At 46.4% G+C, this 113986-nt stretch overlaps 6 protein-coding genes and 3 long non-coding RNA genes across 13 annotated transcripts; 4 read left to right on the top strand and 5 right to left on the bottom strand.

The window, feature by feature from the left end:
- Positions 1-4183: 4183 nt before the first annotated feature.
- LOC137611415 (uncharacterized) lies at positions 4184-6434 on the top strand. Its single transcript, XR_011038622.1, has 4 exons — positions 4184-4269; positions 4930-5012; positions 5793-5910; positions 6007-6434. It is a non-coding gene; the product is annotated as an uncharacterized lncRNA (long non-coding RNA).
- A 14181-nt stretch (positions 6435-20615) lies between these two features.
- foxg1a (forkhead box G1a) lies at positions 20616-23647 on the bottom strand. Its single transcript, XM_068339090.1, has one exon. It carries the CDS (start codon positions 23604-23606, stop codon positions 22260-22262), a length of 1347 nt encoding a protein of 448 aa, XP_068195191.1. The 5' UTR covers positions 23607-23647; the 3' UTR covers positions 20616-22259.
- Positions 23648-29025: 5378 nt separating this feature from the next.
- On the bottom strand, positions 29026-55014 carry sptbn5 (spectrin, beta, non-erythrocytic 5). 2 transcript variants are annotated; one of them, XM_068339060.1, is made up of 79 exons: positions 54057-55014; positions 53034-53201; positions 52618-52734; positions 52351-52508; positions 52010-52238; positions 50589-50675; positions 50401-50508; positions 50244-50328; positions 49535-49668; positions 49178-49398; positions 48866-49004; positions 48646-48780; positions 48456-48544; positions 48207-48360; positions 47932-48135; positions 47647-47853; positions 47395-47569; positions 47043-47179; positions 46697-46906; positions 46463-46615; positions 46178-46308; positions 45841-46092; positions 45473-45548; positions 45177-45388; positions 44858-45107; positions 44650-44789; positions 44466-44565; positions 44207-44377; positions 43947-44111; positions 43785-43874; positions 43541-43677; positions 43131-43317; positions 42939-43048; positions 42755-42845; positions 42394-42510; positions 42133-42290; positions 41926-42058; positions 41687-41832; positions 41493-41607; positions 41305-41415; positions 40966-41145; positions 40688-40891; positions 40464-40613; positions 40286-40390; positions 39975-40163; positions 39752-39907; positions 39470-39661; positions 39291-39386; positions 38876-38997; positions 38696-38810; positions 38482-38595; positions 38268-38389; positions 38006-38168; positions 37677-37865; positions 37480-37557; positions 37201-37373; positions 36988-37078; positions 36769-36915; positions 36527-36664; positions 36274-36441; positions 36105-36193; positions 35852-36038; positions 35680-35748; positions 35386-35529; positions 35129-35325; positions 34853-35057; positions 34560-34739; positions 34334-34483; positions 34027-34244; positions 33755-33944; positions 33506-33682; positions 33286-33393; positions 32163-33206; positions 32011-32079; positions 31707-31790; positions 31413-31504; positions 31187-31303; positions 30914-31104; positions 29026-30827 (listed from the first exon to the last, which is right to left on the bottom strand). In XM_068339060.1, exons 1-79 carry the CDS (start codon positions 54168-54170, stop codon positions 30673-30675), a joined length of 12474 nt encoding a protein of 4157 aa, XP_068195161.1. In that variant the 5' UTR covers positions 54171-55014; the 3' UTR covers positions 29026-30672. The 2 variants fall into 2 exon arrangements, with proteins under 2 accessions (XP_068195161.1, XP_068195162.1); XM_068339061.1 differs by lacking the exons at positions 52010-52238; positions 52351-52508; positions 52618-52734; positions 53034-53201; positions 54057-55014 and adding an exon at positions 50867-51479.
- Positions 55015-55163: 149 nt separating this feature from the next.
- On the bottom strand, positions 55164-68134 carry ehd4 (EH-domain containing 4). The gene is made up of 8 exons (XM_068339064.1): positions 67610-68134; positions 64773-64949; positions 63771-63868; positions 59740-59906; positions 59541-59674; positions 59337-59448; positions 58158-58322; positions 55164-57101 (listed from the first exon to the last, which is right to left on the bottom strand). The coding sequence occupies exons 1-8, from the start codon at positions 67837-67839 to the stop codon at positions 56544-56546; spliced, it is 1641 nt and encodes a 546-aa protein (XP_068195165.1). The 5' UTR covers positions 67840-68134; the 3' UTR covers positions 55164-56543.
- An 850-nt stretch (positions 68135-68984) lies between these two features.
- On the top strand, positions 68985-75794 carry g2e3 (G2/M-phase specific E3 ubiquitin protein ligase). The gene is made up of 18 exons (XM_068339062.1): positions 68985-69002; positions 69272-69514; positions 70264-70316; positions 70687-70784; positions 71169-71270; positions 71385-71509; positions 71694-71862; positions 72062-72168; positions 72284-72400; positions 72543-72667; positions 72766-72856; positions 72975-73148; positions 73226-73368; positions 73546-73730; positions 73815-73987; positions 74319-74358; positions 74452-74623; positions 74713-75794. Exons 3-18 carry the CDS (start codon positions 70274-70276, stop codon positions 75060-75062), a joined length of 2214 nt encoding a protein of 737 aa, XP_068195163.1. The 5' UTR covers positions 68985-69002; positions 69272-69514; positions 70264-70273; the 3' UTR covers positions 75063-75794.
- A 479-nt stretch (positions 75795-76273) lies between these two features.
- On the top strand, positions 76274-95412 carry scfd1 (sec1 family domain containing 1). The gene is made up of 25 exons (XM_068338523.1): positions 76274-76345; positions 77356-77426; positions 77640-77728; positions 78116-78206; positions 78373-78495; positions 78595-78682; positions 78948-79037; positions 79781-79836; positions 79980-80065; positions 80147-80246; positions 82030-82169; positions 82323-82413; positions 83191-83264; positions 84066-84147; positions 84641-84737; positions 84907-84977; positions 88722-88801; positions 88887-88949; positions 89709-89784; positions 91155-91208; positions 93384-93436; positions 93519-93552; positions 93806-93871; positions 93951-94019; positions 95232-95412. Exons 1-25 carry the CDS (start codon positions 76315-76317, stop codon positions 95253-95255), a joined length of 1899 nt encoding a protein of 632 aa, XP_068194624.1. The 5' UTR covers positions 76274-76314; the 3' UTR covers positions 95256-95412.
- On the bottom strand, positions 91215-95222 carry LOC137610743 (uncharacterized). 4 transcript variants are annotated; one of them, XR_011038538.1, is made up of 4 exons: positions 94611-95222; positions 92900-92993; positions 91910-91993; positions 91215-91660 (listed from the first exon to the last, which is right to left on the bottom strand). It is a non-coding gene; the product is annotated as an uncharacterized lncRNA (long non-coding RNA). The 4 variants fall into 4 exon arrangements; XR_011038539.1 differs by having other exon boundaries at positions 94673-95222; XR_011038541.1 differs by lacking the exon at positions 92900-92993.
- Positions 95413-97523: 2111 nt separating the features above from the next.
- LOC137611154 (uncharacterized) lies at positions 97524-100359 on the bottom strand. The gene is made up of 3 exons (XR_011038593.1): positions 99861-100359; positions 99184-99435; positions 97524-99030 (listed from the first exon to the last, which is right to left on the bottom strand). It is a non-coding gene; the product is annotated as an uncharacterized lncRNA (long non-coding RNA).
- A 3110-nt stretch (positions 100360-103469) lies between these two features.
- coch (coagulation factor C homolog, cochlin (Limulus polyphemus)) lies at positions 103470-111455 on the top strand. Its single transcript, XM_068339100.1, has 15 exons — positions 103470-103577; positions 104863-104904; positions 105123-105167; positions 105794-105950; positions 106570-106703; positions 107076-107129; positions 107377-107433; positions 107869-108016; positions 108258-108361; positions 108471-108697; positions 108776-108890; positions 108974-109117; positions 109191-109347; positions 109469-109563; positions 109647-111455. The coding sequence occupies exons 2-15, from the start codon at positions 104871-104873 to the stop codon at positions 109817-109819; spliced, it is 1644 nt and encodes a 547-aa protein (XP_068195201.1). The 5' UTR covers positions 103470-103577; positions 104863-104870; the 3' UTR covers positions 109820-111455.
- The last annotated feature ends 2531 nt before the right edge of the window (positions 111456-113986 follow it).

Here is a 113986-nt window from a genome sequence, read left to right as displayed (position 1 = left end):
ATACACACACACACACACACACACACACACACACACACACACACACACACACACACACACACACACACACACACACACACACACACACACACACACACACCCCAGAGACACAAGGAGTTGGAGGATTTCTTCCATTTGTCGTCTTTTTGTCTGTAAACTCACTGCGACTGTTGGGAAAACATTAAAGTGCAGAGTTCAGACTGACACACACACACACACACACACACACACACACACACACACACACATAAATGGTGTCTGTAATGATTTGACAAAAAGGACCCCATCAGATTAATTCAGTTAAAAACTTGATCCGGAGCCAAGCGGTCTGGATCTGAATCTGGATCTGAATCTGGATCTGAATCTTGATCTGGATCTGCATCTGGATCTGGAACCAGATCCAAATAAAACTACCATGAACGGAAAAAATGTTTTACCTGCTAAAAAAAGAAGCTAATGAAAATTTTATTGTGAAACGCGATCCGGAATCTAGTATTTCACGTTCATAGAGCAAACTAAGCTGTCGGTGCAGTCTTTTATTCTGAAAGGATCTCACACTTCCTGTGCTTGTGTTCTTCTTCTACCTGTTGCTGATTCTCCTCCCGTCCGTCTGCACGGTGTCTGTTGACGTGTGAACATTTAAAACACAACTGATCCACCGACGATGCTAACATATTTGACTCGTAGCTTCAATGCTAATTAGCATCCAGACAGAAACCACCGTCAGACTGTCCAGTTTTTTTTCAGTTGAGCTTATCAAAGCTTCTCAGTGAGTTTTCATTGTGAAGCTACCATGCTCTTATTTTGTGGTGTTGATTTTCAAAGATTACATCGCCCCCTACTGGCCTGGCATGCGCACTGCGCTGTTTTTATTAAGGATATGACCAACACATGAACACATAATTGTTTAAAAAAGATTCTCTCAACAAAAACATGGCCTTAGAAGGTTTTTCAGGATCCTGACACTTTCGGGAAGGGTTTCCCTCGACTTCTTCGTGTTCGGTTCTAGTCGTCGAACAACCCCAGTCGTGGAACAAGCAAGAAACGGATGAAGACAACGGAGTATCACTGATTTGCAGAGTGATGTTGGCGTCGTTCATGATGCTGACAGCGATGCTGCTCTGTTTGTTTTAGCCGAACAAAGCGGAGAGCAGCGGCGTCAGCTGGCTGATTAGCATGGAAAACAAAAGCAGGCGCTCTGCAGTCACTCTCTTTATTAATGTGCTGTTGTCTTGTTGTAATGACACCTAGATGTAAACAGGAGGACGCTTTCTTGCACTGTGACAATGACAGACAGCCGCACACAAACAGAACGGCGCCGATAGCAGGTTCCGCGCTCCAGGTCCAGAAACGAATGGAAGCGATGCCGAAGTTGGTGAATCATCCAGGAATAATGAGGAGAAAAAGTTTCAATGCATGCAACTGGAAGATAAATGTACAAAAAAAACAAAAAAAACAATCCGGGTGGAGAAAACGGCGCCAATACGGAACAGATGTCGGAAAAAGAGGCGGAGCTTAACCCAAAATACAAACACGCGCAAAAAACAAACACTCCCTGATGTTGTTTCTGACAGTAAACAAGTGTTTTCCTCATCACGTAGACTTCCTGCTGTGTGTGTGTGTGTGTGTGTGTGTGTGTGTGTGTGTGTGTGTGTGTGTGTGTGTGTGTGTGTGTGTGTGTGTGTGTGTGTGTGTGTGTGTGTGTGTGTGTGTGGGTGTGTGTGTGTGTGTGTGTGTGTGTGTGTGTGTGTGTGAATGTAAATGACATAGCACCTCCTTGAAGTTAAGACACAACACTTGCATGGACTCTGATTACGAAGGTAAATACACAGCATGGGTGAGGCAAGTTGCTGCAGTGTGTGTGTACGTGTGTGTGTGTGTGTGTGTGTGTGCGTGTGTGTGTTTAAATGACAATAACGACTCTAACTGAAGTCTCTCTCGTAGTGGGATTGTTTTAGCGGAGCAGGGGTTTGTGGGTAAACACGCTGATGCTGTTGGAAGCTAAACATATTGTTAAAGCGAGGCAACACAAACACAGCGAGGGCGAGCGAGGTTCACTTCCTGTTAGAGAGAGAGAGCTGGAAACCTGTTTCTCCTGTACACAGAAGTAAATCCTAAATGTGAGAGAACCTGTTGTGTTGTGTGGGGGGGCAGTCCAGGGTTACCCCACCTGGGAACTCATCCTGATCTGCCCTGCCTTGTTTGAGCCAATCAGGTGTTAGCAGCCCAATCATTGGTTCTGAAGGAGTACCACAGCGCCTTCTCCTGTGTGTGTCTGTGTGGGTCTGTTCTTGTGTGTTTTTTCTTTTTTTATTTTTTGCAGTGGGGAGAACATTCTGGATGTGTTTTTGGAGAGTGTTACGTTTATTCTCTTTATATTTGATTCTATTTTAAATAATAGAATTAAATTAGTTTTTAAAACGAATGAGGGACAATGTCATTTTGTTGTAAAAATCAAAATTAAACAATTTAAAATTAAAAAATATTTAACATTTCAATTTGAAGATATTTTAAAAAATATTTAAAATACATATACTATATGTAATTCATTCTTAGAGAAAAAAAATTTAAAATTTAAAATTGGAACTTAAAAATATTTTATATATATATATATAAATATATATAAATTAAAATCTTCACATTGTTTCATCACGTTTAGAACTTAAATTTTTTCATGTGGAAATTTACTAAATATTTTGGGGGTTTTCTCAAACAAAAACCCGGATGGTTTTTGTTTTTTCCTTTATTTTTCCACTATTTTCCTCAGTAAACGAGATGAAGATAATTCCTCATCTTCATCATGAAAGGTTTAGACTTTATTTCCTCACACTCCTGTGTATTTCCTGGCGTTTCCAGAGTTTTCCCATCCCCCCCACTCCACCCCCCCCCTCTTTCCTACTTCCCGCCCAGAACTCGTCGGCGATGGCAGCGCCACCCGTTCCCTCGCCGAGCGGCGCATCTCTCAGCTGTGTAACACGATCCCGCTGGTGTGATACCTGCTTGGACTCCAACACAGACCTGTTGTCTGAGCCGTGTGTGTGTGTGTGTGTGTGTGTGTGTGTGTGTGTGTGTGTGTGTGTGTGAAGGGGGTGGGTGGGGGGCCGGAATCGTTTCCCAAACGCGTCGCTGTCGAAACGCTGAGGAACGAAGACGACTGGAAACATTTTGTCTGCTTCACATGTTCGACGAAGCCGTCGCAAACACAACGGGGTCAAACACACTCCACACACACACACACACACACACACACACACACACACACACACACACACACACACTCCACACAACCTTTTTGACAAGCGTTCAAAATGTTCACGCTGCAAACCGTTTCTTATTTGCATTTTCCAAACGATTCTTGCCCACGCTGATGAAAACGCTGCAGTTTGCATGCCGGGCCAGTAGTGGGCAGTGTGAGTGTCTAGATGAACACCAGTCCAATGTTGTTTCGGGCCATAAAAAACCAATCTGGTGTAAACGGTTCAAACCGGTTTCCGGATGACGTCACCTGTTCCGGAGCTCCGTTTGTGGGGGTTTTTGTTTGTTTCCACAACAAACCGGGATCACGGTTCCGTTTCCCGCGGCGACGCCCATCGACCTCCGAGCTGCAGTCGGTTCAGCTTGGAATCAAACCCCGCCTCCTCCAGCGACGGTGTGTGTGTGTGTGTGTGTGTGTGTGTGTGTTCTGGTTGAAACTAATCTTGATATGTTGAACAAGCAAACCAAAGCATCAGCAGCCCCCTCTCCCTGCCCCCCTCCCTCACCCGCTGATAAATAATAAACGACCTTTGAGTGGCTCCAGTTTAGAGCCGATGGGGTTGGGGGGGGTTCGGGTTGGGGGGGCTGATAATGGACTAATTAGTTGTATCTCACATTATCTGATATCGGACACTCGGCTCCTCAATGCGAACTTTTATGTCTGGGTCCCGCCTGGGGGGCCCCGATTTGGGATACCTAAAATGTAGAAGGGAGGAGGGGCGATGGGGAGTAAGATTCTGTGAGACCAAGAGAAGACTCGGGGGGGCGCGTGGGGGGCTTTTTGAGGAAATTATTGACAGCTTCTAACAAATATCCCTGTGTGTCGACTTCAATCCCAACGGAAACGAGGAAGAGGAGGAAGAAGAGGAGGAGGAAGAGGAGGAGGAGGAGGAGGACGAAGAGGTAGAGGAGGAGGAAGAGGAGGAGGAGCAGGAGGAGGAAAGGAAGGAGGAGAAGGAGGAGATGAAGGAGAAGGAAGTTGGAGGAGGAAGGAGGAGGCCGGCGGTGGAACAGGTGAGTCTTTGTTCGGTGTTCCTGAGGTTGATCCGTATCAGGAATCCGCCTCGCGCTCTCCGAGGCGGATCGGTTTACGGCCTGGAGACTCGCTGTCGCCTCTCCGCCGGCTGACAGACAGGCGGGAAGGGAGACAGGCAGAAGAAGAAGAAGATGAAGAAGAAGAAGAAGAAGAAGAAAAGGAGGAGGAAAGCAGAACATCTCCATCAGTTTGGTCCCTGAGGAGGAACCGATGATCCGACGGAGAACCAGATCAAACAGAAGCTGCTGGAGGAAACACAACACGTGTAAACAACAACAAACAGTGTGATAGTAGAACACACACACACACACACACACACACACACACACACACACACACACACACACACACTGAAGATCGGCGACACAAACCGATAACGCAGGAACCCTCAGCTAGCGGCGATGCTAACGTGGTTTTCACGTCATAGGCGTTGAGAATGAAATCAAAGTTTCTACAGTCTGGACCGACTGAAGAACGGCTAAATGCTAGTTAGCATCGACATGCTAACAGCAGGTTTGCGTGCTAATGCTAAACGCTTGTTGCTCGGAAACGGATTTTGACGTTTCGGATCAATACAAACGGACGGTCCAATCAAGTTGGGTTTTTTTTTATCTGTTCGGACCGTTTACTCTTCTCAGGTGGGGTTTGGTGTCGCTGGTCGTCGTGGAAACGGCAGGAGGGGAAGCGATTGGCCACGCCCTCCTCCTCCAGGGTGTTCGCTGTGAGTTTAATCCCTGACACGACGCCTTGTTCCTGATCGCACACTGAACGTAATCCAATCCATCGCACAAAGACAGACAAGGTGGGGGGGGGGGGCAGGCACCGGGGGGTGGGGGTTGAAGGGTGAGGGTGGGGGGAGTCAGGAGGAGAGAGGTAAATCTGAACAGTAAGTGAGAAATATAGCAGATTTGGATAATTAGTCACCTCATTTAAAATTAATTAACACAGAACCGCACAGCCTGGGCTGCAGGTGTGTGTGTGTGTGTGTGTGTGTGTGTGTGTGTGTGTGTGTGTGTGTGTGTGTGTGTGTGTGTGTGTGTGTGTGTGTGTGTGTGGTATGACATGTTTGCTGAAGTATTTCCCAAATGAACTTTTTACCTGTTTCACAAGACAGAAATCAGATTCCTGCCTCACAGGAACACACACACACACACACACACACACACACACACACACACACACACACACACACACACACACACACACACACACACACAAAGTGTGTGTAATGTTTGTGTACTTTGGATCTGATCCACATTAACACAACCTCAATATCTTGACTTGAATGTATTGATACTCCTTACCTAAAAACCATTACCTGTTCTAGTACTGGTACTGGTACTGGTACTACTTCTTGTACTGATACTGTAAGTGGTACTGATACTGGTACTGGTACTGGTACTGTTGCTGGTACTGGTACGGTACCTCATTGGCGTGCTTCTGTTTCCCGCTATCACATGTTCGTGGCATCTTGTCCCCATCTATCCAATCTATCGACCAGGATTACCCATCATCCTCTTCTGCTGGCGGCGCTTCGGTGACGTGGTCTGAAACATCAGCAGAAGCAGAAACGTGAAACATTCCCTCGACTGAAATGACCAAACTACAGATGCTAGCAGGTTAGCCTGACAGATAATCCCGTGTTGGTGGATATAAAGTACGACTGGATTAACAGAGGAACTACTTTTTGTCCGTCTGACTTCCTGTTCCCACAGACCTGGGCGGCGTCTCGCCGTTCTTGTCGGGACATCTTCCAGCTGTTAAACCGGCGTGTTCTCCGGCACTGGCGCCGGTCCCAGTGTGTCAGCGCTGGGGCCCGGATGAGGCGCCTGACACCGACACCGGAGCCGCCTCCCCTTTCAGCTCCAGTAACCTGGAGCCGCTGCCGCCGCCTCGAACACAACCGCCGCCTCGAACGCAACCGCCGCCCTCACCGCTGAATGCAGTTCAGCTTCAGTTTCTCAGCTTCATTCATCTGCTTCAGTTTCAGGGGCAGTTTGTCAGCTTTAGCTTCACGCTATCATTTTAGCATCTGTAGCATTTGGTGTCACGTTTCTTCTTTAGCTGTTAAACATCACTTAGCAATTTAGCGTTAGCTACTTAATCCAGATTAATTTGTCAGGTTATTAAACCCACAGAACTCCATCAATCAAGGATCAAACTATCAATCAATAAAGAAAAATAACATCAGACACAAGTTAGGACGTTAACTTTGTTCACTACGTTTCTGTTTTTGAATGGGCTGAATTAATGCATTGTGGGTAATGTAGTTTTTGGTCAAACCACACTTTTGACCTATTTATTTTTAGATACTCTTACCTAAACGCTCTCGTGGGCCACAGAAAACAAAGTGGTGGGCCACATTTGGCCCCCGGGGCCTTGAGTTTGACACGTGTGCTTTAGACTTTCTTTATACGTCGGGTAAAAAGTACCAGAACTTTTTTAAAATCAAGTCCATTGAGGTTCCACAAAAAGCTGAGCAGGTGCTGAAAGGTTTTGTGGAACCCTGCTGAGCCCTGATTGGTCCAAACGGACCCTTGGCCACTTCAGAACTGATGTCGGGATCATGAGGAGAGTGAACGTGTTTCACGTTGATCTGTTGCTATGACGACCAGGTGGTACCATCGTCTAGCGGGGGAGAAAAGTCGAGCAGAGCCGCAACAGTTGGGCCAAAGCCTGGTCTTAGATTAAGTCGGTCATAATGTGGTATTCCTAATCCAGGTTTAAGCCCTTAATCTCTGAAGTCCTTCCTCTTACAAGGTGACTTTACAAGAGCCCCCCAGTAAAGATCCGTCCCTACCCCGCCTTTATTCACTCAGAACAAACTATTGTTGGCATAACGTCGCTCCAATGCCGGGTTTTAGGCAAACATGGCAACACGAGAGCAGCCAATGAGCTGTGGATGTTTCCGACAGATTAACGGTTCAAGGACAGTTTAAGTTTAAGTTCAAACAAACATGAACATGAACATAAATACAATCCTTACCTTAAAACGCTGGTCATCTTCTGTCCAGAAGGTCAAGACCCCAACACCTCCAACCGTCTCCAGAGTTCATAGAGCATCTCCTTCCTCAGGGGGGCGCTGCTGAGACCGGATCTCGTTCTTTACCACGTGTTGGCGGATGGATACGACATCAGTGAGACCGGATCTCGTTCTCATTGGTGGAGTCAAGACGTAGGTCGTGTGGGGTTTTTGTGTGACTTTTGCATTTTTTTCACTCTTTTGTAATTTTTTGCATAACTTATATATAATTAATTATACACAGGTAAAGCCTGCATGTCTATTGGTTGATAAAAAATTTGTTATTTTTTCAGAATTTAAGGGGTTTGGGGCCCTTTTTGCAGGCTGGAACTGACTAAAATGTTTAAATGTTGTTTGACTTATGATCAACTGTTCTGATGTCGTCTCATCAGAAGAAAATCCAGTGTAATTTTATCTTTTGTCCCAGATTATGTCTCTATCTTTGAAAGGTTTCATATGATGCAAAAAGAGAGAAAGCAAAATAAAAATTAATAAAAACATCTTATCCCAAGTGTAAAGCGAGGTTCATCTGCTGAGTCACAACGACGAAATGACTCAAAACACTTTATTAAAATAGCCTGTTAGTATCATCATCATCATCATCATCATCTTCATCATCGGTGGGACTGTTTTGGACTCAGTTGAGGGAAACAAGAACGACCCAGAAACCGTAACTCGTAACAAATCAGTCGTTCTACGAATCCTCTGATTGGCTACGAGGACCTGCTTTAACCAGCGACGGCCTATGGAGTGTAAAAAAATAAATCATCTGCAGTGTCAAGTGGGATTTTAAGTCACTAGGCGCTCGTGTGAACATGTTGTCGTATTTTACCCGCAGGTTGTGAAACTCCAATCCAGCCTCAATAGAGCGGCGATGAATTAATGAGCAGCGTCAGCGGCGCTCCTTTGTGCCGCCGCTGACGCTTAAGTCAACTCTGACAAGCAATTAAAGGAAAAAGGCCCAAAGAAATATTCTTCAAATAAAAGCTCCTGATGGCTTAATGGTTGAGGCCGGAGCCGGAGTCGAGGTTCAGGTCTGCAGGCGGAAGCGAAAGAGTACATTTACTCGAGTACCGTACTTTACAGAAGTATTTTCTTATTCACCAAATTTGTTGGACAGCTTGAGTAAAACATGCCAAAACACGGCTCTTTGTCGCCGATGAAACAACCGGTTTATACCGACTCCTTCTGGAACCATTAGTCCATTAATCAAGCAGCCGATCGGGACAGGAAGTATTAGAATAATGGAGCATTTTTTACCGCGCATAGCCGTCCTATGAAATTCCTTTTCAGCACGTATTCATCGTCTGAAATAATTTGGGGGTTTTATTCTCACGTGTCACAATATGCTGCTTTTCCTCTGAATTATTTTAGTCATTCTAATGCATTTGTCATTCCTTTTTAAAATATTGTGACAGTGTCATTTTGGGCTCACGTCCTCCTATGTGTTCGGTCGGAAATTGATCAATCAGGTCACAGATTGTGGGTTTCGTCGTCAGGTACGATTATGTATCATTGATGCTTTGCTAGATGTCGGTGTTAGCGTTACAGTTAGCTTCGTCACCACCCAGGAAAACGACATTTAAGTACAGGTAATACAGTAAAACACTGCTCAAATTTAACAAGTTTAACACAAACATTCATTCCCCATGGTGATGCAACCATTTATGTCCAGTATTTAAAGTAGTTACAGGTAGTCCTCAACATACAAACACAGTTGGCTCCAAGAAGCTGTTCGTAAGATGAATTGTTTGTAAATTGTTATTTATTAAATTTCAATCTATAATCTCCATCTGACGTCATTTAAATGTCATTACTAACCTAAATAGTTAAGTGATGTCATTACTACTCTAAATACTAAAGTAATGTCATTACTACTGTAAATACTAAAGTAATGTCATTTCTGCTCTAAATACTAAAGCTGTATTTCCTCGGACTGACCAGAAACAATTACAGGACATTATACATCCCATAATAATAAATTCCTGTGGTACTGTAATGTAACTTTAACATCTCTACCTCTGCTGAATGAGTTTTCTCCTGGGGGGTGTAGAGGCTGAACCCAGCTTTAATCCACTGAGGTGTTCCACCACACTGACCTGAATGACGTGCTGATGTCACTTCCTGCTCATCAACAGTCAGACACGCCCCTTTATGTTTGATGTCTGTTTGATTTCATGAAATTTCTCAGTTAATCCACCAATAGTTAACATCAACTAGTAAACATTCAGAGTTCAGCGTTAGCGTCGGTTAATGCTTCCTGTCAGAAACCTGACCCGAAAACATTGGTTCCTACATCATTTAGTTCCTACAGGAGGACGACTGTCAATAATATGTTGGTGAACGTCTCCATGAACAGAAATGCATTGTGGGTTTGTTTCCCGCTCACAAGTTCACAGACATGTGGAGAAAAGAAGGAGGAAACGCTGCAGATGACGCCAACAGGAAAAAGGAAAAGACCACAGGAAGTCTGACAGATGTTGGTAAGTCGGATGTTTGTAACTTTTTATAAAGCACTATGCAGTCATTCATGAATGTTCTACCACGTTGAGTGTTACAGAGGGTTCTTTGTCGGTTTTATCTCCCCCATACGCGTCCAGCAGGATCGCCAATGATGGTTCCCCTCTGGTCAGGCGGACGCGCCTTCTGGAGAACCGAAGTGTTCCATCATAACATGTTGAGGGCAACAAACTGCCCCCCTGCCTCCCACCCACTCAATCCTGCCCCCGCAGAGAGGAACTGCTGAGAAAAGCTGACGAGGAAAAGGCAGGATTCAGACGTTCAGGAACAATCTCAGGAGATCCAGACGATCCTGACAGAACATCAAGAATGTGTTTCATCGTCAATACTGGACAGTTTAGATCTGATGTCTTTGCAGGTTTGCATGAGGACGTTGTGAAGTGTACCTCCAAAACATAGGGGGCAGTATCGCACAGGGGAAACTTGAAGCTCTGAAGTTCTCCAGTGAATACAACCGGGCGTGGGCTCTGGTTTTATTTACGTTGTTCAACCCGCTGACCGCGCCGACTTACACTGTGAAGATTCTCCTCAACACGCCTTTTGTTTATTTACACCGAACATGCTAACAGCGGCAGGACGCCGCTCCGATGTGAGATTTAAGGAAGCCGACGTCCTGCGAACAAAAGCGTGAAACATAACACAGCATCATCTGCATCTGGGCGACGTGGGGCGTGAGCGTCGAGCTTTGTTTGTCGACGACAAAACAACACGACACGAAACAATCATTTATCTTCCGACGCGACGTGGCGGGCGATCTCGACTCCCAGTCGGTTGCTCTTCTCTGACTTAGCCACTAACCGCTACGAGCTACTAAATCTGCCGTTTGTGGGTTAAAATAGGTGATCGATTTTTGCCTTCATCGACTTTATTATGGTGTGATGAAGGTGCAACAGTCCCGTATTCAGGTGACGTCAACGAATTTATGTGAATTAAAACTAGTGAAAAACTTTTTGGTGTCTTTTCGTTTTGTCGCAAAAACTTCTGATAGCAATAACATTTGATTTCAAATTAAAAAAACTAATTTAGCGAAACTGATTTTTGGCATTTTGGCATTAAAAGCAAAACTTTTACTTACAAAACCCGTGTTAGCGTTATAGTTAGCTTCGTTACCACCCAGGAAAATGACGTTTAAGTACAGGTAATACAATAAAACACTGCTCAAATTTAACAAGTTTAACACAAACATTCATTCCCCATGGTGATGCAACCATTTATGTCCAGTATTTAAAGTAATTACAGGTAGTCCTCAACATACAAACACAGTTGGCTCCAAGAGGTTGTTCGTAAGATGAATTATTTGTCATTTGCTATTAATTAAATTTCAATCTATAATCTCCATTTGAGGTCATTTAAAAGTCATTGGTACTCTGAGTACTAAATTAATGTCATTACTGTCATTTTTATGTTGAAATTAAGTCTTGATGCTATCAGAAATTCTTGCGACGGAACAAAAAGTTTTGAAGTTGTTGACGTCACCTGAATACGGGACCGTTGGACCTTCATCACGTTGTGATAAAGTCTATGAATGAAGGTGAATCTATCGACTTTTTCAGCCATAGATGGCAGATTTTTGGCATTTTGGCGTTAAAAGCAAAACTTTTCCTTGCAAAACCCGACGCTGAGCGGTCTCTAACCAGATATGTGTAAACACCAAAGGCCACTGCAAGCAAACAAACAAACAGGAAGTGCTCGCCGCCGATGCCTTGAGCGCCGAGATCAACGGGATTTTTAAAACAACATAACCAAAGATCACACCGGGTGGCAGAAAATATTATTATGTCCTGTAATTGGCATGACTTGAACCGGGTCAGGGTGGGGGGGGTTAGGGTGCTTTTGGAGTGGAGGTGGGGGCGGGGTCAGATGAAGGAAGGAAGTGAGGACGGAGGAAGGAAAGAGTTGCAGCAAATTGAAGCGACACCACTTTGCACTTTGACAATCGGATTTGGTAAGTTTGTTTAACCTGACAGGCCCTCGCTGAGCCGCCTGCTTTTACACACTCATTAAAACGATTATTCACGACCCGTCGAGTGTTTTCTGTCTCATTCACATGACCCCCCCCCCCCCCCCACACACACACACACAGCAACACACACACACAGCCTGACTGCATGTTTAAAAGCCTATCAGCTCGTTCTTCCATATTGTTCTGTGGCTTCTCTACTGGTGTAATAGACACAAGTGAGTTGGGTGAATCCTGTCTAATAAATAATATATCATATATAATATATATATATGTAATATTTTAGTTTATTATTTATTTTAGCCTCAGCTCAAGCCCATCATCGAACGACAAAACTTTTATATTTCTCTTCACAATTTTCTATGCGACTATAAATAAAGTTCATCCATGACTGAAAAACGTTTCTTCTTCATCCTTCAAAGAATCGTTCAGTTTCCACAATTTAGAGATATTTTCAATTAATTCTCCTTCTTTCAGTTAGCTTTTTAGTTGCTATCAGTTGCTAAGTGCTGTTAGCTGCTGAATGGATGGATGGATGGATGAATGGATGGATGAAGGCAGCAGGTTCAACCGACCCCTATCAATTATATAAAGCAATAAAACGCGATCATGTGACCGACATTCAATTCAGTGAAACTTTATTGATCATTTCCTCCCAGGATGAACCTGATTGTTTGACTCCCCATGAGGGCTGATGATGTCACAGGTCACTGCTGATTGGCTGGAGTTTATTTCCTCGTGTCTATAATAGTGTGTGTTTGAATACACACTGTTATAGACATGAACACACTCACGACATCACGTAACTGCCACACAGCTCATCCGTCAGGTTCCATCATGTGGAAACAATCAATCAATTTATTTATTGACGAGCAGAAATCACAGCTTTGTGTGTGTGTGTGTGTGTGTGTGTGTGTGTGTGTGTGTGTGTGTGTGTGTGTGTGTGTGTGTGTGTGTGTGTGTGTGTGTGTGTGTGTGTGTGTGTGTGTGTGTGTGTGTGTGGACAAACTCCACAACAACCTGTGGATTAGTCCTGACTTTTTATCTCCCTGGGTTTTGTCTCTCAGGTTACAGAAGAAGACCAGCCTTTAGGGAAACCTGCAGGCAGCGCTCAGGGCACAATAGCACCTTTTAATTTACCTGCGACAGTTTCCTGAGAGAAGACGGGACGACCGGAGAAAACGAGCGGATTCCTGATTTATAAAAAATATATATTTTACCAGATTTATTTATTTTTTTAATTTCCGCCTGGAGCAGAAACACATTTTAAATTTCTAAAGCTTTAAACATCTTTTAAAGAGCTTCTGATGAAAAGAAAAGTTAAAGAAAAAATGAACGAAATCAACCGAAAGCTACGCGCTTCTTGCTGACGTCACACGCCTCCTCCCTGAGCGCAGGTGAGGCTGATCAACCACTGGTCACGTGACGTTCGGGTCGTCACGGATGGCGTGAAGGAAGGTCTGGAAACACGGAAACAGGGAGGCTTCAGGCTGGTGGGTTTACTGGGTTTAAACTGTTTTAACCTCTAAATTCTATTTTTTTTTATCGCTAATTTATTCCTGGATTAACCCTTCAGGGACAAATAATATACAGATTGACAGGAAGTCAAAACTTTAATCTCTCCTGAAGTCAAGAGGGGAAAAAAATCTAAAATTATAGGACGATAGAATTTTAGATTTCTTTGTTTCATTATTGACAGAAAAACGGTTAAATTAACTGTTTATTAATAGAACAGCAAATCAGTCACGTTCCACCAGCAACAATCCACAAACTATTTTGATGGTTTTTATTATTCTTGACGTTTAGCGTCTGAATTTTTAAATCCTATTTTGCTATTTCTCTTATTTCCTTCCTCCTTTTGGGGTCTTTTTTTCTCTCTCACTGACAGAAGATAAATCTATTTCACATTTTGATCGACCAGTCTGATGAAAATATTTAATCTACTAGTAGTGACTAAATTTGGCTGAAATAATTTAAGCTGGTTAAAAATATTTAACATTTATTAAAACAATTTTTTTTGTGTTTCCCAAATGAAACAAGACGTCGGTCTGAGGATTTGGAAGCTTTTTTTCTGATGCTTTATGTGGAAAACTATCAATAAAAGAATAGCTAGAGGAGGGTAAACATGAGCTGCAGCCTTACTTTTAATCACTGATCAATAATTGTGATTAAATATTAATGTTTGAATAAACGGCGTCTCTCTAGAACCCAATCACAACAAAGACAGAATGCAGTATCTTCTATTTATGCTCGTTTTTCCCATTCAGACATTTTTCAATCTGCGAAAAGCTCAGATTTTGGTTTATTTTTGATTTTTGAACTAATTAAAAATGCAGAAAAGCTGTTTCCTTCATTTGTCAACTTTTGCAGATACTGCAACCAAACCAGTAAACACACAGGTTGGAGAATTAATTCCTCTTTATGAGGATCCTTTTTTATTTTTTATTTTTGAAATTGAAAAAAAAAAAATTCCAAGACATGGCTTGATCCTACATTTCCCATAATGCACCTGCTGGACAGCTAAACATCTGAGAAACAGAAGAAGCAGCTGTTGTCACCGAGATGAACGGATCAACTGAATGTCATTTGTAAGTAAAAAAAGTTTAAAATGCTTTTAATTTGGTGGTTAGATCGAGATTTTATTGTGAACATTTGCAGACGTGGTTTTTTGACAATGTTTTAAGTTCTTTTAAGTTCTGTCAAAGAGGGGAAACAGTCTGAGCTTCTATTGTTGCTTCGGTTAAAACATGAACTTCCTGTTCCTGCTGATGTCATCAGGTCATGTGACTTGGCTCAGACGTCGCGCCGCCGACAGAAAAGATCTTGTTGCCACAAAGTCTTGAATAATGGATGCAGAGACGATCGGCATCGAGTCCTGGAGCACGAAAGATCCCAGAGACGCCGGAGCCGTCAGGGAGAACGGGAAGAAACGTTCTGGGAGTAGTCCAGCTTCTACTTTAGTCCAGGTTCTACTTTAGTCCAGGTTCTACTTTAGTCCAGGTTCTACTTTAGTCCAGCTTCTACTTTACTCCAGCTTCTACTTTAGTCCAGCTTCTACTTTAGTCCAGCTTCTACTTTAGTCCAGGATTCAATTTTAGTTCAGGATTCTAGTTTAGTCCAGGATTTTAGTTTAGTCCAGGATTCTACTTTAGTCCAGGATTGTAGTTTAGTCCAGACTTCTAGTTTAGTCCAGGATTATACTTTAGTCTAGGATTCTAGTTTAGTCCAGGATTCTAGTTTAGTCCAGACTTCTAGTTTAGTCCAGGATTATACTTTAGTCTAGGATTCTAGTTTAGTCCAGGATTCTAGTTTAGTCCAGACTTCTAGTTTAGTCCAGGATTATACTTTAGTCTAGGATTCTTCTTTAGTCCAGGATTATACTTTAGTCTAGGATTCTTCTTTAGTCCAGGGTTGTACTTTAGTCCAGGATTCTACTTTAGTCCAGGGTTCAGTCCAGAATTCTACTTTAGTCCAGGTTCTACTTTAGCCCAGGATTCTACTTTAGTCCAGGTTCTACGTTAGCCCAGGATTCTACTTTAGTCCAGGTTCTACGTTAGCCCAGGATTCTACTTTAGTCCAGGCTCTACTTTAGACTGGGATTCAGTCCAGGACTCTACTTGAGTCCAGGATTCTACTTTTAGAAGAATTTAAAAGCAGAACAGTGATCTCTCGTGTATCCACGCTTCAAGACGCCCGGCCTCACTACATGGTGGATTTTGAGGCGGTAGTCATGTGATACCGTATTCAGATGCTATTGGCTGACACACACTTCTGTGTATTAAAGAAACACTTTTCTTTAAAGTGCTGTAAACAGTCTATCAGAGTGTTTAAAGGTAATACAGATGGAAGGTGGTTTAATATCAGTAAGGGGGGGGGGTTCAGAAATGCTTGAATTATCATACATAATAAAAAAGTTTGTCTCTATTGCTGAATTTCGGTTTTTGCTAGTAGTCCTGGAACGCATTAACCACGAGTAACGAGGGATTACTGTAGTTTGAGTTTAATGTAACGTAGCATGACATAATGTAACGTAACGTGTGACATAATGTAACATGGTGTGACATAATGTAACAAAGTAGCGTGACGTAAAGTAACGTAGCGTGACATAACGTAACATAGTGTGACATAATGTAACATAGTGTGAAATAATTCAACATAACGTAGCGTGACATAATGTAACGTAATGCATTGTGACATAATGTAACACGGCGTGACAAAGTAACAATGTAGCGTGACATAACGTAACATAGCGTACGGTCCTTTACATTTATCTAATGTTCATTACACACCAGGTGGTTGTAAAACATTATCAGATAATGATGAACATGATGATGAAGGTGATGATGATGGTGATGATGATGGTGATGATTATGATGATGATGATGATGATGATGATGATGTCCTCGTTCTTCATCACATGAATATGACGTCATTAGAAGCAGAACACAGTGACTCTGCAGAACTTTTCTTACTGTGACTTTCATTCTTCAGGGTTGTTTCTTCTACTTTTACTGAAGTCAAAGATCTGAAGGCAGAAGAAGGAGAGAAAGGATATCTCCTCTTCTCCCCCCTCCTCCCCCGTGTCCTTCTGTTGCTTCTTTTGTCTTTTGACTGCTGGTCACCCCATTTAACATGGGACAGATAGCATCAGGCTGACGGATATTGGGTTCCCTGGCAGCTCCATTGTTGGGGGGTGAGGGGGTGAGGAGGGGTGAGGCCGGGTTCTTGCGTTACAGCGGGACTCGTTTAACTCAGCTCTCCTTTAGGAAACGAACAAATTGCTGCTGAAAGTCCGTCTTTGTTGTTTGGGCCGACTGATCTGAGAGCAGCCGAGGGCCGCGACAACAAACAGTCTGCGGGGGGGAGGATCACGGCGAGCGGATCTCAGATCAGCCGATAAGACGTCCGGAGAGCCGCTGCCGCTACTGCCGCTGCCGCTGCCGCTGCCGCTAACGCTGCCGCTGCCGCTGCCGCTAACGCTGCCGCTGCCGCTGCCGCTGCCGCTGCCGCTAACGCTACCGCTGCCGCTGCCGCTCTGCCGCTGCTAACCTGAGTTCCGCTGATCTGGAGTCTGATGCTTCATCATCAAGTTTAAATTTCCTTCAATTCGGTTCCTCTGAAGATGATTTGATGCATCACGAAATAAAAATAAAAGTTCTGTTCTTTTGTTTCCGGTCGTAAAAAAATAAAAATTAAAATCTGTTTGACGCCAAAAGATTTTCGGTTCAGGTCAAGAGTGACACTAAATTCCGTTTCGGACCAGTTTGGGTTTTTGGTGTTTTTACGATGTGACGATTTATACATTTGGTGATGCGTTCAATGTTTTAACCCAGATAAGGATTTATATATATATATATTTTAACATCTAAAGGGATTAAAAAAAACAAGTCAGGAATGACGTAAGATAAATGTTTTTGGCAGTCACAACGGTTCTAGTTCTTAATCATGTGAAGCTAAAACTAAAATTTATCCAAGTGATTTTTTTCCCTTTTTATTGCTGAATAATTTTAAATAAAAATTTTCTGCTTCATACCAAATTCTTTTGACGTGCTTTGGAGTCTGAAGGTTCACGCATTCATATATTTAAATAATGACCCGTGACATCAGGGGGTGTTAAATTTTTCAAATCTTAATTCCAAAAATTTTTCTTGATCCTTAAATTTTCATTCAAGATATTTTATTTATTTGTGTTTAGACCAGGATGTAAATTTAAAAAAAATTTCAAATAAAAAAAACAAACTTTTTTCAATAATTTACGATATCCATCCAGTGACAGAATTTAGAGCGTGTTTTGGCTCCAATTTCTCATTTAAAATACAAACTTATTTATTTCTTAGTTTCACTTTTTTCCACAGCATTGCAGACACAAAAAAATTAATGAAACCAAAATTTTATTGATCACCAATTAGACTTTGTATGATAATTTGATTTGTGGTGACAAAATGTAAAAAATGTTATTTTCTGTCATTGTGGAGGAAACTCGTTCCATGGTGGGTCTGGTTTTCTTTTTTTTTCATGTATTTTCATGTCTTTTTTCCACTTTAGAGCCAAAAATAATCTTTTAATATTTCCTTGCAGATTCCAGGTCTCCGTCAGTAAAACATCTGACTTCCTGTTTGGTGATTCTTCACTGATTTTTCTCAATTCCTGCCTGAATGTAAAGCTAAACCTTGAAAATCTGGAAATCCACCTGCAGCCCGAACCGAGCCCCAGAGCATCATGGGAAACTAAGAGCCGCATCAGCTGCCAGTGGGACTCGAACCTGAATCTGTGTGTGTGTGAACGCGATAACAGGAGGATCTGGGTCTGTGTGTTTGTGTGACACACACACACACACACACACATTACGTGATCATCGTTTCAGCTTCTGCGCCTCCAACTGAAGCGTCACCGAAACGGACTTGACCTTTGACCTCCAGCACCAGCAGCCTGCTGGTATTGATATCCAGTACATTTATTTGATGAAAGAACAGAAGCAGGAAGTGTGACGTCATCACAGGTCACGCAGGAGATGGAAGGGAGAGGCGGGTTTTGTTGGGCTTCAGAATTCGGATCACAAACATCCGGTTTGCTGCTGTTTACACTGAAATGATGATCAGACGCGTTTCAGAACAAACCAAAGGCAGAAGCCTCCTATTCCTGATCAAATAGATAATAAAATGGAATAAATTCATTCCACTTCCGCCTCTTCGGCTGTTCGCGTCATCCTCACGTCAGTGACGGAGAAGATGAATTAAACTGAAGCCACAAAACTGACTTTTGAGTTAAGAAACGGAATAAACAAACCGAGAGGAAACGGTTTGATTCCACCGTCTGGAGGAAATTTTTAGGGCTTGTTCAAAGAAACAGGAGGGCGGAGGAAGAGGAGGAGGAAGAGGAGGAGGAGGTCAGACAGCGTAAAATCACACTTTTTAATAGGTTTATACGTCTTCTGCTCAAAAAGAAGGAGAAGAAGACGACGGAGCGCAGCCTCGGTGCGTCCTGCTCCAACAAACGCGTCGCTTGGAGACGAAATATTCCGGATTTTTTGAGGATTTCTGCAGCGCAGAGCCCGAAAACACGAAGGAGCGGCTCGGTTTATAGATTCCCACCAAAAACCCGGGGAAAAAACCTCGCAAATATCAGAGTTTAAACCAAAACACTCGTGGCGCCTCGTGGAGACGTTAAAATAGACGAGGAGACAAAAAAATCTGATTTTTCACGGAATTCATTTCATCTTCAGCTGGAAGAGCGAAAACAGCAGCAAAGGAAGAAAATGTCCATTAAAATAAATCCTCAGGGAAAAAAATAACATAACAGGAGAATTAATTCAGGAAAAACCTTCAGAAACTTCAAAGATAAAGATTTAACAAGTCGCAAAAAACAAAGGAAAATATTTTTTATTAAATGATGACGAGCTGGAAAAAGTTTCTAAAAAATAACACCATTAAAGAAAATTAATTGTGATCTCCGTTAAGGAAGAAAATGTTCCAGTATGGGTGTATGGATATAAATATATAAATAATAAATATGTAAATAGATCAATAGATCAATAAATCTCACAATGATCTCAACAAAAAACAAAAATATTCAAATCGGACCAGCCGCACCAAAAATACCGGAAATCAAACGAGCTGAATGTCAAAACGCGCCGGAAAGAGGAAACAAAAAACATGAAAGTTTTTAATTCCTCATGGGGTTTTTTTTTCGAGGACAGTTAAAGGTTCAGACATTCAAACCAAAACACACCAGCGGCATGAAGACATTCAGACAGCTGAAAGCAGCTGAGAGCTAAACGCGGAATAAAACGACAAACTGAAGAAACAACAGACTGGAGCGGAACCAGCTGACAGCACGGAGCCAGAACAACACCAACGCTCCGGTTCGGCCACCAAAATCTGACGGTGGGGTCAAAAAGACACAAAATCTGCAAATACAAGGCGGAAATTCTGCTTTTTTTAAACCCGTAAACAAAGAACAAGCAGCACATTTTCTCCAAACATGACCAGCAAGTACAACACAAAGAGAAACACGCTCATTCTTTATCCAGAAGAAATAAAAAAACATAAATTTCTGCAGCAAAAGTTTCATATTTGAGTGGAAAATGAAACCTTCAACATTTAAAACCAGAGGAAGTTGGAATTTCTAAGAAGTTCAGGTGTTAAAGAAGCAGCTTTGATGATATTCTGAGATTTTACGCACAGAAAGACGCAGCAGAGCGCAGTGAGGCCGCAGCCTGCGGCGCCTCAGGTTTCTCTGTTCAAAAGGAGAAGGTTTGACACAGACACTCAGTCAGGCTCCAGCAGCCTGAACGCGACCTCTGGTTGCATCATTTGACACAGTTTTTCCACCCAGACGCGCGTAAATCCTCGTGTAAAATCTTTACGCACAAGCGCTTCGGGATGTAAGATTCACTGTGCGCGCGTAAACAACAACAAACCAACCTCCCCAAGACACAAAACAGAACACACCCATGTGGAAAGGAAACCCAAACGTTTGTTGATGTTTAAATCACGACCAAATGTGTTTGTAGTGGATTTAAACGGATGTTTGTGTCCCGGTAAAAACCAAGATCAGCTTTCAGAGGCACGAAAATAAAACAGGAGGGTTTAAATCCAAAAGGACACGCAGTCTCCTTCTGAAAAGCCAAAGTCAAGTTTAAGACTATTTAAAAATAAAAGCTAAATAAAAGTTTCTTTTCTCTCTTTTTTTTGTTTTGTTGCGTTCAGGGACCTGGTGATATAAACGGCGACAACACGAACTGCAGGTGTAAAAAAGACAAAAGGATTTGCGTTAGTTATGAATGTAACCTATTCTTTTATTTTTATTTATTACGATTAAAACAATTTTTCTCTTTTTTAACTTCTGTAAGCGACAAACACGGGAATAAGAATAAGACCACAATAGTATCACAACCATGAAAATTGTTTTAGAGACGACAGTTAAAGGACAATCATTCCAAGCAGTTATTAGATAATGAGGCTTTTTTTTTTCGTCTGTCAAACAAACGGGATTTTACATGATTCCAAAACAAGGAAAATCCCCAAATTCAAATTACAAGTAGACATGTTTTTCTTTCTCTTTTTAGTAGTTATACAAAAATAGAATGAAAGGAGACAAACAAACATGAACGTCCGTTTTTGTTTCGGCCATCACGTTCGTCGTGAAACGAGCACATGACCGGCGGCCGCCGCGGAACGGATCCATCCAACAAACGAGACATTTACGCACAGAATTCAGATTTCAAATCCTAAAATTTTCTACACAAACAGGAGTCCAATTTACACAAACGCAGATTAACATTCGCTCTAAGGGGGGTGGGGGGTGGGGGGTAATGCCTCCAGGTCGGCATCACCAAACTCCATTCAAGATTCTGCTAATTTAAGAAAAGAGAAATGGTTCCAAAAAAAAACAAAACTGCGATTAAAAAAAATCTCATTTAAACGGACATTTTCCGCAGGAAAGGAGGCGCCATTTACTTCTCCTTCACTCATTCACCCATCCTTCATTCATCCATTCATTCATTCATTCACCTGTCACTTCCTCCTACAGCAGGCCTCTGTCAGCTGAACATGAACTGCAAAAAAAACCCCGATTCTTTGGTGTGAAAAGTATGTTTCTAAAACTGGGATTAAAATGACTTTGACGGTTTGAGCCAGAGCCAAGTTAGAAAACCAACACAAAAAACTGTGTGTGGGGGGGTGGGGGGTGAAAAATCATTAAAAAAATAAAGAAAATAACGTTTGAATTCTGTAAAATTCAAACGTTCTCCGCCGCTTCCCGTCCGCCCCCGCATGAGACCTGATAATACTGCAGACATGCGGGTCCAAAAAAAACGGAGGGGGGGGGGGGACGGGGACGTTAATATCAGCTTTGTGGAATCTCAAAAAATCAAGACAAAGACTATTTTAAATACACATTCTATTTTTTTAAAAAAAGAAAAAGTAATGCCTCTTCCAAACAGCAGCAACAGAGAGATCCGCTCCAGCGCGTCGTCCTGTGTTCGGATCGGATCACATTGCAACGTCGCTGACTGACAGAACTATACAGAGACAAACCCCGGACACTCACAGGAACACACGTTATGTACACAGAAATTAAAACTGCTAAAAGAAGAAGAACAGGAAGAAGAAGGAGGAGGAGGAGGAGAAGGAAAGGAGGAAGAAGTAATAATAATAATATTAAAAAATACCTGGGAACTTCAGGGCTGCTTTCTGTGTCTCTGCTGTTCGTTTTGTTTTTGCAGTTTATGTCTCTCTTCTTTTTCCTATAGTAAGTAGTTTATAATAATTTTGTGTTTGTTTGTTTTTTTACAATGTAGGTACATGTTCAGTGTAAAATGTTCAACTCATACAGTTCCAGTCATTTGAAGATTTGTCCCTCCTTTGGCGGAGCGGATGGATGGGGATGGATGGGGAGGTGAGGTCAGGTGGAGGGGTGAGGCTAAGGGGTGAGGCTGTGTGTATGTGCGTGTATGGGGGGGGTTGTTAATGTATGAGCGGGTTGGAGGTCGAGCCGTGGGTTTGATGCGTGAAATAGTCAGAAAGGCCCCCGGAAAGTCCCGAGGAGAAGGCCGGCAGAGAGCCGGACAGGCTCGGCCGCAGAGAGTCACAGGGCAGCGCGGAGGAGGAGGGAGCCTGGGGGGAGTTGGAGGCCGACGCCCGGGCGGACTGCAACGAGCCGCCGCCGCCGCCCCCGGTCTGCGTGGTCATGGAGGGGTGCGGGACGTGGGGGAAAAAGTAGCTGGTCTGCCCGGCCAGCAGGTTGACCGAACACGGGTTGAGGGAGTAGGTGGCCCCGGAGCAGGGCACCGAGAGGCCGCAGGGCACCGCCGAGGCCGCCAGGGCCGCCGCCGTCAGGTGGTGCGTGGCGTACGGGAGGTCCCCCCCTACCAGCCGGTCCATGCTCAGCCCGTTGGACGACGGGAACGACGAGTGGTTGTTGCCCATGTTCTGCGTCAGCATGGTGCTGTAGGACATGGGGTGGCCCGGGTAGCCCGATGAGGTGCCGTTGTAGCCCAGGGCGCTGCTGGCCCGCGGGTGGTGCAGGGACAGGAAGGGGGACATGGGCCAGTACAGGGAGCCCGCCCGGTCCATGAAGGTCAGCCCGGAGGTCAGCCGTGCGCCCCGCTTGAACGCCAGCTTAGCGCGGGAGGTGGTGGATCTCCGCCGGAGCTTCCCGGTGGTGCCGCCGATGAACACGTCGTCGCTGCTGGGGTCCAGCATCCAGTAGTTGCCCTTCCCGGGGTCGTCGTAGTGCCGCGGGACCTTCACGAAGCATTTGTTCAGGCTCAGGTTGTGCCGGATGGAGTTCTGCCAGCCCTGCTTGTTCTCCCGGTAGTAGGGGAAGTTCTTCATGATGAACTCGTAGATGCCGTTCAGGGTGAGCCTCTTCTCGGGGCTCTGCCGGATGGCCATCATGATCAGCGCGTTGTAGCTGAAGGGGGGCTTCTCGTACTTGCCGCTCTTCTTCTCGCCGTCCTTCCCCCCTCCGGTTCCGTCACCGTCCTTCCCGTCCTTCTTGTCCTCCTTGTCCTTCTCCTCCGCGCCGCTCTCCTGACTCGCCGAGTCGTTCTTCGGCTCCGGTTTCCCGTCCTGCTGCGCGCCGGAGAGCGGAGCTTTCAGGTCGGCTTCGTCCGCGCCGGCGGACCGGTGGTGGTGGTGGTGGTTCTGGAGGATCTGGCTCTGGTGGTGATGCTGGTTCTGGTGGTGGTTGTTGTTGCTGTTGTTGTTGTTGTTGTTGTCGCTTTGCACGGCCTCCGGCACCAAACTGTTTATACTGAACGACGATTTCGGAATCATTTTCACTTCTTTGCGTTCTCCCATATCCAACATCACCGGGCAGCGCGGGGGGAATCGGTACCGAGCAGAAGCGACGCGCACAGCTGGGTCTCGATCTGTGTCCTGTCTCTGCCTGCGAACCAGGACGGGAAGAAGGAAGGGGGGAACGATAGGATGAAAGAAAGTAGCCCAACAAACTATTTCATGTTCGGTTTGAGGGGGAAAAAGGAAACACACACACACAACACACATGTACACACACATCGATAGGAGACAGATAGCTGCAATTAATTAGGGAGCCACAGCCACTAAAGCAAGTAAAAAAACATTGGTTGGACCTTTCCAGTCCTCAGCCAACCAGGGGAACATTAGTATTAAATATTAAGGCGGCCTCTGCGCTTTCAGCCAATCATGACGCACAGGGAAACACACACATCAATCAGCGGTGTGTACGCTGCAAAAGATGTCAGCCCTCCCGAGTCCTCTCATGATCTAATCACACCTTAAAAAATTCGACATGGTTGGAAATGGAAAGTGAAATCTGGGCGCATTTCTTTAAAAAATGAGTTTGTTTTTTTTTATTTAAGAAACGGATCGTTTATTAGAGGGGATTCTTTGGATTTTATTGTTTTTTATGTTAAATCTCCGGGCGTCGCCGCGCGTTTTTTTTTAATTTTCACACAAATTTTATGTTAGAAATTAATTTTCAAATAAATCTAAAATGTGCGCGTTTCTTTTTTGGACACATTTACGATGTTTCTCATCGTTTCTTAACCGCCTCACACGCCCAGATAAGCCTCCCTACGCGGACACTTTTTGCAGCGTGGAAAACACACTCACCCCTATCAACACACGTCTCCCCGCGGCCCTCCCCTCGCTCATACCCCCCCACCCCACCTAAACTAAATCCTGGAAAACACACACCGTGTCATGCGTAAACCCGAATCCCCGTCGCTCCTCGTATTTACACTCAAATATTTTCCCCTTCGGCGTCTTCATAACTGTTTGCATCCTGACTCGGAGGGACCGTAAACAGAGGAGAAGGGGATCCGGGGGCCACGCGGACACGGTCGGGACACGCTGGGGTGATTTGTGTGTCAGATCGCAGCAGACTGAACAACACGGAGAGGCTGCGGGCTGCGTCTCCGCAGCAGGTTCTCCGTGCGTAAAATGTGCGTAAATCCGCTGCGCCAGGAGACGTAAACTCGGTGTTCTGTCAGTCCGCTGCTCCGGGGGGAGGCTCGTGGAGTTCGGTTCCTCTCGGTGGTGGAAAATCTGACATAAAAAACACAGAAATATCCTCAAGTGAATGAATAAAACAGTGAAACCGAGGAGGGATGAAGGCCGCCGGGGGAGAAGCGTCTTCCTCCTTCAAAATGTGGAATGAAAAATGCGGTTTTGGTGTTTCTTCTTTATATGAGGAGAAACAACATTTGAGTAAAGACATATTCCAACGTTAATTTACCCAACTTTATATCCTTGATATTAAAAACACGATCACTGCTCCAGTCGCTGCTGCTGCGGTGATGATCAGTTTATCAGTGTGGTCATTTTTTAAGGTACCTAACGGAATCAACAATCAATAATACACACAATCATTCAGTTTCATGACACATAATATTTATTTTTAAGATACTGACAGTTTAATATTCGGATTAATTTTTAAACTATCCCAGCTTTGTCTAAATGATCTCTCAAACTTTACGCACGGAAACATTCTTATTCCAAATAAAATTCAATGAAATAACAGACCGGCTGATGACGTCACAGCCGGTGTTTACAGTGTTTATTAAAAGCGGACCTGCTCCACTTTCTAGTTTTGTTAGCAGACCTCAGCAGACCTTTAATGAGACGCTTTTATTTGCTGCCACTAACGAGGCGTCAGACGCGACGCGGATGTTTCCCCTCAAAACGTGACGAGATTTTTTTTTTTTTTTATCAAGAAGGAAAACACAAGAGATTATTTATTATTTCAGGAGCTTTATATTCATATACTCCTGTTTGTGGCTCCATGGTGAATCCTATTATTATTATCCTCCTGTTGTATCAACAGCTGACGTGACTGAAGCAAAAAGATTCATTCGTACCTTTTTTTTTTTTTTTTTTGTATCTGCGTGACAATAAAAACCTTCCACGCACACGTTCATAGCAGAAGATGTGAACTTTTTGATTTCAACAAGTCAGTCAGTCCGCATGAAGCTGTTCAACGCGAAGCAGAATCTGTCAGTCCGCGACCGTTCAACAGTTCGTTTAACACGTTTAAACGCGCTTTGGAGGCAAAATATTTAACGCACTTCATAACAAAACGTCGCTGGTGTGTGAACGCTTGTCTCGCCTGTCCCGGACCAAACTGTCTGACTCAGAGGCGGAACCGAAAAAACTCCTGCAGAGTTAATTTAACACGTTGGTAGAGTTTTCGTGACTTCTCAAAACCTCGGGGTTTTTTTCTTTCTTCTCCATCCAACAGAAATGACAGAAAGTAGAAGAAGAAAATATATATTTTTATCGCGTCGAGCCGCAGAAAATCATTCAAATCAAAAGCAGGAATGTGTTTTTATTTCTAACCCGGTTTAACAAAAAAAAAAAAAAAAAAGATGTTAAATCTAAAGCTAAGTGGATTCAGCTCCAGGCTGGAAACTTTGGCTGAAGCTGGAACCGTTTTGTGTGGGTTTTTTTTGTTTTTTTGACGCGCCGTGCCTCTGAAGCGTCACTGAAGCTCAAACGGAGATCGTTTCTCCCGGGGAGGAGAGCGATCCGTCACTGTCTGCGGATCCACGCAGGACGGAACCACAATAACTGTTTAAGTGTCACCGAATCTAACGGCGCACGACCGTCGTGCGTTTATTTCCTTTCGATTATCGCTGATCGGAATCGATTCGACGCGTTTCTTCAGTTGGAATCTCAGTTTTCTTTTATTAATCTTGTCCTTCCTGATTCCTTCCGCTTTTATTCCGGGTTTACTTGTGTAAAATTAGCTTTTTTTTTAACGTGACCACACATTTTTATTATTTGCGCATGAACCAACCGTGAGCTTTATAGTAATATTTAAAAACTATATATATAAAAACTATAAGACCGGATGTTTGTAAGTGAATAAAAGCCCAGTGAGGCTTTCATGGCCTTCAGCAGTGAACTGTGAGTCTGAAAGCTTCCCTCGAAAACCCGGAATGCTTCTAAGATCCAGTCTAAGAACGGAACAACAACCGGATCCGGTTGTTTTCCTGCGTAAACAAACTTGACTCGGTGACGCTTTGGTGCGTAAAAAACTGGACGCGACCGGAAAAAGGGATTTATTTTGGAGGGCGTTTTTGTCTTTGTCCGTGCTTTTATTTTGAGGGATTGAGTTTGACGTGATGTTTTTAATCACGTGACACTCGGTGAACTCAACACGCTGCTTGTTTGTTGTTGATGTTGTTGTTAGTTTGCTCACAGAAGCCGGTGATGCGACCGTGTGTGTGTGTGTGTGTGTGTGTGTGTGTGTGTGTGTGTGTGTGTGTGTGTGTGTGTGTGTCTCACACAGAGAGATGAGGAATCTCCAGCATCCAAACAGGACTGAGGAGGAGGAGACGATCATCCGTCCATCCTCAGAGGAAGACGAACCTTCATCAATTGAAGCGCTTCTTTCTGGTTCCGGTTCCGGTTCCGGTTCTAGACTCGATTTTTTCAATTAAAAAAAATAAAATAAAACATGTCTTCCTCTTCCTCCCTTTAAACAAACCCACATTTCCCTCATTGGGATTGGATTGGATTGCCATAATCTGCTCAGGTTCAGGAATTTATTTCACAATTTGTTCATCGATTCTGGTCCGGATGGATTTATTGATCGTTAAAAGCAAAACAAATGCGATCATCGGAGAGAGAAGGAAGCATAAGGTGACCTTTGACCTCCACCACTCCTCCACTCATCATCACCCCCCCCCCAAGAACCAAACTCCATTCAGGTCATCGTCAGACAAACAGATGAGGTTCAGGGTCCTGGAGGTTCCTCCAGCTCTCACAGAGGTTCAGCTGAGTTCCTCACCATCCCATCGTTCCCAGTGGTTCGACTGGGATTTCTAACTGGGAATGAGCTGCTGATCCTTGTCTGCTCACATCTCCAGATGTCAGTGAACGCACCGCGCCTCTCAGGTGTTCAGTTGGACCAGGTTGACCCCTGAGGTCAGTCTGTAGCTTGGACTTCTCCTGGTCAGAGCTGTCAGAGGTGCCCCCCATCCCGCTTCCTGGGAGGTGGGGGGGCACAAGTGGAACACCAGCCACTGGTGCACCTGAAGTCATTAGTGATGAACTTATTAAGAGTTAAAAAGCTTAAGGACGGGAGGGGGTTAGGGTTGGGGTAGCTAGGGTTAGGATTGGGGGGTTAGGGTTAGAGTTAGGGTGTTAGAGTTAGGGTGTTATATGGTTGGGGGGGTTGTCTCAAATCATCCTGGGGCTTTTAACCAATGTCCTGATAGAAAGGCTGGTCTGGGGTTAGGATTGGGGTTCTAGTACCCCTGTTCATCCGTCACAGGACTGATGAAGAGGTCGATCAGATAGGAAAATAAAAAAGTCGAATTTATTATTATTATTTTTTTACTGAAAGCAGAAAAACATTTAAAAAAACACTTAAAAATAAAACCTTTATCAATTCTGCTGCCACAGTCCTGTTTTTATTTTATATTTATTATCATTTTAATAATGCTTGTCTTGTTCAATGAATCAGTTTTAACAAACTGTTATCTTTGGTTTGGACGTCTTTTGTTGCCTAAAATTTTCACATTTCTCCAAATGAAACCAGAATATAGTAAAATATATTGTTTAGAATTAAGCTTTGAACAAATTATTCATCTAAAAACCCCAAATTCACATGAATAATACTTTACAGTTGTCGATGTTTTGTGAAAATTAAATGAAATATTTAGTTTGATGACGCCATGAATAAAACCTTTGGATTTTGAGGAGGAAAACATGCACAACCCCGTTCACAAATGTTTTATTCGGTTTTGAAACCTGAAGAAAACACACAAGGAAAAAAAAAAAACCTCAAGAAAGGATTCAGTCTGACCTCCGAAAATAAAAAAATAAACCGTGGAAACGTGCCGCGGTTCCTCCTCAGCAGATCCTCGGAGATGTCGGTGGATTGAACCGGTTATTGAACTGGTTCCACTGGTTTGAACTGCAGCAGGATTCACACAGATTAACCCGGGTCACCCGCTGGCTTCTCTCCTCTGTCGCCGTGAACTGAATGATGAAGGAGGAATGAGACGGAGGCCCCGAGGGGCCAAAACACCTCCAACAAATGTTCAAATCCCAGCGACGGTCAAACCGATGCTCCGGGTCGCAAACATCAACTCAGACACAAGAACGGTTATTTGTTCGAGTAGAAACGGGGCTTTATTTTCCGTTCAATGTGAAATAACACACATCAAATGAAAAACATGACACTTCAAACACACATTAACGGAAAAATAAATCACGTGGTCTGTTTTAGTAGGGTTTATGTTCGGTTGAAATCGTTTCGTTCTTTCGGGCCTTTTGAATCGAATCTCTTCCCAGTTCTCTGATTATAAAAGCTTTTTTTTTGTTATTTTCAGGTCTTAATTTGGCTTCTTAATAATAATCAAATACCAGATATTATAATCACACAGTTGACGCCGCAACAAGTAATCCTTACTTTCCTCGGATTAAGTAATCTGACAGCATTTTTATAAAGTTTCCAATATTTTCGTTTCAATCTTCGCCTCAAAATCCCGAAATTTGTTCCACAACTTGTGTGAAATCTCCCCTCATGTCTGTTATTTTGTTCTGCGGCCTCACTGCCTGCAGGTCGAGATTGATTTTGCATCTTTAAAACATCAATTGAGGAGAGAGAGACGAGTCGGGATTATTAAATAAAGAGCAGAAAATGCGAGCGAACCGCGGCCGGAGAGAATTTCCTGCTGACTTGCGGCGGAAAAACATGCTGGAAAACCATTAGCGGTGTTGTCGCTGCAGGGTTAATGGTTCAATCAATGCCAATCGCTGAAAATAAACTTTTGAACTGGACAATCCGCCAGCTGGAGGCCGCAGATTTAAATGGAGAGAGCCCGGAGGCGAGAGGAGGCGCATTAGTTTAACAACAGCGACACTCTGAGGCCGAAAGGGGGAACTACAACCTCTAAAACTACAGATGGTGTTTCCAAACACAAGTGTGTGAGTTTAGTTTAAATAAAAGTAGTTTACTGAGTTTTAAAAAGCCTCCATTCTGTTTCATTCAAAGCATTTACATCAATCAATCAATCAATACATTGATAGTTTGCACAGAAATCCTCTGAGAGAAAAAAGGAGCAGAAAGAAGTCACATGGAGATATTTATTCAGCACGATTCAGTCAATCAAATTCAATAATATTTCATAATTTACAACACTATAAACAGCGTGGAAGTCTTAAAGCGATCAATAAACGAAATGAGATGACTAGTTAGTGGAGTATTGATGACATCACGTGTTTATGATTCAGGAGCTGCAGTCGGTTCGTCTCAACGACTCAAATTGGCTTTAATTTTCCAGACGGGAGCGTTTGAACTCCTGACACCTCTGGAGTCTTAATCTGACTCATTATCCTAATGAATGACTGATTGATCGGAGTGAATGGAGGAGAGGATGGATCTCAAGTTGTTTGGATCGGCTGCTCATTAATAAATAAATGGATTCATTTAGCAAAAAAAAACCCAGAATCAATATGAAATCACTAAACTGAAGCATCGTTTCAGCCGGCGGAGCTGAATTAAATCAGGTAATTTGCTGTAAATCGGCGTCACTTTTCAGACATGGAGATCGTTGCTCTTCAGACGGAGACGTTAGAGCGCCGGGAAACGTTCAGGTCGCATCTGAAACCCACCCGGCGCTCCCGTTCAGGGGCTCAAAAACAAACAGAGGTTTGTCTGGATTCATTAGAGAGAGTCTGAGGCCTGAGATCAGGTGGTGAGGAAGACCCACCGGTGATGACGAAGACCCACCGGTGATGACGAAGACCCACCGGTGATGACGAAGACCCACCGGTGATGACGAAGACCCACCGGTGATGACGAAGACCCACCGGTGATGACGAAGACCCACCGGTGATGACGAAGACCGATGGGCGGAGTCAGAGGAACCAACCGTTTCTACTTCTTATTGAAAAGCTTCCTGAAGACGCTCTTCCTCGACTTCTCCTTGCTCACGCTGTCGTCTGACCCTTGGGGGGCCACAGCTGGGGGGTCCAAGTTGCCGGGTGGAGGTGGGTGAATGGAGGGGGGGTGGTTCTGAGCGCGCTCTGTGCCTGTGAATAAAAAAAACCCCAATCAGGCTAAAATATCCCCCTGAATAACGTGATGCAAGCTGCTGATGCTAACGGCGGCGTCTCACCTGCCACCTGGACCCCGCCCTCGTCGGGGTAGCGGTGTTTGTTGTAGTAGGTGTGGGGGGGCTTTGGAGGGGGCGGGCCCTCTGCTGATAACTGTCTCTCCAGGAGCTCAGGCCTCCTGTCGGTTGATTGGTTGGAATCGTCCGGGGCGTCGGCCAATCTCTCCAGACTCAGGTTGACGGACGACGCCCTCCTGCAGCAAGAGTTTAATATCTGTGTTTGTGTGTGTGTGTGTGTGTGTGTGTGTGTGTGTGTGTGTGTGTGTGTGTGTTTACCCCGAGTCGTCGGACTCGCTGCTGGCCGATTCCTCACAGTTCTGGAGCTTCTTCATCCACATCAGCTGGAGGTTCCTGCTGGAAGCTGCGAACACGTACTGACTGCCGTCCTCCAGTCTGAGGTCACATGACGCCACCCACAACAGGAAACACAACGTCAACAACAATGACAACAACAACAACAACAACAAGGGGGCATCAACGTGAGCGACGCCATGCGCCTCACATCAGTTTGAACGTGTGCTCCTTCATCCTGCTGTGAAGGTTCTCCCTGCACATGGCTCCGCCCACACTGATGGGAGGCCACCTGGGCGTTTCCTAGGAAACACGACACAAACGCTCCGGTAGTCGAACTCATGTCAGAATCCATCGATCATGTGACTCACAATGGTTGTGTAGTCCTAAAACTGAATCACGGCGAAGCTGGCTTCAAACGGCGCCGCCATGTGACATCACTACAAGATGTGGGGGCGGGGCTGTGGGCGTGTCCATTCGTGCTCCTTTTTTTTTTTTTACATACCTGTGCAGCAGCTTCTGCGTCTCTGAACAGAGTCAGAGTCCCGCCCTCCAGGACAGCCAACACCTCCTCCCAGTGCTCCACCCCCTGCAACAACAGCGGCCAATCACAATGAGACAAAACACACCTGTCAGCCAATGAGCACGGCTCATTCAGGGCTTAAGATTGTAAATATAATACCATCATTTAACCATCATTTCTGTTTGTTTGCTTGTTTGTTGATCTGTTTGTTGATCTGTTTGTTGTTTTGTTTGTTTGCTTGTTGGTTGGTTGGTTTGTTTGTTCAGCCTACCATCAGGGCTCTCACCTTGTTTCCTACTTGCTTCAGTTTGATCTCCAGGATTCCCTCCGTTCTGGTTGGTTGAGCTGCTGCTAGCTAGCATTAGCACAGGTGTGGAAGAACCAATCAGATTTGAGTTGTCATGAAGTCACAGCGTTTCATTTGCTTTGAGTTCTTACCTCCAGGGCAGCGCCGGGTTCCTCCTCAGACGGACCTTCTAACTTCTGACTGTGTGAAGGAGATGGAGGTCGTTCCGTTGTTGGGGCGTGGAGGTCAGGTGACCTGGAGTCTTCCCCTGTGATTGGTGCAGGAGGCGGGGAGTCAGGTGGACCAATGGGAGGAGCAGCAGATGGTGCTTCAGGCAGAGCGTGATCTTCAGTAATCGGTGTCCTCAGGTCTCTGCTTGCTGAAGGTGATGGTGGTGGAGATTCAGGTGGAGAAGATCTCTGAACAACCGATGGAGGTGGAGGTGCAGTGGGAGCATCGAGCGCTCTGATTGGTGGAGGTGGAGTGGATCTTTCTGTGACTGATGGAGGAGGAGGTTCAGGTGGAGAAGATCTCCAAACAGCTGGTGGAGAGTCAGGAGGAGATCTCTTTGCGACCGATGGAGGTGGAGGTGGAGGTGCAGTCGGAGCAGCCAGCGCTCTGATTGGTGGAGGTGAGTCCGGGGGGGTCCTGGGTCTTCCTGGGCGGCGACTGACCGTCTGCTCTGCGGAGATGTGAGGCTTTGGAGGGAGGGGCGGTTTGGACCGGGGGCGGTGGTCTTCGTCTGATGATGGAGAAATGGAGACCTGAGGGGATGGGTGAGGTGGAGATGAGGCGGGTGGAGGCATCTGAGGACGTTTTGGAGAGGGAGGGGGCGTCACGTCTGAGCTGCTGGTTCGACTCCTCCGGTGCCACCTGGTCAGGGTGGGGGCGGGGCTAACAGGAGGACTACTGGCTTCTTCTGTCTGCAGCTTCCTGCTGGAACTGAAGCTTCTCCTCAAGCCAAACTCAAAGGTCAAAGGTCGGGGGGACGGACTGGGGGGGTCACCAGGCTTGTCCACCAGGCTGGATCTGGAGGTCCTGCCGCTGCCGACTCGATGGATGGTTCCTCCAGAGGCGGAGCTCCACCGAGCCTTCGGATTGGACGGTTTCCTCCTCAGGGATGAAACTCTGGCTGGAGGTGTTTTCTCCTCGGGATCCAGGACGTCGTGTTGATGAAGACCGAGCCTCTTCTCCCTCTGAGAACAGAAACAAAACGGCGTTTCACCTCCACATCTCCATCCGCACCCGCTCTTCTTCGCTTGTTTTAACGTTCACCTGCGTTTTCTTCTTCTGCAGCGCCATAAAACGGTCGGTCTGGGCCTGGATCAAGGCCTCCAGGTCCTCCTGCCTTTTCAGGAGCTCCATCACGTCAGACACCGAGTCCTGGAGGAAGAGAAGATGTTTCAGGAACGTAAGCTGCTGGTCTGATCATCCTGTTTCTCTCCATCCTTTCTTAATATCACCAGAACTACCCAGAATCCCCTGAGGGACCTACCCCGTAGTCCTCAGACATCAGGGTGGCTTCGTAGGAGCTCAGCCAGCGCTCCGCCTGCTCCAGCTCCCTCAGGAGGAGAAGAATCTCCAGCTCCTCCTCGTAGAGGAGCCTCGTTTCCTCCCAAACCTTCTCGACCCGTTCCTCCAGCTCCTCCAGCTCACGGAGACGCTCTTCAACCTGGGGGGGGGGGTGATAGGAGACATCAAAGCTGTCCTGTTTCCTGTCACATGTCAGAAGACCACGCCTTACTTCCTGGGACATGAAGTTCCCTTCCTCGATTAGGTTCCCGCCCTCCTCCTTCACGGCCCGTGATTTGCCGAGCTGCCTGTCGATCTGGAGGCGGTACTCGTCATGTTTCTTCACCAGCTGCTCCAGGTCGGTTCCATCCGCCCCCAACGACTCCACCTGGACCAGGGTCAGCATCTCCCTCCACCAGGTCCTAGGACAGAAGATGGGTACGGTTCCAGGACTCTCCTCCACCTCTAAACGACACGTATAGACGCAGAACCAGGAGAACTTACACCAGTTCGGTCCAGAGGGACAAGAACCTCTGCATGTCTTCAGCCTGGCCCAGCCTGGCTCGGCTCTGGGAAGCCTTCTCCTGGATGTTGGCCCAGGAGGCCCCCAGCTCCTCCAGCTTCTGGACCACAGCGGTCCTGGACTCTGGATGCCTCCTGCTCAGAGCCCGGCCCTCTTCCCGGTTCCTGGTGACCTCATCGGAGATCAGAACCAGGTCCCTCTGATGGGAACAGACGCTTTGAAGGTCATTGAACCAAACTGGGGTTGGATTAGTTGACTTGAACTCCTTCCACTTCCTGTTTGTCGTACCTCCAGCGCCTCGTGTTGCTGCAACAGCGTCTGGATGGACTGCAGGTCCTGGTCGTCCGCCTCCAGCGCCGCCTCCTTCTCGGCCATCCAGCTCTTCAGCTCCTCCACATCGTGATGGAACTGATGGACCTCCTTGGCGGACTGCAGACTCTGGTCGACACAGGACGGACCATCACTCTCATGGGTGTCTGATGTCGGCGTGACGTGATGTTTAGCTGTGTCGTACCTTTTCTCTGGTCCTGATGCTGGCCTCCAGCTCGTCCCACAGCCTCCTGAGGTTCTCCTCCCTCCTCCGGACCTGACCGTCCTCCTGCAGGGCGGCGCCGAGCTGCTGCACCGAACTCAGTCGGCTCCTACCCAGAAGAGATATCTCCGACACCACAACTTCTAACTTCTTCTGGAGGACCTGCAAAGGTGGAACATTCGGGGAACGAGAAGATTTGAAGTTGGGGGGTTCTGGGCTGTTTATACCTAAGTTTATATCCTGGTGCTGGACCTGGATTAGAGGTAGGGACTAACCTCTACATCCTCCAGGTCTTGCCCGCAATCTTTGGACTCGACGACAGCCTTCTTGGAGGTCAGCCATGTTTGTAGTTCTTTAGCTTCTCTCTCGTAGGTGTAGAGGCGGAGCTGGTCGTCCAGGGCGACGCGACGAGCGCAGGAGAGTTGGAGGAGACTCTCAAAGCGTTCCAGGACACCTGGGAGGGACTCGGCGACCAGGTGGCTGAGACACAGACCAGAAGACTTTAGGATCGGGTCGGAGTCGACCTCCTGACCCTTCAGGTGTTCCGTTACCTGTTGGGATGTCCACAGCGCTGCAGCGAGGCTCCCGTCTCCTGCAGCTTCTCCACGCTGGTCTTCTTGCCCTCCAGCTCCACGTCCACAGAGTCCAGCCTCCTCAGGAGCGCCTCCGTCGCCTCCTCGCTCCTCCCACAATCCCGTGACTCTAAAGCCCGGAGGTGTTCCTCCAACCACAGCTCCAGCTCAGACACCTGGAACAAACGCACCTTACGAACCGCTCACACGGGCTCAGACAACCAGGACGGACTCACCTCTGTGAGGAAGGTGAAGATGTTCAGAGCCTCCTGCAGCAGCTTCCTCTTCCTCTCTGCTTCCACCATGGCTTCCTGGTGGAGACTGTTCATCTCCTCCAGACGCTCCTGGATGTCGTGAGCTGCAAAGTGTCGACCTTTGACCTGCAGGGATCGCCACAACCTGACTGTTAACGTCTTATCCAACATATTTAGGAACAGGTGAACCTCAGCTAACGTCGCTAATCGGTTCCAGGAGACGCGACGTCAGCCGAGGTTTACCTGTATGTAAACCAGAATGTGTGAGTCTCCCACCAGGCTATGCCCCGCCTCCTGAACTGCCTGGACCAATGGGGTACGGTTGGAGATCTCCTGCATCACAGCCTGAACAACAAATCGATAAAATAAACTTTTTTTTGATCGAGGAACAGAACTTATTCCCCCCTCACGGTAGTTTCAGGTCTGTTTTTTTTTCTGAACTCCGTACCTGATGCTTGTGCAGCAGCTGCTGGGCGCCGCTCTGGGAGCTGCCCCAGTCTGCAGCGGCGATGAAGGGCATCCTGTCGCTCAGCCAGCCCACCTCCTCCTCCAGGTCCCGGTAGAACTGGAACAGAACCTGCCAGGCCTCCAGGATGTCCCGGCGGCTCTGCAGGGGCTCCGACAGACTGTTGTACCTGAGTCACAGCATCGAGGGTCAGGATCCATCCGGTCTGACGTTACCTGATACCGACCGTCCTCACCTGTCGATGGTGTGAGCCACTCGGGTCTGGATCTCCTCAGCCAGGAAGTTTCCTTGAGAGTGGAAGCTCTTTGCCGTTTCCACCAAACTCTGTTGAATTAACAGACGTCAGATATCAAACCATCATTTTTAAGGTGGATTAAAAAATAAAATCCAACTTCCTTCCAGACCTGGATTCGATCCCTGTGTCCGTCCACCTCCTCCTCCAGGCCCTGGAGGGCCTTCAGGAGCCTGTTGACGGACGGCAGGTCGCCTCCACAGTCCCCATTGGCCAGCTCTCTCTCCACGGCCTCGATGCTCTGCTCCATGTCGTCCAGGGAGCGTTGGAACTGCAGCGCCTGGACAGGAAGAGCCGTTTAACCCCTCCAGGAATCCTTCATGTTGCTTAAGGTCATGTGACTTTAATAACCACAGTAAATGAACCTGGTAGGCTTCCTGCAGCCGGGTTTTCTTCTCCTTGCTGTTGCGGATCAGAGCGTCCCAGCTGTCCGTCACCTCTCTGAGTCGAGGTCGAACTTTGACCTCAGCCGGACGGGAATCAGCGAGCAGCTTCTCTCCTTCCTGTGCAGTGACATCACCGCTCATAACTTACTTCCTGTCAATGGAAGCCCTGCCTCTACTTTTACACACTGTCTAAATAAAGATAACACACACACACACTCCACCTGGGTGAGCGCATCCACCCGGTAACGGTTGGCGAGGATCTCGGCTTCGAAGCTCTGATGTTTCAGCACTTTGGCCTGAAGGTTGGTGGGTTCCCTCCAGGTCTCGTCCAACGCCACGGCGTTACGCTCGTTCAGCCACACACACACCTGGAAGACACACACGTTTAACACACACACATAAAAATACACACACACACACTTACACAACCAGTTAAGAACCTGGTAGCAGCCGGACACGAACTGCTGCAGCTGCAGAGATCGATCCAGATCTTTGCGACGGGACCGGGTCCGATTCTGAAGCTGACTCCACCTAAACAGAGGAAAGAGATCGAACAGGAAGGAAAACTTTAGTTTAAAAGTTTATAAAATCACAACTTTGGAACCTTTTCCACCCCGGGATCGACTCCTGAGGGTGTCGGTGGTTCTGGTTACCTGGCAGCGAGCGCTCGGCTCTTGGTTCTGATGCTGTCGGAGTCATAGTGCTTCTGTTGGATCATCGTCTGGGCCAGTTTCTCCACCTCCTCCAGCTGCTCCACCTGAGCCTCCAGACTCTCCTCGAACTGAACCTGCTTCTTCTGCATGGTCTCCACCTCCATCACAGAGCTCTGGACCAGCGCAAGACCAGAACCAATGTTGAAATTATACCTTTAAATACCCCAAAACGGGTGAGTTTGACATGTTTGGTACAAAATACAGGCAGTTGGGTCTTACCCCCGGGTCCTGATTGGACAGGAAGGCCTCCTTATTGCTGAGCCAGCTCTCACACTGCTCTACGCGGCCCATAAAGACCTGTGTGAACACATAATCAGCACAATTAATGCAAAAATAGTCATTAGAAGTGATCAATCCAACATCGTTGACCGTTTTAGCTCCTCTGTCCATCATACGTAGGAAAAACCTGGGATCACCTGTAGGGTTCTGGCCTGCTCCAGCGTCGTGCTCCGGTTCTTCCAGGCCAGGTCCAGTCCAGTTTTAGCCTCCTCCAGCTGACTGAGGGCCTTATGGATCTCCACATTCGACCTGTGACCCGACCGGATCAGACCCAACCCGAAGTCCCGGACAGAGTCGATGCGCTCGGCTCGGGCGTCGATCTCCGTCTGGACAAACAACACGGATGAGTCAGAGCGGTTCACGTTTTACGTGTGACCGACTTTTAAATGTAAATAAACAGAAATTAATAAGTGAATAATGTTAAAGAACATAAGATGGCTTCAATGCATCAAGACACGACTCGTACCTTCCAGTCTTGATGCTCAACGATGAGGCGATCGGCTTCATCTCTGGTCTTAGGAAGACCTTTCTCTGTCATCTCACTGCTTTGCTTCAGACTCCACTCCAGCAGGAGGCGCTGGTTGGCTTTGAAAAGCTGCATCTGGTGCGCCTCCTGCAGCTTCTCCTTCCTAAACAAGCAGCGTCTGACCTGAGTCCATCTCATAGTCTTTAGGTCCAGTCAAACAACTGGATGCTTATCTTCAACTAGTCATGAAAAACATCTTCACCTCAGTTTCACCTCCTTGTCCAGAGACTTCAGAGTCATCTGAACCTCTTTCTGCTTGTCTTTCACGTTGCTGCTCATAACCGATCGAGCCTTAAGGTGATCTGAGACCTCCTTCTCCAGCTCCTAAGTAGACGATGAAGGAAGAGTGGTAGATCTACACCAGATGTACACCAACATCCTTGTCTGGAGACTATTCAACAAGTCCTCCAACTCACCTTTGACCTCTCCTGGATGACCCAGACCTCTCTCTCTGTCTCCTCGTTGCGTCTGATCAGGTTCTCCACGCTGTCCACGTCGAACCCACAGTCCTGACCCTGCAGCAGCAGCATCTACCGACACACGGGAGTGACCATGACAACTTCCTCCTGTACCCGTAGGTGTGTTTCAGCCAGAGGCATCACATTCGCTCTACGGTAGGAGGAGACTCACCTTCTCGTAGGCTCGGTCTCTCACCTCCTCCAGCTCCCTGATGAGGGCATGGACAACCAAAGCCCCCTCCAGCTTCTTCTTGTATTTGTTCAGATCTCCATGAAACTTACTCCACCTGGTAGACATTGGTTTAAGGTGAGGAAAACACCCCGTGGAGGTAAGTAGAACCGTAACCGTTACCTGTCGTTGAGTTGCTGCCTCCTCTTTCTGACGGTGGCCAGTTCCTCAACGCTTTGTCTCTTCTCCAGTTTGGACGCCAGTCTGTTGATGGCTGTGATGTGAGCGTCATCTACGGTCGCGTCCTACAGATTGAACATACCTTGAACATACCTTTATAACATGACTAGACCTTAAGCTGAAGACTATAGGATCTAGAAAGTGTTGGCGTTCAAGAGGACGGTACTATCAGGAAAGAGTGGTCGTCTTGGGATTGACGGAGTTCCGTCCATCTGACTCAGGGTTTTGTCCACTGGTGAAGTTAGAAACCCACCAGTGGACCCGGAGCAAAGAAGCCTGGACTAACTTTCGATGGTTGGACGGACTGGAATCAAACTTGTGAGTCTTAAAAACGGGACAAACATCAGCGGTTCCTCACCCCGCCTCCAGTCCCCCTGAACTCGCCGAGTTTCTTCAGCAGCTGGAGTCCGTGTTCGTAATCCTTCCCGACATCGCCGACGTTCACCATCACCTCCTGCAGCACAAACCGAATGGTGACATCACACACAGGAAACACATCTCAGCTTCACATCCCGCCCATCCGTCTGCCCGTCACACCTTGTGTCGTATCCACGTCTCCACTTCTTCAACTTTCTGCAGGAACTCCAGGAAGTCTCGGTTGTCTTCCAGAGCTTTCCCTCGGGTCGCCATGGCCTTCTTCAGCTCCCCCCAGTGGAGCTCCAGGGTGGCTGCACTCCTCTTCACCTCCTTGGACCTTGGGTGGTGAAGGGAGACCAGCTTCTCTCCAGTCTTGGGTTGAAGAGAAGAGATAAACAAGTCCATGATGTTTCAGAGGTCTTGTCTCCTTACATCTCCATCAGTTCCATCAGTTCTTCTTACCAGCAGCACGGAGCTGATGATCTCTCCGTGAGCCAGGATCTCAGCTTCAAACACCTGATGTTTCTGGAGAAGCTTCATCTTGGCCTGCAGGTCCCTGAGGTCGGTTCTACCGTCCTCTGCCATTTTCTGCATCCGTTCAGACACCCACTCCTCTGCCTAAGAGACCACCGTTTAGAACCAACCTTCTGGACCTGCAGCAATGTTCACTCACAGAAGTGATTACCTCTTGGACATCCCTGTTGAAGATGCAGAGCATCCTGGACATCTCCAGCTCCTCCCTGCGTCTGGCCGACATCTCTTTGATCCGATCGCGTCGTTGGAGGAGCGTCTTCAGTTTGCTTCGGACGTTTCCGCTCTTTTCTCGACTCAGCTGCGTCTTCAGATGCTCCGCTAACTCCCTTAACAAGGAGAGCTGCGCCAGACGGAGAGAGGGGGCGGGGTTTATGAGAACGCCGCAACGCCTCACCTCAAGGTAGACGCTCATAATGACATCATCTCTTTATGAAGGTATAAAAACTAAAACGCAGAGCAGACCTTGTCCTCCTGTGAATTGAGAAGCTTCTCGAAGGCTTCATGGCGTTTGATTAAACCTTCCGTCTCGTCCACCGTATTTCCCAGAGTGCTGTTCTGCAACAGGATCTGTGGACGTTTGACCTCTGATCAGATGCTGAATTTCACGTTCCTCATTCAACAAACCCAATGGAGGTCGTACCTCCTGCGAGCTGGAGGTTTTGTCCACGCTGCTGACATCTCTGTAGAACACCTGCTCCAGGTGGACGCCCTCCAACCAGCTCTGCTTCTTCTTCCACTGCTCCTCCAGTTTGCGCCGCTTGGCCTTCAGAGCTTCCAGCTTCTCCAGCACCTGGAAGAACACCACCACCCGGTTCTAGACCTCAGACGCCAGACGTCACGCGTTGGAAGTTCACTTCCTCTCACCTCCTTCCTGTTTGCTCCGTCCTGCGCCTGCACCTCCTCCCCCATGTCCAGAACCTGCTGGTAGGTTTCCTGTCTGGCCTCCATCTCAGCCCACAGCTGCTGATGCTGGGCCAGATGGAAGTCAGCGGTCCCCAAGTCGCTGATGCTCTCTTCGGCAACCATCGCGCCAATCAGCTGGCTGCACCACAGGAAGTAATCCTGCGCCTGGAGAGCAACAAAGACCCACTGGTGAGATCTGAGAAACGCGATTGGTCGTTTAGGAATCGATCAGTCCTCACCATATTGAGGAACAGGTATCTGTGATGTGTGAGTTTAAGCTCCTCCCCTCTCTGCTCTGCCTGGCAACGAAGCCCCTCCCACCGCTCCACCAGTTCCTGCTGCACCTCCTCAAGGCGGGGCTTCAAATGAGGGACGCAGCCGTCCATGATGGAGTCGACGGCGTCCAGCTGCTCCTGCAACTGTGGTGGATAAAAAATTATTACCTAAATTATCCAGAAGATGTTTGTGTGACAAAAATCACATGATAAACCCTCAGATTTATCTGAATGACCTTCACCTGGACGAGATTCACCAGTAAAACGTTCCAACATTAACTTTTTCCCCCGTGTTTTCCTGACCTGCTGCTCCATGGCGGCGAGTTCGTTGAGCAGAGCTTCATGTTTCCTCAACTGCGATATCAGTCCTCGCAAATCCTTCGCCACGTCATCGGGAATACTTTTCTGTTTCTCCTACGGAGATGGACGGAGGATGTAAATTCATTTCCCATCTGTGGACAGAAGATCTGCAGGAATGACCGTCGCCTCACCTGGATGAGCGTCAGCGCGTCGCTCAGGTCTCGGTAAAAGCGGTGACACTCCTCGGCTTTCTGCAGCTGATCCTGACGCTCTCTGGCCACGCCGTTTAAATCCTCCCAAAATGCACTGCAAAAAGTTGTCCAACTGAAAGTTCTTCATGCTCCTGTAGGGTAACTAACTAACCCTACGACGGTCTCTGGCGTACCTGAGCTCCTGCAGGACCTCTCTGATTGCAGAACTCTTTGGATGTTTGCCTCCGATCAGTCGAGCCGCCAGGTCACTGCAGCTCTGGAGTCCCTCCTCTCCGACCTCCAGCTGCTTCAGGAAACCTTCAAACTTCCCACGAAGCAGCTGAAACATCCGACACACACACACAAACGTTTCTTTATACCTACGGAGACATCTTCTTGGTAGTTCATCTCTGTGTAATCCTGAAGATATCACCTGAACATGTTGGTAGTCGTTGCCCAGATCCTGAGACTCAGCCGTCTGCCTCTGCCGGTTCATCCAGTCCTCCAACTCCGTCGCTTCCTGTATGAACTCATGGAGCTGGAGGACTTCCTTTAACCTCTGACCCCTGATAGACGAACACACAGACAGTTGGAAAACGTATTTACGACTCCAGAGCAGCAGTAGTATGGACGTCTTTACCGGAGAGCAGCTCGGTGCTGCAGCTGCTGCTCCAGGCTGCTGAGGCGACCATAAGGCCTGCTGAGCTCCTCCAGGTTCCACTTCTGCACCGCTTTCTCCACTTGGACCCCCAAGTCCTCCACCTCCATCTGAAGCACCTCCAGCTGGCCTTCCACCACCTATGAGAAGGAAATCATCTATATTCAAGCAGGTTCAACTGATGCACAGACGCAGTAGGAGTTCCACAGGGCGCGATCCCGGGTCCTCTTTGGTCTTCCTGACCTGGTGTTTGGTTATAAGACTCTGGGTGGCCAGCTGGTCTTTTCCGTAATCGTCAGTGTTCACCAGACCGAGTGTCTCCGTCAGCCTGGACTCCAGTTCTGAACAGTCCAACAGCAGCTGGAGACAGAGAGGAATCAGTCCAGGTTCTACTGGTACCAGAGAACCACATCAGTCTGTGAGGGACCTGGAGCGCGTCTACACAAGGTAAAATAACCAACGTCATACTCACACAGACCGGTACCAATTGACCCATGGACCGGTACCAGTCCTCGACTCGGGTCATTGGAATCACTGTTGTACATCTACTGAGTCTCTTCAAATCTGATCTATTTCAAATAATAATTGAATCTCTGTCCCTCACCTGTTCTCTGGTGATAGCTTTGCTCAGGTGAGCTGCTCTGTTATTGCAGGCCTCTTCTAGCTCCTCCCACTCCACATTCAGGTGGTCGCACCTGCAGAAAAAGAAACAGAAAACAGTCCATACGCTGCCTTCCTCATCATCATCATCATCATCACATGCAAATGACAAACAGAAGCAGGTATACCTTTGAAGCACGTCCTCTCCTTCTGATTTGAAGGAATTTGCCAGGCTCCGCCCCTTCCCAAGGACGTGCTTCAGGTGTTTTCGATGGGCGTTCACTTCAGCCTGCAGCTCCTAGATGAAAACACACACATATTATCATATTGAACAGCAGAGGTGTCCGTTATCATCAGTGACGACCGAGTCCAGCCGGTACCTTGTGCTTCTGCATCAGGCTGGTGGCTCCAGCCAGAGACTTGTCGTATCCCGTAGATCCAGAGGCGGGGAGATGTTCCGAGATCCAGCTGAGCTCCAGGTCCACATCGTGGTAAAAACCAAACAGGAGCACAGACGCCTCCAGGTGGGCTCTCCGCCGATCCAGGGGCTCCTGGAGAGACTTGAACCTACAGTAGAAAAAACGTCAGAAGAACTTTGAGAACTTCAAGAAAGACTGTTAGCAAGGGCAAAGTTTCCTTGATTATAGGATGTGAAAACCATTTCCCTCTGGATCAGAATCTGACCAGTGAGAAGTTGTGAAGATCTTTGGACCATTTGTGCACCTCACCCGTCTCGCCCTGCAGCTAGCATACCTAAAAACACTATGGACAGTGACGCGAGTCGACTCACAGACTCAGGTAGGTGTCCGTCTCCTGGAGGAGCCTCTGCGAGTCGAAATGATTGGAGGCAAGGCGTTTGGCCCTGCTGACAATTGAGTTGATCTTCTCTGCCAGCTCCTTGGCCTCCTGCTCCACCTGCTGGTGCTCCTGTGAAGAGACCTGACAGCTAAGGGCCACCAGCAGGCTCCACGTCCACGCTAAGTACTGCTTGTGCTCTTATCTGTATTGTATTCTTCAAGAGTTGGTGACCTTACCTTCAGAAGCTGCCGACTGGAGCGGAGGTCGTGACCTTTGGGTGCATTGGTCAGCATCCATTGGATGGCTTCAATCTTGACCTTGGCATCCTGAGGAAGGACGATTGATTGGGTTTCAGTGTCATGTGACGTTCACCCTCAGATGTGTTTGGTCCATCTTACCCGCAGCAGCTCCATCAGCTGCTCCTGCTGTCCCGCCTGCCTCAGCTTGTCTCCTCGGTCGGCCATCTTGTCCTGAAGCCTCCTCCATTGGCTGCTGAGCTGGGCGGACTTCCTCCTGATGTCCTGACTGTTGCGATGGTCCTCAGCCAGCATCTCCTGGCCCAGCTGACCAAATTTACACAGGTAGAGTAGACGACCGGTGAAGTCCAGCAGTTGGAGATCAATCATTGGTCATTGGGAACCGGTGAGCAGCGGTTTACCTCAACCAGTCCGTCCAACCAGACTTGGTTAGCCTTCATCTCGCTTTCAGCAGCTTCGTGTCTCTTCAGCTTTAGGAGGATGTTGGTGGGGTCGCGGTACGACTCGTCCTCTGCGATCTTCAACTTCTCCTCCATCCAGAGAAGGAGTTCATCTGAATCTCTCTGGAACTCCTGCAAGACAAAGCATTAGGACACATTAAGAGGAAGGAAGAGGAAGAGGACAGAGACAGGGATGAAGAAGAAGAAGAGGACGAAGCACCTGATATTTCTTTGAGGCCAGCAGCAAAGTCCTCCTTTGACAGCTGCTCTCTTTCAACTTCCTGTTGGCCTCTTGGATGCTCCTGCTCCTCCCGTTGATGCTTCACGTGACATTGAGACCAAACTAACATGAAAACCGGTACGACGTTAATATATTTCTGATAAGTGAGAATAAATTGTCGTACTACTTAGCGGCGTAGTGTTTTTGCTTGACGAGCTCCTGACTGCGATGCACAAAATGATCGACTCTCTGGTCCAAAGCTCTCAGGAGTCCTTCCAGCTCCTCCTGTCGGCCCAGCAGACTGTGGACGCTGTCCACCGAGTCCTGCACCAGGAGCTTTGGTCATTGCTGATCCCGGCCCAAATACGTAAGCAGATCAGAATTCTACTCACCCCAACATCTTTGACCTTCAGTCGGGCTTCATGTCCAGACAGCGCCGCCTCGATCCGGTCTCCTTCCTGGTTCAGCCTCTGGAGCTCCAACCCCTGCTCCAAATGCTCCTTCCTGCTGCTCCACAACTTGTCAAGCTTGGACCAATCAGTGCTGAGATTGTCCAGGGTTCTTTGGATGTCAACACCCCCTGTCCCTCTGCTAGATGAGCTCTTTTGAAGAGACTTGCCCAAGCTCTCCATCTCCTTCAATCTGGGAACAAACAAAAGCCGTGAACTCATCCTGAGACCTTCTGCATCGCTCTAGCATGAACCCACCTACCTTCTCCTTTGCTCCTCCATCTCTAGATGGAGATCCTGATGTTCTTCCAGCAGGGCCACAGCTGAGGCTACGTCAGTCGCCGCCTCCTCTTGCAGGAGGCGCTCCTGAACTGAACCGGTCCAGCGCTGCATCTCTTTGACCTGCTGCTGGAAGTTCTGCAGCCTGCGGGCCTCCTCTAGGTGGCGCTGTCTGTCAGCTGCCTGATGTTTTAACTGCTCCAAAAGAGGATGAACAACCAGAACCATTGCTACAACATGCTTAGAATCTAGTTCTAAGACCTGAATCTGAACTCAGACCTGATTTAGCAGAGCTTCCAGACCCCGAACCTCCTCGGAGATGGCCGCACTCTCTGCTGGACTGCAGTCCTTCTTCCTGTAAACCAGGAAATGACATCACAGACAATAAGACAGAGAATAGGACAATATTCTATTGATCCATTCTTGTTTAATATCCTAATGTGTTCTTAACTCACTGGCTACCAAAGACATCTACTGAAGTCCACCGAAGGAGATCAATCCGTACAAAGTTCTGGCAGCCAGTGAGTTAAAAGTCTTGAAAATTTCTCAACAGTTAACTTTTAATGTGACCAAGAAGGTTGTTTTTTTTCAAATAACTGATAAAACTGTTGAACCACTAGTATTTTTCTTTAATGAGACCGCCGTACATCTTGGCGACACTCTTCAGGTAGGCGATCCTGCCCTCCAAGGACTGGATATCCTTGAGGACCTGGACCTGGTTCTCCTCCTCGGTCCGGAGGGTGAAGGAGCTGCAGCCCACGTCTACCACGTCCAGCCTGGACAGCTGACCCTGCAGCTGACCTTTAGCCTCCTCGCAGCTCTGCAGGAAGGACTGAACGTCCGCCATGCTCAGCAGTTCCTGACCTTTCTCGTCCTTCAGCTGCTGGATCCGATCCCACCTGCCGACAGCAGACACAGGAGACCGGATTTAACCACTTCCTGTTTGGTTCATGTCAGGGAATCAAAGATAAAGTGAGTTTGCACCTCTTAGAAACCGTCCTCTGTCTGGCCTCTATTTCTCGCTGCTTACTGTGTCGGCCTTTCGCCATCTCCTTTGCCATTTTGATGATGTCATCCAGCTGGCCATGCCCACTCGCCAGCTCGGTCAGGAAGTTCTGGAAGAGAAAGAAGGGAAATTGAGTTTTACGTGGCTTTAATTTTCAGTACTGCGGGTGTCTTTGGGTACCTGAGTTTGTTGAGTTAAATTTTTTAATTTCAATTAAATTAAATTAAATTAATTTAAATTAGTTTGTTGAGTTAAATGTTTACCGCGTATTTGGCCTGAACCACGCCCAGGTTGTCTGCGTCTGTCCTGAAGGTCTTCAGGATGTTCTCCTTGTCCTCCATCCACGACTCAAACTCCTGGCAGCTGTTGCAGAAGCGATGAAGACGCAGAACCTCCTCCAGACTCCTCGTCTTGGACTAAAAAACAAAACATTCTTTTCATAGAAGCTCTTTTAAATATGCTGTGTGAAAGTGCATTTCCCACAATGCCCCTGTCACCTTAACCAGGTTGTTGAGGGCGGTGTAGTCCTGGTCCAGGCTGGCCTGTGTGTTCTCCACAGTGTCTCTCTGGTACTGTGGATCCGGGGGCCACGTTGTTTGGATCTCGGTCGTGCTGCGGCGCATTGAGCGGCTCCGCCTCGGACGATTGATTTTCCTGTTTGGGCTTTCTGCTACACGATTGGTGGAGGCAGAGCTGGGGGGAGGAGCCTGAAGACAGTAAGGAAGAAAAACGAAAGGTGAGTTTTTGATGGTTACGAAATGATTGTGCGTCCAATTGATCAGAAGTGACTCATTGATTTAAAGATGATTATTATTTTCAAAGGTTATTGATCACTGATCGTACGGTGACTGGCAGCAGGTTCAGGTATGTTTTCGGGATGAGCTGCTGGTTTCCTCGGCTGTCTCTGGCCAGGACCTGGTCTCCGTCCGACTCGGTGCTGATGATGGTTACGATCTCGCTGCGATCCCACGGAAACCGACCTGAACATCAAATCGATTCAAATTACATCACAAAAACTTTTCACAAAGTTTTTTTTTTTTTTTTTTTTAATTTTATTTGCCTGATTTTTATTTACCTGCAGGCAAAAAATGAAATATCAAATCCAACTCATAACATCTTCAACACGAGATGTCTAAGCAGGGGTTACAACTGTTTTAACTCAATTTGACATTTCCCATCATGCACTGCTGTGTACCTCTGCTGTATCTGAAGCGGACCTTGGCTTTGCTTTCTTCGCCTTGAGAGGCAGAGCTCCAGGAGCCACTCCCACCACTGGTACCAGTTTTCAGCGATGACACCCCTCCTGGCCCCTCCTCCTCGTCTCCAGAGGACTCACTGTATTGGACCATCTTACTCTGCTGAGGCTCCGCCTACACGGTTTGAGCGATGACATCATGATGACGTGTCCACGTCGCACACGGAGCACGAACGTCATTCCCCTGCTCACCGTCAGAGACGTCAGCTGCGCGGCACTTCTCGCCTGCTCCGAAAGCCTCCGTATCTCCGATGAGTAAGCCGCCATCTCTTTCTCCAATCGCAGGTGGCGCTGCAGCAACGCCGCCGTGCTGGACTCGTCCCTGCCGTGATCCTGGCTGTTCAGGAGCGGCTTCCTGTCGTCCAACCAGGAATTAGCCTCCGCCGCGTCTGCAAAGTACTGAGGAGAGCGTTTACTCGTGGTTTGTGGGACACGGAGGAACATCGAGGCGTCTGATTGGATGGTGACATCATCTACCTGTTTGATGGCGGCGGCGGCCTGCAGTCGGTTGCGGTGTCCGATCACGTCGTCGGTCAGGTGACTCCACTGTTTCTTCAAGGTGCGGATCCACTTCTGGATGGAGCGCTGGTTGGACTGACCCTGTTTGGACACGAGGTCCTGACCTCGAGTCAGAACTGCCTTGAACAGAGACTCCTGGGCCTGGAGCTCCGCCTCCAGAACCTGACAGGATGTAGATGACATCAATCAATTAAATCAATACAGATATCAACGGGGGGGCGTGTTGTGCCCACCTTGTGCTTGCTTTGGGTCAGCTGGATGTGGTTGAGGTCTCGTCCCAGCGCCGCCGTCTGCAGCCTCAGCCATCGCTCGTAGATCCAGGCCTCCAGCTCCTCACAGTCGTAGAAGAACTCAAACAACCTCAGCTGGGCCTCCAACTGTCTCCTCCTGGAGAGGAAGAGGAGGAGGAGGAGGAAGCATTAACATCTCTGCTTCAGACAAAGTTCAATCAGCTTCTCCAAAATGAAAGCAGAAAGGAAAACCTGTTGCTGCTGAGGGTCACCAGGGATTTGTACTGGAGGTCTAGAGCTCTCACTCTGCTCTGGATCTGCTGACCGTCTCTCACCTTCACCTGAGACCAAAGACGGAGAAAGGTGAGAAGACGACCACAGCCAGGTTTTATGGAACACACAGATTTTATTAAAAGCTCATCAAATAATAATAACGGAGTGCCTTCAGAGCTCTGCTGCTGATGACGGTGATGGTGTCACCATGAGCTGAAATCTGAGCCTCCAGTAGATCCTGCTTCTGAAGGAGCGACTCCACCTCCGTCAGCTGTTTGCCCAGTTCAGAGGAGCCGGCCTGGGACTGGAGACGGACACGGAGGGGGAGTGGGGAGACCCTCAGAACGACTTAATTTAACTTATAACTTGAAGTTTTGGTGTAAACTCACCTGCAGTTCTTTCAATTCCTGGCAGACGAGATCGACGTCTCGCAGGACGCTTAAATTTTCAACTACACTTCCCAGCAGCCCCCTCTGCTCTTGGAGCTGCTGCAGCAGGTCCTTCCATCGCCGATTAATGTTCTCCTCCCTTTCAAGAAAATTTTTTATTATTTTAAAGCGATTAAAACAGCGGCTGCAGCGTGTTGTCCTCAAGAGGAACTTCGCCTCTATGCTGATGACATATTTATTTTCATGTCTCATCTTCATCACCCAGACTTCACAGAAACAACAACTCAGTCCCTCCAACTCTTCTTCTCTCACCTCCTGGTGATCTGATCTTTGCTGTGGTAGTTTCCACGCTCGATGGTCTTAGACATGTCTCTCAGAGCGGCGAAGCGCGGCTCCCTGGCGAGAGCGTCGGTAGCCAGGGCCTCCAGGCGCCGGCCGGTCGCCTGGGCATCCTCCAGGGTGGAGGGAATTCGGGCGTCCTGCTTACGGATCAAACGCAGCGTGTCCTCCAGGTACCCCTCCCTCAGAGTGGCCTAAGAAACAAGATAACTGTAGGTCGAATCTGAGTACTTTCAGATGTTTCACGAGCAACTACTGTCGGACCACCTTCTAGAATTCCTCTGTTATTTATGATGCACACAAAGTGGACACAAAGAGATCTTTTGGTACCTTCCTTCCAAAGTTCTGGGCCAGCTGCTCCAGGTTCTCCAGGCGGAGCAGGGCTTCCAGTAAAGCTCGCTCTCGCTCGTTTTCAGCTCTCTCCAGCAAAACCCAACTCTTCTCTATGTCGCTCAGGGTTTTACCTTCACACAGAAAACAATTATATCTATCTATACAGGCAAACCTCGGTTTCCGACCACAATTCGTTCCTGAAGGCTGTTCGAATAGCGATTTGTTCGAATTCCAAATACATTTTTCCCATTACAAATAATGTAAATGGTCTTAATCCGTTCCGAGACGCTAGAAAACCACCTTTTTTTTCAACATGATATGTTATTTCATAATGTCATTGATATATCAAATTGTATAGTAATGAAACAGATCAAAGTAATGTAAAAGAAAGAAGCAAACGAAAAGAAAAAGAAAGACAGAAAAACAAAACATGGAGGTAATCAGGTTAGCCTAAGGTACGAGTTACCGTCGTCTTTTAGACAGAAGTTTACGGTACCATAACTCGTACCAGAGGCAATGGAACGCAGATTAAGTTAAAACAGTAAACTAAAATAAAAAGCACATTTCTCTCTACTTTTCTCACCTTTTTTTTTGGTCAAATTCTGATTTGTTCGATGTCTAAAGTGTTCGAAAACCAAGGTTTGCTTGTACGCACTCCCACTCATGGGAGAGCATATCTGTTGGTGTGTGTGTGTGTGTTAAATACCCTCTGGAGGATTGTAAGCCCATTGGTTGTTGGCTGCCATCTGAGTCTTCAGACTGAACAGGTGAGCTTCAATTGCCCCACGTTCCTATAAGCAGACAGATGGGGTTGATTTTCATTGGATAGACAAGGAGATGAAGTAGTGGAGGTTCTGTCGTACCTGATATTTGGGAGGTTTCTCCACAGTTCTGTAGTTTTTAAAAGCCATCATCAGTTTCTGCATCTCCCTCAAAGAGTTTGGAAACTGTCTGTCGTTCAGCTGCACCACCTTCAACCAGACGGTAACCAGTCAGTCACGGCACAGCTGTCTTTAATCTGTTCCGTCATGGAATTATCTAATATTTTTACCTTGGTTTTGATCCAGTAAAGCAGATCTGAGACCAGCCTCTCGTACTGGACCTTCATGCGGTCCAGCTCCATCAGCATCCCGACTATCTGAGGACATTTTGGGGAAAAATGGAGCAGTTGGTTGTGTTTCGTTATCCCACAGGGACAAACATGACAATCGTAGCGACACCGCGATCGAGCCTTGAGTGACCTCGTGACTGAGTTATCATCTCACTAAGGAGTCTCCTAGAAGGTTGCTAGGCAACAGGGCCAGGATGAAACAGAGATGGAGAACCAACCTTTCGGGACCTGGCAGAAGATTCTCTCCTGTGCAGCCTCTTCCCCCATTGGCTACTGAGACTTCCTCCAATCAACATACGGCTAACTGTACCGACACGCCCACAGCTAAAATATACCCTAAATTAAACTCAGAAGGCTCACATGTTTAAAATGCAGGACAGCAGCTACAGCTAGAAAGTCGTCTGGATTTGAAAAAAACGCATTCCAGCTGATAAAGATGATCAGTAATAATAAAACCGTTCAATGACTTATAGCTGGTTTGCATCATGAAGCTCTGGAATGTCAGGTAAATATTTTATTTCTGATTTTCACCCCTGCAGGGAATCACATCCTGTTTCAAGAGTTCCATCACTTTACAGACGAAACGTCGACTTAAATAAATCTATACCGTGTTTCCCTGAAATCCACCATTAAATCTCTGATAATTCAGTTCCCCTTGAGCCCAATCGGACCCCACTTTCACTCTGACCCTTCATCCTGTCCCGCCTCCTCGCCCGTTTCTCAGATCAGGAGCCAACAGCAGGTAAAGTTTGTCTTCATGTGTGCAGGATGTGGATCAGTTGCTCTGTGTGATCTGATCTAATTGGTTTAGCATCAGCAGCCCCGCCCACAGCCCACTGTGGATAGAAATAGGATAGAAAGGCTGCAGGAACATGAACCTTCACTACTAATCCCATAAACCTAAATAAAAAAGCATCTAATGATGACATTATTTTGAATCTTATTTGTGTGTCGTGAACTTTTACAGCAGCTCTTTCTAATCCGGTGCTTCGTTTAGTCGTTCAAACGCTCTGAAGGGTTCTGTGTGTTGTGGCTCTACCAGCAGACGACTTCCTGTCGGGCCTGGATCTAATCTGACGGTAATCCAGGTTGACAGGAGTCGGAAGCAGTTTGTGAAGTGGAGCCAGTCACTGAGTGGGAGGGATTCACCATTGTTTCCGCGGTTACCTGGTGAATGAGTTCCAATCAGGAGTGGAGCTGCTGCAGTTTCTCCAGCGGCCAGCAGGGGGTGGAGGAGTTCGATTTAGACTCATCAAGTGCTCCTACCTGTCCTACCTCAGTACATGTGAGCATACCCTACATTATAAATGGGACGTATGTGTCCCAGCGGGTCGGTGCTGCCCCCTGGTGGTGGTTCACACCTTAGTGAGTCTCTTCTGGATGGTCTGGCCCTGCTTCATTCTGGAGAAGTAGTGGTAGTACAGGGACACGTAGGTCATGATGGACTTCTCATCGGGGTGGGGGACCACCATGTCTTCCACCTCCAGCAGCTGCATGATCCCAAACTCCCGCTCCGCCAGGGAAAAGGCGTGTTCAAGGTTACGCCGGGGGTCGTCGCCACGGAGATGGCGGTAGTCGAAAAGGTCAGGTCTGGGAAGAGGATAGGGGATGGAGGATGGATGGATGGATAGATTGATGTGTGTGTGTCTGTGTGTGTGTGTGTGTGTGTGTGTGTGTGTGTGTGTGTGTGTGTGTGTGTTACCTGTGTGCATGGATGAGGGCGTTGAAGGCCAATCCGCTCCTCCAGCTGGACGAGAAGTCTTGCACATCGACGCCATGGTAACCTGATGTTTTCCTCTGACACCAGATCAGCAGCGCCTCCTTCGCCGAGCGATGAGCCACACTGGCTCCGCCCCCTGCCTGATGAAAGAAGTGAAAATAAAGTAAAGGTAAGAAAAATAGAGGATGGGATGTGATGGAAGATGAGAGGAAGATGAGGGCCTTGATACTCATACTCCAGCTTCATTACCTCCTCCAGGTTGATTGGTCCAATCTGGAACCTGAGGATGATGATCCACAACAGACCCAGGATTAGGGTCCGGTCCCCATCGACCACATTCTCTGGACCAATCAGATCAACTCGAATCTGACAAGAGAGACACCGATTGGCTCATTTTATTTTCTATACTACGACAACAACAAAAACAACAACAACGACTGTTTTAGATCAGATCAACTCAAACAACATCAGCTGCAATGCATCGTTATCAACACCAGGGGGAGCCAAAGTCCAGCTGCTGAATAAAACAGTATGAGGGAAAGTTCTCTCTGTGTGTGTGTGTGTGTGTGTGTGTGTGTGTGTGTGTGTGTGTGTGTGTGTGTGTGTGTGTGTGTGTGTGTGTCGTGGGGGTATGACAACTTTTACGGCCGTGAGTTATGTGTTACTTTGCTTTTCAGGAAGTTGATGGCGATGCTGTTGTTCTCCAGGAAGTGAACCCTCAGCTTCCGGCGGCTGGGCGGGGGCAGCGTTCCCCCGGAGATGAGCTCCAGAAGACGAACCAGAGTCACTCCCGTTTTCAGCTCAGTGTAAACGTCAGTCAGCTCCACCCTCTCCTGCAGGACGGAGGAGGACGGACAGGTGACCTTTTGACCCCTGCAACTTGTCTTAAATTAAAAACAGGACTTTAAATCTGTATTTTCGTCATATTTTATTTTTATATCATAAATCTGCTTAAATCAGTGATTTGAATCGTGTGATTCGTCCATGCGAGGCGTCACGTCTCCGTCCAGCGGGGGTTCAGGACATCCCGGTTATCTACAGGTCAGAGCAGCTCATTCCCATCAGTACGGGGGCCCCCGGCCCCGTCGGCCCCACCCAGACTCACAAGTGTTTGTTCTAAATGTGGATTTGCGTCAGAACCTCTCTGGGACCATAAATCCACCACGTCTTCCTCTACATGTCACTCCGTTTTTTTGTAGAAGAAAAACACCCAATGGATGGATTGTTCTCGAGACGATTGATGATCCATTTTTTAATCTAAATTTTAAATTGGAATTTGTTGAATTAAACAGACGCATCGAATGTTCTGCATTTCCTCCTCCTCGCCACCAGTCGGTGCAAATCCCAGAGGAATTCTGGGAATGTTTGGCGGCAGAAGGCCTCAGGGTTCAACCGGTTCAACGGTGATCAGAGAAAACACATGAAATCAAACCCAGCTCTACAAGAACCGAGCTTTTATTCTGAAAGGACGCAGCAGATTTACTGACCCAGATAGATTAGAGATAATAAAAGACCTTTAATACTTTAATAATTACACCTCCCATCATCAAATTGGCCAATATTTCATTACCTTTGAGGTAAATTAAACCTCAAAACCAACAAAGTGGATTCTGGTACTGGTTCTCTCACAGGAAGTCTCATAAAAATTCATAGTTTTATTTTTCAATCCTCTGAACTTCCTGTCTCACCCCGTTCTTGGCGAAGACGCTGTTCATCCACTTGGTGAAGGTTTTCTTCTGGACCGCCATCCTCTGCTCCTGCAGCTCTTTGACACGCCCCGCCCCATCCTCTCCACCCTCCATCCTGATTGGCTGGAAGAACAGGCTTGAATTTACAAATCCAGTAAGAATTTAAAAATTAAATCTAAACAATCTAAATTCATCTTAACCAAAACTTCATCCTCTGGGGAGGCGGAGCCTGTGACGACGCATCACACGTGGACGAACGTGTCCTGTCACGTGATTGGTCAGCAGGTTGGACGTGATTTGGGTTGTTTTATGCTGACAGGTGCGGCAACGCCTTCAATATGACACGGCTGTAAAAATTCCTCAGCTATCAGTGTGTGTGTGTGTGTGTGTGTGTGTGTGTGTCATATCTTGAGTTCTTCACTTTTACATCATTTTACTTCAACTCAATTGAACTCCAGAGGATTAATTTCAGCTAAATTTTTCCCCACATTCATGATCACTAGTTCATAATCCATCAAGTTTTACATATTTTTATTTAAACGTCGCCCATCCAGTCAGAGTTTTATGTTTTAACAGGATTACGTAACGATTCATGGAGAAGCTTTTGGGAACTGCTTTGGGCGTTTCCCTGATTCTGATCCTGGTCCAGAAGCAACTGGTTCTGGTGACATTCACTCATCCTGTCAACAGGAAATAAAGACGTCTCGTCTCCACGACTGAAATAACCCAAGTTGATAAATCCAGGATCGCAAAACTCTAAATTAAACCTCCGAACAACAACAGGAAAACAAGTTCTGAAGGAGGTCTTACCTTCACGTCTCGTCTTCAGGTCCAACGTCGATGGAATCGTCCTCTGTCTGCACAGGATGTGTGTGTGTGAGTGTGTGTGTGTGTGTGACCTCTGCACCTGCCGTCAGGTGAAGCGAGTCGCTCATGCAGTAAATCAGATGGCTTCAAAGTTCAGGTTCAAACCGCGGTTGGATGAACTTGGTTTGTTTTCACCGTCAGGAAGCCGACAACCGACCGATCAGCAGGTAATGGGGCCGATGGAGACGCACCTGTGTGCACCTGTTTGGATCGGAATCACCACATGACACGCCCAGGAGGTCTGGATGACTTTTTATTGGTCTTCAATCTGCTGACTGGATCAGAACCTCGGTTTAAACCCATCAGAACGGTCGCGGTTTGACGACCACTGAACAATAAAACTAAAGCACATCAGAATCACAAAAAACCTTTACATTCAGATGCGGGATGATGCTTCCGGTCGGACGGCGGCGGTTAGAAGCTCCGCCCACGAGCCGCAAACACCAGAGAGATTTTTTGGACAGTTTTGTACGTGAAACAAAGACGACGTTACGGATGTTCCCTTTAAAAGAAAGTGCAAGAGTTGGACCAGACGACCTCCTGGTCCTCACCGTTATCTTTTACTCTTCACATAGATTTTATTTTTTATTTCTTGTGCAACTTAAAAGGCACCGAACGGAAGCGCCGCGGGACGCTGGATCCTCCGGGACGGATCCAGAGCCGCCGCCAGACGGCGTCGAGATGAAAAGGCACTCCTGTGAAAATGTTCCGGACAAACTCCCCCTGGATTCATTTCGTTAAAGTTGAAAGGCTTTGAAATGAATAAGCGGCTAACGCTAAAGGCGGGGTTAGGGTTGGGGGGGTGGGGTGGATTTTTATGAAACTTTTTGTTTTACAAAAATCTAATCTGTCTTTCATGATTGTTTTCTGTGACATAACCGATGTTTCCATTGGACGGCGGCAGGAAGTGGGTTCTCATTTTAACATCCTGTCCTTTATAGGCTGCGTGCGGTCAACGGGGGTCAAAGGTCACACTTTACAATGTGAGGAAACTGACTGGAACGCGGTCCGTCCCGGGGAGAGCAGACGTTTCCACCGTCGTCTACTCCTGAGCGAGTGCCGCTCAAACGGGGCAAAACCTGACCTTTGACCTCCGGTGACCTCTGGTAGTTCTGGTTCCGGGATGGATTCTGCACCCGCAACCAGAACACGCTAAGCTACCGCTTCCTGCTCCAGAATAAGGATGTAAAATGTGTACAAGGGAAAGTTTCTGAATCAGAGGTTGGATTTTAATTTTCTAAAAGGAAACTTTCTGCTTCATCGGATTCTTCGGAAACTTTAAGAACGCCTTTCATCCTCGCATTCCGACACGCAGTCGTGTAAAATAAAGTTACTATTTGAATAAACATGAAGACCCTTTCAGAATAAATTTCCCCTTCCAAGCAGAATTAGTAAAATATGAAGCTACTGATATAAAAACTTACCGAAACACACGTCTAACATTCTGAGGTTGTCACAGTCACTCGGTCTCCTGGCTGCTTTTTTTGAAATTTTGCGATGAGAGGTGGACGTCGTCATGGCGACGAGCTCCTCTCGTGTGTAACAATGCTGTCAGTTTGCTGATTGGTTCTCCTGAGCATCAGCAGCACAAATCTGGACCTGTCGGCCCCCGTCGGCGCTCTAGTCCTCGCTGTGGTTGTACAGGGTGTCTGCCAGGGGGTTCTTACGGTGGGACGGGGGCACCAGGTGGGGGGGCAGGTCGGTGGGCAGCTCGTAGCCCTCCAGCTTGATCTTGATGAGGTGCTGGGCGAGGGCGAACTCCTCGTCGTCCAGCATGCCGTCGCGGTCGCAGTCGGCCAGCTTCCAGATCTTCCCCAGGACGGAGTTGGGCAGGTGCGAGTTCATCATCTCCTTCTTGGCGTTGACGCCGGTGATCTTGCCGTTGATGGGCATCAGCATGTAGAAGATCTCGTCGTAGTGAGGCTTCTCGCGGCTGACGATCCAGTCCTCGGCGTCGGCCCCGGCGCTGATGCCCTCGCCGTACCCCTGACCGAAGGGCCCGTCCTGGGAGCCCTCGAAGGCGCCGCCGGACACCATCGCCGGCGGCTGCTTAGACTCCTCCTCCCGGATCATCGTCATCAGGACGGCGATCTTTTGGGCCAACATCTTGTCCACTGACTCGATGAGCTTCATCTTCAGGGACGGGAACTTGTTGAAGTCGTAGTGCTGCAGCATGTCCTGCAGAGGGGTTGGGGGTGTGGGGGGGCACAAACCTTCAATGTCAAGATTCAATGATGTGAAAAATACCTGATGTAAAAACAAAGGATTTGTAACCCCTGAACCCCACAGAGCTGCTTCAGCGGCTCTAGATCTACTGCAACAGCAAAAGAATCATTCCTTATTATCAAATTTAGACGTTAAACACAGTTGTTTATTCATAAATACATTATTTTGCCATCAAAATCCTTCTTTGCAGTGTTGTTTGTGTTGTTTTATAGAAGTAAACAACTCTTGAGATGTGTGAGGCGTCATTAAAGTGAAAATATTCGCGCTGAAGTCTCCGTTCTGCTCGACACGCCTCATCAAACCAGCTGATGTTCTACTGCCGATAACTAAAGAACCGACAAGGATGGAAACATAATTTTTTTCCAGATGAAAGAAGAGAGTCAACACTTCATTTTAATAGTTTCACTGTGTTTATAGTCATAGAACTCAATATTCTGGTAGCCAATGAGTTAGAGAATCCCATTTATCTTGCAGTTCCTATCCTCCGCCTGCAGGGGGCGATGGAGCCATGAGTGAATAAAGAGTCATAAAGGTCGTCAGACTCGAGCGCCACGACTTTGCAGGTGAACGACGCTGATTTGTTGGGATCTGCACTGAAACATTCCACATCCTGCTTTCTGCAGCTGGACTCGGTGCCTCCTGCTTACCCCTGACCTCTGACCCCTGACTGAGAACAAAGCACGAGTCTGCAGGAGGATCCAAACGTTACGCAACGCTGGTCCTGAGAGTTCGCATCTCGCCAGGGAACCAAAAAATGTGAAACATGCCCTCCCTCCGCTGAGCCAATAAACACAAGCGTTGCCGAGGGACACACACACACACACACACACACACACACACACACACAGGTGGTGTAGCATGACCACAGCTGCACAGTGTGTGAATTTGTGTGTGTAGACATGCACACCACAGCATCGTCTGGCTCTAGCGTGTTACCAGACAGCTGGACGAGTGCGACGTCGCCGTGGTTTTAGCGCTGGTGATGTCACTTCCTGTGTGCGTGTGTACCTGCATCTTGATGACGTTGGGGAAGTCTCCGGGGCTGATGTGGTGCTCCCTCTGCAGGTGGGTGTAGATCTCCGGCAGCCTCACGATCAGCTCCTCCTTCTTCTTCTCCCGCCCGAACAGAGACGGCATCTCCTTCTTCAGGTAGCTGACGATGTAGGCGTGAACCTGAGGGGGGCGGGGCAGAGGGATGTCAGCTGACCACAAGGAGGAAGAGGAGGAAGGTATGCGGGCGCAGAATCCAACAGAATTATTGGAGATGGAAGGAAGGAAGGAAGCGAGGAGGGGTGGAGGAGTTGTCGCTGGATTCCTGGGAACATCTTTGCCATTAATCAATAATTGAAGTAGAGGAAGAGCGACAAACCGACCAATCAGAGAGCAGCACCGAACAATGGAGAACACAAACCGAGCAGAGAACCTAAAACTTATCGCTCCGGCTTCAATCCAACTCTGTGAGGAGGTCCATTGTTGCTCGTCCCGGTTTGATCGACTCTCACTACGTCCAAACAAAACACTTCCTGTCCTTGGGGGTCCAAGGAAGGAATCGGCGACAGACGTTTTATGCAAGACGACGACAGATGAGAGACAGATGAGAGGTTTCGTAATCGCCAGATGGAATAAATTGGAATTCATGTTTGGGATTCTGCAGCCTTTTCTTGTTTTCCTTCAACAACAGAAATTCCCACCGGGATCAGGATGTGGGGAAAAAAACCCCCCCAGAAAACCATCACCAGAACTCACAGGCGGGTCCAGGATCCAGTCCAGAAACCAAACACAGGAACACAGAACCGACACACAAATGGCTGCCTGCTGCGATTTAAGCCCCTGCCCTTGAACGCATCACGGTTTCATTCGCAGTAAAACAGAAAAAGAACGCGAGCTGATCCCGTTCCCAACAGACGGCGTGAGTCAGGACCTGGAAACATCTTTGTTTTTATTGTGTGGACACACACGCATCCAACCCCCACCGGTCACGCAAACAAGCTTCAGATTGAATACAGAACAGCAGAACTTTCAAATCCACCTGAGTTCTCCAGGGAACGCTTCAATTTCCTGACTTTGATGCTCAACCAAACATTCCAGGAGATTCCCAAAATTCCAGGACCCCCCCCAATAAAAAAAAAAAAACCTTGAAAGGTCTTGGCGTTAACTCCAAACACAACACGTGTCTTCCTCCCTCACCTTGGCCAGCCTCGCTCTCTTGATGAGGTCGTTGAGTTTACGGAGGGCGGCGTTCCGGGGAAGACTCTGGATGTCCCTGAAGAGGTCCTGAGACTCCGCCTCGAACAGACGCCTGAGGGAGGGGTTAAAAATAACAGAGGGAGGCGTTAAGAATACACCTGAGCCGGTCGGATTGAAGGACGGTTCCGCTCCCCCCCCCCTCACCTGTTCTCGGTGTTCTGCAGAGGTTTGGCCCAGAAGGAGCCCAGATAGACCCTCACCACCTCCGGGGTGTTGATCACCTTCCCCAGCGACCACATGAGGGCGCCATACACCCGCATCAGCTGCTGCGTGTCCACCTGAGAGGAGAGAAAGTTATTGTTGTCTTCTGAAGGACGCCCAGCCCCGCCCGGCCACGCCCTACCTGGTCGGCCTTGTTGAGCACCACCCTGATCTTGTCGTCCTGCCCCTTGAAGGCCTTGATGGCCTCGGAGAACTCGTCGGAGATGTCCAGCTTGTGGGCGTCGAACAGCAGGATGATCCGGTCCACGCGCTCCCCGAACCAACGCAGCACCTCGGCAAAGTCGTAACCTGCAGACGCACGAGAACGCCATCATCAGGACGATCAGCGTCATCGGATTATTATCCAATCCGAGCAGTGGATTGATCATTTGATTTGATTTTTAATGGAAAACAGTAAAAAAAAACAAGACGAATGAAGCTTCACAAAGGAGCTGTTTATGTCATGGTGTGTGTGTGTGTGTGTGTGTGTGTGTGTGTGTGTGTGTGTGTGTGTGTGTGTGTGTGGGTGTGGTTCTTCCCATACTGGGTGACTCTGTGCTCTGAGCTGGAATCAAGAACCAACTTAAGAGCTTCTTAAACAGAAGACAGAGGGATTTGATCACTTCCTGCTGGTCGGATCACATGACTGGCCCCGCCCCCGGCCGCGGAGCAACTGAATCACATTTCGTTAGTGGTGTTCACACCATTCAATGACATTTAAAAGACAAAACTTCACACAAAAGGTGTCCTATGACCATGAATGCGTGGGGGCGGAGCCAGAAAACGAACATTATTAACCCAAAACAGAGACACCGCCAGAATAAAAGTCTTCCACTTCTTCAGAGGAGCTCCTGAATTCAGCCTCAGCTGTAGTTCTGTTTGTCCAACGCTTAAATGTGACCTTTAAAAGGTCCTGCTCACACACACACACACACACACACACACACAAACACACACCTTCAGCAAACACTTTACCGTCCTGTCAGGTGGAACGCTTCACACCTGAAGGAGCACACCGTATGACAGCTTCAATCCTCTCATCCACTGTAAATATATCTATAAGTGTAACGCTTCAGTCTCGGTTACTATGGTAACGGAGGGAGGGGGGGGTCAACCTCTAGCATCAGATTTCAACCTCGACGCAACCTGTCCACACTCACAACACGACTGCAGGCAGCAGACGGTGTTTGTGGACACAACAGCACAAAGCTCACGTTGTTCCACGCCAGGACGACGTGTGTGTGTGTGTGTGTGTCCATGATGGACTGATGTGTGTGTGTGAATCAGTGTGTGTTACGAGGTTAAATACTGGACATCAACTAAAAGTCTGTCTTTCTGCGTCATGATTTATCAAACAACGCTCCATTGTACTTTGTGCTTGACTCATCAGTAATGACAGAGGAAACGCTGATGCGGCGTGTTTGTCGTTACTGATTACAGGTTCTTCAGTCCTGTCGTCAACGTTTCAATCACGGACGAAGACGTTCACACGGCGTCTCGGGCCGCGTTCCATTTTTAGTCCAACGGGCGGAGGAGAATCGGTGTGGAACCGTCCCTTTCATGAAACATTGATGCTTCAGCTTCAGGTTTCAGCCGGCGGGGTCCGGTTGGTCCCTGGAGATGGGATGGGATGTAAACACCGTCAGCGGCAACCTACGAGACCGACTCCAGCGGGTTCCGGTCCATAAATCTCTCTCCTGCTGCGTTTAAGGAGAGGAATCAGAAAGGAGCCGCTGCCGGCTCCGTCTATTACAGGATGAGCGATTGCTTCACATGTTCCCCTTCCTGTTCCAAAGGAAACACCTTCAGTTAAACAATAATACTTCCTCCTCAGCGGCAGACCTACTGTATTTGTGTCTCGGAAAAAAACATGTACAGAGTTCAACTGAGAAAACACGACGGCGAAAGAAGAGTCCTAAAGTACAGAAGTACCTAAAGTAGTACGTCAAATAGTACCTCAGATAATACTACAGTAGCTAGTACTAATAATGCAGTAAAGTAGTAAAATTAAAAATGAATCCGTCGGTGGTCGGCTCCGGTCCGATTCGCATCCCGGGAAAATCCTGCTCCACCAGGTACCTGGTGGGACGGGAGGGGGGATAAATTTAGCACGCCAGCGACCTTCGACCTCTCGTACAGAATCCCTCGTTCAAGAAAAGCGAGAAAGTAAAAAATCCCCAAACCTCCTAAATAATGAAAAATGAAATATATTTTCATCAACCAATAGACATGCAGAATTTACCTGTGTATAATTAATATATATATAAGTTACGTAAGCAATGATAGAGAATGAAAAGAAACGCAAAAGTCGTAAGAACACACAAGCTACGTCTTTACTCCACCAACGAGAACGAGATCCGTCCTCATTGATGCTGTATCCATCCGCCAACACGTGGTAAAGAACGAGATCCGGTCTCACTGATGTCGTATCCATCCGCCAACACGTGGTAAAGAACGAGATCCGGTCTCACTGATGTCGTATCCATCCACCAACACGTGGTAAAGAACTGGAAGCTAATAAAAGCCAGCTGAAGTCTTTAAATGTTGTATTATTCCTTTAAATGAGGGAAACAAAATGACTTTCTGTTACACAGAAGTGATGTAATGTGGGTCAGAGAGGAGAGGAGAGACAAACGAGAACAGAAGATAAACGAGGTGATGGGTGGAGGAAAAGATAAGCAGTAAAAAACTCATGTTGATGAACGAGGAGAAAAACACAGAAAGAAAATCAATGAGCTCTCTCTCTCTCTTTTGATAGGCTGACCCTCATCATGTGACTCCTGGACCCTGAAGCGCCGCCACCAGAACCTGGATCTCATCAGAATCCGTCTGACTTGAACTGATCCATGAGATTTAATTCTAATCTGTTCAGACAAACCTAATCTGGTAAAAACACCAAGATGAATGGGAGGAAAAGACGGAGCGCCCCCGACACCCCGTTAAAACCTCCACAGCTAATCGATCAGGGAACGACGTCCCAGAAGCCCCCTGGTCCCCCGAGAGGGAACGTCCAGGAAGCTGTTTGCCCCCCACATGGAAGAGTAGAAGCAGAGAGATAAACTGAAATAATCTTAAGGTTTTTACTGCAGGAGGACAGAAGCGTCCCTAAAGCCGACTGCTGACCCGGGGGGTCAGGTCCCGACCACCTGAGGGGTCCTGGACCTGCCGGAGCCCAAAGCGGTAGCTGCGATCTGCTGACGATCTGTCGGAGGAGCTGCAGACGTCAGCGGCCTCCGTGTGCGTCGGGTCACAGTTGGCCCGTCTAACCACTTCGGGAGGAATTCAGCCTCAGCCGAGAAGCGCTAACGGCTTCCAGATGGCGGGAACGCCCTGCCGCCGCTTCCTGTGGTCCTCCGTGCACCCCCCCTCACCCACCCCCACTCCAACCCTCCCTCCAAACCATCCAGAGGATTTTAATTGATGCTGTCATCCAGGCTGAGTCCTAACTAAAGCAACAGGAAGAACAATGTAGAACGTACAACAGCAGAAATATGAGGTCCTGCAGGCAAAACCGAGGGCTAAAAAAACCCTTTAATGAACTTCCATTCAGATCAGTCCAGATTCTCTGGATGGATCAGCCTTCAGGAGAAGCTGGGTCATGTGTGGATGTTCCTCTGGTTTCAGATCTATTTTTCCAGCGGTGTTTCTTCAGGGGAACCAGAACCAGAGGAGAAACGAGAAGCGAGAGAACAGAGGCACGAGACGCAGGACGAAAACCCCTGACGGGTAGAAAACCACATCCTGAAGACCTTCTGACGGACCGGAGCTTCACCAGTGGACTTCCTGTCCGCCTGACAGAAGTTTTACTCAAATACAGAAAAGTAGAACCTGGAAATCCGAGTTCAGTCCGTTCCAGAATGTAAAAAAGACCCAAACCCAATAAATCATGAGAAGAAAAAGTTTTTATCAACCAATAAACACACAGACTTTACCTGTGTGTAATTAATTATATATAAGTTACGTAAAAAATGATCAAGAAAGAAAAAACCCCCACAAAAGTCAGGAGAACACACGAGCTACGTCTTTACTCCACCAACGAGAACGAGATCCGGTCTCACTGCTGTCGTATCCATCCGCCAGCGAGCTCGTACCTCAAATAGTGGGGTAATAGTGTACTGGACGAGCATGCTAACATTAGCATGCGGTGGAGACGCTGCGGTGGGACGTTCTCACCTCTGCTGATTCGCTGCTTCTCCCCAGACAGGATCCCGGGCGTGTCGATGATGCTGATGCTCTGAAGAACCTCGTTGGGCATCTGGGAGCAGATGAACCTGAACAAACACACAGAGGAGAACACATTCAGACCCCGAACAATCTGACCATGAACTTCCTCTGTAAAGACTTAGAAGAGGAACAAAGCTGTAAAGTAATTTATGCTAGCCTTGATTAAATATCTAAACTTTGACATCATCATCATCCTCCTCCTCCTCCCATGATGACATCACGCTCTGGCTCCTATCCTGACCTCGCTGCTTTCTCCATTGTCTCAGGCAGGAAGGATCCAGATTGTTGGACAGAGGTGAAGTTCACCCGTCCATCGGAGGAGAGATGGTGTGTGTGTGTGTGTGTGTGTGTGTGTGTGTGTGTGTGTGTGTGTGTGTGTGTGTGTGTGTGTGTGTGTGTGTGTGTGTATGTGTGTGTGTGGCATCTTATAAGAAGAGTTAAATTTACTCGACAAACTTCAGCAGCAAATCGTGTGGATAAAAATAAAGCGGCTGTGCCAACCTGTGTGACGCACACACACTTCCCCTGGAAACAACAACTTATTTTAGTTCCTTTATCACACTGGAATTCCTGGTTAAAGACGCGCCGACCCTTACCCATCCACACACACACACACACACACAAACACACACCTCGAGGGTCCACTTCCTCACTGCTGTTCCTGCAAATATTTCTGGACAGAGGAAATACGTTTGGAGCGGAACGCTGCAAGATAAATTTAAACCCTCAGTTTGAACTGTCAGGCTGAGGCGTCTGCCTGCCAACTGAGTGTGTTTGAGTGTGTGTTTACATGTCAGTAAGGGGTCAGAAGGGTCATTTCCTAGATAGTGGACGTTTGTAGGAAAGCAGTGACGGGAGTGTGTGTGTGTGTGTGTGTGTGTGTGTGTGTGTGTGTGTGTGTGTGTGTGTGTGTGTGTGTGTGTGTGTGTGTGTGTGTGTGTGTGTGTGTACCTGTTGAGGAAGGAGTTTCCAAAGGCGTTGAGCTTCCTGAAAGGCTTCTTGGGGTCCACCACCAGAGCGTTGCCGGGGACGATACCCTCGTTCTCGCCGTACATCACGGCGATGAATCCGTCGGTGGTCGGCTCCGGTCCGATCCGCATCCCGGGAAAATCCTGCTCCAACAGGTACCTGGTGGGACGGGAGGGGGGGATAAATTTAGCACGCCAGCGACCTTCGACCTCTCATACGGAATCCCTCGTTCAAGAAAAGCGAGAAAGGAAGGAAGGGATGAAGGCGTCTGTGGCGAGTCTCTGTTCTCTGGTTTCCTGTTATCGCACCCAGAACTGGACATCAAACACACGGAGCTGCAAATCAACCACCGACACACAAAGTCCACGTGTTTCCAGTGAGCACACACACACACACACACACACACACACACACACACACACACACACACACACACACACACACACACACACACACACGGAAGTTGTGGTGCATTTGTAATTTAAAACATTCGGAGATTTAAAGATGGATGCTTGTAATACCGGAAAGATTTCATTACCACTGTACAAGTGTATGTGTGTGTGTGTGTGTGTGTGTGTGTGTGTGTGTGTGTGTGTGTGTGTGTGTGTGTGTGTATGTGTATGTGTATATGTGTGTGTGTGTGTGTGTGTATGTGTGTGTGTGTGTGTGCTGTATTTCCCCCTAATTCACTCATAATGGATGAAAGCACCACCAAGCTGCTCCATGAAATTCGTGTCGACTCTGTGAAGTCAACCTGTTTCCATGAGTTGTTGCATTCTTTCCCATGATTCATAGCATTCCGTGAGGCAGGACAGAACACACACACACACACACACGCATACACACACAAAAAGTGCTGCAGCAGTACTAATTATTGCTTGTATTGTACGCAAAAGGTTTGCGGGTCGGTTTCAATGGAGTGTTCTGTTGCCAAAATGTATAGTTTGTGTTTAATGTGCACACACACACACACACACACACACACACACACACACACACACGTCTGCTGATATGAGATAAGCTAATAGCTGCCTGTGTGGTGACCTCAGCTCTATCTGCTGTTTTTTTTTCTTCCACTTGTTGTTTTTTGAATCTGGTAAATGTTAAAACCGGTTGAGCGACGACGCGTCTGACGGCGAGGCTGTCGCAGGTTGTTTGTCAGGGATCCTGAGGGATTACGCCAACTCTCACTCACAGAACCACAGAAAAAAAACCGACTTGGGTTGAACGAAGGCCTGACGAGATGGAGGCGGAGCCGGCGTCCTGCAGAGACGACGCAGGGACCAATGGAGGTACGAATAACGGCGAGGAGAAGAGAGAACGCAAACAAAACGTATCGTGTTTCATCCTCCGTTCATCAGCTAAGGTTTCATTCAGTCCACAGGATGTGATGTCATCACGGCTGCAATCAGGAAGTGTAGAGCAACCAAAGGAGGCAAAGAGTTGAAGAGAAAGATGCTGGATGCTGGAGGGTGTGTGTGTGTGTGTGTGTGTGTGTGTGTGTGTGTGTGTGTGTCAGCACTTTAACTCGTGACGAACCGCCGGCCTCCAGGGTTTTACCCCAGCGAGGTCAGGACTCCTAATCTGCGTAGAATAAGAGCAGCTTTTCACTGGTTTAGGTGGGCGGAGCTTCACAGCTGTGTGTTTGAAGCAATAACAAAAATATAGAAATAAACTCATTTAAAGCGACTCAAACGTCTGATCTCGTTTCATTTTAAGAAGAAACAAGAACAGAATTTTTACAAAAGACAGAACAAACTATCAGGGGTCAAGTCAGATGTCTATCATCCTTGTTTCCATGGCGATGGTTTGGGTACAAATAAAGAAGGATGTTGCTCAACCGATCAACCGACATCAGAGAAAGCTCCGCGACTTCTTCTTCTGCTGAAACACCCGGCGCCACCGACTAGCTTCAGTTTGAGATGAATGAACAACTCTTATACAAGTCATTAAAAGGTCAGGGATGACCTCTGACCTCTGGGATGACATCATCAGATCTACAGAGTGGAAAGAGCTGCTGCTGCGATGGAAACAGGTGTGAAAAGCAGAGAAACAGAGTCAGAATGTTTTTCTAGTTGATGTTAACTATTAGTGGATTAACTGAGACATTTAATGAAATCAAACATGAGCAGGAAGTGACATCAGCGCGTCATTCACGTCAGTGTGGTGGAACACTACACCCCCCAGGAGAAAATTCATTCAGCAGAGGTAGAGATGTTAAAGGTACATTAAAAGACTTTATGATTATGGGTTGTTTTAATGTTCTGTAATTGTTTCTGGTCAGTCTGAGGAAATATAACTATTATTTAGAGCAGTAGTGAGATTACTTTGGTATTTAGAGTAGTAATGACATTAAAATGAAGTCAAATGGAGATTATAGATTGAAATTTAATAAATAACGACATAGAAACAACCTCTAGGAACCAGTCTGTGTTAGTAGGTGGACGTCTACCTGTAATAGAACTCATCTACATTATTAAAAGGTCAGGGTTGACCCCTGACCTCTAGGATGACGTCATCAATCAGATCTACAGAGTGGAAAGAGCTGCTGCTGAGATGGAAGCAGGTGTGAAAAGTAAAGAAACACGCAGAGTGGAATCCAGAATGAGGGGAGAGATAAAAACACACCATTTATTCTGGAAAGAAGGTGGAAAAAGGTGAACGTGACGTCCCTGAACGCAACACGCTCGACTAATAATAATGTTCTGTAACGAAATTAGAGAAGAAACTTCACACACACACACACACACACACACACACACACACACACACACACACACACACACACACACACACACACACACACACACACACCCTACCTGATGAAGGTGGTCTTCCCGGTGGAGTACTGGCCCACCAGCAGCACCATGGGTTTGCTCTGGAAGTCCGCAGGCTCCAGGGCCGGGGAGTGGAAGTCATGGAAGAGGTAGGTCTCCTCCAGCGGCAGCAGCTTCTTGGTGTAGAGCGTCTGCAGCCCCTCCGTCACCGTCTGGTACATCTCTCCCTCCTTGTTGCGGCCGCCCTGCTCCTGCTTCATCCAGCCGAACATGCTAACCGGAACGCCGCTGCCTCTGGACTTCCCTGTTTCGGTGTTTCCAAACGTTCCTCTTCCTCCTCTTCCTCTTCTTCTTCTTCTTCTTCTTCGTCCGCCGGGCTGAGCGCGAGAGTGTTTGCGCGCGCGCGCCTGTGTGTGTGTGTGTGTGTGTGTGCGTTCGTCTTTGGCACCTGAGGGTCTCCCTCCGCCGCTCTGGACACACTGACCCCTCTGTGCGGGGACTCGTGACGGCCGCTGGTGACTCTACCTGCGTTGGGGGCACCGCCCTTCCCCCTGTGACGCAGCGGGAAGCGCGCGCACACACTCACACACACGCGCGCGCGCGCGCACGAGTGGACCCGCGCATTAGTTCTATAATGAAGTCAATTCTGATTGATTTGTTCCTTTTAATGATTGTTGACACATGAATAGGTGTTTGTTTATTTATTATGACGTCAGCTGCTCTTCCTGATGAAGAGGAGGTCCGATTCCCCGGAGTTATTGTGAATTTTAAGATTAAAAACAAAACATGTCGACCTTTAAAAATGGCTGAAAAAACAGTTGCGTTAGTTCATCACACAACAACAAAGTTGTGCAGTAAAGTAAAGTTTGTACAGACACAGGTGGAGATGTGGAATCTGTGTTTCTCTTTAGATGGTTTTGCTTCCTTAAATCAATAATCTTGGTGTTTGTAGCTGCAGGTCATTCCGAGCGTCTTCAAGTCTCTGTCGTCTGTCTGTAGCGCCCCCTGATGGCGGAAGGCTGACATCACACTTAAATCAAACTCCAGTGGTTTTATTTATCATTTTATAATAAACTCTTCCATTTGTGATGCTGCTGTGCGACATACTTTAAACAAATATTTTCTCTTTAAAAAAAAAAACTTCTTTCATATTTAATGTAACTGGAATCAAGCCCCGCTGGTTTAGTACATATTTCCCAAACAGTGATTACGTCATCATGATGTAATAGGGAGGGCGGGTCGGAATTTGATATCTTGATCCCCTGAGAGCGTTTAGGGTGGAAAAAAAGGCGAAAGCAAAATGACTAACCCATACTTTGACGTAAACTGCAAATTTTCGTGAAACATTTTCAATCGATGTATTTAGCAGTACCAGAAAAATAGTAAACCTGATTTGGTTTCTTGGATACGTTGTGAAACTTCCTGGGGAATAAATGTAGGTGTTGTTCTGTACATTAGGAGTTAATGATCTTCTAGCTTTTCCCCCAGGGCCAGTCTGGTCCTCTGCTCGCACCTCCAAAACTAACATTTAACCACAAGCTGTTAATAGATGGCCACTATATAGAAATCATAATTGTGATCAATAGTTGTTAAAAAAATTGAAAATCTGAATTTATTGCAAAAAAAAAATCCCTATGAAACACATACTCGTTATTACTAAAATACTTAAGTACTTAAATGCTTTTTTCCGATTTAATTCTCCAGGGAACTTGATCTTCGCCGGTGCCGCTATTCGCCAAATATCCTCTAGGGGGCGCAAAAGCAGAAGAAGCCCAGAAAGTGAGGACGAAGAAGCCAGAACGGAAATAGATCTTTTTTGTTTTGAAAAGAGGGAAATTTAAATCTCGAAGACGTTGTTCTAAAAGTAAACACAATCACCAGGAACAAATCCTCTAACTTCGAGGTGAAAATGATGGTAATCTGATATTCAGCGTCCCTGAATGTAAAGTAAGTTTTAGTTTTGATGTTTCCTGGTAGTTTTTTAGCCATTCAACTCTTTTCTTCGAACATTTGAATTTCAGCAGCCTTCAAAAAAAAAAAAAAATCCACATTGACAACAAATGTTAGCACGATTCTGTTTTTATGGGTTTTTTTAAATCATATATGTATATAAATATTCGTGCGAATAATCATTCCTACTTGTGAGCATATTTTGTGACATTAAATGTCTCATCTTTAAGCGTATTTATTTCAATTTAATCAGTTCGTATTCCTGGTTAGCATAAAACCAGTTTAGATCCTCATTGTTTTATAGATGTAGAACTAACATATTAACATATTAATTGTATTTAGTAGAGATGTTCAGAGTATTTCTAAAGAGAATAAGCTATATATTGTGTTTTAAATGTCAGTAAACTGACGGTTGATTCTCAGTCTGTCAAAATCATTTATAAACATACTGTTAACTGCTCTTTATTTTATAACCACTTGTAAACATAGCTTTTCATTCTTTATCACTTATGTACATATTAATCAATCATAATCATATTCTATATATTACATTTTTATGTGATACCGACAGTAGAACTCATACTTATCTGTCCTCTGACTCAAATGAATGACATTATTTCATGTCATCCATAATTTGAGGTTCTGAGAAATGAGTGAATAAATGAGACTGAATGTATTTGAGCAACAGGTGTCTGATAAAATCTCAGGAGAGTTTGACCTCTGACCCCATGGACGTCTTCTTGCAGGGTCATAATCATGAGGAAGAGGAGGAGGATGCCACGGGCCGTCGGCGAGGACTGTGAGTGATCCGTAGCGTCAAAAACGTGACGGATATAATCAGTGTTTGAACTGAGCAGGTCGTCCACAGTGGGGCCAACAGTAGTGTGGAATATGACCCCGACTGTTAAATGACATTTGTAATGATTGATAGAAATATCACATTCACTGTTGGTGCTTTTAGATTCCGTCTCTCAGTTAAGTGCAAATGAGGAAATGATTATTAAGTCAAACACCTGAATTTATTATCCTGAGTTTGACTGAAAAATACAACTGCCAATTAATTTTTTTATTTTGCATAACGGACTATGTGGACTCATGTTTTCATACATATGGATTGTTGTAATGAAAGTTGTGCGTGTGCGTGTGCATGTGTGTGTGTGTGTGTGTAGGCTGTGACCTCTGCGGGTTCAGCGATGATGATCCCTCCCTCTATGGAGAAAAAGTCACGCTTAAAGAGGACAATATCTGCGTTCACTACTTCTGTCTGGTGAGTGTGTTTGTTTGTTCTTAAAGGGTGAATACATTTTTTTCAGTAGATCCTTTATTTGCTGACTAATTCCAGGAACCCTGTTCTTTTTTTTTTATTCCACAGTCACCTGTTCATGGTTTGAAGTCATTCTTTTTATTTTATGAGCTCAGCTGCTCAGTTTTGTTTTGCTTTATGGTTTGTTTTGAGTTTGTACTGTCAAACCTCTCATTATTTTACTGATACGTTCCTCCATGAGCCAGAGACTCACATCCTCAGACAGGAATCCTTCATCTTATTAACAAAACAAGGACAATCTACACCTGATGCTGCTCCTGGGATATGAACACGCAGGTCGATCTCTAGCTAGGTGTTCTTCATGAATGATGTTGTTGTGTGTTTCAGCTGACATCCTGTGGCGTTTACCAGCGAGGAGCGGAGGATGAGGGCGTCTTTGGTTTCCTGGTGGATGACATTAAACAGGAGATTCGCCGCTCGGCTCGGCTGGTGAGCGTTAATGATCTCCCAACCCTGAAATCATCTCTGAGTGAGCTTCTACAGAGTTCACTATCCGTGTGTTTACCTTGTATGTACTTAGCGTGTGCTGTGCGTGTCTTTCAGACGTGTTCCAGCTGTAAGACGAAGGGAGCGTGTGTCGGCTGTAACGTTAGAAACTGCAGGAAGATGGTGCACTTCCCCTGCGGGAGGAAACTGAAGTTCATCTCCCAGTTTACCGGACTCTTCCCGTGAGTCTAGGGTTGGGGTTTGGGTATCTCGGATTTTGCTCGTGTGTCGAACAAAAATACGGGCAGATCCACAGCTCATATCTCAAATTACTCATATCTGGAGGTTCTACTTTAATCTCCAGGTAAGGAGTCCACACCTTCGTCTGAACTGTTTCAGAACATGTCCTTTCTTCTCTTTTTGCAGCTCGTTCTGCTTGGATCACAGCCCGTCTCAGTCTCTGTGTGTGAGCCCAGACCTCAGTCTTCCTCGGTCCTGCTCCGTCTGTCTGGACCCCATTGAACCTGTTCTCTGCTTCTCCGTCCTCAAGTGTCCGTCCTGCCAGGCCAGCTGGTTCCACAGGGACTGTGTGCAGGTAGTGGTTGTTGTTCTTGTTGTTTTTGCTTCTGTTCAGCTGTATGAACCGTTTCCTGTCAACGATCCACAGACGTCAGCTGCAGCAAGTCAAGCAAGAATGTTACTGTGTTTCATAGCAAAGAATCAAAAAACTCTGGTCTAATTCAGGTGTGTGTCGGTTGTGTGTGTGTTTGTGTGTGTGTGTGTGTGTGTGTCAGCGCCAGGCCCACAGCGCCGGCCTCTTCTTCTTCAGATGCACTCTGTGTAACAACAAGGAGGACTTCCAGGAGGAGATGCTCCGGATGGGGATCTTCATCCCGGAGAGGTAACGCCATCGCTGACACGTGACGGCACGGGAACATCGGAAAACAACCAGCATTTAAAAAATATGACAAAGAAGCAGAACGTAAGAAAAACAGCATCTTCTCTCTCCTCTGCAGAGATGCCTCATGGGAAATGGAGGAAAACGCGTATTCAGAGCTGCTGGAGGTTTACAGCTGCTGCGACGCTCTCACCTGCCTCTGCGACGAGGGACGCACGCGCTCCGCCAAGACCGGGTGTGGCTTTTGATCGATCTGATATGACATCATCCTCACCTGTTTAACAAGTCCTACTAGCGCCACCTAGAGGATGGAGTGTTTATTACAGCCATAACCTGTGCCCGAGCTTCTCTGTCCAATGGATGGTGTTTCGTTTCAGCTGGTTTCAGGTGATTCGCTGCCGCCTGTGTGGCTCCAAAGGAACCCACAGGAAGTGTTCGGGGCTGAAGTTGGACACCACAGACTGGGCCTGCAGCGACTGCACGCTGGCCACCGATGGGAAAGGTCCGAGCGCTTCTGAAACGACTTGTGTGTGTTTAAATAAAATGTATTCCAGGCCTTGTTGATGGCAAGTGTTGCTGTCCCTGTGTTGTGTTCCTCAGCCTCCCTGGTCGCCTCCCCTCAGGTGGGTCAGAGGAGTCTCCTGTCCAAACGCCACCTGTCCTCCGTCCACTCCCACATCAGCTCCAAGAGGTAAACATGAACATGAATGAACGAATGAATCGTCCGTCCCATGTGGGCGTGTGTTTACGGTGTACTGAGAAGCGAGGAGAACGCCGTACACCTTCATGAAGACCCCTCTCTGTCTCAGACCCTCGTCGCCTGTAGCCCTCACCACCTCCCCTGAGGAGCTCCTGCAGGCGTTGGCTCTCCAGCTCCGCCCCGTCAGCATCCAGGTGGAGGTGAGCAGGGATCAGGTGCTGGCTGCCGGCTTGGAGCTGGTGAGGAGGGCCGACTTCGACCCCACGCGCACGCTCTCTGTCAGGTGGGTCGTCCCCTCAGTGGCTTCAAGTTGGTCTGTTTGGGGGACCCGAGCCTGACGTCTTTTCTCCTGACATCCAGGTTTACAGACGGCAAGCGGATCAGAGGCGTCCAGGATGGCGACGCAATTAGGAAGTGGATGAAGCTGCTGGTGCAACACATCCAAGACTCGGTGCTGTTTGAGGGTCCGGATGGATCCAAAAACCTGGCGCTGGACTCCCGGGGTGAGCTCTTCTTGACTGCAGGGTGGTTGTTCTTCTTCTCCTCCTCCAATCCAACCTGCTCACTCTTAGAGAACCTCCACATCACCATTTCCTCCACCACCAGCTCTGCTTCCTGTCTCTAATCCGTCCATCGCGGCTGTCCTACTGACGCAGGATTTCCCTGTGCTGTGATTCCAGCTCTCCGTGAGGACCTGTACTTCGACGTCGGCTGCCTGTTGGCTCTCTCTCTGGTTCACGGCGGTCCTCCTATCCACTTCTTCTCTCACACGCTCTACCAGTGTCTGTTTAACTACCCGCCCAACCAGCCGCTCACCGTGGCTCACATGACCCCCGATAAGCTCCTGACGCATCAAGTCAGCCGGGTGAGTCGAGAAGACGCCCGTCGTCGTTCCGGTTGTGTTTACAGAGCTGCTGAGCTGTTACAACAACACTGATTGGTTGTTTAGATGGCGAAGGCGCAGACTTTAGATGAGCTGAAGGAAGTCATGGCAGAGAGTGGGGAGTACCTGGAGCTGGCCGGCTGCAACCGACCAATCAGCAGCCTGGAGGAGAGAGACGCTCTGGTGGAGGATCTGGTCAACTTCACTCTGATCACCAGGATGCAGCTGCCGCTGCAGAGGTAGAGTCCTGATAGTTACACTCATACAGTACCGGTTATCTACGGTAGAGAGGATGTGATGCTCCGCCTCTCTTTACCAAGAACCAATCAAAACTCCTCCCTCTGGCACACGCCTCCGATTTGTGCCTTCTATGTTTTTATCCTCTAGTCTCCTGCAGGTCTGGATTTTAAATGTTTACTTTCATGCAGTTTGTCGTATTTTCTCCTCTTCCTTCGTTCCGTCCTGTAAATGTGGTCACATGTGTGACTAGTTGGTAACAATCAGTACTAACCACAACCAGATGATGGAGTGTTTACTTGTTCTAATGCAAAACCAAATATTCTCCCACAGATTTCGGGAGGGTCTTCAGACGCTGGGCGTCTTTGATCAGGTGATTCACGTTTGCTTTCACTTCCTGTCGTTTGAGACGAGACTTCCTGTCACCGGTCGGGACTCACAGCGCCGGTCGTGTCGTCCGATCCAGGTGCAGCTCTACCCGTCGGTTTTCTGCGGGGTTTTCTGCTCGGCGTCGGTCCGGCTCTCGGCTCAGAACGTCGGCCAGCTCTTCGCCGTCAACTTCTCTCAGCTGGAGGACAGACTGAACAAGGAGACCCCCGTCGTCAGCTTCTGGAGGCACTTCCTGCTAGAGTGTGAAGGTACAGGGGGGGCGCCAAGCAGCACACCAAACCGGTGGGGAATAGACTTTCGTGCTTCTGTAATAACACCTCTCCGTTCTCCTCCCCAGTTGGGCGGAGCTCCATCTCCCTTCAGGACCTCCTTCGCTTTGCCACAGGAGTGGAGGAGCTCCCAGCCACTAGCCTCCACCCTCAACCCTCCATATCCTTCCTCCACCCCATCAGCTCATCAGCGCAACGAGCCGAGGAGGAGGAGGAGGACGCGGGGGGAGGAGGAGGAGGAAGAGAAGGAGAGAGGGAAACAGTCAGATCGGGGATGGAGGTGTGGAATGATGAGGGGCTCTTCCCTCAGAGGAAGCCCGGCTCCAAACACCTCCTCCTACCTGTAACCTCCACCTACCAGGGTTTTAAAGGCTGCATGGAGCAGGCCATCAGTCACCATGTGCACCTGCACCCATAGACGGAGAGGAGGAGGAGGAGGAAGAGTTTGGGTCAGCTGTTTGCAGCTTCTCTGCAGGTTTCTCTTGAGCGGATTATTTTTGCCATCTATGAAACTTTCCTGCACCAAGAGGGCTTCCTTTTGTCTTACTTTTAACGAGCCTGGATTATTCTGGTGTTGCGCGTGTCGGTCGGGTCGGGTTCGGTGTTATTCTATCGTTTTAGCTCACCTAACATCCAGGCAAAGATTTCTAGTTTGAAAATGTTGGTGCTAAAGTTATAGCTTTGCCTCCAAAGTGCTGCTTTTAATCTGTCTTCCTGTTGAACACAGACCGATGTGAGGCTTCTGTTCCTTCCTTTATCATGTTGTTACTGCTTTGACATTAAATACACTTAAGTGTAAATATGCAGCACCAAATACTGATGCTGCTGCAGTCATTTGTAGCTAGATGGATCCTTTCTGATTGATATGAACCTGATATGAATGAATATGAAATGGTTTCCTGTCGTTCAACATTTTGTTCACATCACTTACTTTATTTATACTTTATTTTTGTCTCTTTCCTCTCTGTTGCATGTTTGTGCGCCTTTTGCAGTAATTTCTTTTTTTACGGTTCATAAAAAAACAGAGGAAAAACTAGCTTTTGTCCTGAATCCTTGAGAGTTTCTTATAACTGAACTTAACTAAAACTGTCTGTGCTGTTTCTCTGCTCATGCTGGATTTTTCTGTCAGAACATTAATCTAGGTGTGTTTGCCTCCATTATAAGATCTAACAGAGTGGATTGTTCTGCTCATAGCACCAAATTGTGTCTGAACGTGAAGCACATTTACTTAAAAATAACCCTGTTGTCAAGCTTGCAAAAATGTTTTTATAATTTAATTGTAGTTCATTTATCTCAAAATGTCAGATAAATATCAGTTTCTCACAAACGCTCAAAACATCTGCAAAAACAAAATCATTCTCCATACTGCCAGTATATACACTGTATATATACATATATATATACACATATATATATTAAATACACTATTATATACACTATATAATATATACGTATGTATAATATATATAATTATTATATGTATATAATATATATATTATACTCTAGTGTATATATACTTTAGTGTATTTATATATTTGTATACACAGTGCACTGCCTTACCTAGAATATACAGTACTGTACATGTTTTGCATACTTTATTTTGTGAGACCGCTTCCGTTTCCGCTTCCTGGTCCACGTCATCAGGCGCTCCGTCACCAACAACATCAAACATGGCGGCGTCCATCCGGGAGAAACAAACAGGTCGGAAAAGCGACTTTCTTCAGGCAGAATGAGTTGTGTCGGCGGACAGCGGCGTTAGCGATCTAAAAAGTGTTTTGTAAGACATGGAGGCGAACAGCGGAGGGTTTTTTTGGGGGGACTGTCAAGCCCTCCAGGGACTAATTTATCTCTCTGCACCAAAAACTAGCCGCTAATTTAACTCATGAACTGCTTCAGTGTCAATGACGCACAGAAACTATTCTCTACAATCACAAACATGGTTGTTTGGTTGTTAAACATTTAACCCGAGAGATAATCGGCAGCTCGGCTTCGGGTGTGCTAGCTAGCTAGCTGATGTCAGTGTTAGCTGGCTGGAGCTAGCCTGTTGCTATCGCATTATGATCAAATTAACAGACCGGAAGTTACAGAATAGTAGATTTAAGTTGAACTGATTATTACATTCTCTGTTGTTTGTGACAATAATTTGCGTAGAAGAAATATTTTTAATTCATTTTATTGTGAGTAATAAAGAAAGTCCTATCCTGTGTCAAATAAAACTAAGCATAAAAGTTACAACGTCCTGAATTTAACCTAAAATATTTTAGTTAAATTTGTCCAATTCTTCTGTACCAAACAAATTTGTGCCTTTTATTAGCATCAACTATCTTAATATCCTATAGGATATTATAGTTGGATCAGTATGTCCAGTAAAACCAGTTCAATCAAGTACTTCCGGTTTTTCCGGAACCGGAAGTACTACTGACATGTTTTATCACCACCAAATGATGACAGCAACACTGAGGATGACTCCAGGTAGCCCTGCTGGTTCTGTCAGGTCGGACATGAATCGTTGCTTCTGGAGCTTCAGATCAGATCCTACCTGTGAGACAGGTAGAAGGGAGCAAAGCAAACACTCCTGACTGAACCGTATAACGGTACAGACACCCTGGTAGTGTAGACGTGAGAAGACGAATGGACGTGACTGCACAGGGAAAAGGTTCCATTCCATTTCCCTCTGGATGTAAAACGTCTGTGTGTGTTTGTTCTTACAGTTGCTCTGAAGCGAATGCTCAACTTCAACGCATCTCCACTGAAAAACACAGCCGCCGAGCCAGTATGGAAGGTAACACACACACACACACACACACACACACACACTCTGCATCACGCACATGTCTATCAAAATAGTGCCCATTGTACATTTTGGGGACTAAAGCTTCTGTAGTTCCTCCTGTCTGTCATCAGAGACCAGATTTACAGATAAACTATTTTGGTAGTCATAAAGTGTGTGTGTATGTGTGTGTGTGTGTGTGTGTGTGTGTGTGTGTGTTTGCAGGTTTTGATATACGACCGGTTTGGTCAAGACATCATCTCCCCTCTGCTGTCAGTCAAAGAGTTGAGAGACATGGGCATCACCCTGCACCTGTAAGACTCTTCATAGGTTTAAATAACCCAAACCGTCTGATGTACAGGAGAACCTCGCGATACGAGCTGATAAACATACGAGTTATTTGAGATACGAGCCGTACTGATGGATACAACATCAGTGAGACCGGATCTTGTTCTTTACCACGTGGAACAGATTAGAATTAAAATGATTTGACTCACCAGTTCATTCATGGAACGGATTAAACTCGTATCTCCAGGTTCTACCTTAAGTATTTTAACTCTAGTACCTTCTGTCAGAGGAAACTTATATTTTACATTAAATATATTTTCTCTTTTCCTTCTATTAATCTGTAAAAGCTGAACGCTGACGTTCGTCTGTTTTTACTTTGATTGAACACGACTTCCTGTTTGTCCTTCCTTTAGTCTGCTACATTCAGACAGAGACCAAATCCCGGATGTTCCAGCCATCTACTTTATCATGCCCACAGAAGAGAACATCGACAGGATATGTCAGGTACCCGCACACGCACACACACACACACAGGAAGATAGAGAGAGATAGATCATGTTAGTTTATGGATCTTTGATCCAACAACAGGAGAGTAAATATATCAAGGTTCTAACATTTGTGTGTGTGTGTGTGTGTGTGTGTGTGTGTGTGTGTGTGTGTGTGTGTGTAGGACCTGAGGAACCAGCTGTATGAATCCTATTTTCTGAACTTCATCTCTGCCATCAGTAGAAGTAAACTAGAGGACATCGCCAGCGCCGCCCTGGCCGCTAACGCCGTCGCACAAGTCACCAAGGTAACCGCTCGTCTGTCAAGCAAATGCCCTCCCGGGGTCTGCAGCAGCATCGTTGGTTAAATATCTGTCTTGATGTGTGTGTGTGTGTGTCTGTGTCAGGTCTTTGACCAGTACCTGAACTTCATCACTCTGGAAGATGACATGTTTGTTCTCTGCCATCAAAACAAGGAGCTCATATCATACCACGGTAACACACACACAGACACACATACACACACACACAGGTTGTGTTAATATCACTAAACACTGTCACTGCAACGTGAGAGGAAACACAAAGACCAGTGGGTAGAAAGTTGATTCAGATCTTTGTTTCCATGTCTGTCACCACTTGATCGTGTGAACCTTTCTGTGCTGTGATTGGTCCATTAGGCTCTCAATGAATCATGCGTAAAGAATCCCAACTGCCACGAGCTGACTCAGTGTGTGTGTGTGTGTGTGTGTGTCGTCTCCAGCCATCAACAGGCCAGACATCCAGGACACAGACATGGAAGCCATCATGGATAACATCGTGGACAGTCTGTTCTGCTTCTTCGTCACTCTGGGTGAGTTTGAACCGCGGCTACGAAAGCTGGGGACGATCAATAAAAGGATTTCTAAGAATTATTTTTAACTTCCAACTACGGATGAAAAACCTCGTCTTACATTGTTAACCGGTTCCAGGAGACGTGACATTAGTTGAATCAACTCGTCTCCAGGCTAAACTGTAGAAAACCATTCCCAGTTCTGCACTGAACTTTATTAATGTATTTTAATATTATTTAATAATATATGAATCTTTTTAAAATTTTATTTTAATGTAGAACAGTCTCATCTTCATCTCTTCTTCTTCATTGTGGGTCACGTGGGTCTACGGGCTTATAATATGATATTATATATTTTGATTTTGATTTATTGGACAGTGACAGTAATGGTTTACTAGTGGTTTTATGATTCCATTATCTGTGGCAAACACATAAAGTGGAGGAAAATGACAACAACTTGATTTTATATTTCTCTTTTTATTTTATTTTTTAAATCTTTGCGTATAATCAAGAACGACGTGACTCCAAACGACCACCTGAGGTTTACCTTTAGTTCTGGTTGAAGTTGGTCCAGTTTTCTTGATGTGCTTCTGTTTCTGTCCACTAGATGGCGATATTCACTAAGCAAAATAAAAATCTGAAGATAATTTTTTCCTTCATGTTGTGGATGGTGTGACATACATGTTATATTTCAATTTTAATTTGACATGAATTAACTTTTAAATTAATCTGTGTTTTTTTAAAAATATGTTGTTGTCTCTCAGGCACGGTGCCAATCATTCGCTGTCCCCGTGGAAACGCAGCAGAGATGGTCGCTGTGGTAAGTTTGGTTGAATTGATCTGATAGAAAAGGTCAACTTTACACAAATATTTGCATCTTTCCAAACTCACACCAGAAGCCTGATCGTGGCATCAGAAGTGTGTGTCATGCAGCACAGAGTGTGTTTGTGTTTGTTTGTGCAGAAGTTGGATAAGAAACTCCGTGAGAACCAGCGGGACGCCAGAAACAGCCTCTTTTCCGGAGACAACATGGCCCCCGGACAGTTCAGGTATCCGTGAAACTCCCGCCTCCCAGAATGCATTTCTGCATCTGGATGTTGTTAACGTCATCCATCTTTTGTCGTCTCCAGTTTCCAGAGACCTCTGTTCGTCCTGGCAGATCGTAATGTGGATATGGCCACACCCCTCCACCACACCTGGACCTATCAGGCGCTGATCCACGATGTCCTGGTGAGCTGAGCTCAGCAGTTCTTACTGAAGTCTAAGAAACGTAAAACGTGGAATCATTTCCTGCAGCAGCTTGTTGGTGGATACATCCAGTGTTAGCTGAGAGCGTTAGCAGCCTGACCCTTTAGTGAGGTGACGGCGAGGAGGTGAGATGAGGACGTTTACAACCAACAGAAAAACTAGTCTGTGTGTGTGGCGAGAGGGCAGAACCTCACACACACACACATACACACACACACACACACACACACACACACACACACACACTTGAACTCATGCCGAGCTGAGGTGCTCAGGATAATACTGACAGCAGTGGAATGTGGAGTTACATGGATGTGTTATATAACATGTCATCAACACACACACACACACACACACACACACACACACACACACACACACACACACACACACACACACACACACACACACACACACACACACACACACACACACAAACATGCCTACTGGCACCAGCAGACCAAACGTTGGCAAATACAGCGTGAAAACACTACCCTGAACAAATCCTTTGTCTCGTATTCATCCGTCAGGCTAATTTTCTTTTATGAGAGGAAAATTCAGCTGTAATTTTACAGCCTGAGTCATAGTGGGCTTCAGTGGGAAAAACACAGAGGAGGACAGTAGAGACACTCAGCCAAGTACAGTGAAGAAGTGGCATCCAGGACGTGAGACGCGATAGTAAACACAACAGTAAAGAAATGTTGTGACTTTAAAGTGTTGCAGCCAAAGACATTAAAGTAATCCAGTTGAAAACATTGATTTAACAGAGTCAGATATTAATGTGAAAGTAACCCAGTCAGAGACATCAAAGTATTGATATGATGCAGTCAGAGTGTAAACATTGATGTTCTGCAGTTGAGGACAGTGAATAAATACAGTTGAAGCATTAAATCATGAGACTCTGGTCGGCCGAGTCGTTAGCTTTCGCTGCATCAGCCAATAAAAATACCAGCAGCTTTGACTTCAGTCAAAGTTAGAGCTCTGAGCACTTCATCATTCTGATGCCTCCTCGTTCTTATGAAGCATCCTTTGTTTCAGGATCATTTAAAAATGGCACATCACTCGACCGGAGTCAAGAAAATGAGACGCTGGATTTACTTTGAACGCCGATGAGTTCACGTCTTTCTATTTTTAGGGTTCTGGAGAAAGCTCTTGTGATTTGTCGTCCAGGTCCAGACTCTGATCTGGTCCAAATGGTGGTACTCTCAGTCTCTTCCTTCTCTTTCCTTCTTTAAAAGTTCAGGGTCTGAACAGCCTCCCACCCAGAGGGAGATGGGGTCGCGTCCCTCTCATCCACTGAGGGCCACATCGGTATTAACCTCCGTCCGCCCGCCCCCATGCTGTTAGCAGTAACTGGCCGTCTGACAGGCTGTGTTTGTCTGAACTTCATGCCGTATAAATCTTGAACACAACAAAACTTTCCAGGCTTCATTTGCTGATTTTGGATCTCAGATTTATGAAGTGACTCAGAACGGCCTCTGGGAATTCAGGGCACTCCAAACACCTGAGGTAGATGATGATGACGTCTTTGGTTTTTCTTGGTGGTTTCGCTTTGGATTGGATGCACTCAAAAACAATTCAGAAATGATTTAGAGTTAAAGAGATTCATAAAGGCGTTTGAGGAAGAAGAAAACGACCACAAGGAAGACGATGAAATCGTTTGTGGGTTTGTAATGAGCTCTTTCCAGGTACAGATACATCAAACATCGCCTGGTGTTCGGTGGAACGAGTCCTCAGAAATGAGTATCTTATGTTTGTCCACCAGGACTTTCAGCTGAACAGGGTGGCGATGGAGGAGGGGGCAGGGGCGGAGCCATCTCCTGCGGGCGCCAGACCAAAGAAGAAGAACAGAAAGACCTACGACCTGACGGCCGCCGACAAGTTCTGGCAGAAACACAAGGGCAGGTCGGTTCCTCCTGCATTCATTAAATAAGACTTTACAGTCTTTAAAGGTGTGAAGAGTTATCTGTTTAGTTTAATGACGTCTTGCTCGACAAACCGGTTTATTCTTTAAGAATCTGAAGGAAATTTGGTTGAAGTTTAGTTTGTGTGTTCCAGTCCATTCCCAGAGGTGGCGGAGTCGGTCCAGGAGGAGTTGGACACCTACAGAGCCCAGGAGGACGAAGTCAAACGCCTGAAGAGCATCATGGTGAGACATCTCATGTCCAAGTCAGAGGTCACAAAGGTCACCTCATGTTAGTTCTGTCCCAAAGAGATTCTTAAGTCTCATGAGGCCAAACCCTGAGGTCACACCAAGTCGTTCAGACTCTCAGAGTCTTGGTTTTCTGTTTGTGTACAAAGTTCACCTGGGTCTTACATCCTGAGGTCGTGACATCAAACTAAATGAAGTGCATCTCCTTGTCTCTCGGGTCACATCCGGGTCTCTGAGGTGACGTCTCGGGTCTTTGAGTTCATAAGAGTCACCAAAAATTTAACGAGCTGCTCTGAGCAAATTTTGTCGATTATTGGGGGCTGAAGCAAAAGCTTCAAAACCTCCTCTGTTGCCGTGGTCGCCAACATCCAAACTGGTACTTGTAGGAAGGAAATATTGCGTCAGTAATAAAAGAGGCCAGAGAAGGATAAAGTGTGAGAAATGAGCCTCCTGTCTGGCAGAGAAGTCACCTGAAATCCGTCGCACATAAAAACGGTGTGGGGGGAGTTCTCCCTGCCAAACGCTTTCCCATAAGCAAAGCCCTGTTGGCTCGTCCAGGTGACTTTCCTGCGCTCTGATTACACTCATTACAATAATGGGAAAGTATAAAAATGAGCGTTAGTCTCACACCTTCCTCAAACAGGTGGTTACAGAGTTTGGGATTGTCCTCAAGCGGCCCCCCTGGCAGGCTGGGGGCGACTGGTGTGGTTGGATTGGAGCACCTCGATACAGTTTGGTTCTGATTGGTTGGTCTTTGTTGTTGTTTATCTGAAGGGTTTAGAAGGAGAAGATGAAGGAGCCATCAGCATGCTGTCGGACAACACGGCCAAGCTCACCTCCGCTGTCAGGTAACCACCGCCTCGCCTTCGTGACGCTCGTCGGACCTCCGCATCAGTCCGCTGGTTCGAGGGCCATGTCTTTAAAATGACACCCAGCTACATGACGCTAGCAGTGCTGCTGCAGCGTTAGCGTTAGCTGGCAGAAGACGGAAGAACAGAAACTGACGTCTTTTCTGAATAAAAAATATGTTTCCACTCTTCCAGCTGAAACGGTTCTGGCGGCGACCGCGACACGGCGTGATGTTGTTGATTTGACTGATTTAAATGATGCGATGATAGTCGGGGACGAGCAGATGGTTCATTCCGTCACCTGCCAAGTATTTGAACGAGTGCCGGCCCCCTCTTCCGTAGTCCAAGGACGACTCCTCGGATGGTTCTGAATCACAAACCACCGGGGGTTTATCTCGGTGAGGATGAGGCTTAGCTGGACAAAGGCCATTCATACACCCCCCCCCTGCCTCACGATGAACATTTCTAGTTCTATGTAAGAATATTTCCCAATAACTTTAAAGAATTTCCATGAACTCCAGAGGACCGCTGTGCGTCGAGCCAGGGAACATCTGATTAGATTTTTGGTTGTGATCAGTGTCTCAGGGGGCAGAACCACAATAATCTGTTAACGGAGTCAAGTATTCAGTTTATCGGTGAACTGTATTCCACGGGGATGTTGTTGGGAGAAAAAAAGCAGACGGAGGTTTATTGAATGTGACGGCCTGTCAGTAAAGTAATCCTCCTCTCTGACAACAAACTTGTGGATGAGTCGTTTTGACTCTCAGGTCTTTGTTTTATTTCCTTTCACTCCTTTTGCAGCTCTCTGCCCGAGTTGCTGGAGAAGAAACGACTCATCGACCTGCACACCAACGTCGCCACGGCCGTCCTCGACCACATCAAGGTACGCCGCAGCGCTCCTCCCAACCAGGCCACGCCCCTTCGTTACAGTCACCATACCTCTAGAGGATGGATCGATCTGAAGGGTTCTCCTCTACGTCGTCTCATCTCAGCGTCGGTTTGAGCTTAACACAAAGAGTGTGTTCAAACAGTCACTATAGAACAATAGTGCTAGCATTAAACATGTGAGTGATGTCGTATCCATCCGCCAACACGTGGTAAAGAACGAGATCCGGTCTCACTGATGTCGTATCCATCCGCCAACACGTGGTAAAAACGAGATCCGGTCTCACTGATGTCGTATCCATCCACCATCTTGCGGTGGTTTCCTGAAGCACGACTCGTATCTCAAATTTTGCTCGTACGTCAAACAAAAATATGGAAGTACTGTATATGGCACAATGGCTCCTATCTCAAAACACACGTATCTAAAGGTTCTACTTTTTATGTAGTATTATTCATACACACAGGGGACAAACTATTTTTTGCTCCTCCAGAGTCGGAAACTGGATGTTTACTTTGAATATGAAGAGAAACTGATGAGCAAGTCGACTTTAGACAAATCCCTGCTTGACATCATCAGTGACCCAGATGGTATGGACACACACACACACACACACACACCACACACACACACACACACACACACACACACACACACACACACACACACACACACACACACACACACACACACACATTGAAAAGCTACAATACTATCACCAGATGATGAAACAAACTCATCTTTGTTTGTGATTCCAAGCTGGGACCCCAGAAGACAAGATGAGACTGTTCCTCATCCACTACATCACCGCTCCGCAGGCTCCATCTGAGGTAATCCAACCAGGATCATAAAACGGGACAGAACGCACACACTAGAACAAGACTTATTGATCACACAAGCACAATCAATAACCGTTACGTCATGATGATCTCAGTGTTTAGGTTGTGCATCTTCATTTAAATGTAGGAAACAGAAAATTGACAGAATAAATCATAAAAGCTGAATCTTTTGCTTTTATTTTTTGTTTTATGCTTTTATTTTAAAGGTAGAGATTGTTTGAAATTACAAACCTCAAAACTTGCGCTTTAGTAAATCCTTCATATCTACTGTATATCAGGACGTCTTCAGAGATCATTGTCATCTCATATAAACTCTGCAAGCTAACAATGATTCCTTTGACAAGGACTAGAGAAACGTTACTAATAATATGCGAGAGGAAAGTTTGGCGCGTTGAGAAAAACAACATTTTTAGTCAACAGCAACAACATCCAGATAGTTTCCAGTCGAAGGGAGGTGTTTCATTTCAGATTTACTCCAGTGCCACTTTGCAGCTCCAAAAAACATTGAGACCGTTTCCAAACCGCTGCTGTTGGATTTGAACAGGCTGCCTTCAGAAGCCTTTTATTGGCTCTTCCACTGACCAGCGTGAGTCACCAAACCACCCCTGCGCCAGTTTAACTAAAACCATCACCACTTGGCTTTTATGTCCCTATTGTTCTCCGTAAGTTGAGCCACATCAGTAAGTGATGTTAAAGTTAAGCTCCGAACCCCACACAACGCAGTATGGCTAGTTTATGCTGGCATGAGGATAGCTGTGTCCTTAAAAGGATGGCTTTTTTTCAAATATTGGAAATTAGTTTTAATAAATTATTAATTTTTTTAAACAGCCACTAGTCTTAGAGCTATTCTGTCATAAATCTGAGTTAAACTTGTGAGTGAGAGGCGTTTTAATGGGGATACTGGGTGGTTTCTGGTCTGGATTAGAAGTTGTGCGAGAGCAGAGATGAATCAGCAGTGACATGAGGGTGTGTTTTACTTCGTTGTCCCGCTGTTGTCCGGTGTTGTTAAAGTGAAACCTTGCACCGAAAGCAGAACACTGTGACTCTTGGGGGAACTCTCTCCGGTCCTCCTGTGGTTTACTTCCAGGAACCAAACAAAGTCGCTGAGGAAAGTACAAGAACTGAGGAATTCACAACGCATGACAATGCTCTTCATTCTTCTCTGAAGTAAAGAGATGCAGCCGTTTGTCTGAACCCGACAGACCTGTGGTTGTCAGATGGCGGATTGATGTTGTGTCCGTGCACATGCATGTGGGAGTTACTTTTCTACCTGTGTGCTAAGTCCCATTCACACGGTGAAGGTTTGAATCAAAAAATATTGTAATATGCATGTCAGGCCAGAAAATTAGGATGATTAACTTCAGGTCGTGTTTGAATGTCCAGCAATTTGAATAACAAATCTAATTAAACTGCTGTCCCTTGTGCATAAATGGCACAGACAGCACAGACTGATCATCGCTCTAATGGAATGAATGTTTCTCATTAGTGAGAAAGATGTCTGATTTCTTCAGTGATGAAGAACCTACATATCATCTGATATTAAAAATAATATTCAATTGTAAATCCTGGCTAACCCAGTGGTGCTGTCGACTTAGCAATATCTGATTTGCAGCAGCACATGCCTTTGCGTCTTGCGCCTTTCTTTAGACTCCAATTTCACTTAAATATGAAACTGGAGTTAAACACATCCTATATCCACTCTTGCCATCGACTCTAAACCATTTATTGCTGGGATGTGAAAAATTCCTCTTGAGATTTGTGTCGTTGGACAAACACAACCATACGAAAATTCACTTGGAGTCTCAGATGACAATTCCCCAGTTTTTCCCATCGTCCCAGCCAGGCTCCTCGGCTGACACTCGCGTTGAAGCTGCGCCGTGGGCTCTTACATCACCAGCTGTGGATTGGCAGTCCAGAGAAATGCTTTAGACAGATGCTTTAAGTCATGTCCTCAAAACCACTTCATACTCATCAATATGAACAGGTTTTTATGAGAAGTATTATCTGTCGATCCGCCTTGTTCAAGGTTTTATTATGAGCCAGTGGCAGAAAAACCAGATAGAGGCGATCAGAGTCGATGAGAAGGAGCTCAGCTGGACAGGTTTGGTTTGGCAGCCAGTGGCTCTTAATCTTTACGACATGTCACGGACCGTTGATGTTCGTTAGCTTCTTTAGTTGGTTAAAACGTAATTCACCAGGAGGTCAGTCCTTGTGATCATCAGCTGAAGTAGTCAGGTTAGGGTTAGGAGAACATCTGGAGAACTTTTTTGTTGCCCTTATAAACCCCCCCTAAACCTTCAAAAGCAGTCAGTGAACTTTGTCCAAACTCAGATCTCCAGTTGCAGCTTGGCAGAGCGTCGATCTGCAGAAATAATTTTAACAGTCTATTTCAGTGACCGTTAAACGTGACGCCAAGATTCGAAAGCATGAATTATTGCTATTCATCGATATCCAATGAAAACCCTCTCTTTTGTCTGCGACTCGCCCCGCTGTTAGCATTAGCCTCAGCTGACCTGACATCATCAACGCCGTCTGCGGCTCCTCCAGTTGGTCACGTCGGTCCGGACTGAGCTATCTCTAAATCTCTGGGACGGATCGACGTAAAAGAATGTGTTTCCGTTTGCTTCGCCACGAGGCTCACATTTCTGTTTTCCAGTGAAGTCATCGCTCCGGTACCGACACCGGTGTCACAACTGACTCCGTTACAACTCGCTTTGAGTTTCTGACACTTCTTTTATTGCTGTTGTGCGTCGAGGTTGGAGATTCTTAGCATCGATCCAGATCTCCGGCTCGTCCCAGACTCACCCCCGCCGAGAAACGAGATCCGCTTCCACTTTCATCAGTGGAAATGGATCATCCTGGCGTCACCATGGTCGTCCCTCTCCCTCTGTGACCGACTCCTGGCCTCTCGCCGCTCCCCCAGGAGCTCAGCAGACAGGTGGCCATGTCTAGACTCCACGCTTTGTCCTTCTCAATAGCTGCTGGTAGGAAATAAGAGTTGGGTGGACTGTTTTGGTCCCGCCGTGAGTAAACCGTTGATGTTTCCTCAAGATGTTTGCCTTGGGGGAGCAGAGAGGCCTCTAAAACAACAGCCTGAAGCGGCACCATAATGAAATACCCAAGACGGCATTATTAAGTCTCCATGCAGCGCTGTCACCTCCACTGGTAGCTAATTTGAGAAATTCGGTCTGAAGCAGGAGTTCTGAACACTTTCTGACCCCAAAGCCAATTATTGATCGTTAAAAATCAATGAGAGGCACGACCTGATAGAAAAGGAGAAGAATTAAACTAGACTGGGTGTTAAAGCAGCTTTAATGAATGAGGCTAACGTTCTGCCTTCCGTCTCAGGCTTGTTTCCCTCAGAAATGCTTCTTCTTCGCCAGGTTTAGGACTGTGATGTCAGGAGCAGTGAGGTCGCTCTGATTCATCGTCTGCAGCGGGGGTGTCAGCTGAACGCTCAGGGTCGGGGTTTACCGACAGTTTTCACGGCTCGTTTCTGCCGTTGTTCCAAAGGCACTGCTGGTCAGCTCAACGGGCGGGGTCACCGCACCTCGACCTGTGGACGGGGTCAAGGGTTCTGTCTCACCTGAGCAGAACTGATTTTTAGTTTTCCATGTTTTCTTTTTGAAAACCGACTTATAATCCAGAACGTTAGCCGAGGTTTACCTGTGTTTACACCTGATGTTAGGTTTTATAGCGTCTCATGTTTGCGTGATGGTTCTGTGTGTGTTTCAGTTGGATTTGGATCAGTACAAGACGGCTCTGCTGGACGCGGGCTGTGACCTTTCACCCCTCAACTACATCAAACAGTGGAAGTAAGTCTGCTGTATTTGCCTCATCGATTGTTTTAGTTTCATCATCTTATGCTCATCAGGAGTTTAATTTTCATCTCTTTTACAGGGCTTTTACCAAAATGGCCACCTCCCCAGCTAACTACGGCAACAGCGGCGTCAAACCCATGGGGTGAGTCGACATATGAATTGATTTTAAATGTTTATCGTGACATTCTCACAACAGTTTTAATAGATCTTAAGTCATCAAATCCCAACCCGACTGGAACAGAATTTGGCGCAATGTCCTGGGAAGAACTCACTTCCCAAGTATTGAACCCCCCACATAGGACTGTGATCAGATCACGTCTGTGGAGGTGTTAATTCCACTTTATGGTCAGTTTTTAGAGGCTGGAGCTTGTTAAATTTTACAAACATCTGTTTTTTATATTTCGTAAAACCCTGCTAATATCAACGAGGCGAGACCAAGTATTGGAAACACCTTTCATGAGATCAACTCGAAGTCGTCGGCGGAATCGTAACCGACGAAGCCGATGACGTGACGCCGATCACAGCTCGCACCTTTACATGGTTTGGGTGGGATCGATAAACATTTAGAAGAAGGAAGAGAACAACGGTTCAAACAAACGGGCCGACGAAACACAATCTTACCTTTTGTAACATCAGGTGTGAATAAAATACCAGTTTTGAAGTTATTTTAACATAATTATCAACACCCCTGTGTTAAAGATTCAACTAGAAGTCGTAGCTGCAGCAGAAGGAATGCTAGTGGCAGCGTTAGCATTAGCACGGTGTTAGCTTCGGTAGTAATCAGTCACGACTACCAGCCTAACCCTATCCTCCTCCGTTCTGCCTCACCTCCTCTCTTCCTGATCTTCCCCGTTCTACCTACCCCCCTGTCCTTCCTCCTTGCCCCCCCCGTCCTCCTCAGACTGTTTTCCAGAGTGATGAATACCGGCTCCCAGTTCGTCATGGAGGGAGTGAAGAACCTGGTGCTCAAACAGCATGTGAGTCAAAACGCTTCCTGCTGCTGGGAAATCAAAAAAGAACCCGAATCGCCCCGACCCCCCATAAACATCTGCACCTGCTGCATGAACCTCCTCACAACCAGCATCTCCGTAGAGACGCTACGATCTGCCGCAAACGTGGAGCTCCAACCTCCATCCTCCGGTTCCTGAGGAATCTGAGCCCATTCCTCCAGTTCCTGCTGCAGCCGCCTCCTTCAGGTCCCCACCAGAGGTTTTCTGTGGGATTCGTTCTCCTGGAACCGCACCTCGCTGGACTCGGCGACAGCTTTCACCTGATTGGTCGGCGGATATGTGCGACCTGCCGCCGTGTTGGAGAAGAAAGACCTGCGATCCTCATTTCTTCTCCTTCCACATGATTGATGAAACATTTCTCCATTTTTTCCTTTGAGTCATTTTCTCTCTTCATCCCGTCTTTTCCTTCTGCTGGTTCTGGTCCAGCGTGATGTTTTCTGTCGTGGTTTAACAGCAGCATCATCTGTCTTTTTTAAAAAAACATGCTCCACCACCCGAAAGCGCCTCACTCGACCCGTTTTTTGGTGGCTGGCATGACACTCGATGGAGCGTCCGTAATGTGGCCGGTGGGTTTGCTGCTGGAGAGCAGCGAGGACGATGACAACGAGGAGGATGATGAGGTGTTTCAGGGTGAAGCTGGCAGCAAGCTGAAGCCGTTTATAATCCTCACACACAGACAGAGGAGGCGCTGTCTGTTTTCTTCATACAGGAGCTGAAAGCGGACCAACAGAGTCAGACCGTGATGCTCTTCAGAGCTGCCAGAACATTACAGAGTCTGTTTGGACGCAGCCGTTGCCACAGAGGATATTTACAGACTTCTTCCACACTCGCTGTTCCAATGTTTAAAAAAACCTTTTTTCACCAAAGTGTTTTCAGAAAGGAAGCCAAGCAGAATTTCTGAGGTTCAACACCGTGTGATTCGGCTCGATGAAAACCGTCGAAGCCTTGAACTCACCGAGGTGGTGAAGAAGAGACGGTTTTGGGTTTTCATCAGTCAAACTGAGACATTCTCAGGGATAATGATTTATTAAAAAAAAGAATAGTGAGAGGAAAATTTGTAGAAAACAAACTGATGGAATGGATTTCAGATGAATTTTAACACTTCACTTAAATCTGCTTTTAAATCTGAATCGATCATTTTTATCGCGTCGTGAGGGAAATCGAGATTTTGTTCATTTGAATGAACAAATTCATCAAATTATGACTGAATGCTTCCAACAGTATTGTTGAAATATGGTCGTAATGATTATTGTAGCTTTAAAAACAAAAACTATTTAATACTAAAATACCAAACACTGTTTTTTATGGAACGTAAAATATTTGTCTTCTTATTCCAGAATCTTCCCGTCACTCGGATCCTGGACAACCTGATGGAGATGAAGTCCAACCCTGTGAGTTTCAAAGACTTTTAAGATGAACCACAATATTTTTTCTCATTAGATTTGTTCTGCTCCATGTGAAGGGTCCCAAAAATGCAAATAATACTACTACAGTTACTGAAAATCTGATTTCATCCTTGTGGGTTTTATTATTTCAAGAAATTTTAGAAGCCGTTTCTAATATTTATCCCCAATTGCCTTTTCAGAGAACTTTAAAACACAGTTGAGGAATAATTCTGATGTTATTCTAGCTTTTTTTATCATCTTTAAATCTGATCCTTAGACTCAAACCAGCCACATGTGGGTCGGTCTCACTTCCTGTCTCACTTCCTGTCTCACTTCCTGTCTGGTTCAGTCGGTTCCAACTGGAGACATTAATCTTTAGAACCCTGATTTTTGTTGGACAACAATGGAGGGAGATTTATCAGGCTTGGATCTTCATCCTGTAACTGTCAGACTCGCTTCTGAGGAGACAGAACGAAGACGTTTGTGGTGTGAATGAAGGATCGGACTCATTAAATAAAAACAACACTTTCTAGTATATCAAATGAACTCCAGGGAGCGAGGAAGACGAGGAACACACACATGACGGCACACGTGAGTGCGTTGCACGGTTAAACACACACACACACACGTGCACCCGTCAGGGGTGATGATGATGAGGATGATGATGATGAACGAGCAAAAAAAATTTTTTTGATTCAGCTCCTCACTTCATGTCGCCGGACCCTGAACGCACCGCAGGATTCTCAGCGTCTGGAGTTACGACGAGCAACAAAGATCCCGTTGTTGTCAACCTGGGGGAGGGAGAGGAGGGGGGAGGAAATACAGGACTGGGATGAAGATGAAAGGAATAGAGGAACACATTCTCTCTCTATCAGATTGTCTCAGTGTGTGTGTGTGTGTGTGTGTGTGTGTCTGTATGTGTGTGTGTATGTGTGTTTTTGGGGGCTGTTGAGTCAATACTGAAGGAAAACTGTTCACAGATGATATATAACTAGAAGAATCTTCCATTATGATGGTTTAGCTTAGCTTAGCCTAGCCAGGCTAGTTGCCGTCCCACTCCCCTCCCTCCAGGCTTTATGCTAAGCTAAGCTAGCCTTTTATCTCTGCGGGAGACACATGTGACGCATTCAAACTTCTTCCTAAATGAAGGATTTAAATGTTAAAACATTCAGCTATTATTATTAAATTGATTAATGGCAAGTTGGAATATTAGCTTCACTGCTAACTAGCGATGAACAGAAATAGGCTGACTCTGTAAATCACGTGAAGGGTGTGTTTTTATTGGTGAGGTGTCAACAGTCGAGGTAGAGAACATAGATCAGCGACATTCACCTCCGCCGAGACGCATCGTTCACCTGAGTTTGGATTCTGTCGCCATGGAAACACCCAGAACTTGGATCGGCCCAAAAACAGCTGTTCTAGATGACTTTCCATTCCCAAAGCCTCCATCGGCGATAAACCAGTCTGTTACTTTTAAGTTCATCTGCCACTAAACAGAGCGAACTGATTCCAGTCCCTCAAATGAATTGTTGAATTTATTTATTTAGCTTTAAGTTTGGACTCCGTGCTTCTTTTTTTGTCACATAAGGTGGAAATTCTCTGCAGATTTTTAGATGATTTTTAGAGGGTCATAACTCTAATCTTTTTTTTTTTTTTGGGTTGTGTCTACAAAACAAAAAGTTACGGTTCAGACGCACCAGAAGAACTTCGTTTGACTCTTGCGAGCGTCGACTTCTTGAGACAAATATCGGCGGTTTGAGGAAGTCCTGACGTCACGTCTTCACCCTGAGTCTAAGGACAGGCATCGTTAGCGTCAGAGGATCGCTATGCTAAACATAACGCAGCACTTACTCCCATTTGGCACGAGAACTTTACACATGTGTGAGAAATTACTGCTTTGACTTTACTAGCCTCCATTAATTGTATTCTAAATATATCATATTTTATTTGTGTATTCTGCGCGTTCACCAAAGATGGGAAACAGCGTGTAAACACTTGTGATCCGTCGGAGTCCCGCTGAAAAGCCTTTTTGGTAACTCTTTAACGAGTCGGGTTTATAGCAGCTGCGTGTTATTTGTGGTAAATAGCTCGTGTTAAACTTTTACTAGCGGCCCAAATAACTTCGATGTGATGCGTGTAGAATTTATCCACCAACTGATGTTTTTCCCGCTGATTTTCCAGGAAACGGACGACTATAGATACTTTGACCCGAAGATGGTGCGAAGCAGCGAGAGGTACGACACCGGCTTCCTGAAGTCTGACTCCATTGGATTGATGCTTTGACTCGCTGTTAATGTGTCTCTTCCTCTTCTTCAGCTCCATTCCCAGGAACAAGAACCCGTTTCAGGAGGTGAGTTTCTGGTCCAACTTCCTCTTCTACGACCAAATCAGTCCCGTTACTTCCTGTTAGAACCGTCTGTGTAGTAGAACTCCTGCTGAAGCTGAAGTCGATCAATGAAGAAAACCGTTGGTTGTTGTTGTTTACCCGCCAGCGGTCTTCTTCTATCCCGTCTTTGTTTGCTCACGGTCGGGTTTCACGGCTCATCGTCGCCCCCTGTTGACCACCAGTCCTCTTCCTTTAATCACTGATCTGTTTGTTTCAGGCCATCGTGTTTGTGGTGGGAGGAGGAAACTACATCGAGTACCAGAACCTAGTCGATTACACCAAGGTACCGTCACAACGCCCACAAGGCGTTCGCTTTAGGATCGTTACTCTTCCGAAACGTTGACCTAACTTTGTGTTTCCAGGTCAAACAGGGGAAGAAAGTTATTTACGGCTGCAGTGAACTCTTCAACGCCTCGCAGTTCATCAAACAGGTGAGGTGCCGCAACTACATACGAGTGTTGTGATCGTTTAAAGCAGTGGTTCCCAAACGGGTGAGTGGGCGGAGTGAAAACGGGTGTGGCGACGCTTTGACGAGAGGGCTACCAGGTAAACGGGAAAATGTGTCGAGGCAAACGTCCCCCTCACTTCTTACGAGTTAAGACGTCAGATCCCGATTGGGAGAGCAGATTCCCATTGCTAAAGTCGCATCTGTGGCTCCAAATGCTAAACTCTCAACAACAATGGTAACGACTGTTTCCGATCAACAGATTTATTGATCTAGATGATTATTGGGGGATTTGATTTTTCTGTGAACAAGGACCTAACCGGAGATGAAGAGCTCTAAATCATAAACTACATCAAAACTAGATCCGTTGCAGCCCGGAGGTTTTTTCCACGCCGAGCGAGGACAGGGGATCCGATCTCAACAGCTGTTTTGTTTCACAGTGAGTCCTGATGGCTGTCATGTGGAAATGTTTGAATTGTGGGATGAGATCAGACTCTTCTTGGAGGAAAACGCTAATGAACTGGCCCCAATTTTTTTTTTTTTTTACAATAACAACTTTCTCATGGAGCTGACATACCTCAGTGACACGATTCAGAACGTCATCGGTTAGACACGCAGACGAGAGGCAGCGACACACACCTTTCCACAGCTGGCAGATTGAGATGGCATCGTTCGCTTGAATTCTGGGAATGTTGGACCGGCGACGGAACACAGACTCGACCGAGAGCCTGAAATCCTTCATCGGAATCAGCGAGCTGCAGAACACAGGGATCCAGTGGAGGAAAAAAAACACTTCCAGTTCAGGATCCTGCAGAATCAGACACAAAGGGTTCATCGGCGTCCCCCAAACACACCGTGAGTCGTCGGGGTCACATGTTCCAGTCGTTGTTATGGGTCCGTTACAGTCGCTGAAGACACAAGCGGCTGGTTTTGTCTGAGAGCGTCATGTGACTCGTTAGCGCCGCGGTTGGGTTCACCCGACTCGACGTGTGATTGGTGGTGAAACTGCTGAGACGTCATCGTATGTGGGTGAAAGGTGGTGGAGGAGAACCCCGCTTTTAGATAATAATACAGCTTATATTTGGGGGTTCTACTGTATAAAACGGGGCCAGAAAGAAAGTTTGGGAGCCACTGCTTTTTTATTTACTCACCAGAATCCTGTCGTCTGAATATTTTTCCTACTGCCGTCCCTTCACAGCTCTCCCAACTCGGCCAAAAGTGATGGAAGCGACCCGGACCCCGACCACGTGAACTTCTCTCTTGATTCCAGTTGTTTTGTATTCATTCGTCTTCTGTAAATGGACTAAACATTTCCCGTGTTTGTTGTCATTTCCGTCTCTTCCGCTCAAGCACTAATAAAGCTAAACAGTCTCAACTCACGGTGGCGTCACGTTTTTTCTTTTTTTACTCGTGGTGAGAAAGTTCGGTGGTTCCGTCTGTTTTACAGTTGCTTTTGAGATTTCACTGATGATTTAGCCGTCAGGTGAATTATTGACTTGTTTTTTTTGCGCGAGCCAGACCTGTTTTAACCGTCAGAACCACTCAGAGCGGAAGACCTGAGGCTGCAGAACCAGAACATGCTTTGATTCCCGTCTCCAAACGCTTTTTTGTCCTCAATGACTGAAGCAGACTCTACTCTGGAAATGTTCTGGTGTCGGACGGACCTTCAGGATGGGTGAGTGGAACGCCATTATAGAACAGTTTTCAACTCACGTCTCCCTGTAGGTGGAGCTGGAGGAAAAGTAAAAGCCTCATCATGGTTCATCCTCTTGGGAGCGAGAAGCAATTGAGATATTTGCCTTTTCTATCCTTACTTAAGCCTCATTTGTCACGGTTTTAAAAATATCGCTTCTACAAATCCATCCTGACATAACAAATAGATTCTGTACGTAATTCTAGAAACTGAATTTGAAATTTGTCCTCATTTGCCATGGAAACAATTTATCATCATGTTCAGCTGTCACTTCATTTCCTTCACAAGTGTTTTCTTCCTCAGACTGGAAAGTTTCTCGTCTCAGAGGAGGAGCAGGACAAACGTTTTTTTACCCATCATCCATCATGTCGGAGGCCGTCTGGCGCAGTGTGGTACAGCCCGGCCCCCGCCACCAGGTCCCTCCAAAAACAGAATCAATACGAGGATTATGTCACCATGGCATTTTAATCTGTGTGTGTGTGTGTGTGTGTGTGTGTGTGTGTGTGTGTGTGTGTGTGTGTGTGTGTGTGTGTGTGTGTGTGTATGCTGCCTCGTGGGGAGCTTGTCTGGTATAAACACACCCTGTCAGGACCGGTTTTTGTCACGGGGACCGGTCCTGTTGTGGCGGAGGTCCAGGACGGGGTCTGTGGGAATTCTTCTCTCCATCCTGAAACTCCACCATCCCATCATGAGCCAGCAGTATTCTTCAGCGCCGCCATCTTTCTTCAGTCGGATCAAAGTTTGGTAGAAGCTGAACTGGTGAGACTCTTCTTCAATCATTTGCTCAAACTTGGACTCCTCTCTATTCTCATCCTTCCTCCCATCCTTCTTGTCTTTCTTATTCTGCTCCTCATTTCTCATTTCAACCCCTTATAATAAAACCTCATTCGTCCTCTTTCCCCGATCCTCCTCTCCCCTCGTTAGCTCCAAGGTCATTAAGTCAGCATAACACTCGACATCGACACTGAGCTGGAATTAACTCCAGGTGGGAGGTCGGCTGGTCTCCGCAGTAAAAATAACAATAGAAGAAGAAGCACGTGAGGTTTCACGCTGAGCACCTTCAACAAAAGTTCTTGGACCTGCTTCAAAACTCACGTCACATTTTTATCTGTGATTAAATCAGATTTCTGAGTCGTTCTTCTGAAAACTGCGGCAAACAAGAAGAATGGAAGATGTTTGTGTTTTTTCTGTTGTCATGGATTCCCTTTGTGAGAACGTTGGGTCGAGAGGAACATTCAGATTTCATTAAGAGTCATGAGTGAAAAATTCAAGCGTATCATTGAGATGATTTGATGAAATGTGCAAAACAGTTGTTTTGTTTTTAAAATAATTATGATTTTTCTGAAATAGAACGTTTTTTCCCGTCGTATCAAACTTTCACTCCGCGCTTCGGTTCAACACGAGTTTATAGATTGCATTGTTTACCAGATAAACATTTTGTTTTAGAATCTACGCTTTGCTTCCGAGCTGAAACATCCTGATCGGCTCTGACTGATAATCGGGGGGGACAAGTTATGGGAGGGACCAAGTAGCTCCGTCCTAAAGCTGACCCTGCTTTGTTGTCTAACCTGGTTGCGCGTCTACTTGATGTTTGTGGGCCTCAGCCACCTCCAGGGGCAGCAGCATTAGTTAGGAAGGGGGGGGTCACAAGTCTGTGATCTTAAATTCAATCAGACCCTCTTTCTGAAACCGGTGGCCCCCCCCCCCCGCTGTCTCCTGGACGTCGGCGTCGGCTTCACGACTTGGACCAGGATGGGGCAGCTGTTTCTTTTTTGTTTGGTAAAAGCATCATGGAACCATTTCTGCGATGAGCATGTTAGCATGCTAGCACGCTAAACTGAACCTGAACAACCCATTTAGCATCGCTGCTGTAGCCTTCGTTAGCTATTTAATGGGTTTAGCGTCTGGTTAGCTTGGCTGGTTGTGTGCTGACAACACAACACTGAATCCATTCAGCTTCCTGTGTTTTATTTTGCATCAGAGGGTTTTGGATCTTCCCTAAATGTTGTTCAGCTTTCAACATAAATATTTTCCTGTTAGAATTTACCATCAATGAATCAGTTTTCAAGAAAAAGTATGATAATCTCAGCATTAAATTATGTCATTAATATGATGATTTTTAAATACAAATTTGTGACTTTGTCATGGATGAAATTGAAGTGACCCATGTCCACGAATTCTGTCTGGAAGTACGAATTAACCAAGACTAATCAATATCAGTTTCTGTATTTCAAATTGACGTTCACATATGATTCTGCAGACTGACTACTGAATCCATTCCCACAGTAGTTCTGATCCAGACACACGTTATTCCAGGTTATCCAAGTTTTCCTCGTGACGGTCAGGAGCCAGCAGCTCGATGTGGGAGGAAACATCTAGACACACTCACTGACGTTAATGTTCTTATTCCAGTCCGTTAAATATCAAAAACTTTTTAACAGTGTTTGTCCAGGCAGTGTTCACATTTAATTACCTGTAGGAATAACTTTCAGAGTAAAAGGTCTTCTTGGGGATAAAGGGATTAATCTGGGCCTCACCAGTGCCCCCTGTGGCCCGATAATGTCACTACAGCCTGACTAGTAACGTCAATGTAAAGCAGAACAGATTTATACATTTATAAACTACACATACAATAAATTCAAATGTTGATCGATCCTACTTTCCACATGAGTATTCATCTATAAATTTAATTTGTGATTTATTTAATAATTCTAAATAATTTGACTGGGTTCTTCAACATTTTTTGCCTGACACAAAAAATAGAAACACAATCAGTCTAAAAATCAAGACATCAGTTTTTTACCACAATTTCATGCTGAAAGTTCTGATCAGATTCTTTGTTGTAATGAATTAAAACATATTGGGTTCCATTAAAACCACCACATTAACTACTTCCGTTATTTTTTCCTCAAAATGTTCAACTTTCATATGGAAAATGCGAACAGGACATCGTTTAAGAGTAATTTTTTTATTTTTTTTTTGTCTTTGCCAGCGGGTTACTGGAACCAAAACTGTTTTTTGTTAAAACCAACTGATCCAAAAAGTTTCACAAATACTGAAACAAAAACAGAAGAATCATGTTTGTCATTACGTGATAATAGGGGATGTGTGGCCAACAGCAAATAAACACCACATGAAAACTCATGCCAACATTAATAGTCAGTTTTCATTTAGACATGAAATCATATTCATGTTTATTTAGACACGTTTCTTTGTATTCCCGCCCCTCTTTTATGTAAGTCGTCTGATTGGCCCTCGTCCTTTTCCTCGTGAACTCGGCCGACCATCAGATGTATGATTTGACCTGTGTAAACAGTTGAGTCTGTTATCACGTTGTCATTTCAGAGGACAATGGTTTTTTTAGTTGATATAAGGTTTTTTCAGAACAGGGATAACACCGTGTTTTCCATCAGTTTGGACAAAGACCCGATTGTTCCATTGGGACTCTAGAACTCACCTGGATCAGGTATCTGTAGCTCCGAGCTCCACCTGAAACCCACGTTCAGGGTGATGAAGAGCGAGGTGCTTTTTCAGCGGAGAATTATTTGGACTAATCCAGGTGGAAGGTGATACAGGTGTTCAGGAGGCTCGAGCCGAGAAACTGCTCCCAACATTTTCCACTTCCTCCCTCGGTTTGGTTTCCTGCCCTTCCAGGCACCCGGTGTTTTCAACTCTTCATGGTTTCAGCTCACCAACGGTCCATGTGTCGCTGGTGTTCCCACAAAGGGAATAAGATGTTAATGAGCAGAGTCACGCTATCGACTTCAGACCAGTTAGCAATCCATGTTGCCACATGTCGTTTTATTGGCAGGACAGCCACACAGACAGGAACGACCACAGACACTTCATGGTCAGGAAGTCCTTGGAACACTTTAGCAGGCAGGACCTACAGCCTTCATTTTGTGTTTGAGTTGGCACAACTGCATTTTTGTGTAATTTAGTTTCCGTGCATCTGATGCATGCGAGGACACTCCTGAATGCTCTTAGATCTATTTGTGAGTCAAGCTGACAGGAAGTCAAAACAATAAATTAGAAGCCTGACCTTCACTGACAAGGTCCACCAGACTGTCCCCCAGCCCACCCTGTTGAAAAACGTCATTGACGTCTATTGACATCATTAGAACGCATTCTCACCATCAGTTCAGTTGAATGTTGGGTTGTGGTTGTCTGCTTTCCTTCACCATCCCCCCATCATCTTAAATCCTTCAGTTCACACCTCACTTGAAACGACAACATGACAACAAAGCTGAAAACACTACAAGATGATGTTCTACCAGAACAGGCAAGTATCAACCACGTTAACCACTAATTGGATGCACTGGTCGTCTGTTCAACAGGAAACGCATCGGATCAAAGACCCAAGAATCAGAAACAAGAATTTACCTCGTGGCAAAACGTTTGCTTCAGGAAACATGGTTAAGCTAATAAAGTTTTGTCTAGTCAAGGAATCTGAGAGAGGTCATGTATGAAGATCAGGTCCAGCCTGTGGCCATGAAGGTTTGGTGGGGTCACCAATCCACTGAGTGAAGGTGAACTGATGGTAATGAGGTCAACGCTCATCCAGCTGGTAGCGGCTGATCGCTAAAAGGAACGATTTTAATGAGATAAATGTTTCTGAAACAGATTTGAAGATGCTCTCCATTCTGGCCGGAAGCTCTCTGAGGGGTCGGTTTCACATTCCTGCCCTGGAGACACCGGACGGCCCATCTGAGAGAGGTTTCACAACATCTGTTCTGGGTTTCTGGATGTTTCACTTCAACATGATGCTATTGTTGCTCTGTTTGACCACCAGCACACATTTCGCCTGAAGTTCATTTAATTTGTAAACTGGATCTGAATTAGAGCATTTATTATACAGCAAAGATGACAGCCAATAAATAACAAACTAAATTTAGAGTCATTTTAATATTTATTGCCCCATTTGTGTTCCAATAAATCTAGCTAGCTGTCTGTAAGCTAGCTAGGAAGCATCTGGTACGTCGTCAGCATCTCCAAGATGATGTTACGGTCATCACTTTAAATTATTTGTCATTGTGGTTTGAAAACATCCTGTTTCATCTTTTCCATTGGGGATTATGATGCCTAACATCATGCTTATTTAATCTGCAGAAAGTTTAATTCGACTTTGGCGCAAAGAACTTTTGTAATATTGGATGTCTCTGACTTGAATCTGTGCACGGGAAGAACACTGGAATTTTTAACATCATTAATGCTGCGTCTCCTGGACTAAAGATGATCATCTTAAAGCCAAAATGATTGCACGGGGGGTGTTGGCACCAATGGCGTGCACAATTTGCACATCTGTGAAAGCTCCATTAGTGCTGAAAGGTACAGCTTTCAAATAAAACACGCCGCCGTCCAGACAGCGTCTTCTTCAGGGATGTCACTGTTCCACAAAAACAAAGCAGATCTTCAGTTAAAGACAGACCTGTCTAGGGTGCAGACCTTATCCCAAGCTTGACTTCAACCCTTACCCTGACCCCAACCCTTACCCTAGCCCTAAACCTAGCCCCAACCCTTACCCTAATCCTAGCCCCAAACCTAACCCTAGCCCCAACCCTTACCCTAGCCCAAACCCTAACCCCAACCCTTACCCTAGCCCAACCCCAAACCCAACCCTTACCCTAGCCCCAACCCTAGCCCCAACCCTTACCCTAGCCCCAACCCTAACCCCACCTTAAACCTTTACCCTGACAGTCTATGGAGTTTCATAGTTCATCGTATTCCTGTCCTGTCCGGTTCATTCCATGACTGCAGACGAGGCTGCTGCCAGTTGGGAGCAGGAATAATGCTTCAAGGTGAGGCCTTGAATGAGATTTGTCCACTCCATTCCTAAAAGCATTGTAAAGTCCAAAAGGAACAATCTTTATTTAAATAAAAATGACATGCTCTGTTGGGGAAATAATCCAGTCTGGATCCTAGGTCGTTTCCATCTGCTCCAGTTCCAGTCGAAGTTGCACCTGATCAGGACATGGCGTCCAAACTTCCGACTGGTTCTGTACATTCCTTCTAAAAACATTGTCTTCGCCCTTCTCATCTTACCGGCTACATGCTGGGCGGCGGCCAAAATGAATTCCTGACTGCTGCAGTCTGGTCTGATGGTTTACCTGTGCCCATGTAAAGTCCTCGGTGAGTGGGTCGCATTACTGAGCTGACCCGGAGCCCCGCCCATCCCTGGACAAAGAGCTTTTCTGAGGCAAGAGAAGAAGGGAATATGAAAAGTCCTGTGGATGAGAGCAAACGGAAACGGAACATCGAGGTGTTTTTGTCTTTAGTGGACAGGTAATTAAAGTTTCAGGAAGATGAAACTATTCCTAACATTTGATTGCGTCATCAGTCAAATCGAGCCACAACTTAACTGAGCATGTGCACAAATACACCCGTCATTGGTGTCTCTGGTCCTGGAACAAAAAAACACGATGCCTGTGCATCCATCCACGTAATTTGTCCAATTTATCCCAATCAAGGTTGCCGTGGCAGCAGGCCAAGCGAAGTAGCCCAGACGTACTTCTTGCCCAAGTCCCCTAACTCCTCCCTGGGGAGTCGCGATGCAGGTCCTGGTCTGTCGTGTTTGTCCCAGTCAAACCAGATCAGAATGCATCCAGACAGATGTGAAGGGCGACCCTTTTGTTGTGGGTCCACTCCAAAGTTTAGTCCCGAGTGATATGCAGGAATCCTGATTGGATTCCCAAACCATCTTCACTAGTTACTTCCAACACGGAGCGGTTCTGCGCCAGGTTCCTTCTCCCCGTCTCTAAAACAGCGTTTCAAAACAAAAGCACAACTCGGTTCTGTGCTGCTCCCATTCTACTATCTCTCTCCAGGTGTTGTTGCCAAAGTTCTGCAGAATTCAACTTGGAGGCCTGAATTCCCAGAGTTCCTGAGCTGAGCTCTCCGATCCAGATGCTGAACCACGAAAACTGACTCACCTCGGAATGTATGAGCAGAAATTCTGCCGGTGTAAAAAATCGATAGCATTGAAAATGAGCCATTTCACATGACAGCCGCCTGATTTCTGTCCTTAAAGAATTTAATAAGATCTGGAAAAAGAATAAAGACGAGCAATAAAAGAGAATTGATGTTGGCGTCATCAGGTGAGGAATTGGTTCCCGCCTTCTTATTGATCGCCTCTGTCAGCCGTGAAAGGTGACGAGCTGATGGTGACCAAATCACAGAAAGAATTTATGACTAATCAGATAATCTGGGCAGATTAAGATATTACATCACAACCCCGACCAGAGAGCGGGTCATGTGATCACCATTGTACGTTTGCGCGTCTGTGATTGGTGAGGACGGCGAACAGATCGGATTTGCGTTAACTCGTAAACGACTGACGATCGACACTCAAATGCGAAGAGCCCAATTTCAAAAGTTGGTGTTTTCACACGCTGCGTTGTCATGGAAATGGCGTGGCGGCCAGAACACATCAACGTGACGACATAAACCCACCCCAAGAGTTAAAAAAATATTCTGAATAAACATGATCAAACTTTTCTTCTAGTCCTTCTCTCTCTCAGGTTGACCTGTTAGTAACTCCCCTCCCACCTCTCTGATGTCAGAACTGTCTGCAAGGTGTGTGTGTGTGTGTGTGTGTGTGTGTGTGTGTGTGTGTGTGTGTGTGTGTGTGTGTGTGTGTGTGTGTGTGTGTGTGTGTGTGTGTGTGTGTGTGTGTGTGTGTGTGTGTGTGTGTGTGTGTGTGTGTGTGTGTGTGTGTGTGTGTGTGTGTGTGTGTGAGAGAGAACTTATTTAAGGGCTGACTCCAGGCTCAGCATCTTCAGCTCCCCGTCTGCTGCTTCCAGGGAATAAACTCCGACTCGTCTTCCTGACAGACGTCTGCTGAAGAAACAGGCAGTAAGACTCGACCCAACCACATCCTGACAGGCTGGATGATTTTATTAAACTCATTAGGAGGTTAATTTAAACCCAAACTGGTTAATTTACTCAACACCAGGTCTCAGCTTAAACTAAGACTGACTTGGTGACTGTTTATTTATTCCTAAAGCCAGTTAGTGACCGGCTGTTTCATTCACTGACTGACTAGTTGTGTTTGTTTACTGCGTGACCATTGATCAATTATCTGTTTACATGTTGCTCACTGACCAGCTGGTTTAAAGGTTTACTAATTGATCAGAAACAGGTGGTTTGTCCTGCTGACTGACTGGTTAACTAGTTTACTATCTGCTTCATTGGTTTTGTTTTGTTGGCTGTTTAGTGAGTAATAATTTGTAGTGGTAGAAGTAAATTAGTTTAGCACTTCAACTTTTGATAAACCCAGTCAACTAGTTTCCATTGCTGACTGGTTTAGTCACATGTCAACTGGTCTTTTTTTTCTAAATTTTTTCATTTACTAACTGGTTTGCTGACTGACCGATGCATCTGGTTGGTAGATGAGCTTTTTGATTGTTTTTGTCTATGTATTGATAAACTAACCCATTAACCTGTATTTACCACCAGCTGGTCTGACTGGTTCTAGCCTGATAACTATTTTACTGGATTTACTGACTGATTCATGTAATTGTTTACCTAACCAGTGAATGTCAACTGGATTATCTGTTGGTTAAATGTTTACTGTACTGACTGGTTTCCAAATTGCTTTACAGAACAATAACTGTGACCAGGTTAATCAGGCTTAACTAGTAGACTAACCTGGTAGAACTGTAGTAACCTTGAGCCAGTAGGTTCACACATTGGTTCTGTCGTACTGGGTTAACTGTGTAACCAACCATTATCATAACTGGTTAATTTACTAGCTGGTTTGTTTGGTTTACTGACTGCATCAGTGACGTAAAGTTTGATGGCTGACTAACTGGTTTTACAAACTAGTTTAGTTTGGGTAACAGGTTGAACTGACTGGTGATTGGTTGCGGTTAACAATCTATGGGTTAGTTGGGCACTTCGTTATTTGAACTTTGACCCAAAGATTTCCTGTTTACTGACTGTTTACTGAGTGTTCTGCATATTTAACTCCAGTCGCACACACAACAGTCACTGACTGGTTGGTGAACTGGGTTGTAGGTGGACTAGTTAACTGATGTTTACGTGTGTGCATTGTTTACTGACTGGTTTGCTGACTGGTCGTCAGTCGTGTGCAGACGGATTCGACGAGCCAGTAACCTGAGACCAGTTTGTGTTTCAGGTGCAGAAATGTCTCCAGACTTTACCCTGCTGCCTCGCCCAGGTACAACGTCTGTCTGTCTGTCTGTCTGATGTCCGTCTGTCTGTAGGTCTGTCTGTCTGATGTCTGTCTGTATGTAGGTTTTTCTGTCTGTAGGTTTTTCTGTCTGTAGGTCTGTCTGTCTGATGTCTGTCTGTCTGATGTCCGTCTGTCTGATGGTCTGTCCGTCTGATTGGACGGTTTCCTCTGGTCACTGTTGACCTGATCTCTCTGTCTTTCAGGCCTTCTGCTCCTGATCTGCTCGGCGTTGGGTTCGGTGTCCAGCGGTCAGTCCTGCCTCTAGTCTCTGACAGTAGATGTGTTGACCCTCAGGGTCTGACCAGACTGATGACATCATGAGTCAGACATGGAGGAGGAGTGACGTCATAAACACCTTCAGACTATTAGATTCTGTTTCATCACTTCCTCTCAGAGGTTTAGAGGAGAGCTGATGATTCTATCGACTCTCAAATAAGACTTTTATGATCTGCCAATAAAAGATCTTCCTCCTCCGTCTCCTCCTCCTCTTACTCTACTCCTCCCCGTCTTCCTCTCTTTGATGAAGTCGTTCCCTCTGGTCTCTGGACAGTGAGGAGAAACTTTAAAGCCGCTCCTTGTTGTTGATCTTTGGACAGTTTTCCGTGTTCAAGCTGAGCCGGAATCATAAGTAAGGAGTTCCATCCGTTCTGTCGGTCGCTGGACGGATGAAGAGAGGCTCTGTTATCCAACCGGACGTAACGGATGTAACAGAAAACCCGCATAATCCACTTTATTTACTCCATCTTGTCTTAAAGGTGTTTATTGTTTACTCCACCTCATCTTTAAGGTCTTTTTCATTACCTGCATCTTGTCTTACAGGTGTTATTACCTGCATCTTGTCTTGAAGGTGTTTATTGTTTGTGTCGTTGTTCAGTCCCACAGTTGGTGACCTGTGGCTGGCGGGGCCTCGACCTGACGGGGGCCCACACGGTGGTGTTGTGTCCTCCAAACTGCGGCCAGCAGGGGGTGTCTGTCTTCGGGACGGGGACCTACGCCTCCATCTCCTCCATCTGCGGAGCCGCCATCCACAGGTGGGGCCCCCCACTCCTCTTTACGCCCAACACAACAATCCCCATATGAGTGCTGCGTTCTGATTGGATGGCGTGGGAGTGGTGGGAGGGGGTTACACGGAGGTGCAAGCAGGTTGGCTGAGACATAACGGCGAGCAGCGGGGGTCCAGCTCTCTACTGAACCCTGAATAAACACCAACGCCATGCAGGAATGTGCAGCACCGAGGGATTAAGCTCTCAACCCCGAACGACCTACACCTCCCACCGCTGAGGGCCCCGGGGCCCCCGAGAGGAACACGACACCCGTTCTGTTCCCCCGGGAAACGTCGCTCCCTCGTTTCACTTCCCTCTCCTTTTCTTCTTTTTAATGCTTCATATTTTCTTCTGAAGTCTGACTCTTTCTCTAAAAGCTTCCTGTTTAAAGGGAAACCTTCTTTTCTGCCCAATAATCTGATCCAGATCCAACAAACGGATCAATGTGCATCAATCGATTTGTGTCCTGAGGAGAATTTCATCTCTTTTACCATTTAAAAAAAAAATGTCTTCACTGATGTTTAAGTTTTAAACTCAGGTCAAATTATGGAGACATTTCAGGACTAAGAACTGATGTGAAAACCTCCCGGTTGTCCCGGTTCTGCAGGGGCCTCCTGAGCCCGTCTGGGGGCGCCGTCACCGTCCACAAGCAGCCGGGACGCCACCAATACGTCGCGTCCTACTCCAACGGCATCCAATCACGGGCCCTGTCCAGCTGGTCGTCCTCCTTCGACCTCACCAGTAGGTGGAGCTATTTAGACACGAATAATGATAATAACAACAACAATAATAATAATAGTAAAAATAATAATAATCATGACATTAATATTAATAAACTAGAGCTGTCTGTTTTTTAAATCCAATAATAATAATATTAATAACAGAAGCTGATGACGGACTGAAGCTCTTTTCCCCCTAGTGGACAGATTAGTCATTACAACTTGAAAACAACGTTTTCAAACAATGTTTTCAAGTGAACTCACATTTGTGTGTGTGTGTGTGTGTGTGTGTGTGTGTGTGTGTGTGTGTGTGTGTGTGTGTGTGTGTGTGTGTGTGTGTGTGTGTGTGTGTGTGTGTGTGTGTGTGTGTGTGTGTGTGTATGTGTGTTGCCAGAGGCAGCCAGTGTTCCCCTGGAGTTGACCAGCACCAACACCACCGTAAAGCAAGGTGAACAAAAGACATCGTTTTATGTTCTGTGGTTTAGTTGTGTTTGATTCTTTTATTAGTTCAGATATCTGATTTATGATTGATCCTATTTTAACAGTTCTTCTCCTGCTTCTGAATTTAAACTGACCTCATCTTATGTGCCGGTGATGCTCTGAGCTCCCGGTGTGTTTAGATGAATCCAGTGAGACGCGTCGTCGTGTGAACGGCAGCTTCAGACCCACTCACCTGCTTTGTGTTTGTGTCGCAGCAAATAAAGCTCTGAAGAAGTCGTCAGTGAAGAAAGCTCTGACAGGAGGAAACAAAGGTACCCCCCCTCACCCTCAACCCAAATCCCCCCACAATCCCACCCCGTTTGTTCCCTGTGCTGGAACGGAACCAGGACTTCATGGAGAGCAGCTTTCCTCTACAGCTGTGTGTGTGTGTGTGTGTGTGTGTGTGTGTGTGTGTGTGTGTGTGTGTGTGTGTGTGTGTGTGTGTGTGTGTGTGTGTGTGTGTGTGTTTGGAGGGGGGGGGTGCACTGTCTGACTTTCAGAAACCAGATTCATTAAAAAAATTCTCAGAATGAATGTCTTTGAGACATAATTATGATTTAAATCAGGTTTAAATCTCTTTTAGTAATAAAAAAATCCCCACAAATATGTTCCACTCTGAAGCTGCAGTGACACGTGTGTGTGTGTGTGTGTGTGTGTGTGTGTGTGTGTGTGTGTGTGTGTGTGTGTGTGTGTGTGTGTGTGTACAGACTGTCAGATAGACATCGCCATGGTGATCGACAGCAGCAACAACATCGGGCAGCGGCGTTTCAACCTGCAGAAGAACTTTGTCACTAAACTGGCCGCCATGCTGAAAGTCGGACCAACAGGACCTCACATGGGTCTGGTGCAGGCCAGGTACACACACACGTGCACACACACACACGCCCGCACACACGCACACACACTCACACACACACAGGCTTGCATCTTCAGGGAATATAACCTCATTTACTCAGGATCCTTCAATCGCTAGCTGGCTCTCAGATTGCATGTGTGTGTGTGTGTGTGTGTGTGTGTGTGTGTGTGTGTGTGTGTGTGTGTGTGTGTGTGTGTGTGTGTGTGCGTGTGTGTGTGCGTGTGCGTGTGTGTGTTGCAGTGGTTCTCCCAAGACCGAGTTCTCTCTGACAAACTACACTCAGCCTAAAGAGCTGCTATTTGCTATCAAGGAGTTAGCATTCCTGGGCGGAGACACCAACACGGGTAAAACACACACACACACACACACACACACACACACACACACACACACACACACACACACACACACACACACACACACACTCGTGACTCGTGGGCTCTCCTCCTGCAGGTAAGGCCATCATGCACGCGGCTGAGAGCTTCTTCGCGCAGGGGAAGGGGGGGAGGCGGGGCCACCCCAAGGTGATGGTGGTGCTGGTGGATGGATGGCCGTCCGATAACCTGGACCAGGGGGCGCTGCTGGCCAAAGAGTCCGGCATCAACGTGTTCGTGGTGTCGGTGGCCAAGCCGTCGCCCGAGGAGCTCAGCATGGTGCAGGACAGGAACTTCATGAAGAAGGTCGGCTCCTCCTCCTCGTTTCCGATTCGCTGATCAAACGTTTATCGTTCGATCTGACACCCCCCCCCCTCCTTGCAGGCGGTGTGTCGAGACAACGGCTTCTTCAACTACTCCATCTCCAGCTGGTTCACCACCACCAAACACGTGAAGCCGCTCGCCCAGAGGCTCTGCACGCTGGACGGGCTGCTCTGCAGTAAGACCCGCCTCCTCCTCCTCCCACCTCAGCTTTTGATTGGTTGCTGGGAACGGACGAACGCCATCGGTGTGTGTTTTCAGGTAAAACGTGCTACAACTCGGTGAACATCGGCTTCCTGATCGACGGCTCGTCCAGCGTGGGCGTGGACAGCTTCCGGCAGGTCCTGGAGTTCCTGGCGGGAATCGCCAGAAGCTTCGAGATCTCCGACATCGGAGCTCACATCGGTGGGTACCTTCGATCGATCGATCGGTTGGTTGATGGATGAATTGATCAGCTGACCGCCTGCCGCCCATCCAGGTGCGGTGCAGTTCACCTACGAGCAGCGGCTGGAGTTCGGCATGATGGACTACTCCAACAAGGACGACGCCATCAAGGCCCTGAAGAGCATCTACTACATGAACGGAGGAACGGCCACCGGAGAGGCCATCACCTACGCCACCAAGCGTCTGTTCAGGTAACGACACGCCCGAGTCAGCTGGGAACATTTTGTCGAATTCGTCAAATTTAGGATTGAAATAAAGGATTCGCAAGATGCAAATCTGATGTTACCTCTCTTGAACATTTTCCACCAATAGGAAGACAGGACCGGGCCGCAACTTCCTGATTATAGTGACAGACGGCCAATCGTATGATGACGTCATCACGCCAGCGTTGAACGCACAAAAAGAAGGTGTGATATAAAAATGTTTTAAAATGTTGTCCGTGTTTGAATCTGCATCACATTTCCCGTTTGTCTCATCCACCAATCACCAGGCATCATCATCTACTCAGTGGGCGTGGCCTGGGCGCCCAGACACGACCTGGAATCGATGGCGTCCGATCCGAAGGACAGTCACACCTTCTTCACCAGAGACTTCAGCGGCCTGACTGAGTTCATCCCAGCGCTGGTTCGAGGCATCTGCCGGGACTTCGCCGAGAACAACTAGACGTGCTCCCATTAGGTCCGAACCCGCCCCGCCCCGCCCCGCTTAGCCGGTTCTGATAAAACCAGGACCAAACCCTCGAAAAGCCATTTCATGGAGGGAAAAAGCTAAAAGTCCTCACGTTGAAAAATCAGGTTGCTACGGAGATAGAAGTACGAGGGCGCCGCTGTATATAAACTGTACACAATCCAATAATAGCGACACCTACAGGTGTATATAAGAAACACAACAGGTTCTGATCCGTTCCGCCAGAACCCAAATCCTTCACGGGTCGAACACTCATCCAGAAATTATGAGGAAAAACTCACAAACAGAAAAAAACTGAACCAGATGTTAAATTCGAGTCGTTACTGAACGCAGTTTCAGTTTGTTTCCGATGATCGTAGAGATGAAGCCATAAAAAAACCCTGAAGATCGGATGAGTTTAATGTTCACATTTATCCCTTTTTTCTGTCAGAGTTCAAGAATTTCATTCTGATCTTTATTTAATCGACGTCAGCACGCTTTGTGGACGGCACGGCGACCGGCGGATGATTTCAACGATGGAGTTTAGGTTTGACCTTAAAATTCTTCCCGTCTGTCAGTCGAGGTTCCAGCAGAAGAACGAGAAATTAAACCGCCAGATGATTCCCACTTCCCTCCCTTCTCGCGTGTGTTTGTCATAAAACACCGGATCCAGTTACGTCTAACAGAAATATTCTTCGTCTTTGTTAATCTCACGTCTTCTTCATGTTGTAATTATCCTTATGAATATTTACTGTATTTCTCTTAAACTGGAATTCTGGCACCAGCAGGAAAAATGGATGTTTTAACGCGTAACTATTAAACAACAAGGTCGTTGACTTGGTGCTCTTTGACCTTTGACCCTAAATGCTGGCAGTGTTTGAGGCTCATTCTTCATGGGCCTTAATGTGATTTTCTTCTCCCAGGTTACAGTCTGTAAATGTTTTTATACGTTGGAAAATAAAACTTTCATTATTTTTTTATAAAAATTTGATAAATTTCCACCTTGAAAGAAGTCTGGAAGGAATCTAAAGGTCGAGCGATGAATGAAAAAATGAAATTATCCGTCTGGTTCTGTGAAGAACCGGGTCCTGCTCTGTTTGCCAGAATGACGACTTTGGTGGAGAACAGATGGAAAATGTTTTTTTTTTAAATCTGATTTCTTTTATTTTTTTCTTTTATTTTTTTCTCTGTAAATAAACTAATTTATACATCGCTGGACATCCAGGCATCAAGTAAGGGATCCATTTAAATTAAGAGGCATTTAAACAAATATTGCAAAGAAAACAAAGAGGAGAATAATACTATACATAGAAAAGAAATGATGAATAAATATGTTTTCAGTTGTTGCTGGAAAATGTTCTGAGCTTGCATCTTTCACAGCCTTTTTTTGGTTTCTTGTAGTTTTAATAAGTAGCCAAGAAAAAGGTGGTTTTCTTTTTTGTTTAACTATTTTTATTTTTATTTTTAATGCAATTGGAAGATCTGAAAGGCCATAAGTAATAATAAATCTATAAATCAAATTTCCGGGGTCCAGATCTGTGACTGACATGAAACAAATGTCATGAAATGTTCCTGTTCTGTATTTATTATTACATGTATTTCTTGTGCCTATCAATAAAGGAGTTGTTTTACATTTTTTACTCGTTTGTTCTCGGGAACGTCCGTCTGGTTTGGAGGAAAATAAATTCATTTGGAGCTCCGGTTCCGACCAGGTCAGTTTTTGTTTTTCCCAGCAGGGGGCGCCGTTCTATCCTCGTCAATGTAAACGAACAGTCCCGAGTTTAGCCGAGCCGAGAGGTGACTCGGTGTTTCACCAAGTTTGGCTCGGCTGAAACAAGCCGTGATGACAGTTCCGCTCATTGACGTCACCAGAAAATACAGCAGGTGGATTTATGGCTCCGGCGCAGGTTGGAGTTTAGTGGACCGGAGAACACGGACCGGAATAATACCTGGAAAAACACGGTGGAAAATTTAACGTGGAGCGGCTTTCAAAGCGGATGACAGGTAACAGGAGCTAACAGGTGGAAAACAGATGACAGGTAGCTAAAAGCTAACGTAGCAGCGGGTTAGCCGGTTAGCCACTCTCAGTTAGCTTCCGTCCTAAACTCGGTGACTTCCGGTCAGAACGAGCCGCTGTTCGGTGTGTCTTCAGGTCGAGCCTCCGCTTTGGGGACTCGACTCAAATCAGAGGTTTTTTTAATGGTTTTAAAGCTGAAGCCGGTGGACAGAAGCTCGTTTGGGTCTTCAGAACTCTTTCTGCAGTGGTTCCACCTGCTGGTTGAACCCACCGCGGTGTGGTTCTCCTGCTGATCCTCACGCTGTGGTGCTCGATCACATCTCCATGTTCAGGCTGGGTTCGAGTCCCGTCGGTAGCAGGAACAAGGATTCACCAGGAGAGTTCACTGATAGATTCACTGATTGATTCACTGATTGATTGATTGATTCACTGATTGATTGATTCACTGATTGATTGATTCACTGATTGATTGATTCACTGATTGATTGATTCACTGATCGATGGTCATGTGTGTTGCAGCCTGACCGCCGCTCGGCCTCAGCAGCTACAGAAGCTCCCCACCGCCTGAGCCCCCAGCAGCACTGGAACCCACCCTCCTTCCCCACAGAAGCCCCCCACCACCACCAGGAGCTTCAGGAAACAGAATGAACAATTGATTTTTTTTTTTACATATTCGACTTGAATTTTTTATTCTTCTGTTGTAATTATAAAATATTAATAAAAAACACAGCTGAACCAGAAGGTGTCGACTATTTATCACATTACAGATTCTTCTTCCCAAAACCTTTTTTGCTTCTATTACCTACAAACCTGAAGGATCTTTGTCTTTTTGGTGGCGGCTATGAGAGAAGTTTCTTCCAACATTCTTAACTTACGTGCAGGATAACAGTATCCTGTGTAAGAAAGTACTTTAGTTTACTTCATGATGGCGGTAAAATGTCAACCTTTTCTGGCTTGAGGCTCCATAACCCCACCTTTCATTACCTCCAGAGGGCCAGGAGGGGACAAGGCCCCCTCCGGCCTCATTTCTGTGAGACACAGCTTTGATCCAGAACCTGCAGCGAGTACGGGTTGGGCTCATTGTGGGAACTTACCCACCAGGCCACGGGCTCCTTCACACTCAGACCTTTTCTCCGCGCGTATTTGTCTTCGTCATTCAGGAGACAGCTTGAAAAATGATGGGAGGAGTAGGATTTGAACCTATAATGTCTGCAAACCTGCTCAGCATCTTAACAGGCTGAGCTATCTGATATCACACAAAACAAGTGGTCGGATGTTGTATTTATTATTCACAACACTCTGGAGAAAATCTAAAGGCAGAAGCTAGGATTTGAACCCATAACCTCAGACCTGAGTTCCTCCTCTCATCTCTCTGAGCTAAACCTTCAGCTGCTGTGATTTGGTTTGGAACTTGTATTTATGGAGTTCACAGGTGGAGAAAACGCGACCAAAATGTTTCTGTAACCAGGTTTAGAACCCATTACCCACTACAACAACCTGGGTGTGTCCTCTCACCCGCTTCATACTTATTACCAGTTTAGCTCAACTATGCGCATGTTTTTAGAACCACTAGACACGTGGAGAACATGCAAACTCCTCACAGGGAAGCCCTCAGTGGGGTTTGAACCCCAGACCTCCTGGCTGTGAGGCGACAGCGTTACCGCTGCGCCACCGTGCTGCTCTGGTGAGAGGACGAGGACGACTACAGGAACAATTCAGGCTTCACACAAAATTTCAAGCAGTTTTACGATTGTATACATTTCAAATAGTAAGACATGTTAAACTCCTTTGCTGATAAATATTCAGAGGGCTATTGATGCGTTCGATACCCTCTTGTGGCCAAAAGTGAGGAACTACAAATGCTTGATTTTCATTTGACTCCAAATGTAACACGATGCCAATCCGTCTGGGTGAAATATTCTAAATAAAACTTTTTTAAAAAAATCATTTTAATGTTACTTTGCATATCCTAACAAATAAAATAGTACTATCTATTTTTTTAACCTTCTTTACTTTACTTTTTTTATTTTTTTGACTTGATAGAACTTTTTGTCAAGATGAACCAAAGGAATTAAAATATTTCTTTCAAAGTTGGAGTGGATGGGAAGCTTTTTGTTCGATGTAAATTATCATTTCAACGTGCAACA

Source organism: Antennarius striatus, chromosome 17 (genome assembly GCF_040054535.1).
Source record: "Antennarius striatus isolate MH-2024 chromosome 17, ASM4005453v1, whole genome shotgun sequence".
Taxonomy (NCBI): domain Eukaryota; kingdom Metazoa; phylum Chordata; class Actinopteri; order Lophiiformes; family Antennariidae; genus Antennarius; species Antennarius striatus.
The sequence above is the reverse complement of the archived record's forward strand: the minus strand, read 5'-3'. Positions and strand labels throughout refer to the sequence as shown.

Coding starts and splice junctions, on each gene's coding strand:
- ehd4 (XM_068339064.1), bottom strand. CDS start 67,839: ATGTTCGGCTGGATGAAGCAGGAGCAGGGCGGCCGCAACAAGGAGGGA. Junction 64,950..67,609: donor GGGAAGACCACCTTCATCAG/GTAGGGTGTGTG, acceptor CCGTCCCACCAG/GTACCTGTTGGAGCAGGATT. Junction 59,675..59,739: donor TGCTCAACAAGGCCGACCAG/GTAGGGCGTGGC, acceptor CTCTCCTCTCAG/GTGGACACGCAGCAGCTGAT.
- coch (XM_068339100.1), top strand. CDS start 104,871: ATGTCTCCAGACTTTACCCTGCTGCCTCGCCCAG. Junction 108,891..108,973: donor GCTGGACGGGCTGCTCTGCA/GTAAGACCCGCC, acceptor GTGTGTTTTCAG/GTAAAACGTGCTACAACTCG. Junction 109,348..109,468: donor GCCACCAAGCGTCTGTTCAG/GTAACGACACGC, acceptor TTCCACCAATAG/GAAGACAGGACCGGGCCGCA.
- sptbn5 (XM_068339060.1), bottom strand. CDS start 54,170: ATGGAGGGTGGAGAGGATGGGGCGGGGCGTGTCAAAGAGCTGCAGGAG. Junction 46,616..46,696: donor CCCTCAACAACCTGGTTAAG/GTGACAGGGGCA, acceptor TTTGTTTTTTAG/TCCAAGACGAGGAGTCTGGA. Junction 38,390..38,481: donor TCATCCAGGAGAGGTCAAAG/GTGAGTTGGAGG, acceptor TCGTCTACTTAG/GAGCTGGAGAAGGAGGTCTC.
- g2e3 (XM_068339062.1), top strand. CDS start 70,274: ATGAGGAAGAGGAGGAGGATGCCACGGGCCGTCGGCGAGGACT. Junction 71,271..71,384: donor TTCGCCGCTCGGCTCGGCTG/GTGAGCGTTAAT, acceptor CGTGTCTTTCAG/ACGTGTTCCAGCTGTAAGAC. Junction 73,149..73,225: donor ACGCGCACGCTCTCTGTCAG/GTGGGTCGTCCC, acceptor CCTGACATCCAG/GTTTACAGACGGCAAGCGGA.
- scfd1 (XM_068338523.1), top strand. CDS start 76,315: ATGGCGGCGTCCATCCGGGAGAAACAAACAG. Junction 88,950..89,708: donor AGCGGCGTCAAACCCATGGG/GTGAGTCGACAT, acceptor CGTCCTCCTCAG/ACTGTTTTCCAGAGTGATGA. Junction 93,437..93,518: donor ATGGTGCGAAGCAGCGAGAG/GTACGACACCGG, acceptor CCTCTTCTTCAG/CTCCATTCCCAGGAACAAGA.
- foxg1a (XM_068339090.1), bottom strand. CDS start 23,606: ATGTTGGATATGGGAGAACGCAAAGAAGTGAAAATGATTCCGAAATCG.